This window comes from Glandiceps talaboti, chromosome 20, assembly GCF_964340395.1.
Source record: "Glandiceps talaboti chromosome 20, keGlaTala1.1, whole genome shotgun sequence".
Classification (NCBI taxonomy): Eukaryota; Metazoa; Hemichordata; class Enteropneusta; family Spengelidae; genus Glandiceps; species Glandiceps talaboti.
The window spans coordinates 4,147,303-4,254,802 of NC_135568.1; the positions used below are offsets into that span (position 1 = coordinate 4,147,303).

The window sequence follows — 107,500 nt, forward strand, 5'->3', positions numbered from 1 at the left end:
ACATAACATAACATAACATAACATAACATAACATAACATAATATAATATAATATAATATAATATAATATAATATAATATAATATACAGCTTACTTTCAATGTTGACGTCTACTAGTCCCCAAATAATGTTATGGAATAAGTGTTTTACTGCAAATCACATTCAAAGCATATATTCTTTCCACAGCCAATGCAAAGCAAAGCAGATATCCCCGATAAGACTTTTACACTACATGAATATTGTCCTAGGTAAATAGAACGCGACTCGTGCCCAATATATGCAATTGATGTCACTATGGGTCAATAGTCCGTAGCACGTGATACGATATAAGCCAATCACTGAAGGCTATATGAAAACTATGTTTTCTAAAATATATCGTTACATGTGTACCACTTATTACTTGCAACATAGCAGAGTATGCTTTTCAGGTAATTTTGTTGTTTCCTATGTGATAATAATAGAATCCCTTGTATCAGTATGGGCAATTAGGGGTATTTCCCCGAGTACACCACACTTGTACGCATGCGTCATGAGGATCTGTCATCTTACTTAAATCTGAAAAAAGTCTGAAATATCCTCCCGACCCCTTCAATATGTCATCGACGAGCCCAGATTTCTTTTATTGAAGCGTTTGGCATTACAAGACAAGAGTAGTACTATAAAGAAAACACAGACTTACTTCCATCATTTCCCATTACTGGATTAGGGTTATATACTATTGAAAGAGAAAATAAATATTATTTTGCCATACACATGTTAAGTTTTTGTCTTTGAACAGTAAATATTTGATTATACACCCTGGCCGATCTATGTCATGGCAACTCGTGGTTACGTCACTAGTTCTATGGTCCACATTTTATTATTAAGTAATATCTATCACAAAACATACAGAATGTAGCATATAAATCAATCAATATTATTTGTACGATATTTTCAGGAAAACCAAATTAAATTAAATTAAAGTTAATGTAACTGAGAATAAACTTACTTTGGCCTTCCTTCACTGTTGGAAGCATTTGGGAGAGACAGAAACATATTAAATGACTAATTGTAAATTAAACTATTTACACTAGTATCGCTTTTGGGCACCAGTACTTATTAATAGTTCTACGTCTCTCGTCATAACACCTGAAAATGACGGGTCCGTCGGTAAGTTACAGACTAGTAAGACTAAGTGTATATGTACATATATGGTGATGCTATCATTTCATAATCATACTTTAACAGTCTGAATGACTTAAACAAGGTCAAAGAAGGTCAGTAGGAGATTTGGGACATTTGTTTCATTAAAGTTCACAAATTTCTGTACCAAATGACAATATTCTCTCAGATGTGCGCTCGTACGGTCGTGGGGTTGCCCTCGTAAATCAGTGACGTTGTGATTTGTTCTAATACTGAAAGGACGTCAATTCGTTTTATTATTTCACGGAATTCTGAAATATCTAGTCGGTTGGATCATCAAAACATATATCTAAGTGCGGCCACCCTCATGCAGAAGTAGTTGTTGCAATCACGGAGACATCTCGCACAAGGTGTGTTAGCGTCTCGCACAAATTGTGAAGTTTCTCGGAATCTATCTGGAAACGTTCCAACCATGTAATAATCATGTTAATTTATTCATAACTAGATAATTTATCAATAGTCAAATAATCGGTCTTAAATAAATGTTGTTAGATGTTTAAGTGTTGAACCCCCTCCCCCCTCTCTCGCCCTTCCCTATCTCTCTCCCCCCCTCCCCCCTCTCTCTCTCTGTATTGATTGGACGTCTAGGTTCGTTTCAGTATAAACTATACTTATATGAGTATTGCAATTATGAAAATATTACTTACCGATAGGTTTGCAACATGCAGCGTTATCAGCACCAAAGCCTTTACAATAATTTGAATCGAGATTTGTATTCATCGAGACAGGACAGTATTTAGCATGTTCATCTGCATCCGGGTTTGGTGTGGTACAGTATGCCCCTTCGTGGTCAACTGCGCAAGTAATTTCTGGAGGACAAACATAAAATGTCAGATCACAAGAAGATATAAATCACAGTCACTGTTAGTAGTATATCTGACTTACCAAGTCTGTCTGAGATTATTGAAAATTCCGCTATACTTCATTTGTCTGTCAATGGTAAATACACAGAATAATTTACTACTATTTAAAGAGATGTGTTCGCCTTATACGCATGTGCAGTTGACCTACTCAAAATACGGTAACAAACACGATACATATTGGTAAAGAGATGACGTAATAATGTTTAAATATTCAATATATCATCATATTAGATGAAATTATAACCAACAGTTGATGTTATATCGCCTAAGTTTGTTGTATTTTTGTTTTGTTTTGTTTTGTTTTGTTTGGCACGATATCTTAATAATTTGTTTATATAAATCTGTTAATTTTATCTATTTCAAAAGTTGGTATGGTGACTGACAGTGGGTTTAATTTTGTTACTTTAATTGCCTCTGCACATTTTACTTAAACGGAGAAGACTCGGATTGATGACGCCATAGGGGAAATAATCTATTTATTTTACCTTTATGTTCTTGTTGTTGACAACATGTCAATCCTTGGTCACATAGAATCTTGTTTAGCGCTGGCATTTCGTTTTCTTGACAGGTAGACCGACAGCAGCCCGCAGCTCTGCTACACGCTATTGTAATTGCTATGGTATAAAATGAAAAAGAAAATCCCAAATGAAAATATTGCTTGGAGAGTGTCATTGATGATATGTGTACAGTGAAACAGTTTGACGAAGTGCGTGTATGTGTTGTCTGAATCATCAACTGGTTTATCTATCAAAACTGACCAATTAATAATAATTTCTACTTATTTACTGATTATATGATGACATGTGTATATATAACCTTAAACTTACAAAACACTATCAAGATCAATACTGAACACAAAACTTACTCTACCGTCACATGACCTTTCAATAAGTGAGATCGTTGTCCGTGTCTTTGGTAGTGGGAGAGCGTGCAAAGGGTGAATGGAATGTTACATCGACTAAATGGCTGCTATCGACATAAGCATCACGAATTGTTGTTAAGCAGGTCTAGGGTTCCATGTCAACTTTTGTCAAGTGAGTGCTGTTTGGAGTGGCATTAAGTTACTTTCCAATGGAAGCCATTTTAAATGTATTAACCCAGCGTGTCCATGCTTTTACAAACACATCGTACACGTCTGTACACGACTTGTTTACAAGCTTATACGATTATATTGTTGACATTTTGAGTAGTGAGTTCAGACGAAGTCACGGAGACAACAAACAAGGAACCTTGAGAACGTACAGAAAGCATATTTTACAATTGAAATCAATCGAGAAAAATGATGTCATTTATTGTGCAACTTAGCGGCAATCTTAGTAGAAATGGAAATCAGCCATTTCTGAATGGTGGCATTCTCCTTCCAGTACTCTTCAAATAACACCTAACCACATTCAATCATTTGGGAAAGTCTCCCATTCTTATACATGTAATCAAGCTCATGTCAATATGCCATTGAGAAAAAACACTACTTCGTAGCCATAACATTGAATCTTCTGATCGCCCAATCAAATGTGTAAGCAGCGGTAAATATGGATTCATAGTAGATGGAAATGTATGAGAGAATCAACAATCTTGACGATAAACAATAGATATCCGAAAACAAATTCATCTTACTTTGACTTTCACACGGCACATGTGGTCCTGGTGGAAAGGTCTCTTCACCTTCTACAGCTGTATACCAAATAGATATTTCATTATTATGAATGGTTAAAGTGAGAAGGGAGATTGAAAGGATATTGTGTGGACCTTATACGCATTCTTCGTCATTTTGGTCTCAAAATGCAAAGTAATTTATGCTACTGTAATGTATATGGTGTGCACGCTGGCATGGATGCATGGATGGACGTACGTATGTACGTATGTACGTATGTACGTGTACGTACGTATGTATGTATGTATGTATGTATGTATGTATGTATGTATGTATGTACGTATGTACGTACGTACGTACGTACGTATCAGTACCGTAGCCTGCGGGAGGGGGGCAAGGGGGGCAGCTGCCCCCCCACCCCTGAGATTTTGGAAAAAAGAAAGAAAAAAAGGTACTTTTTGAATACATAGCGATGCTATCAAAATCGTTATTTACATGACGATTCCTAGCATGCGCGATTTAAATGGATAGTTCACTAAAGTGACTGTACACTGCTGATTCCTGGCTAATATTATATCGCTATTGTTCCCTGGCTTAACTTTGAATAAAAATGTGTCCAGTTAAAAATTGTAACATTTTGCAGCAAATTAAAAATTCTTTGTGCGGGAAAGTACAAAAGAAGTGCGCACATGCACTGTGCATTTTCCGCGAGTAACATTAGTCTTGAAAGTCTCCTTCATTTGAAGATAGCAAGTCACAATTATAATGTCAGCGAGTGAAACTAAAAAAAAAGACAGAAAAAGTCGTTCAATGTGAGGTCGCCTGCTATGCTGCATGCAGTGACTCCGAAGATGCGCTCGATCTCATATACATCTTGTTCCTTATATTAAAACATTTCATACTGATAAATCGGCAGATCTCTTTTTGGAATATTTGGTGGCCCTGAAAAACTATTAAACTAGGTATGCAGTTTAAGATCCACTATTTGAAGATATTTCTTTCAATAATTGTGTTCGACGTTGTCTTTGGTTAAAATGTTGTTTGATATAATTATCTCATTGCACACTGACACTAGTGTTATTCCGCAATTCATTTTGAAGCGACAATTTGCTATGGAAAGAATGGCCTTGAATTTGTAAACAGCGCTGTACCCTCGACATCAAAATCCAAACTTCAATTTCCATTATAATGATAATGACAAGGAGAATTCACTGAGTTCACCTTGGGTTCCGACATAAACGAGGTCATAACAGTTTTGAGAGTTGGGTAAAGAAAATGATTATTTTGTTCTGTTACTTATTTGAGAAAGCACCATCCATTTTTGTTAACTTTGAATGTGACATCTTTTCGGCAACTACTTTGAAAGATACGACATTAGGCCAGAAAAAATGAAAAAGCTGTTCAACCTACCCATATATTTTTTTCTGGTGATGGGCAACATATCCTCATGTGGGCTAAGCATTTTTTTTTTTTTTTAAATTAAGGATATTTCTTTATATTTTCTGAATAGTACATGTAACAATATACATTTGAGTCTATTCCAAATAATATAATATCTTATACAGTGGTTTACTTGGCTCTGATGTGGCATACAAGCATGTATTGAGATTAAATATCCAATGTACACTAAGAAGAATTAAACAAAAGTTTACCACCATTGGGCCATCAAAAGTCTGAAAGTCTTGAAATGTTTTGCTCTTTTTCGGGATTTTTGGAACCAAATTAAACTTCAGGAGAAGTCATTTACCATGTGCAATTCCGCATAATATCTTTCAGCTTTGCTACAACAAAATACACTTCCAAATGATATGTAGTGCATAGCATAATTGTTTCAATTCTGGTATTTTATTATGTCTATGGTTTGATATGTTATGCTTCTAAATGGCCTCCTACACTGTCTTATTTTTTCACCTTTGGAGTTGTCTCCTTCCAATGCATCATTGTACCATATGCTTTTATATCTCCTCTGTAGTGTAGGTGACAGAAGGGGTGGCTAAAATAATACACGAGTTTCAATTGGCGGGGCTTTACATTTTATGAGAAGAGAGGGTGAGAGGAACTATACCATTTGTTTGACCGTAAATTGTGTAAATTTCCTAACTGTAGCTATGCAGACAAATTGCATGAGATAGTATCAAGATGCCTGAATAAGTTCTATCTAAACTCGACCTGAAATATTTTTCTATCATTATATATGGTTTGTTTTATCCTTGTCAAGCATTGTGAAAAAAAGAAATCAACCTACTTCCCCAATGTGTTGGGTTGGGTTACCCGATGACCAGCATTTTACATTTTTTCTGACCTTACATATGATATTTAATTGCGTATGCTTAAAAATATATTATGTAAATTAGCGCTTTATAAATTTTAGCCAAAGTTCTGCCCCCCTTGGCAATTTGGTCAGGCTACGGCCCTGCGTATGTACGTAAGTATGTATGTATGTATGTATGTATGTATGTATGTATGTATGTATGTATGTATGTATGTATGTATGTATGTATGTATGTATGTATGTAAACTATGTTCTTTCTTTCATTTGTGTGCACACATGAATAAGTATTCTATAGTATTCTGTAGTATTCTAAATATACCTACGTGTGCACGTTTTGCCATCACCCTCGTAGCCTTCCTCGCATGAATCACACGATAAAGTTCCAAATTTTGGTAAACAAAGAGAGTGTTCATCGCATTCATCTCGTCCCTCTATTGTCATGATGTCATGATCCTCGCATACGTATTCTTCACTGCAATCTTCACTTACCCAGCTCGTACCATGCTGTAAAGGACCACGTGTATTTAACAAGTTACCTTGATCATTGATAAAACTTAGCAATTGGCATTTTAACATTCTTTTTAGGCCTAATACACATAGATAGATAGATAGATAGATAGATAGATAGATAGATAGATAGATAGATAGATAGATAGATAGATAGATAGATAGATAGATAGATAGATAGATAGATAGATAGACAGACAGATAGACAGACAGACAGACAGACAGACACAGACAGACAGACAGACAGACAGACAGACAGACAGACAGACAGACAGACAGACAGACAGACAGACAGACAGACAGACAGATAGATAGATAGATAGATAGATAGATAGATAGATAGATAGATAGATAGATAGATAGATAGATAGATAGATAGATAGATAGATAGATAGATAGATAAGTAGATAGGTAGGGAGGTAGGTAGGTAGGTAGGTAGGTTGGTAGGTAACATATTTGTATGGCTCGAATCTGAGTAATGAGATACGGGGACATACCGCATGATATTTACTATCGAGATCAAGACATCCACATTCGTTGTTTGGTACACAGGCCTTTCCGCTTTTAATAAAGCCATCTATACATTCACATCCATCTGTATATGGCATTGTACAGGTTTGCTCAGCCATAGGTTGTTCACAAGTCTTAACACAGGCAGACATGTCTGTTTTATAAACACTGTTCATCTCGCATTGCTTAGCTGCAATTATGAAATTATCATGACTTTAGTATCATTTGTCCCACCGTGTTTAACATAGAATCTGGATGTTGGAGAGCTTCATTGTAATGCTGTCATCAAACTGAATAATTCGTTTCTCATAAAGATAACACAGTATTCGCTTCGTCCACCATTTTGGATTATAACATGTGTTAATTTTATCTTTTCCAAAATAATTCATAATGACCACTGAATGTTTGTCTTGCTTTTAACTGAGAATGGGCTTGGTGGTCTTTGTACAAAGTTATTGTACTAGAACCAGATGTAAAGTGAGTGTCTCTCGGTAGGGCAAAACTATAGATTTTTGTTTCTACACTCATCGTTGGAATGTAAAATTCTGAGCTATAGCTATCATACATGATGTACCTCTTAATTGGAAATTACATGAATTTGAAGTCTACATACTTAAGATATTGCTTAATTAGTGACATATTTGGTTATTTGATGAAAATTGTCCAGTTGCAGCTAATACAACTTTAATGAAAGAGCCGTGATAGATAACCCAGTTAATTTAATTGTAAAAGGACTTACGACAGAACGACTCAGTTCTGAATCTTATTCCATGGATTCCATGTTCTTCACAATAACTCTGAAGATCGTCTAAGTCTTGGCAGAGAAGGTCTAAATTCTCAGTATGAGCCAGATCATAAACGCATGCCTCAAATTTATCATAGATCCCATCTTTAACATTTTGACTATGTTTAAGTGCATCTGCAAATGGACCTTCTGAGTTTATCATTCTACCACACATTTCATCGCTTCTGTAGTAATCCTCTTGTTCCGGTGACAAGGGTGGTGGTGCAGTTACATCGGGGCAACTTTGGATAGTGAAAAAGTATCAAGAATTAAAAAAATCGAGATAATGTAAAATAAAATTAGTACTTATTAATTTCAAGTCAACAAGCTAAAGCCTTTTTTAAATTTAGATAATGAAGACTTTTCAAACTAATTAATTAAAAACAATGCATAAATCCGTGTATTTTCATTTTCGGAAGTTGCAATAGCTAATCACACCCGTTCATTATTTTGGTGTGACTTTAACTGTGTGCCAATTGTGGTAATATCAAACGCTATCATAACGATATTAATCTTTAAAGCTTGACCCGTAGGTGGAGATAAGTGTTTTTCCATAAAAACTGAGGTGACTTAGGGTACGAGCAGAATTTACGGAGGGGTATAGGGTAGCAGAGGAGAACATATTTTGGTCAATTTATATTTCGCAGCTCTTCTTCGCGTTCTCAAACGCGTTCATGATGCACCACCTCCGGAAATGAACCAAACAAATATCCAACGGAACATCCCCTCCTCACACACTGCAGATGTACAACTGTACGTTACACCAATTTCGCACTACATTTCAGTAAAAGGGACAATCACTTCATTTGATTCAAAGGACCACAATCAAGAGCAAAACTTTTCAAAGTCCGATCACACCCTCAAAAGTTTTCGTATATCTAGGCTAATCGTTACAAAGTTTTTGGAAGGCACTGACACGTGGTTTTTACCAAATAGGTATGTATCGCAAACAACAACACTTACGTTTCGTCAGTTTTCCAGCTGTTACCCCAGTTGATTACATCTTCATCTGAACCTGGAAGTCTGGAGCCATCAGGTAAAGCAAGAGGGTTTTCATCATCACCATTACAATTACACATTCCTAAAATATTTTGAGAGTATGGATTTGCTGGTGCTCGCATCTCGGTTCTATACTTGTAGTCCCAAGAAATCCAAAAGCCAATTTCAGGTGGTGTAGTTAAGATTATACCTTTTCGTGTATTGTCTATCTGTACATTACCATCCGGTCCATAGTACGGAAGTGTAATCACTTCACCTTCAAGCTGCAAATTAAAAAAAAAAATCAGTTTATATGTAAAGAATGCACCCTTTAAATTCCGCAACATTTAGTACATACATCAACCATAACAAATCACACATGTGGTATAAAGCCAGTTGGCGTAGTTTTTAGTTTTAACTCTCCAGAGTTTTTGCCCCGCAATTCAGTGAGCAGTTTTGGTTACTTTCGCACACAGTCCACAATAGATAATGACACAAAAATACAAGTTAGTAGTTCAGCAAGTTGTATGTCATAATAGAAAGGTAAGTAGTTTTGATGCTTTCTGGTGTATTTTCTATTCGTGTATTCAATAGCATTGTTTAGATGATTGTAATCCACTGTATTTCTATGTATGTGTACTTACTTCAATGGCCTCGAGATTTCTGTCGAAAACGAAATTATATTGATGGCCGATATTGATCATAACCTGTATTTGTTCTTGTTGGGTGACACTAGACTGTGTATCCCTAAAAGTATTCGTTGCGATCACTTCAAACCATGGACCGACATGGAAACCATCTTTGAAGACCGTGTACGTGCATGCACCTTGGAAGTCGACTTTATGGCTATCTATACTGTAATGAGGATCACCCCATACGGTACAGAGACATCCATCTGTGATAAAAAAGGAATAATTGACATCAGAATCAGAATCAGAATAAGAATCAGAATTACTTTATTCATCCCACGAGGGGAAATTAAAACGACATTTCTTGCAGGTAAAACAGAAATAAAAGCAATACAAAAGATAGCATTACATATATTACACAACATACTAAAAACAACAGCACAGTACTAAAAAGAGCGACAATGATTGCTATTAAGAACTGAGATAGCGGATGGGACGAAAGACGATTTAAAACGATTGGTTTTAGCTGCTGGAGCACGGTATCTACCACTCCTTGAAATACGACGGTCGTAGAATTCTGCATAAAGTGGATGGGAAGGGTCTTTCAGAACACTATGAGCCTTTGACATCATGCGTTTGTTATAGATAGAATCTATTCATTATTTGTCTTCCAAGCGTCTCTTATGTCATATCCTTCTCTCGTACACACATATGTATTTCTTGGAAGTGTACTATTTTTATACTTTTGGAAGTATATTTTCAAGTGAGTTATCTAATTGAATGTGAAGCGATGTGCTGAATAAACAAAACTGTTGTCAAGGAATGAAGTAAGTGTAAAACAAATCCAACAGAAACCGTAGTCTACAACTTAAAGGATAATCTTACCGGTAGATACAGGTTGTGGTGTCTTTGCTGTATTTCTTCCAGACCCACCTGAGATTAAAAAATAAAATATTTTATGAAAACATGAAACTTGCAGCCTTTAAAGGTTTCTGTGTGTTCATGGTTACAGGTTTGTGATGTTTCTGTGAGGGATATCTTTTAAAAGTAGGAATGATTCTGCTTAAATGATTGTGTAATTTCTCTAAATTCTAATCCTCATTTACATAATGTGGTATTTCTATTTACAGACTGATGAATAGAATAAGAATAACAGTAAATATAAGAGCTGAATTCTATAATTATTAAATATTACTGACTAGAAATCATATAATAGCCCGTTAACCCTATATCAGCTATCATATAATAGCCAGTTAATCCTATATCAGCTATCATATAATAGTCAGTTAATCCTATATCAGCTATCATATAATAGCCCGTTAATCCTATATCAGCTATCATATAATAGCCAGTTAATCCTATATCAACTCTCATATAAAAGCCCGTTAATCCTATATCAGCTATCATATAATAGCCAGTTAATCCTATATCAGCTATCATATAATAGCCTGTTAATCCTATATCAGCTATCATATAATAGCCCGTTAATCTTATATCAGCTATCATATAATAGCCAGTTAATCCTATATCAGCTATCATATAATAGCCAGTTAATCCTATATCAGCTATCATATAATAGCCCGTTAATCTTATATCAGCTATCATATAATAGCCAGTTAATCCTATATCAGCTATCATATAATAGCCCGTTAATCTTATATCAGCTATCATATAATAGCCCGTTAATCCTATATCAGCTATCATATAATAGCCAGTTAATCCTATATCAGCTATCATATAATAGCCAGTTAATCCTATATCAGATATCATATAATAGCCAGTTAATCCTATATCAGCTATCATATAATAGCCAGTTAATCCTATATCAGCTATCATATAATAGCCCGTTAATCCTATATCAGCTATCATATAATAGCCAGTTAATCCTATATCAGCTATCATATAATAGCCAGTTAATTCTATATCAACTATCATATAATAGTCAGTTAATCCTATATCAGCTATCATATAATAGCCAGTTAATCCTATATCAGCTATCATATAATAGCCAGTTAAGCCTATATCAGCTATCATATAATAGCCCGTTAATCCTATATCAGCTATCATATAATAGCCAGTTAATCCTATATCAGCTATCATATAATAGCCAGTTAATCCTATATCAGCTATCATATAATAGCCCGTTAATCATATATCAGCTATCATATAATAGCCAGTTAATCCTATATCAGCTATCATATAATAGCCAGTTAATTCTATATCAACTATCATATAATAGCCAGTTAATCCTATATCAGCTATCATATAATAGCCCGTTAATTCTATATCAGCTATCATATAATAGCCCGTTAATCCTATATCAGCTATCATATAATAGCCCGTTAATCTTATATCAGCTATCATATAATAGCCCGTTAATCCTATATCAGCTATCATATAATAGCCCGTTAATCTTTTATCAGCTATCATATAATAGCCCGTTAATCCTATATCAACTATCATATAATAGCCAGTTAACCCTATATCAGCTATCATATAATATTTGATTTGATTTGATTTGATTTATTACTCTAGGTCAATGCATCCATAAATGGATTTTCATGCATTGAATATAAAAATACAAAACATACGTTAAAATACAAAGACACATAATTTAAAAATATGGGAGAGTAACAAAATTTACAGGGCAGAGTACAAAGATAAAATAAAAGTTATAAAAAGTAAAACACGAGAGATGCTAGAATTATGAAGTTAAAAACGGTTTAAGACATTAAAAACTAAGTGTTTACTAAGTAGTCGTATTTGCGGAAATACATGAGCGGTATTTGAATGAACGACTGTGTGCCTTTGGAATGTGGTATTTGGTCCGAGTATTGTATTGGTGTATTGTTGAGTTTTTGGTGACAAGATCAGATAAATAGAGTGGTACTTTTTTGCTTATACATTTACTGACAATATTTTTGAAGTGTTGATCGTGTCTTTCCTGAATAGTTGGCCAATTTAGAGAATTTCTGGCAAGTGTTACATGGTCTGATTTTTTAAGGCCACATTGAATTCGTACAGCAAAATTTATGATACCTTGAAGACTACTTTTCAAAGTGAGATTACAATTAGAAAAGACTGTGTCACAGTAGTCTAAAAGGGAGAAGACAGTAGCAGCTATTACATTCTTTCTGACTTTTTCCGGTATACAACGCCTAACACGTGCCAGTCTTGTTAGACGGAAACCACATGCCCTACGGAGATAAGACACATGGTTTGACCAACTGAGTTCAGGGTCCAGTTTCAAGCCTAAGCAGGTAGCAGACTTAGTAGCTTTGATAGTAATATCTTGAAAGGACAGAGAATTAATGTGATTTGGTATTTTCTTTAGTTGTTGACGTGTACCGAAGAACATATACTGATATTTAGAGATATTTGGTTTCAAAGTATTTGCATGGAACCATGTAGTTAAACGATTAATTTCGTATTTTAAGTCATTGTGAAGTACATCAATATCGGCAATGGTACTGTTTTTCAGAATATTGATGTCATCTGCAAAACCATAAATTGGAGTGTTTGAGTGAAGCCAAGTAGGAAGGTCATTAATATATAGTGCAAATAATAAAGGTCCACAGACACTGCCTTGAGGTACTCCAGTTTTGACCTGAATACAATTTGAAGATATGTTACCAACTTTTACACTTTGAGTTCTACCTGATAGGTAACTTCTGAACCACTGAACTGCAGATGGATGAAAGTTGTAACATTGAAGTTTACTGAGAAGGATAGTGTGATTGACTGAATCAAACGCCTTTGAAAGGTCCAACATAAGAAGAGATGAAATTTTCCTATTGAACATGTTATCAAGTATATCATCACACATACGCTGTAATAATGTAGCTGTCGAATGTTTTGGACGGAAACCAGAAAAAGTTGGATGGAGGATATTATTTGAATCTAAGTAACTAATAAGTTGATTGCAGACTAAACGTTCAAGAACTTTTGAGAGAGTGGGGAGTAGAGAAATAGGGCGGTAATTGGAAACATCTTGTTTATCACGCTTGCCCTTTTTATAAATTGGAATAATTGTAGCTTTTTTCCAATCAGTTGGTACAATACCCTGAGAAATAGACTTGTTAAATATACATGTCAATGAAGGAACAATAGCTGGAATTGACAGTTTGATTAACTTAATAGCCAGTTAATCCTATATCAGCTATCATACAATAGCCAGTTAATTCTATATCAGCTATCATATAATAGCCAGTTAATCCTATATCAACTATCATATAATAGCCAGTTAATCCTTTATCAACTCTCATATAAAAGCCAGTTAATCCTATATCAGCTATCATACAATAGCCAGTTAATTCTATATCAGCTATCATATAATAGCCAGTTAACCCTATATCAGCTATCATATAATAGCCAGTTAATTCTATATCAGCTATCATATAATAGCCAATTAATCCTATATCAGCTATCATATAATAGCCAGTTAATTCTATATCAGCTATCATATAATAGCCAGTTAATCCTATATCAGCTATCATATAATAGCCAGTTAATTCTATATCAGCTATCATATAATAGCCAGTTAATCCTATATCAGCTATCATATAATAGCCAGTTAATTCTATATCAGCTATCATATAATAGCCAGTTAATCCTATATCAGCTATCATATAATAGCCAGTTAATTCTATATCAGCTATCATATAATAGCCAGTTAATCCTATATCAGCTATCATATAATAGCCAGTTAATTCTATATCAGCTATCATATAATAGCCAGTTAATTCTATATCAGCTATCATATAATAGCCCGTTAATCCTATATCAGCTATCATATAATAGCCAGTTAATTCTATATCAGCTATCATATAATAGCCAGTTAATCCTATATCAGCTATCATATAATAGCCAGTTAATTCTATATCAGCTATCATATAATAGCCAGTTAATCCTATATCAGCTATCATATAATAGCCAGTTAATTCTATATCAGCTATCATATAATAGCCAGTTAATCCTATATCAGCTATCATATAATAGCCAGTTAATTCTATATCAGCTATCATATAATAGCCAGTTAATCCTATATCAGCTATCATATAATAGCCAGTTAATTCTATATCAGCTATCATATAATAGCCAGTTAATCCTATATCAGCTATCATATAATAGCCCGTTAATCCTATATCAGCTATCATATAATAGCCAGTTAATCCTATATCAGCTATCATATAATAGCCCGTTAATCCTATATCAGCTATCATATAATAGCCAGTTAATCCTATATCAGCTATCATATAATAGCCAGTTAATCCTATATCAGCTATCATATAATAGCCAGTTAATCCTATATCAACTCTCATATAAAAGCCAGTTAATCCTATATCAGCTATCATACAATAGCCAGTTAATTCTATATCAGCTATCATATAATAGCCCGTTAATCCTATATCACCTATTATATAATAGCCAGTTAATCCTATATCAGCTATCATATAATAGCCCGTTAATCTTATATCAGCTATCATATAATAGCCCGTTAATCCTATATCAGCTATCATACAATAGCCAGTTAATTCTATATCAGCTATCATATAATAGCCAGTTAACCCTATATCAGCTATCATATAATAGCCAGTTAATTCTATATCAGCTATCATATAATAGCCAGTTAATCCTATATCAGCTATCATATAATAGCCAGTTAATTCTGTATCAGCTATCATATAATAGCCAGTTAATCCTATATCAGCTATCATATAATAGCCAGTTAATTCTATATCAGCTATCATATAATAGCCAGTTAATCCTATATCAGCTATCATATAATAGCCAGTTAATTCTATATCAGCTATCATATAATAGCCAGTTAATCCTATATCAGCTATCATATAATAGCCAGTTAATTCTATATCAGCTATCATATAATAGCCAGTTAATCCTATATCAGCTATCATATAATAGCCAGTTAATTCTATATCAGCTATCATATAATAGCCAGTTAATCCTATATCAGCTATCATATAATAGCCCGTTAATCCTATATCAGCTATCATATAATAGCCAGTTAATCCTATATCAGCTATCATATAATAGCCCGTTAATCCTATATCAGCTATCATATAATAGCCAGTTAATCTTATATCAGCTATCATATAATAGCCAGTTAATCCTATATCAGCTATCATATAATAGCCAGTTAATCCTATATCAACTCTCATATAAAAGCCAGTTAATCCTATATCAGCTATCATACAATAGCCAGTTAATTCTATATCAGCTATCATATAATAGCCCTTTAATCCTATATCACCTATTATATAATAGCCAGTTAATCCTATATCAGCTATCATATAATAGCCCGTTAATCTTATATCAGCTATCATATAATAGCCCGTTAATCCTATATCAGCTATCATATAATAGCCAGTTAATTCTATATCAGCTATCATATAATAGCCAGTTAATCCTATATCAGCTATCATATAATAGCCAGTTAATTCTATATCAGCTATCATATAATAGCCCGTTAATCCTTTATCAGCTATCATATAATAGCCCGTTAATCCTATATCAGCTATCATATAATAGCCCGTTAATCTTATATCAGCTATCATATAATAGCCAGTTAATCCTATATCAGCTATCATATAATAGCCAGTTAATTCTATATCAGCTATCATATAATAGCCAGTTAATCCTATATCAGCTATCATATAATAGCCTGTTAATCCTATATCAGCTATCATATAATAGCCAGTTAATCCTATATCAGCTATCATATAATAGCCAGTTAATCCTATATCAGCTATCATATAATAGCCAGTTAATCCTATATCAGCTATCATATAATAGCCCGTTAATCCTATATCAGCTATCATATAATAGCCCGTTAATCCTATATCAGCTATCATATAATAGCCTGTTAATCCTATATCAGCTATCATATAATAGCCCGTTAATCCTTTATCAGCTATCATATAATAGCCCGTTAATCCTTTATCAGCTATCATATAATAGCCCGTTAATCCTATATCAGCTATCATATAATAGCCCGTTAATCCTATATCAGCTATCATATAATAGCCCGTTAATCCTATATCAGCTATCATATAATAGCCCGTTAATCCTTTATCAGCTATCATATAATAGCCCGTTAATCCTTTATCAGCTATCATATAATAGCCCGTTAATCCTATATCAGCTATCATATAATAGCCCGTTAATCCTATATCAGCTATCATATAATAGCCCGTTAATCCTATATCAGCTATCATATAATAGCCCGTTAATCCTATATCAGCTATCATATAATAGCCCGTTAATCTTATATCAGCTATCATATAATAGCCCGTTAATCCTATATCAGCTATCATATAATAGCCCGTTAATCTTATATCAGCTATCATATAATAGCCAGTTAATCCTATATCAGCTATCATATAATAGCCAGTTAATTCTATATCAACTATCATATAATAGCCAGTTAATCCTATATCAGCTATCATATAATAGCCTGTTAATCCTATATCAGCTATCATATAATAGCCAGTTAATCCTATATCAGCTATCATATAATAGCCAGTTAATCCTATATCAGCTATCATATAATAGCCAGTTAATCCTATATCAGCTATCATATAATAGCCCGTTAATCCTATATCAGCTATCATATAATAGCCCGTTAATCCTTTATCAGCTATCATATAATAGCCAGTTAATCCTATATCAGCTATCATATAATAGCCTGTTAATCCTATATCAGCTATCATATAATAGCCCGTTAATCCTATATCAGCTATCATATAATAGCCCGTTAATCCTTTATCAGCTATCATATAATAGCCAGTTAATCCTATATCAGCTATCATATAATAGCCCGTTAATCTTATATCAGCTATCATATAATAGCCAGTTAATCCTATATCAGCTATCATATAATAGCCCATTAATCTTATATCAGTTATCATATAATAGCCTGTTAATCCTATATCAGCTATCATATTATAGCCCGTTAATCTTATATCAGCTATCATATAATAGCCAGTTAATCCTATATCAGCTATCATATAATAGCCCGTTAATCTTATATCAGCTATCATATAATAGCCTGTTAATCCTATATCAGCTATCATATAATAGCCAGTTAATCCTATATCAGCTATCATATAATAGCCCGTTAATCCTATATCAGCTATTATATAATAGCCAGTTAATCCTATATCAGCTATCATATAATAGTCAGTTAATCCTATATCAGCTATCATATAATAGCCCGTTAATCCTTTATCAGCTATCGTATAATAGCCCGTAAATCCTATATCAGCTATCGTATAATAGCCAGTTAATTCTATATCAGCTATCATATAATAGCCAGTTAATCCTATATCAGCTATCATATAATAGCCAGTTAATCCTATATCAACTATCATATAATAGCCAGTTAATTCTATATCAGCTATCATACAATAGCCAGTTAATCCTATATCAGCTATTATATAATAGCCAGTTAATCCTATATCAGCTATTATATAATAGCCAGTTAATCCTATATCAACTATTATATAATAGCCCGTTAATCCTATATCAGCTATCATATAATAGCCCGTTAATCTTATATCAGCTATCATATAATAGCCCGTTAATCCTATATCAGCTATCATATAATAGCCCGTTAATCCTATATCAGCTATTATATAATAGCCAGTTAATCTTATATCAGCTATCATATAATAGCCAGTTAATCCTATATCAGCTATCATATAATAGCCCGTTAATCCTATATCAGCTATCATATAATAGCCAGTTAATCCTATATCAGCTATCATATAATAGCCAGTTAATCCTATATCAGCTATCATATAATAGCCCGTTAATCCTATATCAGCTATCATATAATAGCCAGTTAATCCTATATCAACTCTCATATAAAAGCCAGTTAATCCTATATCAACTCTCATATAATAGCCAGTTAATCCTATATCAGCTATCATATAATAGCCCGTTAATCCTATATCAGCTATCATATAATAGCCCGTTAATCCTATATCAGCTATCATATAATAGCCAGTTAATCCTATATCAGCTATCATATAATAGCCCATTTATCCTATATCAGCTATCATATAATACCCCGTTAATCCTATATCAGCTATCGTATAATAGCCCATTAATCCTATATCAGCTATCATATAATAGCCAGTTAATCCTATATCAGCTATCATATAATAGCCCGTTAATCTTATATCAGCTATCATATAATAGCCCGTTAATCCTATATCAGCTATCATATAATAGCCAGTTAATCCTATATCAGCTATCATATAATAGCCAATTAATCCTATATCAGCTATGGTTAATTGTTGTAACCAGAAGTGTGACAGAAGTAAACACTGGATATGGATTCCACGATTACAGTTTGAATGATGTAAATAATTGTATAAAAAGGAAATATCTGACAATAGTTGAACAGAGACAACGACGAGGACGACGAGGACGGGGACGACGACGACGACAACAACAACAACAACAACAACAACAACAACAACAACAACAACAACAACAACAACAACAACAGAAATCATTGGAATTAGAAAGACTCACATCTGTACACGACTTCGAGGTATTTGTATGTGTTACCACATGGGTCTCCAAATTCTTTGTTCGTGGCAGGTACTGAACAAGACACTTGGCCCTCACATTTAGCCCTGACTATATTGATGGAGTCGTCAGAGACACAATTATGGTCGCTAGTTTGTGCATGTGGGCATGTAGAACCATCTGTACGACCATAATTGGCTGCCAGAATATTGATAGCGCCCTCTACACATGAAAGTTCTAAGTCTTCATGCTCACATGTGACAACAGTTTCTGGTACACCTGAAAGGGTAAACATGTAAAGTCTTAATACATAAATTCTTGTACATAAATTGAGATGACCAAAGTTACCTCGTACCTTACAAGTACGAGTGTGCTTGTTAGTCACTAAGGGGATACAAGCTTGACTAGCGTTGCTATTTCTTGATTCCCTTTGCCATTTATTCGGTATGTGTATCTTTTTAAGATTAATTTTTATTATTACTATATTGGTGAATAAACTTATAGTATGTAGTCCACACCTCTCTGCCAAAATTATTGCCCGTGTGACATTTCGTGTATGGTAGGCTAGTACAGTAAATTTCACAATACTGCTCAGCCTTTCTGTTAAATACAGCCACGCAGAAACCAGTTAGAAACTTCATATACCACACTACAGTGGCAAGAGCGAATTTTCTTGCCACTTTTAATCTAGTGAATGAAAGAAACCATTTAAATGTATTGCAACTCCATGCAGAAATTTAAGTTTGTCTTAGAATCAAACACCCGATGAAGGGCGAGAAAAATGTCCTTTGCGCGGGTATTCATTTGATGTCTGTTATGGTGGTATGTGTAGTTCATTTAGACAAAATGTACCTCACCCAGTTTTGCTATCTTAAAGTGTACCTCGGTACAGGCGATGAATGAAATACATGCGATTACGTAATTTGCATAGCCGTCGGACGCACTCATTGATTATTAGTACACGATGCAGAATAAAGTGCGATAAAACGTTAAAGTATTCGTAAATTCGTACAAGAAAAAAAATGGATTACCTTAGTTATGTGATAAATATATTTTCCCACGCAATCAATGTTACTTGTACGACATAATGCTCCTCGTAATGCGGCTTATATTTGTATTAGTCCGTGGAATCATACTCGGAGCATTATGACGTAATACTAACATTGATTTCGTGGGATTAGGTATAAAAATCATATCATATCATATTACATCATATATCATATATCACATCATATCATATCATATCATATCATATCATATCACATCATATCATATCATATCATATCACATCATACCATGCCATATTGCATATCATATCCCAAATTATTAACTTATAACTCATAACTCCTATAATAATGACACACAGTAAAATGACTCAAATAATGGCACTGATCGTGAGTTGCAAACAAAAAAATATCATAAGACTTTATCATGCCTATAGTCTTCTTTTTGCGATAAGTGATGAAATAATAAAACTCTCATTGTGCCATATTGCATATACATTATATATATATTACATAATGTCTGATACTGTGTATGTTGTATCATACAGCCTGATTCAAGATATTTTGTCATATCGCATGTAAAAATACTTAATGTATGTTGTCCTAACATACATTGACATATGAGAAGAAAAAAAACTTACTTCTTTCGCAGATGAAAGCGTTCTTGTCCCTACATTTATTGTTCCTAAGGTAGTAGTCAGAATCGTCATCAAGAGCAGCGCATGAAATGTCCCTCTCCCTGCTTTCATGGGCATCATGGTCTCCCCAAACAGCAGCAGGAAAGTTGCCACCACTAACCCAACTGTAATCCTTCACTCCATTCTTGGAAAGAGCTCCAACCCAGAAATCTGTGCTTCTCCCACCGTTGTTTTCAGCAGTTTGTCTAAGGAAGTTCAATTCAGCCATTGATGTGATACCAGCGAGATAGTAACCGGACTGATCACACGTACTATACGCCCCTGGCATATTCTTTTTGCGATCATGTACTTTGTAACAGAAGCCGTTATGGTGGATATCTCCGTTCGAGCAGGTTCCATCAGAGGGAACGGCTGCTGTGTAAAATAAGTAAATGTACTGTAATTTAGTGTGGTTAATTCAAACAGAGCTCGTGAACGGTAATTTGAAACGGATTGTGTGTGTGTGTGTGTGTGTGTGTGTGTGTGTGTGTGTGTGTGTGTAGGTGTGTGCGTGCGTTTGACAGTGACATGAAATGAAAGTAAAATAGATCATGTTTAAGGAATTTCATCAAGTAATTGAGTATGTTCAGGTCACTATTTCAATATGCTAGATACCTTTAACACAAAAAAAAGTTTTATTGGTGTAAGTGTGATGTTAATTTCCACCTTAACCAAATACACGGTTTTATTATATGAAACTTTTGAATTTGGATCTCTGCATACTTCTCCAATATTATCAGTTTCAACAGCTGTGAAAATGTCAAACTAAATAAAAACGTCGCCGGTGTACAAAGTAAATCCGTGTTACATTTAATCGTAAAATCTTACAATAATTTGAACATTTAAATACTTCCACTGAACAGTAAGATTGGTGTACCTTGTAACAAGTTATTACTACAGGCTGTTTCCAACATTGTAAAAGAATACAATTAAATGCCATTTTTTCATGAATTATTTTCCTTTCATAGACTAAGTCGAGATTTCTGTCTTTGTAGTAAATTTAATGGTGATTAAAATAGTGTCATTGTTGAATTTTCCAGATGTTACAAGTTCTCTTATTTATGGGTCTTCTGTTCTTTGAATTGTGATCAATACCATACAAAGTGTTCGTTGAATAAGAGATGCAAGTCGACCTCGCCCCATGTTTCATTTTAATATATTTATAATTTATCATAACTCTACATCACACACACACACACACACACACACACACACACACACACCCACCCACTCTTTTTGTATTGAGACTGTATTTTGCGAAGAGCTCTCGAATCTTTGTTAAGTTGCCTGGTAAGCTTATGGCTAATATTACCATGATTAGTACTGCACTGCCTTCGTTCCCTATATCTAAAAATTGTAGTTTCAATCTTTACGAAAAAGGAAGGGGACCTCATACATATTACAATTTATTTTCACATTCCGTAGTATTTCTGCGATTGGAGAGTCAATTAAAGAATATCTTGTACTATATACAATTTGCTAACAATACGTTGGAACGTTTTAATCATCTGAGTTGCAGTGATGTGATATTATATAGTTACTGGTATTATGTACACGAATAACTGTTTGCTTGCTGCAACGGGAAAGTATATTACATGTAGCTATCAGTGATAATGTGTGAGATGTGCAATGCATCGTTGTGTTTAGGGTATTAAACATGATAACTGGAATATTGAACAGCATAATTTGATTGATCGAAGTATCACTCTTACCCGATTCTTCACCATGTTCAGCATTGTGACCGTGTCCTCCATTGTGACCGTTTCCACCATTGTGACCGTGTCCTTCATTGTCACCTTGATTGGGTCTTTTAGCCTTAAGGATATTTAAAGAAGAAATAACATTCGTTATAATTCAAAATTAATTTCAGATGATGACGTGATGAAAGTGTATGAATAATGTAATAGTATAATGAATGATGAACTTCGAAAGTGTTGAAGCTAACTTTCAATTTTGTATTTTTCGTAGAGCATGTCGTTTGCGTATAGTACTGTGTAATACAATTAGTTTTATGTTTGTGTTCACTGGGTCTGTTTGATACAATCACGCAGAAACCAAGAAGAAACTACACATGCTACATTTAAAATAGCAAGATTGAATGAAAACAGTTTCTTGTGACGACATTTTGTCTAAAAGAAAAGAGCTAATGCACCACCATGTAAACATCAAATACAAACATAAAAAAAACTTTGGCGCCATCGTGCCAGCGTCTAATTACACTAGGCTTTCAATTAGGCAACATGTAGCAAGAAAGTGCAATCAAACTGTTAAAATGTAAAATGTGCAATTTCTTATTGGTTTCTACGTTGGCGTATCACACAGAGCCAGTGTACATGAGGACGAAACAAGCTGTAGGTGTAAGATAAAGCTGTAGTAAAAATTTGTATAGCGCCAAAATCCTAATTTTTCAGAGGCGCTTCACAAAGCATACAAATGAAAAACAAAATCTATCTTTGAAACTACGCAAACCAAAACATATACACACGATAATTCTACTTTAAAAAAAAATAAAACAAGCATAAGATAAAATATTTCAAAATTGTTGTATTTGCCAATATAAATTACACTTACATGTGCTGCACCAATCACCACAAGGGCAACAAGGATTAACGTTAACCGCATGTTGAAGTCTAGTAGGAAGAAGAAACAATCAGTTCAGATTTTAAAACTGTACAGGAATATGTTTTAAAGGGCTCGGCGACGACGGTGGCTGGGCGATAATACTAAGCACTAGGTCATTTTATTTTGGGTTTATCTCATGTAGGTAAGGTATTGAATTATAATTTTCGGAGACCAATCTTACATCCAGCTGTTTTTAAACATTTAATACGAATATCGATTAGACGTATTATTATTCATTTAGTTACTTTTTGTCTTATAACCTAGTACCTTAGCATTTGGGTGTTTGAGACACACACAATTCTTGTTTGAGACACACACAATCCTTGTTTGAGACACACTGAATCCTGGTCATAAGACCTTATTAGCATTTGACGTTTTATGCTACAATTTACTCTAACACAGAACACATCAAAAGATGCGTTAGTCGGAGGTGACTTCTTCAAAGCATCCTGCTTTACACACTGTTACAATTTCGTGTGGTGTCTAAGAAACACTAACTTCTGGTCTGTCGAACAGAGTAAATTGTTGACATTAACTCTCAAATGCCGCTTTCAACGTTGAAGAGAGCGCTCGAGCAGTCAGTAGACGTCTACTACGCGATGTCCAGTGTTTTCGGTGACCATCCCGCTTTCCACTGATGTTTCTCGTGTCTCCTTTTTCACCCCTCTCTCGCTGTGTCTTTTCGTAGAGTACGGTACGTCCAGTGTCTACATCAAATTTTAAAAAGTGGTGTATGATACGCTCAAACTTCAATGATTCTTCATCCAAATCAGATGGTACTCTGCCGTGATAGTAGTCCTGCTTGCATACGGAGTAAGTCGTCCGTTGAGCGAAACGTGTACACCGTCTGCGAGCGCGCATGACTACCGTGAAAGTAACTCTTCAGAATCGCAATATCACAATTTACGACCTGTTTTCTTGGTCGCGGTCCAATGGATGCTTCGCATCTCGTCGGCCATCTACGTCCATGGAATCGTAAAAAGGGGGTACTTTTTCAGATCACCCTCCGAGAATATGGGTACGATGCCCCATCTCTCTCTCTCTCTCTCTCTCTCTCTCTCTCTCTCTCTCTCTCTCTCTCTCTCTCTCTCTCTCTCTCTCTCTCTCTCTCTCTCTCTCTCTCTCTCTCTCTCTCTCTCTCTCTCTCTCTCTCTCTCTCTCTCTCTCTCTCTCTCTCTCTCTCTCTCTCTCTCTGTGTAAGGATTAGGTGTCGTTGAAGGTATAGCTCTGGATTTATACGCTTCGGGGTTTGGACACGACGTGTCGAAACCCCGTAGCATAGAAATCCAGAGCTATTTGAAGGTAAAACTTCCCGGATTTCGGAAAGAATGGGGGTTTTGAAGTGATTTTCTCCCAGATTCACTATATAAAAAAAAGGGGGGGGTTCTTTTTCCATTGAAATATTAACTGGAAAAGGGGTACATATGAAATTTCGCTAACAAGCCGGGGTACCCACCAATCCATGATCGAGGGACTGCCACTGCTGGGGCGTCGCGACGCGTCGGAGAGTCAGAATTGTACGGGTGTTGGTCACCGAAAACACCCGTCCTGTAGACTACCCGAACTAGTGTCAATCCGTGTTGACGGCCCTTTGATATGTGCTGTTTTAGAGTAAATTGTTGCAGAAAATGCCCAAATGCTAAACTCTTATGACCAGGATTCAGTGTGTTTCGAACGCCTCAATTCTGGTCATAAGACCTTAGCATTTGGTTGTTTTGTGCAACAATTTACTCTAAAACAGAAGACATCAGGGGTTCCGTCAATGAGAGTTGATGCAGACACAAGTTGGTGTGGTTTCGACTGGAGTGTTTGTTTTGTCGCCTGGAACTGACGCATCTTTTGATGTGTCCTGTTTTAGAGTAAATTGTTGCACAAAACGGCAAATGCTAAGGTCTTATGACCAGGATTGTGTGTGTGTTTCGAACAAGGATTGTGTGTGTTTCGAACAAGAATTGTGTGTGTCTCAAACGCCCAAATGCTAAGGTTTTATGACAAAAAGTGTATAGTTTGAAATCCAAAATGTTTCACATTTCTTTTTACTGATTAGGCGCCGAACTTACAGAGATTGTATAATGTATAGCCAACAGAATACATAATGATTGGTACTTTGAAGTGTCCAACTATGACCTACGGATAAAAATGAAACATTTTGTGGGCTCGCTTTCAAAACCAACTGGTAAAGCTAATTTGATATATGTTAACGTTTACTTCTTTGTACAGGTGTGTTACACATTTGGCCAGTATTTCCGAGCCAACGAGCACAAAAGTAGTATTTGTAGAATGTAGAACTTCGAGTATCATCTTAATTTAACAGGAAACTTTATTTCACTTGCTTGTTATTTTCTGGATTCAGTTGGGCATATTTTTGAAACTTGTCTCTGACATACTATTTGCTCTGACCTGTCAAAACTATGTGTACATTTATTTGATTCCATTCTGTTGCCATCGATGTAATAACACGTTGGGTACACTATAAAAAGTATAGACTTACTAAAAACTAAGTCTGTTAGATGATTTAAATATAACTATACTACTAACAGATATTTATATCATATAGTACCAGCCTTTGTCACTGTCTCTGGTTCGTCCTAATGTCTGACTGCCTGTCTCTTTCACACACACACACACACACACACACACACACACACACACACACACACACACACAAACAAACACCGTCTGTGTACGTGACTCCGTCTCTCTCTCTCTCCCTCTCTCTCTCTCTCTCTCTCTCTCTCTCTCTCTCTCTCTCTCTCTCTCTCTCTCTCTCTCTCTCTCTCTCTCTCAAATTGACATTGTAGAAAGTAACAGACAGCGAATGTCAAACTGTAAGTGAAGGATGTCTGTCTTTAAAATGGCTAGTATTTAAACGATGCGTCCATACATACCAATTCTAGGTAGATTGTGTCACTACTAGCCTAACAAAGAACTAGCTCAACGTTAACACATTAGCTAACCGAGACATATTAACCCAGCTGATACACAATCATTGGACTAAGTTCAGTTCAGCAGTTGATGTTTAGTTACACTTACAGAGAAAATAACAAAGCTGATCATTCTCTGTGATTTATATTATTGTGCACAACTTTATAAATAGGTTAACCAATGTATCAATAGTTGACAGTGATGCAAAGTATATGCCACAATCACAAATGGTCTGCAAGTTACACAAGTATGGATGCTTACATAGTACAGAAGTATAACACATGTTTTCATTGATCAACCATGCTGAACTGGTTTGAAATTTCCAGATCATTTCAATGATATTTTATTTAATTTACTTACTTTTTTCGCTTCGTTTCGACTAAAAGAACATCAGTACTGGGTAAACTGGCTAATAAAAATTATGAATCACTGATAAGTAATTTAAACTGATTTCTGTTGAGATTAGTATGATGACACGTTTGAAATAATAGTTGAACGTAATTAAACAGAACCTCAATAATGAATGTTTCACAGATTTATGATTTGAAAATGAATAATCACTTTGTCAAAAAAAAAATATAAGTTGATCGTTGGGGTTTTATGGAACCTTCCTATAATCTAGTTTATCGTAAGCACCTACTCTTTTAACACATTTCATAGCTTTTTGGTATTTATTAAGTTACAAACACAGACTAAATGTTGTTCCATATTGATTTTCAAGTATGAAGCCATGATAATTTTTTTTATAAAAGTAAAAATCCAAAATAAACACCAAATCTTCATCCATAGGGCCATTTTAACGGAGGATAAACCATACGAAGAAATTAAGTATATCCCCTAAAAAGGAGTAAACCCTTCTTTTTCGATGAAGAAATATGTGTTGATTATATATGACGTGGGTTAGCGGGTAAAACCTACAGTGTTAATTACATACATTAGGTTCATTATCGTTCATTATATTGAAACAATGGATCATGTGAATTGTCTTTCTAAGGATTTACGAATCCTAATAAATGATATTATCGGAATGGGAACGACCACGAAGTCGACAGGTGTAAAAGAGGAATCGAAAATTTATTCTTTTGAAATATATTCCTGGCTGACAATGAACATACGATTTAATTTGTTTCTGTTACTTTCAAAGTTTGTACACATTTTGTTTTCTCTATCTGGTGGAATAAATTTCAATTCAGCTCTGAAATAAATATATACGGACAGAAGGCTAATTTACTTGTGAATGACAGCAATGTTGCGTTAGAAAGTTTGTGTAAATATGCAACTGAAGACATTTAATATATGGATATTCTAGTCATTAACGAGCATTTTTTTGTAATTGGAATAAGCTTTTAAAAAAATTATAGCTGTTGCTGAATCCCAATTAACGATATGAGACTATCTTTTATACAAATAAGTGAATATGGAAAGTTTGAAAGTATAGAAACTAGTTAATAGAACTCAAACTTACCTTTACTTCTTCTGCAGGAAAACTAATTGACTATGTTGAAAATCAACGTATATATGTAGTCGTGGAGACATCTGTTAACCGTGTTCATCTGAACGAATGTCCACACATCAATACACTCGGTTTGATTGGCAGAACGAATCTTTTGCTCTAAATATTGTTATAAAATGCTATTTGTTCTTTTGATAGAATAACATTTACATATTTGGCAAATATATAGAAATATCAGGTTAATCTTTCTGACCAAACTCAACGTATGCAAATTCTGCTTTTGTCAAAGTTTGAAAAAAATGCAGCGTCGGTATTAAAGTATGAACAGCTGTTATTTTTTTATTATACGATGTTCTGTCTTTTCTGCTTTGCCAATTGCATGCTACATTAACTACAAGAGATTAACATAGACTGTAAATCTTTGAATAACATGCCATTACAGTGTTGTATTTCTGTAACTTAGTGGTACAGAGTGTATTCAACTGCTAAATAATAGGCACCAGACCCACCACGTTTACACATACCTTTTCAGTGATATAGTAGGGCTGTTCACAATGTTTTTTTTTCAGAATTGTACTATGAACAGCTGTTACTTTTGCTGCCTTGCCTACTGCATTGACTAAGAGATTAGCATAGACAGTAAATCTTTATAATAACATGCCATTACGTTGTTTTATTTCTATAAGTTAGTGGTGTGTACTTAGCAGCTAAATAAGTCACCAGTTAAATCAAACTTAAGTTCCCAAGTGATTGCGAAAATAATATAAATAATCAATCCCTGTTTTATCTTGACGTTGTTTGTTTGTTTGTTTGTTTGTTTGTTTGTGTGTGTGTGTGTGTGTGTGTGTGTGTGTGTGTGTGTGTGTGTAATCACCCCTCTCAATTACAATTTTTTATATATGATATATAGATTAAATAAAATTGAGGAAAGAAAAGTGACACGTGTAGAATTAGAACCCAGCGTGATCTAACCAGCTGAGCTAATGCGTCAACTGGTAGATTGACATGGGCCGTCCTGGTGTGTACCTTTCTATTCCTCGGCAGGTGAGAAGCCATACTTATTAACCTATTAGCCTTTCAACCTAAGGATCCAAATTTGAATTTACAGGGACCCTGTCTATGGGTCACCAACTTAGGAATCGGTATACTAAAGCAATGAGGATCAACACATAATACCACCGCTTTTTATATATTAAATACCAAAATAACTATAAACAAATGAAACTCACCCAAATAATGTATAAATCAATCAAATATTGAGGAAAGATTTGTTTGTAATATATATATATATATATATATATATATATATATATATATATATATATATATATATATATATATATATATATATATATATATATATATATATATATATATATATATATATATATATATATATATATATATATATATATATATATATATATATATTCTTTGCTATTTAGATGAAAACAAATTTCATACTATGACGTCCGCCAGTTTAAGTAGATATAAAGGAATGTTAAAGCGAATTGAAAAGCTATTGTGAACTGTCATTTTCCTTTGCTATTACAAATTCTATAACAGTGACGCTCGCCAAACCGTGGGATAATCAAACACGCTGACGAACAAGTTAAATGTAAGGTAATTCAGTTGTTTAAACTTCTTTCTCAATGCACACTAAATGGTATTCTAAGGGAAGGAGCAGAATTTACGACATAGTGCCGAGTAGAATGTAGGGGTAGGGCAAAAAACGGAGGTTCGAAGAGGGGAGGCTGAAAATTCAAATTTTCTGAAAGGGCGCATAAACTATTTTGCTCTTGATTTTTGATTTGTTCGACCAAAGCGAATCTCAGCAGTCGTTTTCCATGTAAATTGGAAAACTTCCTTAGGATTTCGTCGTAATAAATTAAATGTACACTTCACGTAACTGTATGAAGCATTTGGTAGCCAAGAGAATTTGTGTCTGAATTCTATCATGGACTCTGAAGAGGATTATTACTGCTACTTTCATGTACTATAAAGGGGTACCGTACAATTCTACATAAAACTCTCTGAGTAGGTTATGGGGGTGAGAGAAAGCTACAAAACTTCTAGCGTTAATTTCTTTGGGTAGGTGAGATGGGGGGGGGACTGAAAGTGTTAAGAATACTTTGGAACTGCAAAATAAACGACCAAAATATTTCCAGATAGACCTTGAAAAAATAGATATATTATCGGTGTTTCACGTTCAATTGAGGATCTTTGACGAAGGTGAAAGTACGATGAACGTATGTATATCGCAATATATGTTTTAGTCAGAGTAAATGTGTAGACAACGGATGTATATAACTCAAAGAGGATAGTTAAAACTCAGACTAAAGGTCTGAGGTTAAACTGAATAAGTCGCAGCTGTCAACATTAGTGAATAAAACGAATTGGAACACACCATTGCATGTAAAGGAAAACGCTACGATTCGGTTATTGTAATTCTATGTTGAAATAAAATAATTGGCACAGATGTCGGTGTTTTGCAAATGCAACTCTGATTCTAACTCCTTGTATTGCGATATCGATGATAATTCTATGCTCATTACGTATATGAAACGCATGTTTCAAATATTGAAAACTCAACTGCATGACCCTTACTTATATGGGTGATTATAGTTACTCAACATTTGAAGATTTTATCATGTGAGAATTGTGGTCAGCTTTGATATATTGTACGCGTGACGTCTCATGCAAGACGCATCAATGAGCATTGTTCTGATTTCTCTCCTAAATTTCATTTGCAGATAATGTATTGGAAGAGATGGCATTAATTTGTTGCGATCATCACTAGATAGTTTAATCACACGAAAGTTCTCGAGTCTCATTGCCCGCCCTCAACGCCCACATTGGACTTAGTACATGGAGATGTATGTTCACGTATTATATTATAGCACGTATATGACTTTCCGAGTTGTATGACGCGTTTTTGATCGGATTTTGTATTCTTTGTAAGCTTATTCATCACAATACTTTGTTGTCAGCTGAGAATATTTTTAAATTATTTTTAGATTTCTTCCAAATTTAAATTCATTTTTTTCTTATCCATTTACGGTCAATTACAGCATCAACAATTAAACGTCAGTTTTGCACATGGTATTGGACAGCACTTTCATCCACGCTACTATTTAAAGTACTACCTTTATAAAATGTACAGCTTAAGTTTTTGGCTATCACCAATAGGGAATTGCAAACCCGCCATGTTGAATGTTGCATCATGGGAAATGTGATAATAAATACTAACCAAATCGTATTGTAAACAATAATGTTACATTGTTTTTAACCACAGATGATCAATTCATAGTCACCCTGACCATTGTTGGAGGTTTATTTTATCGGTAACGCCATATTAGGTATTACGATAACCACAGATAATCCCATAGTCCTTTGCGTCTGAGCATGCTCAGTCTGGATTGCAAGTTCCCTATTGGTAATACGCGCATATAATTTTCTGATCACGTAAAGCTGCATTTGAACTCTAGTTAATGGATGATATACAGAGGTTTATCATGAAAGTACTACAGTCCTGTCTAAAATAATGTCTTAACTAAATACTATAATTAGATATCAGTACCCAATATTTTTCTTCATTCAGCCAAGGAAAATTATATGAGTGACCTAAGGGGCCTTGTCACCTCAACCCGAAAGTTAAGTAGTTACAAAACCTCAGAGTATTTTCAGGCGTAGTTCAGAAAAGATATTGGGAATTATAATATTATACCTACTAAAAGTTTACGAAAAACATGGCAAATAATGGCAATTTGCAACATCTTGACCGTATCTCGTGCATTATAAAACTGATGACGTAGAAGACAGTTGTCGTAGAACGGCAAGGGCATAAAACTCACATTATTTGTTTCAGGCATTCAACCTCACGCTGGCCTGCCTGTTGTACAACGCATTTTGTTGCAATCCTTCTAATCTCAAACGAGATGATGCTTAATTATTACTTTTCGTTGATGTGATAACCATGTCTTTTGTATGCGCGGACCTTCCGAGTCGCTAAAACTAGTTAATTCGAGACACTACTTGGGAGAATATGTGAGAAGAATTTCATTTGGATTTGTCCAATCATTTTGAGATAATACTGAAACGGTCGGTCAGTCAGTCAGTCAGACAGACAGACAGACAGGCAGACAGAACCATAACATAACCTCCCTTACAGACGGACAGACAGACAGACAGACAGACAGACAGACAGACAATATGACAAATAACGAAAGATACACTATTGTCACATTTTATCCCTTTATTCATATATGTTTACTTTCTACATTACTGAGTTTAATAAATAGCGTATCTTCCCTTGAAAATTATAATGAGAAGCTGTCATCTATTGCATAATACTAATGTATATCATTTTCGTAGGTAAACCACATGGATGTAGTGTGTATGGACAAGGCTATGCATCCAGTCGAATAAGTCAAGTGATGTCAGTGAACATTAATTTACAGCAGATATGATGAGCAACTGCAAAAAAATAAAACAATGTCAAAAATGTGTAATTGTGAATGTACTGTTTTGTTGACACAAGCACAGACAATGCATTTTTATTCTTGGACGAAGGATAACATTTTCTCCCTAGGATCAATGCCAACACTGTCAGTGATTGCCACGTCACTTTATGATAATGATCATAATAAACAGCGCCATCTATGACAGTCAACAAAACTGTAAGTTTGCAGTCGAAAGCTTTCAGTTTATCAAATTATGTTGTGCATTGGTTAAATTTCTAATTTCTAGTTTTAGTTTAGTTTCTATCTTTAAATTAACACCTTCTCATTAAGTGGCTGTATGGATAAGAAATGGATATTTATTTTGGATTTATATACCTTTACTATGTTTTTCCACATACATACATACATACATACATACATACATACATACACACATACATACCGACCGACCGACCGACCTACCTACATACATACATATACATACATACATACATACATACATACATACATACATACAGGTTTTTCAGGAGGTTTACATTCTCATAACGGCAACGCTTTACGAACATTAAACACTGCAATGATTTGAATATTTACTATAGTTGTTGTTGTGGTGGTGGTGGTGGTGGTGGTGGTGGTCAAAAAACTCGTTTGAATCAAATTATTACTTACGGCAGATCCTCCACTTTCCAGCTCAGACCGAACTCGTCGATATCGGTAGTAATGGAGCCGTCTGATTTAATGAAATCGTTTTTATCTATACCATCACCATGACCAAGAAGACCACATATAGATCCGTAGTAGGTGTGGTCAGCAAGCTTAATCGAAACTGTGTGTTCAGAATTAATCCAGGTGACATCCAAATCTATATCACGTAGTTTCACGGTCACTCTATCAACTTCAGGAGTTATGCTCATCCTGGTTGGTGTTGTAGGTACGTATTCACCATCACTCTGTGAAGTAGGGAAAGGCAGGTGAAAATTTCGAATGTATCATAGATTCGTGCGTAGGATTATTTCTCACTGTATTGTTATTGTCATATGATGTTTTACAAACAGGCGATTGCCCATCCGAAGAATGACTTTGGTGCTCGACGGGTAAATATTTTCAGCACGGTAACATAATTTACGGATGTAGGTAGCTACTCACCAAACTAACTGTGGTTTAAAGGACATACGTGTACATGAATATGGAGTGTATGTTTTACAGAAACCAAGGACATGAATTGCAAATGACAAATGACAAATTTTACCATAACCAATAACGTAGGAGGGGTGGGGGGTTTGTTAAAAATGAGTATTGGTTTCTATTCCCAATTATACAGTTGGGTTGACAAACACACTCGTGGTTCAAATCTTGGAAAGGGATTTAGCCATTACGAGATCAACTGTCTACTCCCGGTAAGCAATTTTTTTAATTTAATTTTCTCATCGAAAATATATCATGATAATTTATTTTAGAAGTTTTTTTCAACACATGTAGAGGTATCTTCTACTTGAATGTCCATACCTTTAACCGACTATCACTTCTATTCTTGGTATATTTTATTGTTTGTTACATACATGCGGTTTTCGAGTAGTATTTTTCGTCTGTCGCCTTGTGTTCTACATGTAGTAGTATATGTAGTATGATTTGTTACTGTTGGTGTAATATTATGTAAAGTATGGTCAATTGAAAAAAAAAAAAAATAATTAATTAAATAAATAAATAAATAAATAAATAAATAAGTAAGTAAATGGTAAGCGGCAAGACTCCAACCGGCAACGACCGTTATGACGCCAGAGTGCGATTGTTCAATGCAATTGCCTTAAAGTATCATTATATATATATATATATAATGACAGTTACTTAATCCCATGCCAAAAGTTGGTAAAAATATTATATGCAGATCTTACCCATGACTTCTTGGTTACAACGAAATTATCAGTACCATTCATGAAAACACGTTCGTCCTCCACATTCACTATAACAGCTGTCGTTCTGGTTTTCATTGGGTAGAAGTTTGGTCTTGGCTCAAACAAACCCATGATTTCGAATTTAGGCAAATCACTGGAGCACACTGCCATCAGGGTATACCAACACAACCCTTGGAAATTATAGAATCGGTCATCTATGGTTTTTATATGTGGATCTTTCTTCACTAGAAAAGAAATATTATAATTGTAATGAATTTTGACATTGTGTTATATTAATATTCCACGTCATATGATATATTATTTAATTTCTACCCACGAGCTCCCCTTCGTAAATTTGGAAAATTGAACGATTGCGTCACTGGAATGTTATTTATCTTCTGCGGTCATACGTTTGTTTAAAAGTGACCACATTTATGCTAATCGTGATAATGACGTTGTCATAATTATTTTACTTCTGTCGGGTGTTAAAAACCAACAGACACCTAAAATTTGCAGGGCCATTGGTATTAATCTTTCCATACAGTGATTCCGAAGGATTTTTTTGTTAAATATGTATTTTATATATTTCCTTACTATTAAACATTTCATTTAATAAAGGATGCCTACACAGTCTTGCTTGATAGTATAGGACACCTTTTTTGAGTTCTCTATTCAAGGTTTCAGTTTTCAGACAGGGAGATTTTAACAACAAGAAGGCTAAGAAGCGTTAAAATAGCAACATTATGTCTAACAGCTCTAGTTATAAGAGTTCTCCATTGGGCAGTCCTGGAGAGTACTAACTAGAGAATAATAGATCAGGGTAATAATTACAATCATCTCAAACATTGTGAGAATATCGTGTAGTTTTATCAAGATCTGCCACTTGAAGATTTTCTTCAAGTCTTTTAATCACACGAATAGCTTGACTGTGTAAAATGAACATTAACGTTATGGCCAACACACATACATATATAAGTATTGCTCAAACTCACCTTCTGCCGACCCGCTTCTTTCAGAACTACTACTTCCCTTCTCATTGCTTTTAGAACTCTTGCTTCCCTTCTCCTTGCTTCCAGAACTCTTGCTACCTTTTTCTTTGCTTTCAGAGCTACCACTTCCTTTCTCTTTGCTTTCAGAGCTACCACTTCCCTTCTCTTTGCTTCCAGAACTCTTGCTACCCTTCTCTTTGCTTCCAGAACTACCACTTCCTTTCTCTTTGCTTCCAGAACTACCACTTCCCTTCTCTTTGCTTTCAGAGCTACCACTTCCCTTCTCTTTACTCTCAGAGCCACTGCTTCCCTTTTCTTTGCTTTCACTATTAGCATTTCCTTTACCAGGCTGATAAATAAATAAATTACATTTGTTATATCATAATAGCAAACTTGGATAGAAAAAAATGACAGAAATATTATTTGCAATATGAAATCAATTTTGACTTCGGTGTGAAAGCTATGCACTTTTATAAACACTTACACATGTAGACATCGGAATGATGGGAGGGGTAGAGGATTGATAATAACCTAAATATTCAAATGAAATTATAACTTGGAAGATGAATATGTGAAAGTCCTGTTAAAGATTATTAATTCTATGCAAGTTGCGTTGGGTTGCGTTGCACTACATTGTGTGTTGCATTGCTTTGCACTGCCCTTCATTGTGTCGTGTCGTGTCGTATCGTATTGTATTGTGTTGTGTTGTGTTGTGTTGTGGCTCATTACATCGTATCGCATTGCATTGCGTTGTGTTGTTTTGTGTGGCATCGAGTCGAGTCGTGTCGTGTCGTTTTGAGTGTGACGTGCAGTAGTGTATGTTGGCATGTAAGTAGGTAATTTAATAGATGGGTTGGTAGCAATAGAAGTTGGAAGGTGACAAAAATAAATTAGAGACACGTGACTTGATAGACAGAACTATTAAAACAATAGTGAAATAAAATCAAGGAGAGTAAGCTTATGTACATACAATTTAAAATAGCATAATTAAAAGTTTCAACACATAAAGAAATTGGCCAATGATAACCTGCACCACATGAAAAAAATTATGTTTTTAAACTTACTTTGGCCGCAGTTAAACCAATCGCCAAAGCAATTCCAAAGATTAGTATTAATTTCAAATGCATTTTGAAACCTAGTAACCAGAACATAATGTAATAACATTAAAACAATAATTTGAATTATATCAATGTCATTTGTATAAACGACTCAAAGTCCAGGTAGAGGTGATTAACAAGACAGTACTAACGTGTTGGTCCAACAATACCTCACCATTACATCAATTGTTGAATTACTAACTACTGTTTCACTTTACCAATAATTTACCCCCACATTTATTCAAAATTCCACAACAAATGTTGACCACCTTGCTCGGATTGAGGGTTTCTGCCTAACATGTGAATTGGTTTAAGACATATTAACCATGAATTTTATAGAGGTATGTGCACATAAATAATTATCAAGTTGTCAGGATGGGGAAAGGAAGGCCAAATTAATTAAAGCATGTTGTCATATAGACGGCACACGTGGAACCTCTGTCGGACAGGACCAGGACAAAGTTTTGTTAGAAGTTGAAGCAATGAACGAGATTTGACCAGCACATGTTTACCTGTGTACATTAATCAAAGTGGTATTATTGGGCATTGATGAAAATGACTCTTACCTCAGATTGTTTTTCAAGATTCTTGGATCTATGTAACACTAGTGGGGAAACAAGAAGAAATATCAGTTTTGTAACCAAATATTTGATTTTTAAAAAGTGGTATGTCAGTTGTAAGGTAACATTAAATATTCAGTTTCTCGTAGTTTTAAGATTAATTTTCACTCGATATATACATCATATAAGCAAACAATTTTCCAATTATGAGAGCAATTTTCCAGTATGAGAGTGACTGAAATTTCAAATCAAGGTCATTTCATTTTATTCACTTACGTGTTTGGTTCTAATCTTGCCCAATGACTTTAGACATTCAGAAACAAACTACAGCGACCAGACAAATACGAACTACACATGGCGAAAGCGCGTTTAATAAACAGATGGAGGGTAAAAGTATCGAAATGAAACACAGAATTTACAATGTGCACAAATGTGTCTCAAACTAAACGATGCGAAATACAGCAGCGTAATTAATGTGTCGAAGAATATTGTATATCCTTAGTGAATGTAGAATACTACAGGCGAACGAATGCATGAGGACATGTGTATCAAATGATAATCATAATCTATTTAATTAAAATTCGTCATTTTATCATCGGAATCGCGCACATCAATATTTAAATATTAGATGTTAATTTTCGATTGATTAACCCCGTTATAGTACACTGTTCATCAAAAATAATTTGTTCCCGACTCATATTCCTCCATTAAATTGAAAAATACATTTCTCTCCATCAAACGAATGAAATATATTTTTTTCCGCTGAAAATGATAGGCTATCAAACGAATTAATCGGTTCGCAGGGCTGTGTGAGTGTGTTTGGATGTGATAATAATGGAAGGAAACAAAGTTAATTCATTCGGAACAAAAAGATGCTTTAACATGTAAATTTGGCTGTTCCCGTGAAAAATATTTTATTGGTGCAGATTTTGTCTTTGCCACCCAAAAAACATTACTTGAAGACAAAAGGCTTATTTACGTTTGAAGGCTTTCTTCTTGTTAGATTACTGTCCAATCACAGAATGAAAACACCCTAGTAAAGACAATGGACCCTAACATCTAAGGAAAATTGTGATTTCTTCGAAACAACCAGATCAGATCATTCTAGGCTGAATTTCTGCCTATAAAGCATACAGCATTTGTAGGATTATGATACGGAGAAACGTAAAGTTCCAACTTGAGAAATGCAAACACCAAAGAGTAACGAGAAACTCATGATATGACAACCACTATTCCAACAACATTTGCAATAATAGCAGATAATAACGGAATAATGTCCTAGCCAAAACCGCACGTACGTTTTTGTTCATAGAGAGCCATTTCTGCTCAATCATTAAGTCCAACACCAGAGATATTACTGTGAGTATATAATCACAAAGTTACCTACCTCAACTCTCTCCGCAACAAGACTGCCAGATTGCATTGCGATCCGTTGTCGACTTTATGTAAACTTGCGATTATTTGAATACATTTATGGCAAAAGGAACATCCAATCAATCCGAAGTAAACTGTGCAGCAGATCGCAAAAGCGAGTGACTTTTGATTTACGTTTACAAGTCGTTTCTACGGGAACCGGAAGTCGGTCACAAACTGCGTCAATTATCGAGCATTAGAGTATCATTAAAGAATCCACCACAACTACATCAACTCTTGAAATTCCTGAACTGTATAGGAATCTATTTAGTGGTACTCGGTAACACCCCTATCACAGTATAATCCTCGACTTTAATATCCAAGCTGTCGCTATAATAAAACAAATACTACATCTTTTTGTAAACAGAAGTTACGATTATACGATGCCAATCCTTTTCAATATGAGATTTTCTTTCATAAGCTATTTTATGTTAGCATACTAAAACAACATTACACAATTGTATTAAATCCCTTCTGTACGTGATATGTCATATGCGTACTGACAATCTTGGAAAATGCAATCACCTATACTACAAAATATTGACTCTTGTTTAGTTCATCATCAACGAACCATCCCTGTCCGAATTCATAGATGGGTAAAGTCATGATTCAGATTGAAAAAGAAATCTTGTTCATACATTTACTGCTAAAATGATGTTGGCTTGGTGTTTCACTCATGTGACATGACATTTAATACACACCCTCAGACAACTTCTAATGCAGAAGAAACAATTACATAGGTGCCATGCACAGTGGGGATGTAGAATTAGTAGTCAAGTTGAAATGTTGATTATCAGTTAGAAAATAAACAACTGAAGCCATTAAAATGATCAAGTCCATATGTAATATTTTCATTGGACGCTAGTTTTAACTGCACTGTGAAAAGCAATGTTTATCAGTGTTCAATGTGATTAGTCTAGAGTTGTAATGTCCCATGAGTGAAACACCAAGCCTTCATCAGTTTAGCTATATTGTTGGAAAGTACTTGTTATCAATGTTGGCAAATGTTTACAGAAATGTAATACATTTAGACCGGTGGCCCATTGTATTGGAATTAATAATTAATGATGTTGGACATGGAAAACCATAAAGTGTGTCCAATGAGAAGTTTTACAAAAGAGAAGACTGAACTGAGAAAGTTATTCACAAGGCTCAATATACTCAGTAAACTAATACTCACACATCTAAATAAAAAAATTACCAAAAATTAGTCTTTATATATGATAAAATAATATTACATTATTTTTATCATTAGCACATAAATACGTGTGAAAATCTTCACCTTTGTGACGTCAAAGAGGACAGATCAAAACCCATGGCCCAAATTACTGTCGTTCCGCCACATTTCTCTCTCTCAATTGTTCGACACGTTCCAGGTATTCTACTTGCCGATCATATTATTTTTTCGTACTATATTAACTACGCACTTTCAAAACTGGTAAATGGACATGATTACTATACATGCATTCTTGGGTGCTGTGTAACTGATATACTACTGTATTCAAAATATCGATGTTCGATGGCAATTAGCATGTGTAGCAGTTGTTAGCATACTTCCGTCGAGTTCGAGCTCCGAATATGCCAGATTCTACAATGTCACGAATGTAAACGAGGAACAAATTTCGTCATATTCAGACAAGTTTTACTATGTATAAAACTAAACTTGATGTTTTTCATAGTCTTTATTATGTAATGATCCTATGAAATCAATGTTAGCTTTTCATCATTACGCTCCTCATAGGATCCCGCGTACTACAAATCCTCGTATTGGTATCAAATAAGTCACGTAACCATACTTGGAGCATTATGACGTCAAAGTAACACATATCAGATATATATATATATATATATATATATATATATATATATATATATATATATATATATATATATATATATATATATATATATATATATATATATATATATATATATGCAAACCCATTTTGGCTCAGTAATATTTATACAAATAAACACAAAAGAAAACTGGATGGACTAAGCACTGCATTTCTAAAAAGTTTAACGAAAACACCCCACGTGTAATTATCATGAAAATCGATATCAATATAATCGTATTACCCTCTCAGACCATCCTCCTCCTCGTCGTCGTCATCGTCATCATCATCACCATCATCATCACCATCATCACCATCATCATCATCATCATCATCATCATCATCATCATCATCATCATCGTCATCATCGTCATCATCATCATCATCATCATCATCATCATCATCATAATCATCATCATCATCATCATCATCACTGCATTGTCCTGATATTGAAGAAACATGAGATTTCATTATCAAATGCCAAATTAGTCTTAATTTCCTGTTATCTGATTAGTTCGAATAATCTTGTGACCAATCATTATCAATTTATTTGCAGTTTAATATATGTTTGTTCAGTAGACATTCCACCACCTCTGACTGATGCGAGTCCTTTGGTAGATGACTGATAGCTGGGAAAATGGTGAATGAACAACCCCAAAAGATTTCAATCTTATGTAACAATAAGTGTCCATATATATTCACGTCTGACAGCATTATTAACCGATGTTTTCGAAATATTGAACAGGGAAAGGGTTATGTTTTAGAGAAAGGAAATCGAGGGACGGACATATTTCAGAAAATAGAATCAGGGAGGGTCTTGATTTCCCCATATATTGTCAACATTGTAATTACTAAAGGCTCCCAAAAGATGTTGACACATAGTCAAAAGCAAATATTTTCAGTGGCAAGGACTTGTTATACTGTCCGACAGTCGTTCGTGCCTTTTTGCTACGTTTTTATCTAAAACTAAAGTCGTTGCCTCGCTCCAATCCGGAGCAATACTATATTGAACCACATACTGATCAGCGAGTGCGGGAGGCACAATCGCAGTTCCTATCAGTACGCATTATCCCGTGCTACGGAGCGAGGCGACGACTTTGTTAAAGATGAAACGTAGTAAAAAAGGCACGAACGACTGTCGACAGTCTAGGACTTGTTTCTGATAAGCCCTACAGCACAGGTAGTGGAAAGTCAATTTGCTACCTCAACACAAATGACACACCCCATTGGGTACTGATTTGTCGATAGTAGCCTGAGAGCTAGCGCTCTTGGATATTTATTCCCTCACCAAGCGAAACACCTAAGAACGAATAGTAGCCGTATTCGCGCGAGTCTCCATAGCAATCATTAAAGATAGGGGAACAAGGTCAAGCGGAACTGTCAAAGTGTTGGCAACAGCATTGTTCTCGGACGTCTGCTTGTTCACCCATTGTCTAGTTCCAGACGACCGATTATACACAAGCATTATGAATCTTTATACTCCGTCTAGTCTCAGACCACTATAGGGAACTCTCTATAGTGGTCTGAGCTCTAGTCAATCCCGTTGCTCGAGCACAGATATCTGTGCTACCTCCTATATTGTTCATATAAACATGACTGACTGTTAGTGTCACGTCGTTTATCGATTAAACATCGTTGACCTTTGTCCTCCACAGACCGACAAGGACGGAACAAACATGGCATCTGGCAAATGTGGTAAACTGGTCTGTCTGGACGATTTCGAGGACTATGCCAAAGAACACCTCTCTCATTTTGCTTGGGTGTACTACAGTGGAGCAGCTGGTCATCAGCATACCCTGAAGGCAAACAGGAAGTCTTATGCAAGGTATAATACTAGGTATTATAATACCTATCTATTGGCCATTCACAAATATCTCGAATATAGGGTGTAACGGCCTCAAATATTCAGTCAGTACATGGGCTGTAGAGGGTGTCATATCAGGGGTCGGCGTGTTTATAGCAATTTATACCCTTTAGGCATGTTCATATTGCTTTTTTCGTGTGTTTTTTTTCTCCGGCGTAAATAGGTGAGAACGATTAGCAAACAAAGGGGATCAGCTGTATGTGTTCACACATGGAATGAGACACCATTATCCGCCGGCGTAAACGATAAGTTCAACGATAAGTGCATAGTGCGATCACTGTAAACAACAGTAGAGTCTAGAGATTGCCTTGTGTTTTTTATTGCTGTATACGTTCACGCGTTCGAGAAATAAGCGAAGACATCTTGTCTTAATATTGTATTTTAGTACCGTGTGTGTTTTTTATTGTCTGTTGTGTCTTTCTTATTTTATTGTCAGTTTCATTCCCGTTTTGTTTCTTTTATGAGCTCGTGTGAAAAATCAATTTCCAATGCTATTTTTGGCACATGGCAAATAAAGTTATTATTATTTTCATGCATGTTAACAATTTCACTCGTCGTCGCGTCGTGATGCCCAGTTTAACTTTCGACAAGACACGCAACACGCTCGACGTTGACATGTCGACCAACGTGAATTCATGTATATTCTATTCGTACAAATTCTGAATTCAGTCACACCAGTTGTTACCTCTTTCGCTGATGTGGACCATGGGTGTATTACTATTAGCGAGGGACAAGAATGAAATGCAAGAGTACGGCCCAGACTTGCCAAAATTACGAGGAGAACTTAATTATGGAGAAAAATAGTTGTGGCGAGTAGTATTACAATAAGTCATATTACTGTACCATGAATGGAGTAGTGACTGCACAGTAAGGGTTTAAGGATGATAATACTGAGAAGTGAGATGGCACAACTGTTACCATTGAAAAGAAACGGTAAACATTTAAAAAACGAATTTTACACAGATCTTCATATGAGCTACACTATAATATAAGACACGTCTCCTTGTTCAGCCCCATCAGGGCTTGTGAAGAATGTTGCATGGCTTATTTGTTTCGCCGTGAACACTGCAAGCTGTGTGTGTCCCCATCCGAATGTGTACACTTTTATCTCAGTATTATCATCACCTAGCCTGGCAAGGGGTGAGACAGTGTGTACTTTATCTTAATCTATAGTCTAGCAAGGGTGAGATGGACTAATCCTGCTATCCTGTGAACTTGTCGGGCATAAGTACAATAGACACCGGTGGAAAAATAAACAACGCGGCTCCGCCTTGTTGTTTATCTTTCCACCGGTGTCTATTGTATTCATCAACAGATGACGTTCACTTGACCCATGTTCGCATCTCCTCGATTCTGGTAGGGCAACTAAAAATGTTTTTTATTTTTTTTTTTATTTCATTTATTTTTTATTTAATTTTTTAAAATAATATTTTATTCGTTTTATTTCACGTCATTTTTACCTCCCGCAAGTTGAGGTTATATTATACTTTGTTTGTCTGTCTGTCTGTCTGTCTGTCTGTCTGTCTCTGAACACGATATCTATAAACTAAGGCATCAATTCTAATGAACCCTGCATGCTGCACATCTTCCATATGAAATTGGTACGAAATGATTAGATTTTAGTAAACATCTGATGAATATCAATATACATTTGCATAATTGATGGCTTAAGAATGCATACTTGAAATTCAATATAATTTGGTACTTACGCTAACCTTAACAAAGCGCATATGTCCTAATAATGTGTTGATGTAGCTTGTAATTTTAATGAGTAACTTACATAAGTTATGATTTTCAGTAATTAAGCTGTATCTAAAGCTTGAGTACACCTTTGGGTTTTTTTCTTTTCAGGATACAACTAATGCCTAGAGTCCTGAGAAATGTCTCCAATGTGGATATGTCTACACATATATTGGGAACATTCATTGACATTCCGATTTGTTTGTCTCCGACTGCCTACCAAACGCTTGCACACCCAGACGGGGTTGTTGCATCTGCAAAGGGTAACATGCATTCCGTATTTTTATGTTTGCTTTACTTTTGACTTATGGACTGGACTCTTTGACATGAATACAACTTATATTTTGATCCATGTCCTTATGTCAGTGACGTCAACAACTCAAATTGACAGTAGTAATAATATAATGGCATAATCTTATTAACCAGTAGACCTATTACAGACATGGGCTGAATAGTTGGGCAAACTGTTGGTACGGTTTTGTCTTTAGATAGATTTGTTCCATCATTTATTTTAAAGCAACCGTCTCTGTTACCGACATAAATCACCATTTTTCAAACTGCACATTCGCTGTTACATGTCCTACGTGTATTTTCAGTGGTATGTCTTTATGGACGTGAATTCTATGAAAGATGTCGTCAATAACAATTCTCAGACCTGTCAGGGTTATACACCACAGATCTGTTATGATATAAATTTCCCATTATATTCCCTCAAAAAAAGTTAGGATATCATTTGCCATTCCCACTTGTCCAGAAATTCAGTTGCTATCTACACCTTTCAGACCTTTCAAGATATCAGTTGTCATTGACACCTCACAGACCTGTCAGGATATCAATTGCCATTGACACCACAGACATATGTTAGGATGCCAGTTGCCATTCGCACACCAGACATGTCTTGATACCAGTCGCCATGGACAGAGATTATGGTTAGGTGGGTCACAGGTAGGTTAAAGGCTGGGTAAAGGTGGGTAAATTAGACCCTTTTTAAAATCTTGCTACGAGTTATTGATAGGCTTGAGGAGATTGAAACTTCCATCGCTTAAGTTTAATTTCTATTTGATTTCAGCTGCTGCATTCCATAATACATGCATGATTGTGAACGCATTTACCCACAAGTCTATAGAGGAAATTAGCAGAGAAGTTTCAACTGGCTTGAGATGGCAAAATGTATACATTTGGGAAAGAAAGGAAATAACAAAAGGCATAATAGAGCGAGCTGAGGAAATCGGAACAAAAGCAATTGTTGTAACAGTTGATAATGCAGCATGGGCTAGTAGAGTTGATTTGAAACGGTTTAATGGCTTTCCTCTGCCTAAACATTTGAAACTTGGGACTCATATACGGTATTTTGAGAAGGCAAGTATAGCTTATGAAATTACTATGCAAGCTATATCGCCAGGTGGAGGGGATGCGAACTCGATGTAAATGGTTTAGTAGTACTAACATGAAGTACCTCCCTCCAGGATACGTTTTTTTCGGCGGTGTTGGTTTAAAGATAGGTGTGTATTTTTTCATTGGGCAGCTGGTTTAGAATGAGTTCATGTAGTGCATGTCGTGATCTATTTAACTTCAAGTTGGTGAAAGTTGGGTTACAATTTCATACTGATTAGGCCTAAAATGGGGTCTACAGCTCAGAATTTGGGCTTAAAAGTCCTGTATTAACATTTGGTGAATGCCTCTAGTATTCTGTACACCCTATGTTGCACTGATGTACAGGCAATACTCGCATGTTATTCGACTGAACATATTCTTTTAAATTGATTGCTTTGTATTATGGTCAACACAGGGTATGTATATTGTATTGTATGTAGTTGAATTTTGATGACCAATACCAGCTCAAAATTACTGTGCAATGTATTACGCACTTGATTTCGTCTAACATGGATATGATGACTGTGCCCAAAGCATATAGGGTCGGGTTTGTGAGAAAATAGATATGTCACATCCAAAAAAAGTACTGTCACTTCTAATGGTAAATCTGTTATATGTCCTTAGAACCTTCTGGCTTCATATAACCTTTGATCTGTACATATAGCTAATCACTTTCAGGAATACACAACCACTTATTATTATTATTATTGTTAGTATTATTATTATGCAGGGTGCAACAGCAAATGATATAGATGAAGTGATTGGTCATGGAGATCCAGCAGCGTCATGGGAAGCCATTGCATGGTTGAAGTCAATAACTAAATTACCAATCGTACTGAAAGGTATTCTGAATGCAACAGATGCAAAGATTGCTGTTCAACATGGCGTGGATGCCATCTTGGTATCCAATCATGGCGGTCGACAGCTTGACACAGTGCCCTCTACGGTGAATATATGCGCATAAGTTTTTATTCAAAATTTATTTCATACAAAGAATGTTCAAAGTAATGTAATACACATTACAGTTCATGAGATAATACAAGCACATGTTAAAAACGGAATTTGTATATAGTTCCAACTTTATACAATTCTTTCCTTTGCAATAGTATGTTTGTAATTTTCAACTTTTCAAGTCACAGCTCATTCTAGTGTATCACTTTTCATATACATTGCACTCTTGTTGTTTGTTTGTTTTTTGTCTTTTTTGTTTTTGTTTGCTCTTACTAATTTATTTATGTCTTTATTTATGTATATATTTATTGACTTGACAGATAGAAGTTCTGCCAGACATCGTACAAGCTGTTGGTGACAAGGTTGAGGTTTATATCGATGGTGGCGTTCGTACAGGGACAGATGTATTGAAAGCCTTAGCATTAGGAGCTAAAGCAGTTTTTATTGGTAGACCGGTTGTTTACGGATTGACATATAAGGTGGGAAAATATTGTTTTCATCTACTCTTAATACTCACAGTGTGCATTGACCAATCCGACGGTTGACATATTCCCTACATAATTGTTTCTATAAATATCCAAAGTAAGTTCGAAAAAAAAATAAGCAAAGCTATTTTTCAACTTTCCCATTATTGCAGGTACATGACTGTGGGAGTATTTTAAGAAGGGTGGTTCTTTGACGAAGAGATGAACAACGAGACAGTAGTATACTATAGTGAGAGCTTTATTGTGATACACACAATCCAACCTCTAACAAACTCTAACTTTACATAGGAAAAGGCACATCTTATATACACTTTAATTACAATCTAACCATGTGTTATGTCAGTCATGTAATGTTTGTGCAAGATCATACATCCGTTCCAAGATCAATATTCCGAATAGTTGTGGTTTGTGTCTACAGCTAAACTACCTCATAAAGATTATATTTCGGCAGGAGATAGTATCTGGATAAGTGACGAGTTCCGACAATGACAAATGATTTAGACTTATTCTGGTGTTCATCATACTATGAAAAAAATAGACTCAATGAAATGTGCCTAGCCATCTTGTTCTGTGCATGTGCGAATTAGTGCTGACTCGTTGTCACAAGGTTGTCGCAATGTTTGGTTTACAGGGAGAAAGTGGCGTGAAGGAGGTTATTCAGATTTTAAAAGACGAATTAAGAAGTGCGATGGCGTTGTCAGGTACAAAGTTAAAGTAATAAATTTCGAGATTTCTGCAAAACGTAACGTTAGACATTATTTTCTTTTATGTATGTGTAATTCTTACTAAATTATTTGCTACTACTACTACTATGGGAATTTATATCCTGGCCGGTCTGTGTCTCCACAACGTGTATCTATGCTATTGATTATGGGGTGCTCAAAATATGAGTGACCTAAGGGTTTCGTCACTTTTAAATCGAAGTGACAAGACCTCTTAGGTCACTCGTTCTTGGCTGAACAAAGAAAAACATTGGGAAGTAACACATGCACTATTACTTTCTTTCAGGTTGTCGTTCCATCTCGGATATAACATCGTCCGTAGTTCGTCAACAACCAGTCTCTATGCTTTGATTGATAAGGAAGACTTGGGGGAACACATTGATAGACATTTTCACCCCATGGCCACTGCAACATTTACCAAATATGCATTTCACATATATCGTTAGCATTATTTACAGGATCTTAGGGACCGGTCAGTTTCTTCGGCCTGGGGGGGGGACGCCGGTGGATTGGGAGGGGGGGGGGGTCACCCTGTTTTTGAAATTGGCAGTGGGGGGGGGGTCATGATGTTTTCAAAATTGTGGATGGGGGGGGTGTATTGTGTTTTAGAATTAAGTGATGGGGGGGGGGTCAGCCTGTTTTTGATTTTACAGATAAGGGGGGATCAGTGACTTTTTGTCGGCCCAATTTAAGAATCCACCCCTCCCCCCAGGCTGAAGAAACTGACCGGTCCCTTATCCATATATGAAATCGTTTGAAGGCCGCTCCTAAATTTTGGTAGCAAATAAAGATGAATTTGTTCATGTCATATTTGTGTAATATTTGCTTTCAACATTATGGTATCTGGGAGAACATTTTTAGGATGTGTCATGGCAAGTATGTATATTAACAAAGCTTTCATGCACTTAGGGTCATATAGGCAAAACTTGTCTTAAATGTAGTGGCGAACAAAGAGATGTGTAGTACAAAAAGTTGACCTACATATGTAAACCTGTAATATTTCTTCCAAACTAGAAGAACAGACCATTATAGGGTTCTGGTCTCATGATAACATTCCCGAAAATAGAATTTTTTCGGCATGCTACCCTTTGATGAATGGAAGCTCGGATATGGTCACGTGGTAAAAACGGTCATCGAAATGGCCCTTATCATGAGACCACAACCGGATATGGTTACAAGTATTACACAGCGTTTTTTATTTATGTTGTCACATTGCCAAAAATGTAACAACACATCTCCAAAAGCAATACCCAGTTGGTTTTTGAACAACACAGCCTCGTATTGACCTTTAAACCTAGTATACGTATACGGTTCCTGACTTTGCTGGACTGGTTTTACTTGAACACGAACTACAAACTCATACAAGGAGTTGGTAGACCCCCCGTGGAGGGTCTATGGTTATACCCCGCTACACAAACTTTAAAATTAGTTCCAGAAGAGGATTGCTAATCCTGCATATGTCAAACGCTGAGTCACCATTTTGACAGCTAAAGGGTATAAATCATATTAGCGTGTCTAACTGTGGCGGGGAATATAAATTACACATCATATTTCAATTCGTTTGCAACAGTAAACACATCTTGCTGCCTTTCAAAAACGCAAATTTGCAGAGCTAATAAAACCTGTGCTATGTATAATGACGCTACAAGGCTTATATATAGATGTTTGCATAAGTTACAGCGAAGTACTACTATACTATAGTAAACATTCTAAAACCGACGTTTCGAGGTCGTACTCCATATTTGGGAATAGTGGGGACAATACACCACGTGACTTATCTACATGGCTGGAGGTTACCGTGTAGCCAATTTCCTCCACGGAATCATAACTGTAGGAAATATCATAAAACAACCCAACGCTAAATACTCGGCATATAACCATATCCAACCGCCACATATGTACCAAAGTATATGGAATTCGAAGTCGGCCTCCTTATGACGTACAGCCTAGGTAATAAAAATCATTAATTATGCAAATGACTGACTACAATTAAAACTACATAGAAAACTATATCAGACACTTGCACTCTATTGTGATCAAGGTATGTACCAAATAATATGAAAATGAAGCTCGCCTTTTTGAGTCGAATTACAGAAATCATTAATTATGCAAATGACATAATCGTAATAGCTGTGTTGCCAAGCTTTCTAGGACATTGCGCTTTGCTGTTGGTGTATATGAAAAAAATAAATATGGAATTTGAAAAGTACATCGTAACATATAGCCTAAATAACTTTTTTTTTTAAATTTATAACTCAACTCTATGTGTTCCCCAAGTCACGGGATAGAGTGCACCAAGTGACGCAATTAATAAGTTACAAACACGGACTTGTATTGGCTGAAAAATAGACAGTGAAATTGTTCCACATGGGCACTATGTACAGCATGGCTACTATAATAGCAGTAGAGTGTATGCCAGACTGCAATTTACGTTGTCGGGGTGCCCTTATCATCGTATTGACCCCTAGCATAGGTGTAGATTTTTATGGATTGGCGCTTGCGCATATCAATATAGGTCGTGAGGTCCACGATGGATCAAAGCCACTCGGATGACCTTCCAAACTGAATTCACGCATGCGTTATATTTGCAATCATGGAATCCAGTGCAATACGGAAACTTGTCTGTCTGGACGATTTCGAGGACTATGCCAAGGAACACCTCTCTCATTTTGCCTGGGTGTACTACAGTGGAGCAGCTGGTAATCAACACACACTCAAGCAGAATAGAAAATCGTTCTCAAGGTAGTATTGCAACTTCCAGTCAATCGACAGTACAGCTTTGCCAATGTTAAAGTAGTGACCTCAAGTACATTTTGTACAACAAGTAACACTGAAGTGAAGCACTTTCTCTATGTGCTACACTCCTTCACAGCATTCATATCAGTGTAAAGTATACTGACTGAGAGAAATCGGGTAACAACCGTGACGAATGAAACACTGTACTCAAAGCGTACTGCAACAATCACAATCAATGGACAGCTTACGCAATCAAGTCTTCTTTTCATGCCATAGAACATGGAGGTATACAAATAGATACCTCCATGCATAGAACAACAAAATACACGACAAGACTATGTATGCATTTACCTAAAATACTATATATCTTGGTGAGGTCTTCAATCAGTTGTAAACTTCGAAATGGTCGGAAAATTTAGTCAAAAACATGTCGGATAGCTAGCAATTATCACTGAGTACAACTCGGAAACGGACAGGAAATGGTTATGTAGCTTAATAATATATGCAAACAAACATCGTACAATAAACATTTAGAGATCGTTTGATGTTTACCGCAGTTGCTTATCCTGTGGGTGAAGGGTCTATGGTTACATAGAGTGCATTGCACGAGCTGTTAATTATTAGGTGATGCAATGTGGGGACGTAATGACCTGCCCTCTATCACATCACCTCATCTCACTCATGGAGGTGCCTCATTTTACCCAAGACGAATTCTGGTCACCGACGCTAGGCGTGGCAAAGTGTCTGTCTGTCTGTCTGTCTGTCTGTCTGACTGCCTGTCTGTCTGTCTGTATGTATGTGTCTCTGTGTGTGTGTGTGTGTGTGTGTGTGTGTGTAAACAACTTAGACCGATTGCCGTGATATTTGGTGGGTATATTACCTTGGGTGTCTAGTTGGGAAATTGTTCAAAATGATCTTACCATCGGTGTGTGATTTTGGTCAAAAAATGTGATTTTGGTCAAAAAACTTAAACTCCAAAAATACTGAGCAGATCGGCATGAAATTTGGTGGGAACATTCTTAGGGGGTGTTTAGATTAAGAATTGTTCATGATATGACGATTCCATCAGTGATATGCAAATTAAGGCTAACAATGTGTCTTTTTGGTCAATTTTTTTAAATTCCAAAGCTACTGAGCAGATTGGGCCGAAATTTAAATTAATGGGGATACATCTGGGAGTGTATAGATAAAGACATATTAAACATATAATGATCTCATCAGTGATATGCAAATTAGGTGTAAAAAAGTACTTGGTCAAAGAGACTGAAAGCCAAATAATCACATATATTGCAAAGATAACAACAGGGTTTAATAGACAAGTGAATAAGCGTTCAAAAATGTATGTATATGTGCATAGCAACAAGACCATAGCAACTGCCAAATGATCGCATATATTGCACAGATAACAAGAGGGTTGGATAGGCAACTGGACGCATATGCATTCACCAAATGAACACCTATACCTAGCATGGATGAGTATATGAGTAAACATTTGTAAAAACTGTACAATTGTGCTACAATGCCACTGGCACTATTTTTATTTATTATTCAGACTTTGTACAGCATAAACCTAGCCTGCGATTAAGTATAATAAGTGGTATGGTACGAGTGACACCATTCATCTCAGATATTATTCATGTCATACGTTATGAACACATGACTTTATGTTCGCCATTGGCACTACTTTCATTTATTACATCATCTTCTAGATTACAACTAATGCCTAGAGTTCTCAAGAATGTATCTGACATCGATTTAACATCATCTGTGTTGGGTGTAAAAATAGATATACCAATTTGTATTTCTCCTACTGCCTACCAAACGATGGCCTCTCCCGAAGGAGTTATAGCTACAGCAAAAGGTAGAGATCATTTTGATGTATCTGTCTGTATGTCTGTCTGTCTGTATACATGTATGTACATATGTATGTATGTATGTATGTATGTATGTATGTATGTATGTATGTATGTACGTTTATCTGCCTGTCCGCCCGTCTGTCTGTAGCGATAATGTTGCAAATCTTTAGTAGCAATTTTGATATCAAATACTTTACATATTGTCGTTTCAGCGGCTTCTTTCCATAATACCTGTATGATTGTAAATGCATTCACTCACAAATCTATAGAAGAAATCGCCAGTGATGTCCCAGCTGGTTTGAGATGGCAAAACGTGTACATTTGGAAACGACGTGATATCACTAAGGGGTTGGTCGAGAGAGTGGAACATATAGGAAATAAAGCTATTGTTGTAACTGTTGACATCGCAGCACCAGCACCTAGATTTGATATGGGGCAATTTGACGGGTTTCCTCTACCAAGTGATTTGAGGATAGGTAGTTACGCTCCATACTTTGACAAGGCAAGTCCAGTTACTACATTGCACATAAGGTTGGGTTGGGTGGGGTGATTCTAGGTTCACTGTCAGCCATGTTTTCCATATACTTGCCAGAAAATAATGTTATAAAAGATATCATGAAACCAATTTACTTCTATGATGACTTATACAAATTTAAATTCTTCAGGATATTACAACATCCGGGATACAAAAACAAATTAAGGATGCTGACCCTATTGCAACATGGGAAGACATTACATGGTTAAAATCAATAACTAAATTACCAATTGTACTGAAAGGTATTCTGAGTGCAGCAGATGCAAAGATTGCTGTTCAACATGGCGTGGACGCCATCTTTGTATCCAATCATGGCGGTCGACAGCTTGACACGGTGCCCTCTACGGTGAGTGTCACTGCAATGGTTTTCGATTGTGAGTAAGCATCAATGTTGTTCCCTTGCCTTTCACAACCTCACTACCTCTTTTTTGTAAAATACACATGCACATTATATTACATTATACCATGCACGAGCCAGGTCAACAAAATAATATGGAATATATACTCTGGTCGTTCTACGTCAGGACAACGCGAGTTTGTGTGACAACACGTGTCTACGTCACTGGTTCTGCTGTGTTCGAAATATGAGTCAACACGTTTAAAATGGCCATGATTTTCCCCGATTTTTCTTTGATGTTATTGGTGCTGGTATAATTATGTTATTCTCCAATATTTTTCTTCATTCAGCCGGAAAATATTCGTGACATTGGCCCCTTTTGGTCACTCGAATTTCCTTGACTGAGCTAAGAAAAGTATTGGATTAACATTTAAATACAATACAATACAATACAATACAATACAATACAATACAATACAATACAGTATTCCAGTACTTCATCACCCCTTCCCTTGTAGATAGAGGTTCTGCCAGACATCGTAAAAGCTGTTGGTGACAAGGTTGAGGTTTATATCGATGGTGGCGTTCGTACAGGGACAGATGTATTGAAAGCCTTAGCATTAGGAGCTAAAGCAGTTTTCATTGGTAGACCGGTCGTTTACGGATTGACATATAAGGTGTGTACAGTTTATAATTCGATTTAGTACGTTTCTGCATTAATTGAATGTGATTTCCTTTGAGTCATTGCAGAGTTACGGCCGGCTTGGCTTCCAAAATCCAATACATCAACTCGAATGCCAAGCAGATGATTTTTGTTCATTCAGAGAGGTAATATTCATGTCGAGGTTCCTTTATATCAAAGGGCAGCAAAGACGAGACTGGTTTTATTTTAAAAGTTTTTTACTTGTAGGAACTCATAAAAGTAAATTTATTGTGTGACTTCTCTAAAATGGAATTTCTATAAATGGCAGATCTGGTTTAGAAGGTATGTTGTATATTTGGGCAAGACATTATTGTTGGGAAACAATAACCACACAATCCTGGGACAAGCTCTTACCATTGATCATTTCCCACAATACACCCCCCCCCCCGTTCATTGGGTATCTTCCAAGCCAGATGTACCGATTTGTATAAACTCTATTTCAGAGAGGTCGCACGATGCAGGGTTGGTGAAAGTGACTTTTGTAGGTCTCCTTAGCATGAAGAAACGGCTCAGATAAAAATCACTATAATTGCCTTTGTTCAATGCGTACCATGTAAGGTTCTGATTTGCTGTATGGTAGTAGTCATGTTGATGTCTTTGTGGTAATACTTGCGTAACTTAAATCGTAACAATGTTTCCCCTCTATGCTTCCCAGGGAGAAGACGGAGTAAAAGAGGTTCTCCAGATTTTAACAGATGAATTAAAAAGTGCAATGGCGTTATCTGGTATGTGCATTTCAACAAGATCGTTAATGTTTGTTTTACACATAAAATATGTATGTACATCCATATTTGATTTACCTATAATTAAAAAATCATCTCAAATCACACAACTTATATTCATCTTCTTTCTCTTTTAGGCTGTCGGTCGATCTCCGAAATAACACCCTCCATAGTTACGCCATCGACTATCTCAATGCTCTGATTACATTGAGAGATCACTTGCACTGTGCTATCGCTGCAATGATCGATCTTGCACCCTTAGTAGTCATGAAATCCACCATTGTGTTGTTTTATGTTATTATAACACTTTACGTATAGTAGTAACTAGGCCATTTCAGACTGCAAACAGGAAATTGAGAATACAGCGCCCTCGCTCAAATTGGGGCATCATCTCCTCATAGTACCATTTCTTAAGATATTTGTCCCTTGGTTTTCTGTAGAAGTGTAAATCAGGGATGCTGTTTGTATTGTTCAGACATTGAGGAAAGCAGCAGTGCTCTATGGTTAATCAAGTAACCTATACCATGTATCCCCCCCCCCCCCAGGTACACACAGACAGGAAGTAGAGTGCCAAGTGACCATGGCATATTTTGCAAAGGCCTATTGAATTGTAATTGTTTACTGAACTAATATTCCATGCCAGGATGTTGATATTCTACTAGTCTAGGATGATCATAATACAAAATAATGACGTTATTATAGGTATTTACGATATTCAAAAAATACCGTTACCGGGGACTGTTTCGGATTTTTTAGTCATTATATTGTAACTATTGATTTATATTAAGGTCGAACGATAGCATTGGATGTACAATTATTTAGTCATTATACTATAAAGCAAAATAAAAGTGTGTTTATTTCCGGTAACATGACTTCAGAAAATAGGGTTGGTCGGTCGGAATTTTTACACTTTAGAAATTGTTTCAAACGTAAGACAAGATCACACTACTTCAGTGATAGTTTGATGACGTGTTATGGTTCGGGAACTTTTTAGCCGGAACTGTTGTAAATAATAATAATAATAATAATAATAATAATAATAATAATAATAATAATAATAATAATATAATTTTCTAACGTTTTATCATAATTTGACCAGTTATACTCGAGCGGAATTCATGGTAATAAGTCGAGCCAATTCAGGTTTCGTCAACTCATGCGAGATCGTAAAGATCAGTGTTTCGAGCAAAAAAAACGCTACTATGGAGAAAAATGTCAGCTAACTTTACTAGAAGGATCTGAGATGGACTCCCCAGCAGATTCACAAGATATGAAAGTTATGAAAAATTAACAGACGCATATAAACCCTAAAAAGTGTAGCTTTATATGTATTTTCAATATTTGAAAGTATTACAGTGTTGATACATTGTTTGCAACCACACATTATCAATTCATAGTTACCCTGACTTACTTTATCAGTAGCTCCAAATTAGGTATTACAATAACCACAGATAATCCCATAGTCCTTTGCGTCTGAGCATGCTCAGTCTGCATTGCAAGTTCCCTATTGCATATACTTTGATAATACTTGAATGACTATGCAATGAAGCACAAGACTAAAGCTTGTTGTCATAGCTTTAAACCACTGCTACCAAGGGAGATGTTTGCACTGGTAAACAATGGTGTAGTCATTTCAAGTAGTGAGTTGGTATTATTACGAAAATATTTTGTTTGGTACAATAACTTATTCGTAAATATCGTACACTGTGAACAGTATTGCATCACCTTTGGGTAAACGTACTTTTGTAGTTTTATACAAGATAAGTAAAAAAAAAATCAGCGCCCTCAACGGCGATCACAATTTCAACCTGTTTCTCTACTGCTTATGGATAACATTGATCACGTATTAACATGTATAATCTCTAATTATTGGTATTTTTAAAAGTTCAATTTTTTTCACATGTTTATATTCCTAAGATGGTGTTATAGACACTTTCATTGTTGCCAATTGTAGTCTAAAGACTATTCGCAGCTTCGGTTTTTTTTCTAATGCCTAGCTCAATGAAGCCCTGAGATGAAATTTCGGTTTGAGATTGTTTAAAATGAAATAAAATTAGCACAACATGTACAGCTCATGTCAGGATAATATCACTGATGTGCACTCAAATATATCAAGTATGGTATATAACAAACAGTAAATGCTAGCATTGAATATCATGGCATATCAAACCCATACAAATATTTAATTTGTTAATTTAACACACTTATGCTCAGCTACTATATAAACGCAATTCCTATTAAGTGAACTCTCTAAACTCTCTTATTCTCAGGAGAAATGATAGCAATACCTATTGAAACTGGTGTAAATTTATAAAAGCACGTCTAAATTATTGTCTTGACACCCATGTCAGCTATTGCAATACATTTTTATCTAACTGGGTGTTTGGCGACATAGAAACAGCGTCATGTCTGAACCCGAACACGATAATTAGAAATTCATGACAGAGCAATGACATGTACCTTGCATCATTTCTGAAGCGCTTCGAGCCAATGATTAGCTAGGCATAAGCTGAAGCCTTCAACATCCTTATTTCCTAGTCAATATGAATATTACATTTTGGTAATCGACAAGAATTACAACAATGATAGAGGGCATGTAATTCATTTACTGTGCTGTAAAGCAGTTTTGATCAGTCAAGGTCTTACTTCTTTCAAAATTGCTGATTTTTTTCAAAAAGATATCGCAAGTGATATGTTCTCACCAATACTCAGCACACTACACAGAGCAAAGATAAAACCTTTATTTTCAAGTATGGAAAGTAAAACGTTTACAGGTAATTTACAGTTATAAGCATATATAAATGCAGCTGTTTAAAATGAAATAAAAACAGCATTTAAATTGTTGTTTTAAAAACTGGAAAAACTTTTATTTTTGAGATTTTGTCAACTATTACTACGCTGTTAACAATGGACGTTGTGAGTTGACATTGCACTCATACAAGCATACAAATACGGGTGAGCGGGGGAGGGGTTGTCAAAAATGCAAGATGAAGTTTGTCTTCACCTTCAGAAAGGACCACAAATACCAGTGCTCCAAACAATTTAAGTATCAAAACAATCAACACAATCATTGCTGTAGAGATTACACTCCTTGTAGTAAAATTGAGAATATTCTCCGTTTGTCCGTAGATATACAGGGAAATGTAAGATATTACATATGTCTCCAATTATGTTCTTTGATCAACTGAATAATATGTTACTCGACTCTATTACTGTGTAAAAAAAAATAATCAATAATTGAATATATATTTCACCACAGGTAATTATCTCTCCCCTGAGATCGTGCATGACAGGAGAGTTGATTGATATTAGTTTCACTATTTGAATTCGACTCTACTCCTAAGATATTTAATTGAAATAAAGATCTTAACAGTAGATGTCGTGCCTTTCATATAGGTGGGGGTTTTTTGGGTTTTTTTTTTTTGGGGGGGGGGGTTAAATTATACATCCAGGCCCTTGCTGCATTTATTAAACAAACAAACAAACAAACAAACAAACAAACAAACAAACAACATCATCATCATCATCATCATCATAATTAAATTATCGAATGACTATACAATATTGAACATCAATGTTTCATTAATAACATATAGTGGATTAATTGACACAACACAAATTATAGTTCTAAATTTCAATGCTAAGCTACATTTATTAATTTTACCCAAGCACAGGAAAATGTATCACCCATTAAACTAATGAGATGGACTATACATTGTTGTAAATTTTAATAACCTGCATACATAACATTTTAATTAAATTAATTTCATTAGTATGTCGACCCAACAACATGCCAGTTCAGGGCATTCATATCTAATTATTTCATTTGAAAGTAATAAGCACTTAGGGGTCACGAACATACAATTTATCAGTTACCTGTCAACGGCTCTCTTACATACACCCACACAGTCACCATATGAAACTCTTATCTTATTGGTTTTTGTGTGGTCGTATAACATGTTAACAGAGCCGCTGAATAAAAACTCAAATTGGCTGTATCTTGGCCATTTACATGTTCATTTCTGTTGACCCAATGAGATGTAACGCGTATCCATTTAAAGAAGCTACTGTGTGCAATGAACGAGGTTTTCAATTCAGTTTTCCTTAGCAACCGTGTGTAATATAAGTGACTATAAGAATATCTTGGATATTCTAAGGGAAAACGGATTTAACTCACACTCAGAAAAGTCCACACCACTGTTGCTTTGTTTCAAATTCAAAACTCCTCTTTTCATTTATAATTTAACTAACAGCAAATCTTATTGAAACGCAAGTTTACATCACTCAAATTCTTTTCGTTGAAAATAACACCATCTCTTCTAATAAAATGACATCATAGTATTGGCAGAAGTTGTTTGTCTCAGCATATTGTAAAACTACTATCATATTGAATTCTTTATGGCTGAGCAGGTCCCCTACTTTATGCCTAAAGAATGTGAACAGAGTAGTTTTCTGTGAACACTATATATCACGACATATGCTCATATATACGATAGATTGTCTATCAATTCACTAAAACACACTTATTGCAAGTTAGTCGTTGTCAACTATCTTTCGTAAACAGAGATGACCGAGTCGAGTCAATACTTCAATTATTGCAGAATGATATAAAATTCATTGGAAAAAAATTAAGACTACTTTATTCGTTAGTCCACGGTCTGCTAACTAAAATAATCAACTAATCAATTGCAAACACAAAAATGATTCATATGAATTCATAACGATAAAGTCTGACACCAAACAATATTTCATATGTACAGCTCATTTCAGGATAATCACTTCTGTACACCAAAATAATATATCAAGTACGTCAGATAACAAACAGTAAATACTAGCATTGAATATCATGGCATATCAAAGCCATACCAAATTTATGTTAATTCAACACACTTATGCTTAGCTACTGCAAAACACAGTTCATATTAAGCGAACCCTTATAACATTAAAATCTAAAATCCTAACTGCGTACCAGTGAGTACACCTTTTTCAACTTAGTGAACTGCAACAATAGCTTCTAGAAAATTATATCAACATTCCTGCACGTAAAAGCAGCGATAAATAACACACCGCCCTGAAATAATTGTTAGGTTATGAAATGAGTATGTTTTCAAACGAAAAACCAAACAATGTTACGTATTAGTTAAACCGTACAGTAAGCTCATCACTTAGGGTTAAAATAGTATACTATAGCCATGGGGAGAAAATTGAACGGTTTACAACGAATCATATTTCTGTGACCACCATAGGCTACTATCTGCTACAGTATCTGCTGTAAAATTCTGCTTCCTTCCTCCTTTGTTTTATTTAGTTCAAATGTCTCATTTCTCATCTTTCTGTTCCGTTATAAAATTCATGTCAGCATTTTCTACCCGGGTGATGATTTCGATCATGTATCACACATGTCAATGTCAGTCCTTCACTGTCGATGTCGTATCAAACTTTTATATTTTCAGTCCATGGTTAGAGTTGTGGTATGTCTTCAGATTTTCTTCATTTTTCCGTTCGTCGGTTTACTGTTGAAAAGTCCACTCACATATTGGTGTAATCTCACAGAGTTAAATTTGACCATTTCCGAAGCATTAGCCAGACGTACGCTTGACTTTAAGCCTTCAACATCGCCTTTTTTTTCCAGTCAATATTTCCAGTAATCAACAAGAATTACAACCACGATAGAGTGTATGTAATTCATTTACTGTCGTGTAGAACAGTTTTTTTTTAAGATCAGTCAGCTTGGCATTTTTTTCAAAAAGATATCGCAAGTGATATGTACTTACGAATACCCAGCACAGATCTACACAGAACAAAGATGAAACCTTTACTTTCAAGTATGGAAAGTAAAACGTTTACAGGTAATTTACACTTAACTATATATGAATGTAGCTGTTTAAAATGAAATAAAAGTAGCATTTAAATTGTTGTTTTAAAAACTGAAAGCACTTATTTTTTATATTTTTTGGCTACCATTACTAACGATGTTAATAATGGACGTTGTGAGTTGACGTTGCACTCATATACGCATACAGATAAGGGTGGGTGGGGGATGTCAAACATACAATATGTAGTTTGTCTTACCTTCAGTAGGCACAACAAATACCAGTGGTCCAAACAATTGAAGTATCAAAACAATTAACCCAATCATTGCTGTAGAGATATAACTCAATGTAGCAAAATTGTGAATCTTCTCTGTCCGTAGATAACAGGGAAATGCAATATTTCACATATGTCTCCAATTATGTTCTTCGATCAACTGAATTATACGATTATATTTACTCTCCCTTACATTACTGTGTAAGAAACCAATCATCAGTTTAACATATTGCACCACTTGTAGTTATCTCTCCCCTGAGATCGACATGAGACAGGAGAGTTGATTATAATTATCTTGATATTAAGTTCACAATTACCATTTGAATTGAATACACTTTGATCACCATGGCAACATCATACGTCTGTTTTCCAAATGTATTGTATACAACCTGCTAAAACTCTACTCGATGTTTTCAGAGAGAGAGAGAGAGAGAGAGAGAGCGAGAGAGAGAGAGAGAGAGAGCGAGCGAGCGAGCGAGCGAGAGAGAGAGAGAGAGAGAGAGAGAGAGAGAGAGAGAGAGAGAGAGAGAGAGAGAGAGAGAGATTTGCTCTTTTTTGTTACCATTTGACTTACATTGGCATTCTTACTCTGATATACACATTTTACTACAAAATTATGCATAAATCTGTTAACTGGCATTTGCTTGCACCGATTTGCTTATTTGTTTGTTTTTGTTTCAGTGCGTTGCTGACAGTACTAATAACAATACTATGTTTGACTAATGCGTGTAAAAACCTTCATAGTTGTATACAATTATAAGTTTACATGTACAAGTATAGAAACATCGAAGCGCCGTACATTTTCGAAAAATAACGCGGAAAAAATACGCCCCTCGTATCAGCTCAGAACTTAGGAAGAAAACATTTCACCTAAGGCCAAAGGTACATTGTACATGTATATGTACACGTACCTTTCAGACTTTTACACAGCCGATGTAATTGTTTGCATAATTAGTTGTAATGTACTGTTAGACGAGTAAGGCAAAGGCAATGGTATTATTTTAACGAAATAAAATTAGCATTCAATTATCTTAGCAGATAGTCACCAAATCATATACATTGTAACAACATACACTTTTCAGATATCATATCAATGGGTTAAAATATAACAAATTGAAATTGAATTGTTACAGTACAGCATTTTCGTACTGCCGAACGATTACCTGCTGTAGCAAGTTTACTAGATTTCTGTTGAGCCAGACAACAAAATGTAGTAGTGTTAGTAAGAATGGGTGACTTTTTGTTCCAACTCATCTGGTTTCGGTTGTAAGAGTAATGTTTTCAATATCACAAACATTCTAGCACATGATCGGTTTCTTTCAGAGGTCAGACGGGGACAATTCAAAATGGCTGTTCAGAGTGCACATCCTATATCTATTTCCGACATATACAAGTGGTATCAGTGTCTGTTTTTGTATCTGTTTTACTCGACTAAGTATGGAAACCATTCTGTGTACAGATCCTAATGATACTTACAATGTTACGACTACAAAAAGCCAGATTTGAGCTAAAGTTAGACACGAACTGAAAACGATAGTATTGTCCGGTGGATAGATGATATACGTGGGTGATATAGTGGTGCCGTGTTTATAGTGTCAGCATGGTTATTAAAAAAATGATTATAGTAATACGTAAATCCCCGTTCAGTCATCCAATATTTAAAAACATATTAGGGTCCTTCGTTTCGTACCGGCGCTTCTAATCTCTGATCACCGGACGGATAGAGTCATTCCGCGGAAACACGTCATTGCCGATCACGACGTCTAATACAACTTTCAATGGCGGATAAAATTGACCATAAACGGTAAACAAGGCAATGAAATAACCTGTCTTGGACTGAAATTGTCGTAGGCAGGGATTATGCCGGGGACGTTGAAAATATGTTTAATATTTACAGATATTTTCTGTGAGGGAATTTTTTGTCCCTATAATTGTTGTATTTGGTCAGAGACCGGAAATAACGGTATTTGTACACCGGCGTGGGCGTTACTTGTCAAGCGACAGTGATTAATGAGTTATCTCCGGAGTATATTGGAATTCGAACTCAATACACAACAACAAAGGAAATTAGCAAAGGAAATTAGCCGGTGTACAAAACAGATACAATCCGGCCAATATGCGCCTCGCTACCGCTCGACGCATATTGGTCGGATTGTATCTGTTACGTATATAGGGTGCAGAGGATGGCAGTCGAAATTCAGAAAACGTTCTCAAAGTTCCTCCGGCATTCTTCTAGTGACGAAAGAAGTGCGTAGCTTGGTTATTGTAATCGACACAGAAAGGCAGATTGAAGTACCGCAGTTGAAAAATGGCAACTTTAAAACGATCCCACCAGTCATTTTTATACAGAGATGGTAAGCATACAAAGTTTTACTTTTAGGGACCGGACAGAATTTACGGCAGGGGGGGGGGCCTGGGGAGAAATTATCTCTGACTTGGTTTTTTTCCTGGCCCCCCCATCCACTGTGACCAAAATTTCACAGCCCCCCCCTTTCAAAAGTATAAACATTTCATGGCCCCCCCCCCAAAAAAAAGAAAAAAAGTGCACAATATCCTGTCCCCTACAATAACTAAAAAGAGTACAAATTTTTTTGTTACTGTAGTAGACTGTCGACAGTCGCTCGCGCCTTTTTTCCCCCTACGTTTTATCTAAACTCCGATCCGGCGCAACACTAGTCTAATCGCAAACTGATATCGAGAGATCCGGCGCAACACTAGTCTAATCGCAAACTGATATCGAGGGCCGAAGGCCCGAGTCACAGTGATCGAGGGCCGAAGGCCCGAGCGACTCGCTTGGGCCTTCGCAATTCGGCCCTCGAAATCAGTTTGCGATTATACTAGTGTTGCACCGGACCGGAGTTTAGATAAAACGTTGGAAAAAAAGGCGCGAGCGACTGTCGACAGTCTGTTACTGTAGCACAACTGTAATATTTCTTTTGGTACTACTATTATGTTACTATTTCAGCCCAAACAACTTAGTAGTTGTAGAGGAAGTTTTTTAGAAAACAAAACAAAATAAAACATTTTGACCATACACATGTGGTATAATCTTGTTTATTTCCCAACTAGACACCATAAGTAGTCATCACTTAATACCAAGGCATTTGATGTGGTGGTTTTAACTGTCATTCGCTGATACATACACAGAAACACAGACACAGAGTAAAGACACACTCACATGTGTGATTTGTGAAAAACTGTAGTGGGGACATTTGTGGGGAGTATCTAAGGACATCACATCACCTACATAGTGTATTCAAATATCTATTTATACTCATAACACAATAACTATCTAATGTCAGACATTTGTGATGTCATGAAGTGCTAGCAAACTAAGGATTTTATGCACACTGAGGTCTGACAAATATAGCTTTCACTTTCCTACACCAAATGCATTACCAATACATATGTAAATGTAAGACATTTGTGACTTCATGAAAGTGCAAAAAAATTCAGAATGTTGTGGAATACTTAGATGTAATCAATATGCTTTCAGTTCCAAAACCATACATATTTAAACCTATAGTGTCAGGCATTTGTGACTTCATGAAACATTGGCTTGGTTTAGTGAAAGCCAAACAAAATGATGTTTCTCATATAAGTGACATTGCAAGAAGATTCCCACAGAATGAAGTTGTTGTTAGCGAACGACACAGGAAGACAAGGAGAAAGAAGGAAAATAAAAGAAAATTAAGAAGATGGAAAGAGAAAAGAACAATTAGTCAAGCAAAAAGACTGTTGTTATACTGTTTTTAGTGAGCAACTTGTGGATAAGGTTGTAGGAAAATACAGCCAGAAGGCAACTACCAAAGTTAGTGCAAAGTCACAGATGAAAAAACACTTAACACCACACAGACATCTAAATGCTTTACAATATTTAGTACAGATAGATGCATTTGATGATGCTGAGGAGGGAAATAGTTTAATTTCACTGGTTTTAGATAGAAAGAAAGACAAGTCTTGCCTCACATCTTCAGACTCTAGTGAGTCTGAGAGTGAAACTCAAGAATAGAGTCAAGGAAAGAAATAAAACACCTATCTAAATTAATCTGGCCAGACGTTTTTGTATTGACATTTTTCACCAAAAGGTCACTTTTTAATCACATAAATTACAGGTCCTATGCTAGTATATTACCATATATATATATGTATCCTTGATGGTAATTACACACTGAACCTGTTTCCACAGTGCTAAAATGTATGTATGTATGTATGTATGTATGTATGTATGTATGTATGTATGTATGTATGTATGTATGTATACATATGTGTGTGTGTAAGTGTGTGTGTGAACAACTTGGAGTATATAAGAGTAATTCAGGGTGTATCAAATTAATCTTGAGTAGTGTTTTTATGCTTCACTAAATATGTACATACAAACGTACACACTTCCATTTTAATACATAAATGAAAGTGTAGACATTCAATATTAAAGGCGATATCAAGTGCTATCTCATGCAATGCTAACTTTTCTAACATATTCATTTTTTTCAATGACAAAATATTTCGCGGCCCCCCCCCCCTTTCAAACCATGAGAATTTTCATGGCCCCCCCCCTTCAAGCCTCCCATTTTTTTCATGGCCCCCCCAATTTCTCCCCAGGCCCCCCCCTCTGCCGTAAATTCTGTCCGGTCCCTTAGTGATGTTGTTGTGGATGTACTTATTGGGCCCATGAGAACTATAAAGTGGTTGCTGAATTTCAAGATTTTGTAGATTTGGTAGGCGAACTTCATTTTTGCGTTCAGTGCAAGGGCAATGTAGACATTACTAATGTGTACCTCATCCAGTCTACATCATGTTTGTACAATTGAAATGAATATATTATAGTCTACCGGTTTTCCATGAAGCACATCAATCTACAAGGTCACCCACAGGCAACCATTCAGTGGATGGGCATCTATATTTGGGATCTCACTTCCAAGGCAGCAGAGGTTTCGATTCGATTCGTTAATATATATATATATATATATATATATATATATATATATATATATATATATATATATATATATATATATATATATATATATATATATATATATATATATATATATATATATGGTAGTACTGGAACTCTTTCTATATATATAAAAACACATTATGTGTGTGTGTGTGTGTGTGTGTGTGTGTGTGTGTGTGTGCGTGTGTGTGTGTGTGCTTGAGTCTGATTTTGATCGTTACTTTGCATCTCAAATAGTGCATATTTAGAACACGCTTTAGTTTGTATAATGTGCGTACAGATTAGTATTATTATTATTGTTATTATTGTTATAACATACCTTTATTCAGGGTAAAACTCGATATTAAGCGTTACAAACATCACAAAGCATTGAAGGGTTAGCTTCTTTCCATTGGGACCCTCATACATCAAATCGACAATCACGCAAAAGTTTACTTACAAATTCTAAAATACATTAGGACATAAAATACTCACCTGCACATTGTGGGATTATACCTCTAGGCAAATAAGTAACTGTTAGGCAGAAAAAATGTCACTGTGTAATTGTCTTTGAAACATTTAAGTTAGCCTGCTTTACATGTTCAGGTAATGAATTCCAGTCTTGAGATTTCAGCCTGGTGACTGAATTTGCAGAGAGTATAATTATTGTGAGCTGATTTGATGTAGACACTGCTAGCTTTACTAAAGCGGGTATTTAATAATATGAATTTTGGAAATAGGTGTGAAACATTATAACAAAGGGACTGTACCATGGTAACATTTGTACATCATGGAACAAATGTGAAACCTATGTCTTTCCATCAAAATGTTGGCAAATACAGCGATTTTTAGAGTTCTATCCGTCGTACATATTCAGTTAAAAATAATTTATAACCCCAGCGTAAAAATAAAACAATCCCAATATGTCGTCACATTCGTGTTTTAATATTAGTTTAAAATAAATATATACCATCTTCATGATTCAACTTTTTAATAATACTATCAAATATTTTTCTTAAGTTTTCACAGTGATTGCTATATTCACTATTTTGGTAATGATAGCTGAGGGAGCACCAACGAATTCAGCTCATAAAGAAACAAGTAGGAGTAAGCTTACATGGAAGTTGCTGGTGAAAGACACAAGAGCGTTACTTTTTTCTATAAAGACTGCCCGCAACGGGGAACCCGTAAGTATCGCCTTCTGGCCATGGAAATATGCATTTAGTCATCATGAACAGACAATACATAACTTCGTGATAGTTCTATGTTTTTGTCCCCGCAGCTGCTTTTCAGTAATTGTCACTCAAACATTATCGCCATGTCATTACACAGGATTCCGCCTGTAAACTTCTTTATGTTGCGAAAGCCCACGAAACTATTCGAAAATTCAATCCGTTTCTGTACCCAATTATCACTGATGTCCACATTTGAGATTTATTTGAGTGATCTGTACTGCTTTTTGAGTATGGAAACTATACAGTTTTAGAGACGAATCCGTGAATGGCTAATAATTATATTACATACATACTATAGGCCAGTAAAGTTAGGAAAGATTTCACACATGAAAGTTAGTGTATAAGATACAAACACAGAGGGATCAGTTATGATTACGAAAAACAATCGAACGAATTGACAGACAGACAAGTACAGATGGACGAACAGACATACTTACACACACACGCACACACATACACACACAGACAGACAGACAGACAGACAGACAGACAGACAGACATACATACATACATACATACATACATACATACATACATACATACATACATACATACATACATACATACATACATACATATAAAGTATACAAAGTACACATTTCAATTGTATCAGATATGCATGTATAGCTATATGTAACGGTAACCTTTTTATTTATTTGAATTATATCACAATAGGCAATATCGGATGAACAAAATACAATTTGCAATTCAAGCTTGCCAAAACCAATATTACGGGTGGGCAATCAGGTGAGAATATTAAATAATAACCAGACTTTGCCAGAACAAAGGAAGAATTGAAGACATTTTCCCGCCAAATACTATACATTTATGAAAAACAGTGTATTAGTAAGGATTTAACTTATAAGATAGTTTCCATAAATCAAATGACCAATGAACTGTTGCCATGGCATTACATTATTAATTTACCATTGGCATGTAGTGTTTTTGATTAATTATTCATTATCATAATTTCCTGTTGTCCATTTCAAGTGTCTACAATGATTTTATGCCACAATTCCTTGGCGTTTCTTGTCCTTTTTTCTTGATAGACCGAGAATGAAAACAAGGATTTATTAAACAACCATAGAGACAATTTACAAGTCTATAAAGGTGTTCTGGAATCAAGGAACAACATTGCTAGTACATTCGAAGATGTTAAATATAACCTGGGACGTGTTCATGTAAAATTGAATACACTGGTAAGTGCTCAGAGTCTGTGCATGATTTTTTTTAAAGAAAGAAATGCAATCTTTTCCCAAATAATACTAAACTAAACTTTGCGGAGAATTGTTTTCACGAGTTTGAAGCTAGGAGTAACACAAATACCACGACATGAACATATCATTTATATTTGCAAAAGTGTACATCTTTGCTATTTTTTCTTTGTTTCTGTAGTTCGGAAACCTTTGATTGTAAACACACATAAATATCTACAATGAAAATATGCCTTCATTCATTCATACAGACAGACAGACACTGACAGACAGACAGACAGACAGACAGACAGACAGACAGACAGACAGACAGACAGACAGACAGACAGACAGACAGACAGACAGACAGACAAATGTCTACGTAATGCTAATTGTTTTTCTTTTTTTTGTTTAAATTCCAAACAGCTCCATGATCTCTTTAACTATTTCGAATCGGACATGTCCCATAATGCAGATGCAGAGAGCGATAACGTTCAAGAACATGATGATACATGCTATACTATTGCCGAGGTGTTAAAACGGCTCAGAGACTACACTGTGTCTGCCAAAAGGCATTTTCTTCAGCTTAAAGCTTGTATAAGTACACACGCTAAGAAATGTTGAACAGGTTCAACTTAAAAAATAGATAAATGATGTTTTAATCATTACTATTTGCTCGTCCACGCCGGTAATGGCCAGTGTTCACCCTTTTCATTTATTGATAATCAGTGCACACCGCATTGAATCTACTACTGTGGTGCTCATTGGTTGATAATTTCACATGGTTGTCACGTGATGGCCATGTGTCTGATGACTAACTATGGCAATATTTGTCACTCTGTCATTGACGTTGTCATTAAATGACCTTAAGATGATATATTATAATTAATTTATATTATTACCATTATTATTATTATTATTACTATTGTTGTTGTTACAGTTATTTAAACTATTTTGATAAATATAAATATATTTGTATGAACAATTCATTCCATATGTGCAGCTGCAGATTTTTACACTTTTAAATATTTTTGTGACGTGTACGAGTTATCTTTTACTGCATAGAGATAAACACCACTTTCGATTCTATACAAATTTATGAGAATAATAATTAAACAGTTTTTAATTACAAATAGTAGTGTTATTAACACTGAGTTTTGTAAAAGTTTAAAATATTTAAAATATGAAGATAATTAAATAATTTATTCATATTCCTGGTGTTAACTGTTCTACTTTCTTGGCTTGGTATGTTGTTATGCTGGACGATTTAGATATGTTAGTAAGATTTGTTTTTGATCAAAATGATTTATTTATACTCAATGGACTCCATTGTATTCACGCTCCCTGTACCCCTTTATTTCACAAACTATATTTACCTGTGTATATTTAATACTTGTAAGTTCGACTTTGATCTGAATCTAACCATTTCTAACAAACTCGTCCACAACTACCTACAACAGTCCATCGTTATCAGATACAACAAATATGATTCACAGAACACGTAAAATCTAGTCTTAGTGACATTTTCATTTTGTGCATTATTTTCATATATTTTGGTCTTAGTGATATTTTCAATATTGCTTCATATTTTGACGTACCAGTCAAGAAGATGATCGTGAAGACTAAATGTAAATCTCGTATTTTCTCGCGGGAAAGTTTACAAACTACGTCATATCACGAGACTGCTGCAGTGAATCCAAGATGGAGGCAGTTCCGCGTATGTGTATGTTGGCTCTGGAGATGAAAATTAGTCCAGAGCCAACGGAATTTGGCCCTAAACTAAAACAGGTAAGAGCGTCTGCATGAAAATGTTTATTGCAACGTATCTATAACTCAGTTTCAACTATACTTTCCGTAATTTAGCGTATTATTAAAATTTTCGTCGTGACCCACTCGAAAACAAATGTCTGTTCGCTGCAGGATACATCATGTAGTCAACATTACGGGCGAGATTTTTTCGATAACTAGCTTTAAAGTGACCATGCCAGTTCCATAAGTGTAATCGAAATACACGGTCTAAGAGATATGTTGAATAACCACCTTTAAAGATCGTGGTTTGGTCTGGCTACAGCTATTGAGCGCTTACTTGGCATTGGAGACATATCCTCATTCACACTGTGTGACTGTCTGCAGTCTATTCGTGACCTTAGACTCAACCCAGTTCATCGAACCAACTAAATCTGAACTCTGAGTTAACTTTATATTCTCAGACACTATATCTTGAAAAATAATTCTAATGCTCAAACGTTTAAGAATCAAGCTGTGTAACATCTCATCAGGTATATCATGCGCACCTATGACATACAAACAAGTGATGCACACGTTACATATATATAAATGACCATTGATGGCGGATGATTCATAACCTCGATGTCACTTGACTGAGAAAATGTTATCTTACAATGTTTATCACAGGAAAAGTATTATTATGAGTAAAGTGTGACTTGAGGCTGATGTTAGCCTAGCTGTACTTCTCTAGCCAAATGTTGAAATCAGAGACTGTGGAAAGTCATTTTTCACCAATCATTGACCGCATAACCCTTACAATTTATACAAAAAAGAATTACAGACATTGATAAATCTGGTTTAGAAAAGAACGGCTATACACTGGCTAAGGTATCGTGAGAAGTAATCAAAGTTTAGGAGCTTTGCACTTCTTGAAATAAATTTGTCAGCATTCCTTGTGAAGAAGTTCAAGTGATATGGAGCACCTCACTTTATTTATTTACCATAATGCCTTGCTCCAGAGGTAGATTTGTCAATGTGTATGATTCTTTTTGCAAATTTGGCAAAAATTACTTTGCTGGATCCCCTACGCATAAAGGAATGCAGCGAAGATAAAATAGCAAAACATTTGTTCCCCCTTTAACACAAGCCAAGTTGAATGTGTTTGAACAAATATATGGAATTTATACCATGTTGGTATACATCATAACACTAATTACCAAGAGTTATGTTATTTCCCATTACTTCATTCAGTTGAAAAATAGTAGTGACCTAAAAGGCTAAAGGGTTTAGTCCTGTTTTTCACATGATGTATTTTGTGTGTACAAACAAATATTGTACCCCCTGAGTTGGTAGAAAAAAGATTAGTCACTACTTGGGTCAACCCTTATAGTAAAAAGACCACTTAGGTCACTCATCATTCCTTGGTTAAACAAAGAAAGATATTGTGGAATAATTTCTAATTATCTTGCTGTAAGTAGTTGAAACTGAGGGTGGAACACCATTTGGGTTACTGCCCTCACTAGCAACCTTCGGTTGGCTTCACATCCACAGTGAGCAGAATAGCATGAGATGTCTAGTAACAAGTCGAGACTGCAGTGAGGCAAGTGTTTAACTCACTGTCTCACCAACAACCTTGTAATCTCGACATTAGTTTCCTAGATGTCGAGTATTGTAATATCTTTGGGGTGTTACAAGTACATGTAAGTGTTTTCATTTCAATGGTTTGTTTTATGTTTTCAGTTTATCCGAGACAATTATCAGGAAGACCCTGATAAGTATGCTGAAGAAATGAAACAGCTTGATCAACTGAGAGTGGTAAGCTTTGGATTCATAGTCTTAATCATATTCAAGGTACAGAGTGCATGTACTGTACCAGCTACTTTATGGTACATTACATTTTTGTATACCATGTACGAACCAAGTTGAACAAAAAATATGGAATATATACACATGTACATGTACTCTGGTTATTCTACATCATGACAACATGTGTCTATGTCACAACAACGTTTTTCTGCTGTGTTTGAAATATGAGTTCAAAACGTTCAAAATTACCATTACTTTCCCTGATTTTTCTTTGATATTACTGGCACTGGTATAATTACGTTATTCTCCAATATTTTTCTTCAATCGGCTAGAAAATACTCATGACCCAAGGGTTGTCACTATGAGTCGCTAGACGAGTACTGACAAAGGCCCCTTAGGCCAGTCGTATTTTCCTTGGCTGAACAAAGCAAAATAGTGGGGAATAACATCGAATTATTTAGAGATGAAGGACTTTCTATTGAGAATGATTTCTGTGAAAGTTGCACAAGGTCTTTACTTTTCAATATTTGTCTTCTGAGTCCTAAATGTATGTTGTAAACTTGATGTATTTTTGAGATTGTATCCCCACTATTGTGTAACATAGCCCCATTACATAACATACATTATTTACTGTATATACATGTGAATAACATTTTCAAATAAAGTCATATGTAGCAGCATATGAATGAAACCACTGTACATTGTATACAATCCCCAGGGGTGGTTTATTGCTTAAGTACATCAAATTTCTAATTTCTATGTACTTACGAACTGTTTGTTTTTTTGTGTGTGTAGAATGCAGTGAATGCAACAAGAGATTTCAACGGTTGCAGTACTCTGAGAAAGTACTATGGCCAGCTTCACTTGGCTCAGACTCGTTTCCCAATGGGTGAAGGTGGTACTGTGGTGTTGCCATTCACATGGTGAGTACTGTAGTACTAAAATCACACTAATACTTTTAACAAAACTTTCACTAGGGGTAGGAACATACATGTAGTTAACAAGCTTAAACAACTCTGAAATAATAGGTTCAACATTGTGTGGGCAAGGGTTAACCTCTTGCTGCCCGAGGCGCCTTTATCCGCAGGCTTTAGCATTTCCTATAGAGACCGTATATGTATACGTACATATTTATAAGGTCACTAAACCTACATAGCCTTTGACACACAAATTGAAGTCATTTTTTTAGGGGGGTGGGGGGGTGTCCTTTGCATCTGAGCATGCTCAGTCTGGATTGCAAGTTCCCTATTGGGGGGGGGGGGGGGGGGGGGGGCTGTTGCCATGGGGATCACTGGCTGTAACCAGGGACACATCAAGTTTTAAGGGCAGAGTGCTGTAGGTTGTTAAGATTCTTATTGAAAGCAGAAACCTGTTTAAGAGAGGTCACATGTTGCAGGTTTGTGGAATGACTTATCTGGGTCTCTTCCCTTTGTGTACCCCTTTAATATCAATTCTTCAGTAAATTGACTGACGTACTCATAGTCCTCTTGATTGATTTTTTTGTCAGGATGGATATCTATTCTGAAGATTACATTACACTATGTGATGTGAGATATGAACAGGCAGCTGTGCTTTATAATTTAGGATCTTTACATTCAATTCTTGGTGCTTTTGACAAGAGAACATCTGAAGAGGTAAGTGCAGAAATGTCATATCAGTTGTACCATAGCTGTTGAAAAAAGTCTAATTCATTGAATTAGTAACATGACCAAAATATGAATAAAACATACCTTTACTTTTGTTTACAGGGTATGAAAGTGTCTTGTACTCATTTCCAGTGTGCAGCGGGAGCATTTACCTATTTACGTGATCATTTTGGCAGTCATATGAGTCCCGATTTAGCTCATGATCTTCTCTCTATGTACATCAGTGTCATGCTGGTAAGATATTTCTATTCATTCAATGATTGAGGAGCCACCAACTTAGCCCAGAGACTTGGCTATGTGTCTTGAAAATGTTGTTCACCTGTCTAGTCAGTATGTCGAGTCACTTAACCAAGTCTCTAGGCTAGCACCAACAGTATTGAGAATTTGACATGCCCATATGAACCTAAATTACTGCCTGGTGTCGGGAAAGTACTATATTGTACCAGCTGACGACAAGTTAGATATTTGGTACCAGTCAGAACTGTCTGAAAATGCCTTTCCGTTTGTTATATGCAGTTTATCTATTCCTTTATACATAAACACTGTAAGTGATGGAATGTTTTCCCTCTAAAATACAGGGTATGGTCAGGTGACAACCCTGAGTAGTGTGTGCACATCCATATATGCATAAACATACATATCATTGTTTAAGGAGCTGGCCAATGCAGCTTTGAAATGCCACCAGGTACATTAATATATTCCAACCTGTCAAATAATTATTTGGTCATAATTGAGAAAACAATAATCTTTCTGTATCTTTGTTATCTGCCCAACATCATTCTCTCATTTTTAGCTCCGCTGTCAGCGAAAGCTGAAAGCGTAGCTTTAGGTATAGGTGGGTATTGAGGTATAGAGTGTAGAGTGAATCATAGGTGTCCGTCAAACTTTTATATTTTTACTATCTATTCCGAAAGTGACAGTCAGAATTCTTCGATATTTGGTGTGCATGTTCCCTGGGGGGAGGCTATTCAGATTTGTTCATGCCAAGTTGATCTGTGCCATTTTCAATTTTTTATGATTTTTTTTCATAAAATGTCATTTTCATCAACTCCTTGAAAACCTCTTATTAGATTGCTTTGATATCTGGCGTGTTGATGCGCAGGGGGTAGCTTACTCAGATTTGTTAATTTCAAGTCAGCACATCCTCATTTTTATTTTTTATGATTTTTTTTTTGTAATTTGAAAAAAAAATGAATATGTTAATGAGCATAATGACCGACGCCATATTGGAAATCAGTCGACGAGACTTTAAGTAAACTGCCACTTTTCAAAAGACACTATTGACGTCAAACAAGCAATGTAATATGTGCTATAGTCATAATTCTACGCATTGGGCGCCCAAATGACAAGCGTTTGTTCGAAACAGGGTTGTAAACTTCAAATCCAATTCTGCACCCTTCTACATAATCAGCCAGTCCGCAACATCTTCATTTGCATACTCTATCCTGATTCGACCAGAAGCTGAAGGTGACCTCATTTGACCGAGCGATTTTCCACAGCAAGTATCTTGAGTATCAACACGGGACGTTCTTGGTACTCACTAAAATCACACTTCAGACCCACTATAAAAGTGTGATGTTTTCAGATAACATGTAACTTGTGGTTAATTCTATATTGTCGTGCAATTTGGAATGACAGTGAACCATAATTCAGAGAACTTGCGTAAGGAAGGGCATGCCAGGCATGCGGTTGAAGTTTATATGGCCGACAGTTCACATGTAAAGTTAAACGACATGAACGTGTCTTGCCTTTCCAAAATGCAAATATTTGGCAAGTAAAAATAATTAAAATAATTACAACTTTAATTTGGCTTCAGACTTTGCATTATGTTTTGCGTATCTTTCCCCGTTTTACATGTAAATCCGAAAAGGTTCTCTCTCATCATGTCATCAGTGTCAGTGATCATACCGCGCGGGGCTGCTTTGAGTACGAACGAAGTGAGGCACGTTGAGGTATTTTGTTGAGAATTATAAATATTGCGAAATGTCAAGTACAAGGTTTAAATACAATGGAATGATGAAAAAAATGGCAGAGTCTGCTGACAGGCGCCGGTCACAAGAAATACTGTGAATTAAAATATCAGACGATGTATCTATTAATCGCCGACAATCCACCCGTATGCACGAGGGACTAACCCGGAAGCAAGTCGTTGTCAGCCATACGTTACAGTGGTAACATCGTCCGAGAAATCGCTGCGTTCAGAGTGTCATTATTCACAGAATTGTTGTTTTCGAGTGAAAACCCGTCTTGAATTGTATAACTCTAACAAATGAAGACATGTCAAGTTATATTTTGAAAGTTGTATCGCTAGTTTGAGACGATTTTCTCACGTACTATCGAGGCGGAAGTAGTAGGACCTTACTCCAGTTCATTGGGAAGTTTAGCCAGTCCGATAATTCTTTCTGGTTTAGTTTACAACACTTTTGATCACGCAGATTTTGTTGTTGTGATGAAAAGAAATAAAAAAAAAAGATCATTTCAACCATTTCGTTGTGTTTTCTTTGTGAAAGGTAACCGAACATGAACGAGTGTTACCACTGCACTGTAACGTGTGGCTGAGAATGACTCTCTTCCGGGTACTTGAGATTGTCGCCGTACGGAAACTAAGATGGCGATTAATACATTTCTTCCCTATATATATCTACCACAACTAGTACAAGTTGAATGTTGTTGACTTTGTAAATTTGTTAGAAAATTGAAATTCAAATTGCCTCAAAATTATTTTAGATCCCTAGTTTATTTCATTCATCATTAAAATTTTCCAGGCTTACAGCTGTAAGACACTGGAATTATTTATAGCCAACCTCAAAATCCTCTTTTTTTCTTTTTCTTGTGTGCATTTCCCAGTCATTTTTTTCTGAGATTTTGTGCAATTTTTCATAACAGTAGATTTTTGTTATAAAATGGTGACTATGGTATAAAAGTACAATACATTACCAACTTCTGTGTAAAATGTGTTTTATAGTGAGACATCATATGAAACCACTAACCACTTTATTGCATCGCTAAAACAAAACTGCATAGTGAAGAGCTGATGACCTGAACCACTTCTACATATCACCAAAATAAAAAATTAAATTTAAAAAAAAACAGCGGAGCTATTCTGACCGATAGGTCGCTTGTCTTTACTGTTCTTAGGGTCAAGCCCAGGAGTGTCTATTGGAAAAGTCTATGCAGGACAATAGGAAAAGTTCACTTGTTGCAAGAATTAGCCAGCAGGTTGCTGATTATTACACCCAGGCTCTACGGGGTTTAGATAACAGTAATGTGTCATCTATTATGGGATCCAGGAAGTGTAAAGAGTGGAAGAAGATTTTACAGATCAAAAATTTACATTATACCAGTATCTCATTTGTAAGTAATATACAGTAGTACAACGTTAAACATATAACTCAGTCTGTTCATACACACCACAGACACACACAGACACATACGTACACACAGCCCACACTGACACAGGCATACACAACACACACAGACACATACATACACACAGCCCACACTGACACAGGCATACACAACACACACTGACACATACATACACACAGCCCACACTGACACAGGCATACACAACACACACAGACACATACGTACACACAGCCCACACTGACACAGGCATACACAACACACACAGACACATACATACACACAGCCCACACTGACACAGGCATACACAACACACACAGACACATACATACACACAGCCCACACTGACACAGGCATACACAACACACACAGACACATACATACACACAGTCCACACTGACACAGGAATACACAACATACACAGACACATACATACATACACACAGTCCACACTAACACAGGCATACACAACACACACAGAAACATACATACATACATACATACACACAGCCCACACTGACACAGGCATACACAACACACACAGACACATACATACACACAGCCCACACTGACACAGGCATACACAACACACACAGACACATACATACACACAGTCCACACTGACACAGGAATACACAACATACACAGACACATACATACATACACACAGTCCACACTAACACAGGCATACACAACACACACAGAAACATACATACATACATACACACAGCCCACACTGACACAGGCATACACAACACACACAGACACATACATACACACAGCCCACACTGACACAGGCATACACAACACACACAGACACATACATACACACAGTCCACACTGACATTGGAATACACAACATACACAGACACATACATACATACACACAGTCCACACTAACACAGGCATACACAACACACACAGAAACATACATACATACATACACACAGCCCACACTGACACAGGCATACACAACACACACAGACACATACATACACACAGCCCACACTGACACAGGCATACACAACACACACAGACACATACATACACACAGTCCACACTGACACAGGAATACACAACATACACAGACACATACATACATACATACACACAGTCCACACTAACACAGGCATACACAACACACACAGAAACATACATACATACACACAGTCCACACTGACACAGGAATACACAACATACACAGACACATACGTACACACAGCCCACTGACAGACATACACACTAGAAGTTTGCCTAATATTGATGTTTATCTTTGACAGATGTATATGGCTAATCAAGTTGGGGAGCAACAAAAATATGGAGAAAGGGTAACGTACATACAAGCATCATTAAATAAGCATCAGGAGGCCCTGAAAATGTCAAAGGTCAGTGAATTCACCATTTTATAGTCACCTACAGCATGCCACCAATATCAGTAATCATCTAATGAGGGTATGAATGTGAACATAATTTAGTAAAGGAAAAGTTTTTAAAAAATGCAGAAAGGTAATTTAGGCAAGTTTATGCCACAGACATCAGTAATCATCTAATGAGGGTATGAATGTTAACATAATTTGGTAAATGAAAAGTTTTAAAAAAATGCAGAAGGGTAATTTAGGCAAGTTTATGCATGACAGTGATTTTAATGAGACTTTCAATTTGTTATGTGTATAAGTGTGTACCATTCTTACCAGAAGTCTTATTTGTTGGTATATACTGTATTTCTTACAGGGTCAACATGATAGTATTGTTGATGCTTTAAAGTTTAGTGCTGATGTGATGGGAGGAAAATACAACGCTGCTAAGAAAGACAATGATTTTGTGTATCATGAGAGTGTGCCAAGTCTGGACAAAATGCCCGAGATTAAAGGTAGGTACAGTTAGTGGGAACATTGAAATGCAATGTATTCCTCTCCAGCTGATACTGGTGATCTGTGAAGAGATTTTCTGGACATGTAAGGCACAGAGATTCTCTAAACATGCAGTACACAGAAGATTTCAGCCTCAGGAGATAATTACAAAATAATAACCCTCAGGGTGATAGTTGTCTTCTACCCTCATTTCCAGCTAATCTAATCTAATCTAATCTAATCTAATCTACTATTATTATTATTATAGAGTGCATTCCATAAAATATCTCAATGCACTTTACAAAGCACAAAATCTCCAGTACAGTTCACATACAAAACAGGATCAAACAAAAGTCTTGTTGTAGAGATAGGTCTTAAGACCGAATTTAAATGACTGAAATGAAGTGACAGTCTGCAGGCACAATGGCAGAGCATTAGATGCCAGAGTAATAGGTGTAAACTAGTAATACATGCACATGTAACTGAGTTTTACATTTGCTCTTAACTGTATATTGATAAAGAAGAATGTAGTAATAATAAAAATGTTTATTCACCACTAATAAAATTAACCTTAAAATAGATATATGTACAGAATGTATGGCAGAATGGATCAAGAAATAGCAAAGCTATAGTCAAGCTTGTATCCCTTCAGTGACTAACAAGCACACTCGTACTTGTAGGTGTATATATACAACATTCTAGATTGCCATAGGAACTATCACAAATAAGAAAGATTAAAAAAATGACAAAGCACAACAAACAGCAATGGAACAGAAAAATTGATACACATACAATTTCCACACTTAAGTTACGAAAATAATATAAAGTTATACATGTGTTGACAAGTTGGCCATGCAACAGGACACGATAGATTTCTAAAGCAACCTGTCACCGTAATTACATTTAGTTGGTTAGGGTTAGATTCCCTGGTATAGAAAGACAGGCATCATGACTAGAATTTCCTGTACATTGAATTCCTTGATGAGAGAGGAATGCAAGTCAGATTTGTCTAAAATGTATACATTTTATCTTTTACTGCTCTGTCCACAATCACTGATTTCTATCAGATATATGGCATACAGATACCGTATATAACCTGAAACATTCCTTGCATACCATGATCACAGTTGGCTTGTCAACTTTTGATAAGTGTTGTATCTTTATAGCACAGTGGGTTATGACCTTTGTACTCACCCCACTGTATATTTGACCTACTAGTATCTCGTGTTCAGGCCTAATAAAAAATTTGTTACCTAACCTCACCTAGTTTTCATGCTGACCCTAAATTTTTAGTCCCCGCGGACGAAGTCCGGAACGGGGACTTATGGATTGGGTTCCGTCTGTCCGTCCGTGCGTCCGTCCGTCCGTCCGTCCGTCCGTAGCCGTTTCTTGGAGATGCCTGTACCGATTTTTTTCAAACTTGGTACAGGGGCAACATGCTATGGCATACATATGCACGTCAATTTGTTTTATGATACGATCCAATATGGCCGCCTAGCAGCCATTTTGTTTGCGAATTTTCCCTGTCTAAAGCCATAACTCAGACATGCTCACACAGATCTCATTCAGAGTTGGTATTAGGACAGTGTTCTATGGCATATATGTGCATATTCATTGTTGTCATGATACGATCCAATATGGCCGCCTGGCAGCCATTTTGTTTGTGAATTTTCATGTCCAAAGCCATAACTTAGACATGCTTGAACAGATCTCATTTAAAGTTGGTATTAGGACAGTGTTCTATGACATACATGTGCATATCCATTTTCATTGTGATACAATCCAATATGGCTGCCTGGCAGCCATTTTGTTTGCAAATTTTCCATGTCCAAAGCCATAACTCAGACATGCTTGAACAGATCTCATTCAAAGTTGGTATTAGGACAGTGTTCTATGACATACATGTGCATATCCATTTTCATTGTGATACGATCCAATATGGCCGCCTGGCAGCCATTTTGTTTGTGAATTTTCATGTCCAAAGCCATAACTTAGACATGCTTGAACAGATCTCATTTAAAGTTGGTATTAGGACAGTGTTCTATGACATACATGTGCATATCCATTTTCATTGTGATACAATCCAATATGGCTGCCTGGCAGCCATTTTGTTTGCAAATTTTCCATGTCCAAAGCCATTTCTCAGACATGCTTGAACAGATCTCATTCAAAGTTGGTATTAGGACAGTGTTCTATGACATACATGTGCATATCCATTTTCATTGTGATACGATCCAATATGGCTGCCTGGCAGCCATTTTGTTTGCAAATTTTCCATGTCCAAAGCCATAACTCAGACATGCTTGAACAGATCTCATTCGAAGTTGGTATTAGGACAGTGTTCTATGACATACATGTGCATATCCATTTTCGTCATGATACGATCCAATATGGCTGCCTGGCAGCCATTTTGTTTGTGAATTTTCCATGTCCAAAGCCATAACTCAGACATGCTTGAACAGATCTCATTCAGAGTTGGTATTAGGACAGTGTTCTATGACATACATTTGCATATCCATTTTCATATTGATATGATCCCCCATACCCGAACAATCCTTTCTTGTTGTAGGCATGTTCCATGTCCGACAAGCAGACACAACATATCTAAGTCTGTTTGATTTAGGTTCACAAGTGTTGTTGCGTGATCAGAGTAGTGCTAATTCCTTAAAACCCAATCATAGCGGGGACTATGTCATTCTCAATGGCTTGTATTTACTTATTCAAGAAAAAAATAATAAAAGTTGTGAAGTCTCACAGAGTGGATGCGGAAAATCAACTTATAAAGACAATATAAAACTGTTCTTCCAATATGTAATGACTGTACATCTGATGGGGAGAAACCAATAACACAGAGAGACCATATGGAAAACAATGGAAAACATAATTACCCAAACTAGACATTCACATATGAAAAAAATATATATGCAAAAAATAAAATAAAAAATCTGCCTACCCACCTATTCTGAAATTGGGTGTAATAGGGAACAACATAATTTTTTTTGTTAGGCCTTAGGGCAATGGTAGCAACATAGTGTAGAATCCTGCTGTTTGAGAGAATGGAAGAAATCTGGTTCAGTTTCTGTTATTTCATGTACAGTCACCAAAAATAAAGTTGAATGTAATTTCTATTTAAAAATTAATGAGGACAAAAGTAGCAAAAACATTGGCCTGGTGTACCGTTGTGTAGTTCTTTACTGCTAAACAATACATGTATGCCACATAATACTCGGAGATCCATGTCAAATTAGGAAGAAACATTATAAGAGTAAACATGCTTTGCTGGTAGAGTTTAGGAAAAGTTGGTCCTGAACAGAAGCATAATCCAATGTTATCTTTATGGTTCTGGGTGAGATAGTAGTAAATCCGAGATACAGGATTCAAACATGTGAGTCTGTCTCATGTTTACTCTGATAGGTGGCGCTGTTTATTATGATCACTATTGAAAGTGACATGATCACAGAAAATGTACATTCCTGTTTGTCATTTTACAGGTGCTTCTTTGGTGAAAGCCTTGCCTTTTCAGCCATATGATGAAAGCGTAGCTGGTCCAGATATATTCAAGAAACTTGTTCCCATGGAAGCTCATGAAGCTTCATCAATGTATAGTGAGGAAAAAGCTAAATTATTGAGAGAAATTGCAACAGAAATAGAAGAAAGAAATCAACAGTTAGAGTAAGTATAGCCACCCTGGTATGTTATTTTGGAATAAACTATGACTTCATGGGTGTTGCAATAACCTGAGGCCAGTACAAGTGGCCATCTCTGGTAGGAGTGTGAGGCCAATACTGCCAACCTCAGACCCCATTTTAGACCCATTTTCACACAAAAAAACAGCACTTCATTTTAGACCATTACAGGTTTTTAGAAGGTCATATCTTTGTCCAAAATACATTTGTAGTTAAAGGAAATAGTGGATTGTAAAATAAATTTTCATTCTAGTATTTTTTTTCCCTCAGGAGGCAACATGTTGGGGGCAATTAAGGGCATATTTATGATTAGGTAAAGGACAATGTACCTCATTTTAGACCAAGCAAAATAAAAAATACTGTCGAGTGGACTCCATTTTAGACTCATCAGCTTGAAAAAAACGGACTCCAGTTTAGGCCACAGGGCTAGAAAACGCATCCCAAAGGGTGGCACATACATGTATACGTCAAACACTAGTAAACATAAACTCACTTGCAGACACACATGGCCACATCACACTAGCAGGATACAACTTACACAAAACACACATTGAACACACAGTATTCTAGTCAATACAGTTCAACAGATGGCTTGAAATACTCTTATATTTACTTACATGGTATGTAAAAGGATGTATAAATGTGATAAGGAGATGATTTTCCGTGGCACCTTCAAAGCCAGGTTTAATTGTCCACCACTGATAAAACAACATTCTGATCACAAACATCTCTAATGAACAGTGAAAATGACAGTACATTGAAAAAGCAATTACCAGTATGTAAATATATAGTACATACTTCACATACTTTTGTATTTTTCTTTTGCAGTCAGTATTTAGAATCTTTACAATTAGATCAACTCAAGTTACATGGCAAGGAACCAGAGAGATTACCCCAAGCATTATTAGAGAAGTGTGCTGCCATCAGTGTCAAACCCAATGCTATCAAAGATTTAGTGGAAATTATGCAAGAACTATCCAATGTGGTCTTAGATGTGGATGATGGTATTGGGCAGTTGAAAGAACTTATACAAGAAGAAGATAAGAAAGAGGAAGAATTTCAAGTGAGTACTGTTACAATGCAAGTGACTAGTACTAGTAGTAGTGTTGCAAATTACAGCAATGTACTGTTACAGTGCGCACACACTGTGATGTTGCAATTTATAAGTACTATTACAATGTGAAGTACAGTTACTGTTATAATGTTACAGTAATGTACAGTAGCAGTGCAGTTTACAAGTACCATTTCAAGGGGGGGGGGTCAGACAGACAGACAGAAAGAGACATAGAGATGAGTAGGATGAATGGATGGATGGGTGGGTGGAATTGTGGATAGATAGATAGATAGATAGATAGATAGATAGATAGATAGATAGATAGATAGATAGATAGATAGATAGATACAAATGTAGATAGATAGATAGATAGATAGATAGATAGATAGATAGATAGATAGATAGACAGACAGACAGACAGACAGACAGACAGATAGATAGATAGAGGTACTGTTACAATGCAAATTACAAGTATTGTTATATCAATAAGGTGATTCTTGTCTTTGGAATTTGCAGAAAGACTTTGGTCAGCGGCCCTCTCCTCTCATCATGTCTGAGATCAAGAAAGAACTTGCAAGGTATGCAGAGGGTCATTCCAAGGCAAGTCGTTCTAATGAAGAACTCCGGAAAGCTATGATGGTACACATTGGAAATTTGAAGTTACTGGCTGGTCCATTGGAAGAACTTCAGACTACTATACCATCAGCTCATTACGTGTCAGATAGTAAGTACCGGGTAGTGATTAAGTCAATTTAAGTCAATATTCAGAATTGTAATTTGGTTGCAGGTTGTGTGCCTGCAAAAATCATGCTGCAAGGTATGGAAATCGATGTAAGGTTTTCCCCTGCACTGTCACCAAGGTGACCATACCCCAACAAAAAACACTTCTATTTGATTATTTATGCAGGTCCAGAAGACAAGAAGATTGAAGAAACATTACAATTGCTAATCAGTAAAATAGAAGAAATGAAAACACAAAGGAAAACATTAGAAAAACAATTCCGTGATCAAATTAATAATGACGATATTACAAATATAATAGTAACCAGAGAAGATGCAAATATGCAGGTAAGAAACAAACTATGTAACCATGGAAATAGCTTGGTGGGCAAGCAAGCGCTCCAGAGCATGGAAAGTGCAGATAAAGCTCGTTTTGCACTTCCTATTTTAAGACAGCACATCATTCACCTATATAGTAATGCATACTGACATGTTTGCCGGGAAGTGCACCCTCACAGGTTGTAATTGGGGCTGGCTGGTAAGTGCATGCTGGGTATGGGAAGCCATGTTGTTTTGGTGTATTTTTAGATGTTGACTTGTCTGTTTGCCATGTGTGTCCATATGATAAAGAGTTAGAAAGACCAATATCATTGTGTTGGTGACTTCAATATAGAGCTGAGTTGTAAATAGATTAACATGAACTTGGCAATTTTTGAACTAATTAGCTACAAATGTACTTATAATTACTGTTGGTACAACTCTACTATTTTGACAGGAATTATTTCAAGATGAACTCAAGAAACATGAGACTGTGAGGACTTACATTCAGCAAAACTTAAATGCCCAAGATAATATCCTGAAAGCCGTGACTGAAGCTAATGCCCAGTATGCAAGTACTAGAAGAGTTTCTGAAGAAACACAGAGAAAGTATGTCTACTGTAGTCATGTACTTTGTTTATCTCTAGTGAATTATTCAATAGATAAGCTATTTATCTGAAGGAAGTACGCACTAAGGAGTCATGAATATTCAGTGATCATCTAATGAATATTCATGTCTACTAAGATCCATAAGGCAATGGTTTACAAGTGAAATAACGATAGTGGTGAAAAAGAGTTTGGTTTTTCTTGGCAATCGAATGAAATTTATGTGATGTGAAATTATGAAATGATAATACACACACACAGTTCATGGTGCATACAAGTACTGTGTTCTGTAGCACAGAGTGTGCTTTACCGTGTGTGTTGGTCATTTCCATATATTCATCATTCTGAGATGGAGTGCACATAAATGTACAGTTTTCTGTTACACAGATTGTGCTGTACAATGTGTGTTGGTTATTTCATACATTCGTCCTGAGATTGAACACATACATGTAGTATTACACAGTTCATGGTGCATACAAGTATTGTGACACAGAGTGTGGTTTACAGTGTGTGTTGATCATTTCATACATTCGTCCTTCTGAGATAGTATTCTTCTAATTTCTCCCAGTGACACCAAACATATGATTCAGTTGCCAGATTGTTTGCAGTCATATTTTATAAAATATTTGCACTCAAAGTGTTCTGAATTTCTGGTTATTTCTGAGATTTGCTGACGAGGGAATTGGGATGATGAATGACACAGTGTACAAAAGAGCACCCTTCATTAAAAGATATGACGATGTAGCCTCTTGACCAATCAGAATATGAGATTGATGACAGGTGACAACATCTAAAGCTTTTTAACCAATCAGAAAGTAAGGTTGATGACATATGACATATAAGGCTTTTTGACCAATTGGAATGTGAGATTGATGACAGGTGACATATAATGCCTCTTGGCCAATCAAAGTGCATGATTTGTGACAGGTGATGTATAAACAAAATGATGTGTTTGTTTATACAGGAGAGAAGAAATGATCCAGGCTTTGATCGCTTCATTTGATGCATATGACGACTTGCAACAAAAATCAAGGAAAGGGATTGAATTCTACAAGAAACTGGAGACAGGTGTAAACAAACTACTGGCAAGAGTCAAGGGAATTATCAAAGTCCATGAAGAGGAAAGACAGCACTTTTTGAACAAACTTCCCAAGAAAGGTGAAGAGTCAAATCACTCTAATAACCATCATCATTAATTAGAAATTACTGTGATCAGAATATTGTCTAATCAGTGATGCACATTAAAACTCTTGTTTAAGGTGCTGAAAAATCTGCTCTTTATCACATATATTGATGAATAGGGAAATATCATTATCAGCTACAAGTATATTAAATGGCAATGATAAAGTTAAAGGAAAGCTTGCTGTGTACCCATTCTTGAAGTTTTTTTCTGAATGTCATAAATACTGTGTAGGCATATGGGTATGCTGTATCTCCTAAAGGTTGTTATTTTGTGTCTAACAGTGTGCATAAGTTTGTAGATGATACTGTCTCTAAAAATTAGGAAGATCACTGATGCTTTAAGTTAATACTCTTTAACTTGGTGATGGTAAGATAAGTTTATTTGTAAAGGATACTGGTCACGTGTGAAGAAAACAAAGTACTGTTTGCAAAAATGTTTGTGTCATGCGATAAATGATTAGTTACTGTATAAATATAATCTTAAAGGGCTATATCTCAGTCCCTGGTCATTATATTAGTGTTATCTTACCAATGGAGCCATAAGGATTACGTAGGATTATTCTTTTGTTGTGGATCAGCTTTATCTATAGCTCTGCCAGACAACTTTTAATTAATATCTACATTGTAAATATAATCCTAAGGCAATGTGGGCTTTTAAAACTGTTGTCTTTCCTTTACAGTACCAACTAGACCCAGTGCACCAAAACCAGCCATGCCAACAAACACAAGTCAACCTGGCAAACCTGCTGGATTGAAATTATCTGATATCATAGATCCATCTATGCTTGGCAAAGGAAACATCCAAGCTGCCATCGCTGCAGGTACTATGCATCCGATGGGTGATGGGATGGCTGGCAGAGCAGCTGGCTACCCTGGTGTTGATGGTAGTTATCCAAACAATCTACAACAGTATGGATCATTACCAACTGAGGTGGAAGGAATGCCAGCAGGATATTCCTCACATTCTCTACCAGGACAGCAATTGTCTGGAGCATCAAGAATGGGAATGCCACCTTCTTCATCTAGTGTTCCATCAGGATTGAAATTGTCAGACATAATAGATCCATCCATGCTTGGCAAAGGGAATATACAAGCTGCTATAGCTGCGCGTAAAATCCAGGATGTGCCAACCTCTTCCCATCCAGGCAATATGCCTCCTTCATCATATGCGCCAACTACTGGTATTCAACAAACCTTAGACAGCGGTGGTGTTCCCTATCCATCTCAACAGCAGCAACCAATGCCACCACCACTACAAGGACAGCAACCTGTACAGCCACCTGTATCTCAATCATTACCACGACAACCTCCACCCTCATCTTCATTACCATCACAGCCACCACAAGGGCAATTATCTGCCAAACCACCATCATCAGTGCCCTCATCGACACAGGTACAGCCACCGATGCAACCAGGTGTACCACCAATGCAACCAGGTGTACCACCGATGCAACCAGGTGTACCACCGATGCAACCTTGTGTACCACCAATGCAGCCAGGTGTACCCCATGATCAGAGTGGCTCTCAACCAAGCAGTCTTCATTCTAGTCCACAACATATCCAGCCTGTTGCACCAGATGTGATTAACATTCAAAGAGATGGTATAGCTGCAGGCAACGCTCAACCAGTACATCACAATGCACCCTATCAGCATCAGCAACCTCCAAATACATCTGGAATGGGAGCCCAGTCAGGCATACCATCAGCAGGCCAAGTTGCACCACAGCCAGGTTATGGTAACTATTCTGGAGCTAGTCAGTACCCTAATACAAATCAAGCACCATATAGCCAGCAATCGTCTGTGCCAAAGGGTTTTACACCTGTTGTATCCAGATCTAGCACCCCACCAATTACATCACAGACACCTCAATCTCAGCCATACAGCCAACCTACTGGTAATGTCACCCAGGATATGTCAAGGAACATGTCAGTATCTTCACAGGGGTATTTGCCAAGTTCAAACATTCCTACTTCAGGATCAGGCCAGCATTCTTACCCTCACACAGGAAGTTACCAACAAGGTCAGCGAAACATTGATGTTCTACCGAGCAATCAACAAAATATACCACCAGATAGTACAGGCATCAACCAGCCTTATCCACCACAGGGTTCTGGTACTGTGAATAGTTTACAAACACCTATTTCAACTCCCAAACAGCAAGGACCACAACATTCTGGTCACGATGTTACCTCACAGGGTCACCCAGCAGGAGTGTCCTACCCATCACAAGGTATTCCTCCTGAACAACAGCAGTCATACCCACATATGCATCCACAGCAGAAGCAGCAACCTGGTGCACCACAGCAACCGTGGAGTCAGTCACAGTGGCAGCAACAGCAACAACCACAGTCACTACATCAAGGCTATCCTCAGCAACCTGTACATCAGCCACAGCAATTCTCAGAGGCTAGAATACAAACACCTCCACAACAAAGTGAGCCACAACCTCAGTCGTACCCACAACATCAACCAGAGCAATTTCAGAAGCCAAATCAACAGCCAGGCTTAGTTCAGCCAGTGGTAAGGCCTCAAGCATTACCTCAACAAGGGCAGTATCCTCACAATCAATCTCCCCAACACAGGCCAAGACTTCCAACTTCTGATGTACATTACTCACCACATGGTTCACCACAGCACACACAAGGTTATCCACAAAACCAACACCAGCCAACATCACAGGCACAACCACAAATCCAGTCTCCAGCTTCAGGGCACCACCAACAAGGCCAATATCCACAACAAAACTGGCAGCAGCAGCCACAGCAGGTTGCTGGTCAACAGCAGTGGAACCCCTCCCAACAACCATTACAGCAACAGCCTGGACCACAAACATCTCAATCACAACAACCCCCACAACAGTGGTCTCAACAATCACAACAACCTGGAAAACAATTGGCAACACCACAACAGCAGCAACAGTGGTCACAACAACAGTTCAATCAACAACAGTGGCCACAGAACCAACAGCAACAACAATCTACTCAATCCCAGTGGATTCAACAACAGCAACCACCCCAAAAACAGCAGCAGCAGCAGCAATCGGGTCAACAACAGTGGCCACAACAACAACAACAACAACAACAACAACAACAACAACAACAACCAACTCAACAACAGCAAGCTTCTCAACAAGGACCTCAGCAGATACAGGCATCTCAACAGCCAGTAACCCAACAACAACAACAATATTACAGCCAATCTCCTCAGCAGCATTATTCGCCAAAACACCAACCCTACCAGCAGCAACAAGTTCCCACTCAAGTTAATCCATCATCGCAGGCTTTACCACAAGTACAGCAAACTCAGACTCCTTACCAGCCAAGCTCAACACCACCACCACCACCACAGTCTTTCCAACCAAGTAATGCAACACATCCCTCTCAGCCACCACAAGGGACTTATCCTCAATTCCAGCAGCAAGCCCCTCTTCAGCCGCAAGGACAGCCTGTATATCCACAACAGCAGCAGCCTGCTCAATTCCAACAACCTCAGCCATCTCAGACAGTACCTGATTTTGCCAGAGAACAAGAAAGGCTTCCCCAGCCAACTATTCAACCCATTAAAGCCGACAGTATTACAAAACCATCTCCTGATCTGCTGTCAACAAGTCCTGATGGCAAGAACACTTTAACACAACAGCCACCAGCACTAGTTCCAAATGTAGTCCCTCCTGACAGAGGTAGTAGAGGTGCTGCATCTTTTGAAGAAATGCCAGCACCACCACCAGTGAAAGTTGATCCATATGAAAACAAGGATGTTCTTGATCACTTTCTAGAAGAGGTTGAAAGGTTTGAGAAGCATGTAGATACACTAAATAAGCAGACACTAAGTGGTCCCACTATACTGGACAGAGAATGGAAGGTAAGAATTAACCCATAGGTGGTCAAATACTGCACACAGTGACAGTTTTTGATCTAATTTGTTGCATTGCCAGTCCACAAATATATGATATGACAGAACCATACAACCAAGGTTTGGTTGTATGGAAAGTGTAGTCAATGCAACATTGTTATAATTGAACCAATCATCATTGGTTTGCTTTTACTCTTTTAGTATACCATTTTAATACTGAATCCGTCGTTGAAAAGATTTTTCACATGTATCATAATTATGAGCTAAGTATGTTACAGTGTATCATTCTCATTGGATTCACTAATAAGTTATCCAATCGCCACAAGGTTGTTGTGTTTAGTAAACAGGTCATGAGTAAAGATTTGATATCAACATTTGTTTTGACTACTGTGTAAAATGTCATCACCTATAGTAATACAAAGTTGCAATGACAGTCTCAAAAAAAATACTACAAACTCAATAAATCGGCGCCATGGCACTAACTGAGCGACGTTATCAAAGGAAAAAACCAAAGGTTGTTTCAATTATAACGATGTTGCATAGACTTCACTTTCCATACAACCCTGATCTCTGTTGTTTGACACGAGTGCCAGTGTGGTATACATGGGGTATTTACACAAGTAAGGTGATTCAAAAGCATAAGTGCATACAAATGCCTAGACTGATGCTCAAGTATGTGTATCATCATTGTCGTTGTCGTCGTCATCGTCGTCATCGTCATCATCATCATGTACCATCAAGTCGGTCTTGTAATTCTTCCTTCATAGTCCAAGTCTCTGAACCATATAAAGAGTATGGGTTCTACATTTGCTCTGAAAAATGCTATCTTTGTTGACCTGGTTATGTTGGACTTCCAGATGGTATGTAACTTGTTGCAGGCATTCCATGCTTGACCTTTGTGAGACATGAAGTCCTTGTTGCTGTCAGCTATATAGGATCCAAGATATTTAAACCCTCTTTGAGTTGAGTGCAGTCCCTGGAAGAGATTGCATCATGTATCATGAGGTTGTGTAGATGTTATCAGAGACTGCAATTTTCAAAAAGTACAACTGTACATCGATGTGATTTTGTGTAAATGGAAGAACAGTGTGTTTATTTGTATACAGGTATACAATGATATATTCAGCATTGCATATTGTTTTCAGTTTTATACTTCAGTTCAAATACTAATAGTACAAATGTATGAGCACACTCTGATGCGCGGTGAAATCTCAAGTTATATATGTTATGTTATTTGCTACGTACATTGTATACCCATGAAAGTATCACTCATAGTATACCATATACATGACAGGCATTACACTTTGTAGTGATTAATTTCTTGTCTGTCACTAGGACTTATCTGACTGTCAACAGAAGGAGACAAAGCAGTATTCTATTTCCATTGCCAGGTGTTACTCTCTAAAGAACAGAAACCCAGATATTATGCCATGTAAGTTAATATACTACTCAAGCAGTTAAAGTCTTGGTTTACTAACAAAGATGCAAACCCAAACTATTGTCACAACATGTATTTGGAATAGTTTTTGATGTCATTGTACTCACAGAAGGGTACCATTTCTGATACATGTATTATCTTGCAATGTTCATTTTTAGGGATATTATCATACATTATCTTTTTCTTGTTAAGTTTAAACTTTTCAATTTCCAACACAACTGACTCTTGGAAAGCTGTGTCTGAAGCTTTCGTCCTCTCACTAAGGACTTCATCAGCAGACTGAAGTAATTAACATGAATTAACAGAGTGTAAATGATAATCTGTGTTAGTATTTAGGAATGGTTTTTCTTTCTCCAACCTATTTATTCATTCTGTATGAACACTTACTCTTCAGATGATCACTGCAGGGTGACAATCACATCCAAAGATGATGATTACATCAATGCTAGTTGTTTAGACGATCTAACTCCGTCATCTCCAAGGTTCATCGTTGCCCAGTCACCAGTACCTGCCTCTATCAATGATTTCTGGATGATGATCTACGAACACCAGATTTCTGTTGTTGCTATGCTACTCTCTTATGATGAAGCAAACAAGGTTAGTTTATGATTAGAGAACAAAAGTTTTATTGCAACTGTCATGTCATCAATTTGTAAACATTTTTGCCAGCTGATGAAAAGGGAACGGATTGCAAAATGTGTCAAGTAAATGGTAGTGTCACAATGTGATTTAGTCTAGTTCCTATACAATATCATTATGATTTATACCTTCACTCACAGTATAGTCAAACCTATTGCTTTTACAAGTCCTGAGATGTAATTTAAAATTCATCCACAGCCACCCACACAATCATTAACATCATGCCTTTGTTAATCAATCACAAAATTCTAACCAATAACACAGTCCCTCATAAAGTTAGTGTTTATTGGAGCAGTTATGTAATGTCCAAATATAGTATATTTGTCAGCTCAGTATGCTACTTATACACTGTTAACGTCACTCTAGCAGCCAAGGTTCAAATGTACATATTTAAATAAATTAACATATACTTATAAACGTGCCATTCAAATGTTGTGTATTTAATTCCCGCAATACATCAACAACAACAACAAAAAGATAAAATATGTTCATTTTGACTTAAGATATTTAAAAGGTATTAAGTTTTCATGTGATGGGAATAGTTTTTCTGCAAACCTCTTGACATTTCTAGATGTGGATCACGGAGGTCATAAAATGGCAAATTGGGCATGAAATGTATTTTATAAAGTTTATACTAATCAATTTACGTATACCATAAGTCAGCGTTTATATTTTTGTATTCAGAAGTACAACTTGTACTGGCCAACTGAACGTGGTCAAACAATACAAATCAATTTACGTATACCATAAGTCAGCGTTAATATTTTTGTATTCAGAAATACAACTTATACTGGCCAACTGAACGAGGTCAAACAATGACGTGTGGGTCGATACTTCTGAATCTTCAAAGTACCAGACTGTCTTCAAATTGGACAGAAAGAAGACTAAATATTACACACAAAGAGCATCGTCAAAGCAGATCAATAATTCATTTACAGTTTACAACATGGCCTGAACAGTAAGTATCTTTTCTTGTGATTGTTATGACGTAAAATGACCATGGTAAATAATCCATGCTTTTCTGTTCAAGGACAATATCTTGGATTGTATGTGGTATAAGAGGGATTATACCATGCATGAGCCAAGTTGAACAAAAAAATATGGAGTATATATATTATGCGTCCACGTCATTGGTTCTGCTGTGTTCGAAATATGAGTCAAAACGTTCAAAATTGCCATTATTATCCCTGATTTTTCTTTTGATATTATTAGCGCTAGTACAATTATGTTACTCTCCAATATTTTTCTTCATTCAGCTGGAAAATACTCATGACCCAAGGGTTGTCACTATGAGTCTAGCAACTTGTAGTGACAAAGACCCCTTAGGTCACTCATATTTTCCTTTTCTGAACGAAGAAAAATATTGGGGAATAACATCTAATTATCTAGTAAGCTTTTGAGGCTTCCTTTCTTGCTGTGTCGTGGAACCTTCCATTGTGATCGTTAACCATTATACAAGAAACTGAAAATAGAATAATTGAGATCTATGTCAAAGTTTTATCTGTGAGCCTAAAAAACTTCGAAAATACAGATAGTGAGATTTGCTTTTTGAGAATTCTTATTATGATTCTTAAAACATCTCATTGAGTTGTTTGTTTTTATTTCACAGCGGGCTACCAGAAAATGCAAATGGCTTAATATCTTTTATAAGTGAAGTACATAACTATTACCAATCACAGCGGAGTTTGAAAATACCAATTGTTGTACATTGCAGGTATGTCGTGACTCTTGCTCAACTTTGAAGTTTTATATATGCTGAGGTGTACAGAAATCTGATACACGCACGCACACACACACACACACACACACACACACACACACACACACACACACACACACACACACACACATCCCCCAGTTACACACATACACACACACATATCATATCTTTGCTTTAAAGGCCCATGATTCAATCCCACTCTTTATATTACATGTAGTGCTAACGATTCAATGGCACGGTCCGCACCATAAGTATAACATTTCCTCAGGACCAACTCTTTCCATAGTTCTACCCCATACAACTGTTTTCATCCCTAAATTTTGATCCTAGTCCAAATTAGGCTTTTAACACAATTTCTATATGTGTGGATTAAAATGGCCATATGGATGAGGATTGGCTTGGATTTTTAATTTATAAATCAATTTTACCATGACTTGCTGCTTGAAAAATCAATATGAAAACATATCCCAAATACTTGGTTGTAACTCAATAAATTGCAGAAGATTGATAAATAATAATAGTAATAATAATAATAATGTTGGGTTCTTATATAGCACTTTCCCATGCCATGCTTAAAGTGCTTTTATTATTACCTCTGGCTCGGATCAGAATGGCAACTTCACGGGGAGCATACAATCCATGTTACAATCAGTGTAAAATCTTTGTTATTGTACGTACAATAACAAACTGTTTACACACTTCTGAGCTTATTGCAATGAATTGAGTTACAATCACAGACTTAGTCAATGTTGTTTCATATTAATAGGAAGCCATGATATAACTGTTTTGTAAATTAGAAATCCAAAAGAAATACCCAAACCTCATCCATATGGCCACTTTAAGAGTTTATTTGTGTTTATGTATTTCATAGTGCTGGCGTAGACAGGTCTGCTGTTTTCTGTTTATTGTATGCTGCCATGATGGAAATACAAGCTGGTAATGGTATTATTAATATCCCTAAACTTATCAAATATATGAGAAACCAACGAAAGTACATGATACAACAAAAGGTATGTTAAATTATAAAAATTTCCCCAAATGTATCAAATATAAGAGAAATAACAAGTAACATGATAAGACTAGATAGGGAGTCACACTCTAACCTCATGCTTTCTTCAACATCCATAGTAAACTAGGTCAAGGGTTTAATTCACTTTGATACCTTCCGCTAGCACCTTGTATTTTTTTAATACTTGCCTAATAATTATGAATTATTTTATTTTGAATTGCTAGTGGGAATTTCTGTGGAACTCGTATTTAATATTCCGACCTCGGGATTTTGTTTTCAATGATTGTTGGGTTTAATGTAGTCAGTAGTGTACAAAATTTCATAGACAGTCACACAGCCATTATACATTTTGTAGTTGGATATTGTAATCCGTAACCGATAACCGAGTATTATCTATATCACAGAATTTTTGATTATAACAAAGTGTACATGTCCTATAAAGCGTGCTGGTGTATGGACTCCCTTACAGTCGCCGGATCTTCGCATCACTGAAAGGGTTGTTTTGTATGTATTGATATCTACTGCATAATTGTACTCGAATATCCTTGTACTGTGCACCCTCATCGATCACATATGGATAACTTTCATTGACGTATAACTGCAAAGCATTGCGATAACACCGAGCGTCGCAGTAACATGGCGTCAAAGAATGGTTAGCCTGATGTGATCGATGAGGGTGTACAGTACAAGGACATTCAAGTACAATTATGCAGTACATCGGTATATACAAAACAACCCTTTTAGCGATGTGAAGCCCCGAGGACTGTAAGAGAGTCTAGTCGGTGTAGTTTCTAGCTTTAATGAGTCATTCAGGGTGCTTATTAGAAGAAGACAACCTGAGGAAATGTCAACCAACTAATCACTTCTCATACTGCCTGTCCTTTGTATTTACTTATGTACTCATGAACAGTAGTCAAATATATATTGCGCTCTTAGTCAATAAAAGGAAACTGTGCAAACAGCATAAAAGATTAGACACTTTGGATAATCATACAAAACCATCAGACAATTCCAATATTTACACAGGAAATGTATCTGATCCCTAATTCATACAATTAGATATTATTCCTCAATATTTTTCTTTGTTCAGCCAAGGAAATACAAGTAACCTAAGGGGTCCTTGTCACTATTATGTGACAACCCTTTGGTCACGAGTATCTGGCTGAATGAAGAAAAATATTGGAGAATAATATTATATCATCAGCAATAATATTTTGTACAAATCATGGAAAGCAATCATGGCAATTTTGAGCATTTTGACTCATATTTCATTCACAGCTAAACCAATGATGTAGACACGTTGTCGTAACATACAATGTAGACAAGTATTGTCGTGATGTAAAACGACCAGAGTACATATTCCATATTCCATATTTTTTGTTAAACCTGGATGGTTGCATGGTACATGTATAATGTATGTTTAGTGAGTTACTACATACTGTAAACCTGGAAATTGTACCTATACAGACTTTTTGCTTATTTTGCTTGACAAGAAAAGTGATAAAATAAGTAAGACTTAAGTGCCTTCTTGTACATGAACACTATGTACCAGTCTGGTAAATAGTAAAAATAAGTAATGACTAAAATGTCTTCTTGTACATGAACACAATGTACCAGTCTGGTAATTAGTAAAAATTAGTCTTGAAAACTACATGTGGCTTAAGACTGTAGAATCACAAAATGACATCTGAGACCCCCCCCCCCCCCCATCCCCAACACACACACACCCACACACTTGCTCTAAAGTACAAAATAAAAACCAGTAACTGCCATAAATAGTAGATTGCATGACAGGTTTGTTGAGGAAAAAAAATCATCTCATCGCATCACTTTAGACAAAATGTCCTGACCAGAAACAGTTTTTTTGTTTTTTTTTGCCTTATGGTTTAGTTGTTTACCTGTCATTACATGTATGGTATTTATGTTTTGTACATGGCTTGTTTTCTTTATTAGGATCAGCTGAAATTCTGTTATGAAGGTGTCCTTTTTTATGCTGAAAAATTTCTATCAAAAAGTAAGTATAAATAATTTATGTGATATGATTATTAATTTCCTAGTATTTACTTAATTTCAGCATTCATCATAGATGAATAATATGACAAAACACCATCATGTGTGACTGACGTTGTGGTATACTTTGAAGATTTGCACAAATGCTAGCCAGGGGGGAGGGAATGGGGGTTCTATGTGGTCATGCTTTCGGGAGCATAGCAAGTCAAACTGCAGCTGAAAACACTGCAAGCATGATGGCAAATACTCCTGATTGGACACACTGGCAATCACATAGTGTGGTGTTCTGTTATTTACATATGTTTATCTAAAACAGCAACAATCCATGCACTGTACACAAATGATACAGCAATTTCATGAACTATCATGCACTCGTTTCCATATCATTTGCATACAGGTATGCAATAATGTTTTCTGTATTGCACTGCAGTACAAATACCAATAGTGTGTGCTCAGTGGTCCAAATAATCACTGGTACATATTAAATAATATATTAATATTTTTGTTGACAGGAGGGATATTCATAAGAAAGCCTGTCACGCCGGGCATAGATCAACAGTCACAGGGCAAGCATACATTTGATTTCATCATGGGAACTAACTCACTTCAAGACATCCAATCTAAAATATCCCAGATGACAGTAAAACCAAAACCATTGGAACAACCTCCCAGTGAGAATATTGGCTCAAACAACATATTCCAACAGCACGAAGAACCTTTTGGTGACGTGACTGAGGCAACCAATCAGTTACACCAAATCCAAAGTGATGTCATACCACCACCACCATCCAATCAAAGTTTAAGTAGTGATCAGGTGATACATAAAAGCCTATCACGGTCGAATTCCCAAGAATCTCATGGTAGTCAGGGCAACTTAAGCTATCCTTGTTCTCCAAGTAGAGATCGCATACCACAACCACATGATGTTAACCAAATCATGGGAAGTCATGACTCCCTAGATTCATTATCAAGTACATCATCGCTACCTCCAGGTGCATCTAATCTACATCCTATTGCAGAAAGTCAAGGTGTTCAGAATGGTCGAAAAGAACGGAGTGACAGTGCATCGCCATCTATCCTGGATAACTTAGACCCTAATAATTTCACCCTCAGCACCAGTCCAAAACATCAGAAAACTAGCAAAGTGGATTTTGATAAGAGACAAAATGTTTTAGGAACAGAGAAAAATCCTGGTGATCCCCTGAGTCTTCTGGATCCATTGTGGACAATGAAAGACAAACCAAAGTAGACTAATTTATATGGTTACTTTGAATCGAATCTCTTTAGAAAAAGTAATTTACTTGTTGATTTTACAACCAAATTTCGCTAATTTTCAACTTAAAGTTTGAGCATTTTACTCTAAAACATTAGCTCTGTATTTCAAAACAAATGTGTAATTATTGAGCATGTTGCTCTACACAAGTAGCTCTGCAATATGGAACTTTCAATCCAGACTGAGCATGCTCAGATGCAAAGGACTATGGGTAGTTATAATATTACCTCATCTGGAGCTATAGAATAAAGCACCTGCAATGGTCAGGGTAACCATAACTAGATTATTTGTGTTTACAAACAATGTAACACAATTGTTGACAATACTGACTGATTCATATTTATCATCATATATCCCATGATGCAACATTCAAGATGGCGGGTTTGCAAATTCCCTATTCTGTCTAAGGCAAAATGAAAAAAATTGTGTGTTTCCGATAACCTGACCAACCTTAGTTTAAACCGCTGATCTTAAACATTTTTTTTTTACACAATAAAACACGTGTTTCTTTCCCCAGTGATGCCTGTACATATTTCATCAAAGTATCACAGAAGGGGTATTTTTCAATAAGAAAAAGAATATAAAATCCAAACCTACCTACACTATTTTCTGACGTCATGGAAACGCAAACTTATTTTTCCCCACCGAATGAAAGTTATCTTTTACTTGTCAGTCAAATCTAAACATACCATGTGATTGGTAAGGCCTTAAAAAAAATTGAGTGGTTCCGATTACGCTCAATTGTAGAATAGGTGGGGTAGGTAGATTTTGATTTTTGATTTTTTTTCCTTCATGCCTGATTGTCTAGTTCCGGTGTTTTCCGTTGTTTCCATATGGTCTTTGTATTATTGGTTTCTTCTCATCGGATGTACAGCCATTACAGATTGGAAGAACAGTTTTATATTGTCTTTTAAAGTTCAGTTTCCATATCCGCTATTTCTCACAACACTTTACAATATTCACAATTTAATTTAATTTTTTCTCGAATATGTAAAAAAAAAAAAAGTTCAGGGTCAGCAGTGAAAAACTAGGTGGGGTCGGGTAACTGGAACCAAGCAATTTTTTTAGGCCTAAAATGTAAATTTCAAGAGCCAGTATGTGCAGTTCAACAATCCATGTGAAATATCTCCGAGTATCACACACAGTTGTAGATGGAATATTAAAAATAACTAAAAAGTACATTATCGTGTTAGAAAGTTCAAAAACAGCTATATTGCATAAGTACTGATGATGTAGTGTGACCACTGTGAAATCAAATTTCTCTTACATTTTGTATGATAAAACATTTCTTGCCATTTATACAGAATGTACTATTTGTCTGCTGTCTGCAATTTGTTACTAAATGTTTGGACGTATGAAATATGTATCATCTATTTATACGTGTATAACACTATGTTTTGTAAACTCTACAGGTTAGTTGCAAGATATATTTATATGAATAGACATAGGGTAAAACATGTCTACACATTATATAGCAAGAGAGATGACTCTTTATACATACTAGCCAGCCAAAAGGTAACTTTAAGCCACTTTCTGTTAATAAGTAAGATCTCAGCTAAGCAGCCAATAGGCCTTTTCAACATTTGCTACAGCTTTGCTGTACTTCCTGTCTACCTTGGGGTATACATGGTATAGGTTACTTGGTTAATCATAGCTAGAGCACTGCTACTTTCCTCAATGTCTGAACAATACGAAAAAACATCCCTGATGTACACTTCTACAGAATACCATGGGACAAAGCTCTTAAGAAATGGTACTATGAGGTGATACCCCCAATTTGAGCGAGGGCGCTGTATTCTCAATTTTCTGTTTGTAGTCTGGAATGGCCTATTGTCGTTGTTGCTGTTGATACAATTCATAGGTGTTGTATATATTTTTTATTTACCTTTGCTTACCAGCACATATCGTTGTAAGCTTAAAGTGGCACAAGCTGAGTTTGTAAGCGTTTTGCTTATGTGAAAATACTTTCATAAAACCTGATTAACTATTCTAGTATAATATTAATGTCAAAGCATTCCTTCTATGACATTACAATTTGTGTTCTGACTTTGTTAGAACTGTTGATTGCATAGTAGGGAGTTGCTGTACATTTTTTATACGTATAATAAATGACATCATTGTATCGTTTATAAGTTATATCCTAGTACCAGTATAGTACCATCTTTGAGTTCAGTCAGTTACAAGTGATGGTTAAGTATACAGCAGTTAATAGAATATTGTGAGTACCTTTAAAATATGTAGGAAAAAACTTACATCCCAAAACATATAAACTCAGCTTGTGCCCCTTTAATAGGGGAGTGCAGCAATGAAAGAATGTAAACAAAACAACTTCTATTGTACACTGTGCCAGTAGTTTTGAAAAGTAGCTATTTGTCCACTTTTATGGTGCATTTGTTCCTATACATGCACATTATAGAAAAAGAAATCCAGTTCTTGCTTCCTTAGAGCCATCGTATATCATCTGTAAACATCGGCTATTTTCATTTCATGAACTTTTATATAAAGCTTCAATTTGTGATCGAGTTTTGAAATACTGTGACCATAAACAACTAGCCAAAGACATTCATGTGTGAGGCAGTGGTAAACTTATTGTTTATATATCCCCAAAGAAATGGTAAAATCACTGATATTTTTGAGTTTGAAATATGTAGGGTGATTACGTACATGTATTAAACTAGTACATGTATTCCTTATTAGTGTTCAACACATAATTGTGTTACTTTTATAAAATGAGAGATTGTTGTAGTTGCTTCAGTCTGTTTTGTTATATTGTATAATTTGTATTTCTTTATTATGTAATACGAGTAAGTAATGCGTATTGATTATATTTTCATATAATTTTAAATAATGTATAAATTGATTTGACTTTATGTTATGAAAAGTGAAAAAATTGTTTTGAAGGTAACGAAAGAAAAGTCTCATGCCAGTCCTGTGTGACATCTCATTAAAGAAACGAGAATTGAATTGTTGACAATATTTACATGAGTAAGCACAATTTTGTGAGTTTTGATTACTTCTTTACTTGAATTGTTCCCATGGAAACAAGTATAGTGACCACCTCCCAATATATTACAAAGTACAAATGCTGAAAGAATATTTTTTCAACATTTGATGAAACTGACCTGATTTTCCGAAAAAAAATAACATGTTGTAGTATGACTCCTAAAAAAAACCCAATTTCCTTGATATTTGGTGGAGATATTACTTTGGATGTCTAGTTGGGAAATTGTTCAAATGAAAATGATTGCATCATTGATGTGCATTTTGGTTGGCAAAATGTGATTTTTTTAAAAATAATATGGCTACCCTTAGTCTATAAGGTATGTTGTGACAGGGCGTCCTCACACATCAGAGGCCAGTAAGGGCAGAAAGACATGGCATATCTTACATGTAGCTTACACTGTGTGTAGGATATAGAATGTTATTGTTTTATTGATGTCAAACCATTATCTTTCTATGGGGTAGTTCACTAGACTGTAAGATGCCTTGTGTCGTTAGGGGTTGACCGATATCTGAGGGTGTCTGTCATGGTGTACCTTACAGACTAGTAATTTACACATACTTGCTAATGGCACCATGATTGATCATTCCTTGAGGTTTCCATGGTAACACTTTTTAGCCCAATGATTAAAATAACTTTACTGTGTTTCCCTACTGGAAAAACAATATCGAAAACCATAAACCAGGTCTGTGTTTGCAGGTAAAAAACATGTGAAAAGTTGTTATTGCATGTACAAGGAAATAATTTGTAAATGGACTGGGTGAACACAGGTATTCACTATGTCAGGCCACAGTCTGCACATACATCTGTCACTTCCACATATAATGAAATGTCAAGGTACATAATTTGATTACGTGTGATTAACAATGATTCCACATGTTACCTTAGTGATAATGGCTGAATATTTACTGCAAAAATTCGTGTTTTATGTACTAACTCTGGAAGCTGAATAGATAGAGACCTGATTTAACTATCTGCACCCATTTTATCTACAATGAGCTATCTATTCAAATAGCCAAATTAGTGCACATGGACAGCTCTGGTATGGATGGGTTCATTCCAACCAAACCTAGCACAAATGTCAGATACAGTAGCCCATGTATGCACATTGCGATAATGACCGTTTGGTGGCCATATCTGTCATAAAAAAGAATCAGAATATGAGTTACTAAGTTGAAATGTTGGGAACAATGTCTTTATATGAAGACTTATCTTGACTGTGCATGCTAACCCATTAGGATTGAATCCATGTAAATAATTAAGCTCTATCTCATACATTTCCTGTGCTAGGTTAAAATCAATAAATGTAACTTTGCTTTGAAATGTGAGACCATAATTTGTGTTGTGTAAATTAATCCACTGTATGTTATCCATAAAACATTGATGTGCAATATTATATATTCCTTTCATAATTAATTATGATGTCAAATTAAAGGCACTTCAAAACCATATTTGATATTTGATGTCTTTTTGTTTAATAAATGCACAATGATCAGAGCGCACGGTGCCATACACAGAGACAGACAGACAGACAGACAGACATACATACATACATACATACAGACAGACAGACAGACAAACCTACCACAAATGTAGTCTACATAGGCACTTTACTTTGTTTCACAACCTTAGCAATAATGGTCGAATGGTAGCCATATTTTTTGTAAAAATTAACATTTTACCACTAACTCTGGAAGTTTAACAGACAGCTACCTCTTTGAATGTCTACACCTGTAATACTAGTATCTATGAAGAGCTTTCTAATAAGTCATTGACCTTTGACCCTGAATCCTCACCCCACCCTATGTTAAGGTGAAATAACCAAAAGTGTTCAAAGTGTATATGTACACATTTGACATGCATGGACCGGTTCAACCAAACCTGGCACAACTGTCAGATTCTGTAGTTCAATCTGTGTCTCACTTTATTTCATGACTTGATAGTTCAACCAATATTTTTCATAAATTCAGAATATGAATGAGTAACGTTAAATGTTGGGAACTATGCCCTCGATGAAGACTTGTTCGCAGTACTTCGATGAAACAGACGTAGAGTGTTGCCATGGTGATCAGTCAAGATGTTTTAACTTCAAATAATATTGTGAAAGTAATGTCAAGATGATTGGAATCAACTATGCTGTCAAACTTCATCTTAAGGGGGAGATAATTATTTGACCAATATGTTCAATCTTGATTAGTTGTTTAAAATTTAATTCATTCTGTTTGTGAATATTACTGGAGTCATACGCGAAATACTGTATTTCCCTGTTATCTACGGACAGAGAAGATTCACAATTTTGCTACAGTGAGTTAAATCTCTACAGCAATGATTGGGTTGATTGTTTTGATACTTCAATTGTTTGGACCACTGGTATTTGTTGTGCCTACTGAAGGTAAGACAAACTACATATTGTATGTTTGACACAGCCCCTCCCCTGATGCATGTTTGACACACCCCCTTCCCCGATGCATGTTTGGCACCGCTCCTCTTCCATCTGCATGGATATCAGTGTTCCGTAAACTACAAAGTCGATTATAAATATATTTAGTCTGATACAGTGATAAGGGAGTGCTATATACACACACACACACACACACACACGAATTCGACTTTTAAATATTGCCTTTGTTTGACCTTTGTGACATTTTGCGTTATATATGTATTCGGTTTACTTTTTACCCAGGTACAAGAAATGTGGGGGTTGGTAAAGATATTGATATTGGTGGTGGCACCGTTATTGATGGTTTACCTTCTAATGCCGTGGATGGTGATGACTCTACCTGTATTCACCTTGAAACTGCAGCTGGTACCTTACCATTGTTGACCATTGACCTTGGGAGAGAAGATAGATCCGTACATCGGATAAATAAAGTTGTCGTTAAAAACAAATGGGATTTCACTGGGCAAGGTATGCAAACTATATACCATAAGTTTTTAAAGTTCTATTACAGTATAAACGGGGTTGGTGTGGGTGTTTTCTTAACTTATGAGACATGATATCCTTTCATACATCTACACACAACTGTAGACTTAAAAGAGATTATCATATCTGAGTTACAGCACGGTTTGGATGTGAACATAGACATACAATCAAAGGCCTTATACTACTGTAACAATATAACAGTTGTCTCTCAATCCACTCAATATATACATCATCAGAGCCAAGTATTGTGTTACATTGAACGCATCGCTCTGCTCACAATCCTTAGATGTGATTTCGATCACTATTTGTGCTGCGGGTGTATGACATCTTTCAGTCGTTAAGTTTTTACTACTGTCAGTAAGTTGTGAATAGAGTAGCGTTTATTGAAATCCGACATTTATCAGAAACTTGGATACATTTTATAAAGCAGTTTATATATATATATATAGTTTGTAATTAACTCATTTGACCAAATTGTCACACTTTTTGAAATCAAAATTACACTTGAGAGACCTGTGTTGGTAATAAATAAAACATGTTACACATATTTCATTAAAAGGTATGCACATCAACATTTATTTTAACAATGGATTTTTTTACACTATATTTTGCCAATGTTATCTTTAAAACCTTCAATTTTACGCGTGAGATCAGATATTGTTTAGATTATTTTCAACAAATATTCATAAATAATGTTGAAACGAACGGACATCGCAGTCCAACAACCATTTTTCTGATGTTTACGACCACATGAAGGTGTATTGCCATCACACACGCACACTCACACACTGTTTGCTAGTTACACGTTTCCTAGGTTACTTGTGATAAAACCTAATTTCCCATGATCCGATGACCATACGAAATGAAAAGTTTCCCTTGTCGTTGTTTTTGTAGGAATGCATCAGAGTATAGTTCCTACACAAGAGGTCTATGATCAGAAACGACGGCAAAAACACCAGTAATAGCTACCCGATAACATTAACGTTTAGACTGCCTAGTACTAGTAGACAAAAAAAATCTTCCACGCTACACTTTATTGTTTTATTTACAGTCATGTGTTCTAATAGTTCCCAATATTTTTGTTGCCGTTCAACACATAGAGCAATGTTATATTATTTCATCGATGCTAGCGAACTTCATACAATATATACTTTTATATTTATATTTATAAAAAATAACTGATTTTTTTTATCTTTGGAAACAGATTGTGGGCTTGAGGTGCCGCAATTCAAGTTGAATAACGACTACGGATACGGGTGGGATCTATGGTCAGCAACCTATGATTATTTAAACAACGAGTGCTGTGATCTCTGTAGAAGCAATCCAGATTGTAAATCATGGTCTGTTTACAATGCTGACTGTTTTCATTCATCTACAACATCAATGTCCTATTCGGAAATTGCAGATTCAATATATTTTCTTTACGGTATGTACACTTCTAGTCATAACTGTAATCTACACAGTCATATATGAGAAAAATGAGATACATTGATATTATACTATGATATGTACACTTCTAGTCATAACTGTAATCTACACAGTCATATAAGAGAAAAATGAGATACATTGATATTATACTATGATATGTACACTTCTAGTCATAACTGTAATCTACACAGTCATATAAGAGAAAAATGAGATACATTGATATTATACTATGATATGTACACTTCTAGTCATAACTGTAATCTACACAGTCATATAAGAGAAAAATGAGATACATTGATATTATACTATGATATGTACACTTCTAGTCATAACTGTAATCTACACAGTCATATATGAGAAAAATGAGATACATTGATATTATACTATGATATGTACACTTCTAGTCATAACTGTAATCTACACAGTCATATAAGAGAAAAATGAGATACATTGATATTATACTATGATATGTACACTTCTAGTCATAACTGTAATCTACACAGTCATATAAGAGAAAAATGAGATACATTGATATTATACTATGATATGTACACTTCTAGTCATAACTGTAATCTACACAGTCATATAAGAGAAAAATGAGATACATTGATATTATACTATGATATGTACACTTCTAGTCATAACTGTAATCTACACAGTCATATAAGAGAAAAATGAGATACATTGATATTATACTATGATATGTACACTTCTAGTCATAACTGTAATCTACACAGTCATATATGAGAAAAATGAGATACATTGATATTATACTATGATATGTACACTTCTAGTCATAACTGTAATCTACACAGTCATATAAGAGAAAAATGAGATACATTGATATTATACTATGATATGTACACTTCTAGTCATAACTGTAATCTACACAGTCATATAAGAGAAAAATGAGATACATTGATATTATACTATGATATGTACACTTCTAGTCATAACTGTAATCTACACAGTCATATAAGAGAAAAATGAGATACATTGATATTATACTATGATATGTACACTTCTAGTCATAACTGTAATCTACACAGTCATATAAGAGAAAAATGAGATACATTGATATTATACTATGATATGTACACTTCTAGTCATAACTGTAATCTACACAGTCATATAAGAGAAAAATGAGATACATTGATATTATACTATGATATGTACACTTCTAGTCATAACTGTAATCTACACAGTCATATTAAGAGAAAAATGAGATACATTGATATTATACTATGATATGTACACTTCTAGTCATAACTGTAATCTACACAGTCATATTAAGAGAAAAATGAGATACATTGATATTATACTATGATATGTACACTTCTAGTCATAACTGTAATCTACACAGTCATATAAGAGAAAAATGAGATACATTGATATTATACTATGATATGTAACTCTTCAATTATTTCCATCATTAGATACAGAATGGTATACAGTTTTCGATGATTTATTTTTTATTGTTTATGTCTTGTCAGCAGGGATTTGACCTCAAATCCCCGCCGAGTCGAACACTAGTTCTCAGAAAAGCTGTGTTCTCGGGGTGGTCCTTTTTTATCTCCTATTTTCTCATGACTCGATGGATCCTATATTTCTAAGATTCAGTGAAAAATAATTTTACAAAAATACCAGAAATAATTCAAAACAATATTTATTATAAATCAATTATTGAATTAATTGTTAAATTAGTACGATGGCAATGATGTTAAAATGGCAACATCACAAGTGCGTGTCTAGGCGACAGTTATCATCTCAGACTACTATAGAAAAAAGTGGTCTGAGTAATTGTCTATCGCAGTGGCTGTACTTGAGGTTCTCTTACATATGCAAATGATTTACTGTGTGTTGACATCAGTCATTATTTCAAGGTCATCCACCCATTTACTTATAAAAGAACAAGTATTACGGACAGTTACTTTGTTTTTTCCCCCCCCATTTTTAATCAGCGGAACGACCGATCGTTTAAAGGTGTTATAACAACAAAATATGAAAAAGGTTGCCTTAGCAACGTTTACCAGTTTGAAGCCATTGTCATATATTTACAGGGTCTTTGAATATAGTAGTCTTTACAATTTCACATTTGGCCGTTAAACAATTCATTGGAAATTATCACTTCAGCACAGAGTGATGAAGGAATCTTGAGGATTTTAACAGAACTTAAATACCCCCTCCCCCCCCCCCCTCCATACAAAAAAATGTTTGCTTGTTGATATTTGGTAGAAATGAGTTCAAATGTAAAAAACCATGTAAATAGTAATTGAAAATACCACATGATAATTACCATGTATAGCAAAGTGTACATGCTGTTACATTGGCTTTTGTGGAGACGGGTTTTAATGATCAGTTTTCCAGTTTAAGGTTCCAGTAAAAATTGTCTAATCATAAAAATTTGTCTAATACCTCTTTCCAGATGATGGTGGCTGGACTTCAATATTCATGTATGGTGCAATTATACGTGCTGGAAACTCATTAGACATCAGTTCTAATCCAGTCTGTGGAGAAGAAGTTGCTTTAGACAACACTACTAATAGTAACCTTGAGTTCCCATGCAATGATAGATTTGGACGATATGTCAGTATTGAACAGAGTGGTACATACAGTCAGCTGAGGGTCTGTGAAGTCGAAGTGTATGCAGGTAAATGCTCTGGGTTTATGTCTCTTTAAAATTATCTTCATTTGTTCATTTTTAAACAGCTCCCTCTACCTTCCACCATTACACTGTAAATACCAAATTGCCTCATTTTCGTGGATAAAAAACGTTGACTTCCTAGTTTTAAGGATAATGTTTCCGTAAAGAAATGTTCATGTGCATCTAGAAAGAAACATTGACAACAGAGAATATGTTCGAAAGCGACATGGTCTGGATCTTGTGTGCATTTTTTCATCATTTTTCTTTCATGATTAGTTATGCGTTTCTATTTACTGAAACATGCCTCATTAGTAATCAC

General features: G+C 35.9%; 3 protein-coding genes across 3 annotated transcripts; all 3 read left to right on the forward strand.

The window, feature by feature from the left end:
- Positions 1–41,478: 41,478 nt before the first annotated feature.
- On the forward strand, positions 41,479–47,289 carry LOC144450981 (2-Hydroxyacid oxidase 1-like). The gene is made up of 7 exons (XM_078141741.1): positions 41,479–41,627; positions 43,518–43,669; positions 44,476–44,765; positions 45,511–45,726; positions 46,052–46,210; positions 46,848–46,917; positions 47,225–47,289. The coding sequence occupies exons 1-7, from the start codon at positions 41,479–41,481 to the stop codon at positions 47,287–47,289; spliced, it is 1,101 nt and encodes a 366-aa protein (XP_077997867.1).
- Positions 47,290–49,531: 2,242 nt separating this feature from the next.
- LOC144450982 (2-Hydroxyacid oxidase 1-like) lies at positions 49,532–54,029 on the forward strand. Its single transcript, XM_078141742.1, has 7 exons — positions 49,532–49,680; positions 51,384–51,535; positions 51,743–52,032; positions 52,196–52,411; positions 52,921–53,079; positions 53,761–53,830; positions 53,965–54,029. The coding sequence occupies exons 1-7, from the start codon at positions 49,532–49,534 to the stop codon at positions 54,027–54,029; spliced, it is 1,101 nt and encodes a 366-aa protein (XP_077997868.1).
- Positions 54,030–68,982: 14,953 nt separating this feature from the next.
- LOC144450983 (tyrosine-protein phosphatase non-receptor type 23-like) lies at positions 68,983–101,570 on the forward strand. Its single transcript, XM_078141743.1, has 22 exons — positions 68,983–69,069; positions 70,750–70,824; positions 71,611–71,738; positions 72,323–72,449; positions 72,564–72,695; positions 75,600–75,815; positions 77,108–77,212; positions 77,559–77,697; positions 81,169–81,349; positions 82,192–82,426; positions 82,934–83,141; positions 83,325–83,485; positions 83,913–84,064; positions 85,026–85,219; positions 85,924–89,105; positions 90,432–90,528; positions 90,929–91,131; positions 91,950–92,131; positions 92,783–92,887; positions 93,765–93,903; positions 95,856–95,916; positions 96,425–101,570. Exons 1-22 carry the CDS (start codon positions 68,983–68,985, stop codon positions 97,159–97,161), a joined length of 6,846 nt encoding a protein of 2,281 aa, XP_077997869.1. The 3' UTR covers positions 97,162–101,570.
- Positions 101,571–107,500: the final 5,930 nt, after the last annotated feature.

Excerpts from the sequence above, each read along its gene's own strand:
- LOC144450981 (XM_078141741.1), top strand. The coding sequence starts at position 41,479 with ATGGCATCTGGCAAATGTGGTAAACTGGTCTGTCTGGACGATTTCGAG. Across the intron at positions 41,628-43,517 it reads AACAGGAAGTCTTATGCAAG|GATACAACTAATGCCTAGAG; the intron begins GTATAATACTAG and ends TTTTCTTTTCAG. Across the intron at positions 44,766-45,510 it reads ATATACGGTATTTTGAGAAG|GGTGCAACAGCAAATGATAT; the intron begins GCAAGTATAGCT and ends ATTATTATGCAG.
- LOC144450983 (XM_078141743.1), top strand. The coding sequence starts at position 68,983 with ATGGAGGCAGTTCCGCGTATGTGTATGTTGGCTCTGGAGATGAAAATT. Across the intron at positions 71,739-72,322 it reads GTGGTGTTGCCATTCACATG|GATGGATATCTATTCTGAAG; the intron begins GTGAGTACTGTA and ends TTTTTTTGTCAG. Across the intron at positions 77,213-77,558 it reads AGGCCCTGAAAATGTCAAAG|GGTCAACATGATAGTATTGT; the intron begins GTCAGTGAATTC and ends TATTTCTTACAG.
- LOC144450982 (XM_078141742.1), top strand. The coding sequence starts at position 49,532 with ATGGAATCCAGTGCAATACGGAAACTTGTCTGTCTGGACGATTTCGAG. Across the intron at positions 49,681-51,383 it reads AATAGAAAATCGTTCTCAAG|ATTACAACTAATGCCTAGAG; the intron begins GTAGTATTGCAA and ends ATCATCTTCTAG. Across the intron at positions 51,536-51,742 it reads AGTTATAGCTACAGCAAAAG|CGGCTTCTTTCCATAATACC; the intron begins GTAGAGATCATT and ends TTGTCGTTTCAG.